General features: G+C 49.6%; 5 protein-coding genes across 11 annotated transcripts; 3 read left to right on the top strand and 2 right to left on the bottom strand.

The window, feature by feature from the left end:
* Nucleotides 1-6,844: 6,844 nt before the first annotated feature.
* Nucleotides 6,845-18,548, top strand: FAM219B (family with sequence similarity 219 member B). 4 transcript variants are annotated; one of them, XM_074966004.1, is made up of 6 exons: nt 6,845-6,939; nt 9,707-9,806; nt 11,637-11,727; nt 12,960-13,061; nt 13,752-13,800; nt 14,743-18,548. In XM_074966004.1, the coding sequence occupies exons 1-6, from the start codon at nt 6,868-6,870 to the stop codon at nt 14,899-14,901; spliced, it is 573 nt and encodes a 190-aa protein (XP_074822105.1). In that variant the 5' UTR covers nt 6,845-6,867; the 3' UTR covers nt 14,902-18,548. The 4 variants fall into 4 exon arrangements, with proteins under 4 accessions (XP_074822105.1, XP_074822109.1, XP_074822107.1 ...); XM_074966008.1 differs by having other exon boundaries at nt 12,984-13,061; nt 14,746-18,547; XM_074966006.1 differs by having other exon boundaries at nt 12,984-13,061; nt 14,743-18,547.
* A 2,377-nt stretch (nt 18,549-20,925) lies between these two features.
* MPI (mannose phosphate isomerase) lies at nt 20,926-36,818 on the bottom strand. The gene is made up of 8 exons (XM_074966003.1): nt 36,692-36,818; nt 33,577-33,704; nt 32,633-32,833; nt 30,243-30,384; nt 29,245-29,427; nt 24,930-25,103; nt 24,070-24,278; nt 20,926-22,445 (listed from the first exon to the last, which is right to left on the bottom strand). The coding sequence occupies exons 1-8, from the start codon at nt 36,705-36,707 to the stop codon at nt 22,227-22,229; spliced, it is 1,272 nt and encodes a 423-aa protein (XP_074822104.1). The 5' UTR covers nt 36,708-36,818; the 3' UTR covers nt 20,926-22,226.
* Nucleotides 36,819-37,989: 1,171 nt separating this feature from the next.
* Nucleotides 37,990-64,321, top strand: SCAMP2 (secretory carrier membrane protein 2). The gene is made up of 9 exons (XM_074966002.1): nt 37,990-38,252; nt 46,065-46,145; nt 47,049-47,138; nt 49,622-49,739; nt 54,656-54,784; nt 55,501-55,653; nt 56,362-56,470; nt 59,847-59,964; nt 61,946-64,321. Exons 1-9 carry the CDS (start codon nt 38,196-38,198, stop codon nt 62,090-62,092), a joined length of 1,002 nt encoding a protein of 333 aa, XP_074822103.1. The 5' UTR covers nt 37,990-38,195; the 3' UTR covers nt 62,093-64,321.
* Nucleotides 64,322-68,687: 4,366 nt separating this feature from the next.
* On the top strand, nt 68,688-94,573 carry ULK3 (unc-51 like kinase 3). 4 transcript variants are annotated; one of them, XM_074965999.1, is made up of 16 exons: nt 68,688-68,937; nt 70,792-70,932; nt 71,681-71,801; nt 72,282-72,386; nt 73,074-73,217; nt 74,114-74,196; nt 76,622-76,777; nt 77,000-77,105; nt 77,694-77,734; nt 78,371-78,473; nt 78,780-78,844; nt 81,864-81,942; nt 82,068-82,105; nt 83,288-83,335; nt 83,562-83,616; nt 91,371-94,573. In XM_074965999.1, exons 1-16 carry the CDS (start codon nt 68,836-68,838, stop codon nt 91,385-91,387), a joined length of 1,404 nt encoding a protein of 467 aa, XP_074822100.1. In that variant the 5' UTR covers nt 68,688-68,835; the 3' UTR covers nt 91,388-94,573. The 4 variants fall into 4 exon arrangements, with proteins under 4 accessions (XP_074822100.1, XP_074822099.1, XP_074822101.1 ...); XM_074965998.1 differs by having other exon boundaries at nt 82,065-82,105; nt 91,371-94,570; XM_074966000.1 differs by having other exon boundaries at nt 68,781-68,937; nt 70,703-70,932; nt 82,065-82,105; nt 91,371-94,571.
* Nucleotides 94,574-97,430: 2,857 nt separating this feature from the next.
* On the bottom strand, nt 97,431-98,304 carry LOC141994488 (growth arrest-specific protein 1-like). Its single transcript, XM_074964725.1, has one exon. The coding sequence runs from the start codon at nt 98,302-98,304 to the stop codon at nt 97,516-97,518; it is 789 nt and encodes a 262-aa protein (XP_074820826.1). The 3' UTR covers nt 97,431-97,515.
* Between the last annotated feature and the right edge of the window lie 5,370 nt (nt 98,305-103,674).

The following is a 103,674-nucleotide window of genomic DNA, read 5'->3' as shown; positions in this document are numbered from 1 at the left end:
TTGCTTTTAATTCTATCCAATTCTTTGTACACTGTTTGGAGTGTAAGGCCTTTAGGTAAGGGACCTTAGGGGTGATTTTCATGGACAACTGACAATTAAATGCTTAACTGTCATTTGTGCCTTTGAAAGTCTGCCCCCTTGTTTCCAAAGGCTCTGTATGAATAAGCCTTGCCCAATGAATTCAGCGCTCAGTGTATCTGGAGAGTGGGGGTGGCTGCTTTCTGTGAATGGCAAACCTAACCCCCCATTAAGGCTCTTAACTGTAAAAGGAACAGGACTGATAAAGGAAGACAATGAAAATTAATCCTCCCTTTGACATTCCTGGGGTCTCAAGTTTCTTACTAGTAGCTATTTGTATTCTCATTACTGACCTCCAACTCCACCTTTTTGGAATTATTAGTATGGGGGGGAAATAAGCTTAATACACAAGTTTCCACTGCTAGAAGCAGCTCAGATGTTATGATGAAAAATTGTTTTTGATAATTTCAGGGGGTTCTCTAATGAGTTTGTTCACAAAACTTACACTATTGGCTGTAGCCTCATCTAGGAAGAGTTTAAAACTATCATGCTGTCCGAAACCCCATACTCATCCTGTCTGTCGCTAGATGATATTGCGTCTCATTTTTTGTGAACATTGAATTCAGATGTCTTTTTTTCTTAAAGCACCAAACCACACATCTCTGGTTATTCATTCTTTAGGACTCTCAGAACAGAAATGTGAACAGCTTTACTGCTAACAGCTTTACTGGTTATAAGCTAGCTTTACTAAGATTGAGTTCCTGGGTTGGCAGAGTTCATGTGGCTGGCCACTTGAGGTCCCATTGAAGGGCCAGTTCTATCTGAGTCAATTGCATCAAAAGCATTTCAAGACCAACAATCCTTCAGAGTGGGAATACTACCTTATTAATGATAAGACAATCTCATTGGGTTAAGAAAAAGCTTAGCTCTCTCAAATTGCACTGGTCCAAGCAAATGACCTCCACTGTCTTCTATGCCAGTAACCAATCATGATTACTTACCTATACTTTTTACTATATCTATGAAGTCCTAAAGAGAGAAGTCACATTACGTATGCTCTTGCAGCTGGCTGGGAGGAAAGCTGGAGATTTTTCTTCTCTCTGTAAAAAATACTATGAACTGTAGAAGGCTTGTAATGGGACTGGCTTGAAGTAACATACCTGAAATGCAAGTCACTGATTTCAATCATATTCTGGTTTTGAGAGAATAATGAAAAGCTCTGTATTGTTGGGAAATGTGAACATACCAGTAACCAATCAGCCAGAGAACCTGTCATGATACTCCAGGAAATATTTCATCAGACTTCACCTGTGACCCTTTCAGCTCTGGTTCAGGATAGACTATTTTCCAGTGAGACATCAAATAGGAAGGTTTCAGTGCCACATTAAGTCATTGGAGAACTTGTGTGGTTGGATCCTACAAGTGCATGGAAAGAGATACCCTTTTTAGTCCCCTCCCCAAAAGAGACATCCCAGGGACAAGTTGGGGAGTTCATTTGGACCACCTGCAAATTCAAGGAAATTGTTCCCTGGATGACATGGGGTTACACATGAATATCCTCGAGCTCAGAGCCATCAGACCGTCTTCTATGGTGTTCTTACTTATCCTCCAGAATTGAGTAGTGAAAATCTTTGCAGACAACGTGACAGCTGTGCTCTCCCTGAACAGGGTGGGGAGTGTGTGCCCACTTCTTGCCCTTCTGCCTGGAGATCATTACATTCTGGACTTGGCCCCATCAGAATGGGACAACCCTGATGGCCTTTCATCTCCTGAGAGTCAGCAACAGCTTAGCAGAATTCCTGAGCAGGTGATCTGTGACCAATCACAAATGATCCTTGCATAGATTCATCACGGGCCTGATATTTCATTGTTGCTGATTCCCTGTAATAGACTTCTTTGCTATGGACAGGATCTGCTCCCTACAGATCCAGGAAATTCTGACACAGAGCAGGAAAACATCTACCAGGAGAATGTATTCATCTAAATAGAAGAGATTCTCGATATTGGCAGCCCAATGTGGTTTGGACCCAGCCTAGGTCTTGATACTAAAGATCCTCAACTACTTACTACACTTAAAACAGGCTGGCCTTTCATTCAGTGCTATTAATGTCCACCCTGCAGCAGTCTTAGCTTGCCATCTGCCTGTACAGTTGTTTGGTCATCTCTTACCCCATGGTATTGAAGTTTTTCAAAGGGCTATTACACACCCACCTGGGACCTCCTGAGGCTCACGGAGCTTCTGTTCAAACCTCTCTCAGACTGTCCCTTACCGCACCTCACTCTACAGTCTGTTTCTGGTAGCTGTCACTTCAACCAGAAGGGTGAGTAAGCTGCAGGCTCTTATAGCTAAACCCCCACGTGACATTCCATAGGGACAAGATGGTGCAAAGATATTACCCAAAGTTCATTCCTAAGTTGGTCTCAGATTTTCATACACACCAGTCAACCTACTGTTTTCTTCCCAAAGCCATGCTCTGTTCTGCGTGAAAAGAAATTACACACACTATATGTAGTCAGGATTTTGCTTTATTATATTGTCAGGACCAAGCCATTTAGGCTGTAGCCCTGTCCATAACCAGAGCTGGGTGTTCTAAAGTTCAAACGCTCTCTTCACAAGGAAGGTCACAATGGATAACGTTGTTATGGGTTGGATCCCTTGGGAAGTCACCTGATGTACTGAGATATTACTGACTCTACGTGTTCTGCCTGCATGAGCCCCCTTTTACCTGTCTTGCTGAGCCAGGCTCTTAAAACTTCCTCTAACACATACACAGGCAGGGCCACGCTCCCAGCTTCAGATAAGCTCTGGGAAGACTCAGCTTAAGGGACTTTCTCTAGTACTCAGATGTCCACCTCCCTTGGAGTACAGACCCAAAGATATATTCACCTCTTCCCTCAGTGTGGAAGAGGGTATGCACAATTTCTAGCCCCCCACCCCCCAGTTAGATATCACATAAACTGGGTTATATTATAAATCAGAAATAAATTTATTAACTATAACAGGTGTATTTTAAGTAGTTAAGGAGATAGCAGACAGAACAAGGCACATTACTAAGAAAATAAAACAAGCCTGCAAACTCAGCTTAATACACTAAAGAAACTGGTTACATGTGTGTTCTCACCCTAAATGTGGTTCTAATAATCATCTTCACAGGCCAGATGCCCTTCCAGCCTGGGTCCAGTTCTTTCCGACGTTCAATCTTAGTTGTTTCCAGCAGTCATCTTGGGTGCAGTAGTAGCGGAGACCTCAAGACCAGAATTACCTCACTCTCCTCCCTTAAATAGGATTTGCATAAGGCGGGAGTCCTTTGTTTCTTAGTTTGACCACTCCCCCTCCATTCCCTTACAGGGGAAAGTTACAAGAAGTCCTGGGTAATGTTTTAGTATCAGGTGACAAGATCACCTGACTCTGTAGGGCCCTTGTAGCCATTCTTCACAAGTTGACCCACATGTTCACAGGAAGACTAAGCTCTTTTACATTCCATTGTCCTTGTTGATGGGCCATCCGCCCTGTCTGGCTTTTCCATTGTTGTACCTGAAGTGTTGGCAGGGGGCGTTACCCAAAGTAGCATAGTTGAAATACAGATAAATTCCTAGTCAATATTTCTAACTTCAGATGCAGAAATGATACAGGCATACAAATTGGTTATCACATTCAGTAAATCATAACCATTCCAATGCTATCTCACATGAGCCATTTTGCATAAAGTATATCTTGTGATGTAATTCATATAAGCATATTTTCATAAAGAATATGGAATGACATGTCACAAATGTATCTCACTGTGCTACCAGCTGGCTGTTGCACCTTTCCTACAGAACATCAAGGCTTACTCCGCTGGGTCATAAGCGACATCCTCCACCTGCTCCAGAAAAGCACCAGTATGGGAGATCTAATCAGCGATGATGTAGAGTAACCTGCTGACCTACGCCAAGTGCTGTACCTTGAACTTCGTGGCTACGTCAGATGCCAAGTTCAGGAGACCAATAGTACAATCACAGTTAAACTGATGCAGCTGGAACTCCTCATTCCCGCCACCCTGAGGGGATACTGCTTGCCAGTTACCTACACTAAAATCCACACTGACACGAGCGCTAAGGGAGAACTACCGCATGGTAACTAGTTCAAGATGGTCAGTGTGGATCCCATGACCTGACCTCTTCCTTGGAGTCCCTACTTGCCTTGGTCTTTGAATGGTGAGGAGACATGGGAAGGGTCGTGGGCACTTTACTTTTCAGCCACAAGGGGACACAATGGACATGCACAGCCCTGACAAGCAAGGGTTTATTAAAAAATCTGGTCTTGTGTGCATCCCATCCTACACTAGGATCTACACTGACTCAAAGAACCACAGTTACTGTAGGTTTCAGAGCGGTAGCCATGTTAGTCTGTATCAGCAAAAAGAACAAGGAGTACTTGTGGCACCTTAGAGGCTAAAAAATTTATTTGGGCAAAAGCTTTTGTGGGCTAAAACCTACTTCATCAGATGCATGGAGTGGAAAATACAGTAGGAAGATATATGTACAGAGAACATGAAAAGATGGGGGTTGCCATACCAACTCTAATGAGACAAATCAATTAAGGTGGGCTATTATCAGCAGGAGGAAAAAAAACTTTTGTAGTGATAATCAGGATGGCCCATTTCAAACAGTTGACAAGAAGGTGTGAGTAACAGTAACCTTCTGCTTTCTGCTAGGAAGCCTAACCATCTGAAGCCCCCTGGATCATCTGAACATCCAGTGGCACTTTTTGTAAAACAGAGCCATGGGCTAGTTAAATAAAGATCCACCCTTTTAGCGGCCAGTCACAAATGCATTTCAGTCAGTTGATTTAGTTGGGGTTGGTCCTGCTTTGAGTAGGGGGTTGGACTAGATGACCTCCTGAGGTCCCTTCCAACCCTGATATTCTGTGATTCTATGATGGCAGTTTTCATAGGAAAGAAAATATGAAAATGCTTATATTGCCGTTTCCTTCCATTACTGCAGAAATCTAATGAACTACCAGCATGACGTGAAGGATGGGGCTCCACCTCTGGTCACAATCAGCATTGTCAGTTAAGAAGTTCTCACAATCCTGTTTAACCAGAAGGTTTCCTAGAGAAGACAAATGAGGTCACACAGTCCTTTTACATCTTTATCCAGCCTGTTTAGCCTATCATGTCTCTTTCATAGGCTCATAGACTATCAGGATTGGAAGGGACCTCAGGATGTCATCTAGTCCAACCCCCTGCTCAAAGCAGGACCAATCCCCAATTTTTGCTCCAGTTCCCTAAATGGCCCCCTCAAAGATTGAACTCACAACCCTGGGTTCAGCAGGCCAATGCTCAAACCACTGGGATATCCCTCCCCGCAAATTCCTCACATACATCTCAAACTTTTTATGATACGTTCATGGGTTGAAGCATCTGTTGCTTCCTTAGGTAGCTGCACCGTAATTGCCCTCTGCGTAAATATTTATGTAATATTGCTATCTGATGGGGCAGTAACAATCCTTTTGGGCATGATGGCTTGTTTTCTATGCTACCCTGAGCTTTCAGTAGGCTTTCTGCAGCTCTGCTCTTCTCTCCATTCTCTCTCCTTCCCCCAGTTTTCTGGAAACTTGGGCAGCCAGCAGGAATCCTAATATATTTCTATGTTTGTTAAAGAAGCCCATTTCTGCAGGATAGCAGGCTATCTAGTTCAGAATGTGTACTATGCTAAGACTATTGCAGAATGGATACAGTTCCTTCTACTCCATGTAAGTGTTGGGGGGGTTGGGTTCCTGAGAGGGGACGGATAGCTCAGTGGTTTGAGCATTGGCCTGCTAGACCCAGGGTTGTGGGTTCAATGCTTGAGGGGGCCATTTGGGATCTGGGGCAAAAATTGGGGATTGGCCCTGCTTTGAGCAAGGGGGTTGGACTAGATGACCTCCTGAGGTCCTTTCCAACCCTGGTATTCTATGATTCTAGAAGTGAGCAAAAAAAGGAAGCTGAAGTGTATCTATACCCCAGGAGAGGGTGGTCCTATTAGAGATGGATGGAGCAGAGTAATGGGGATCTGAAACCATGAAAGGACCCCTCCCCCCCTTTTTTGGTGCTACTTTATAAGGTATAGAGAAGAACCTTTTCTGCATTTTGTTTACATGAGAAATTCAAGTCCCAGCCTGCCCTCACTCGCAGCTGCATAAGGGGGAGTGAAGAGCAGCCCAGGACAGGAAAAGCTGAGAGGTGAGGAGCCTGGCAGTTCACCGGCTGCTGGTCCCTCTCTGCTGTGCCTACACCCCTTGAACCCTGACGCCCTGCCTCGTGCAGAATGCCTCCGCCCCCGCCCCACTGGTGCCTCGCACCCAGCTGTTCCTGGCTGCGTTAGGTACCCCCCAAGCAGCAGCCAGGAGCCAGCTGTAGCGCCCCCACGTGCGAAATGCCCGGCCCCTCCTCACTTCCCCCACGTGCAGCCCCGAGGGCGGGGTGGGGAGGAGCCAGCCAGAGCCAGGGCCTGCAGCGCCACCTGCTGCCTCGTAGGAGGAACGCACGTGTCCCAGCCCGGGAAAGGCATGGGAGACGCACCATAGAGACCGCAGCACCAAGAAGATAGTCTGGGATCTTTCCCCGCCCCCGGCTTTCGAGAAGGGGAGATGAGAACGTTGCCCCTATTTCCGGGTGAAAGAGATTGGTCATCTGGGATTGGCTTGTTTGTTCCACAGCAGCCAATAGACATTGGTTTGAGGGGGCGGGACTCCGCCGTGCAAGCGAATGGGCCGCCTCGCTTTCGGTTCCGTACGCCAAGGTTGATCGGGGAGACGGCGGCTGGTTAATTATTCATGACCCCTGGGTATGCAAATGAGGGGGTGGGGCTCCACCACCGACCATCATGGCGACGGGGGATGGTGGCGGTGGCGCGAAGAGGGCTCCCGGGATCCAGCCTGGAGCCAGCGCCGGGACGGTGAGGTGCCGCGGCCCTGGGGAGTCTGAGGGGAGTGTCCGCCCGGGGGGCGCCCCTGCCACCACCCCTGGCGACCCCACGGGGCGGCGCTTCCCCGAGCGGCCGGGGCTCGGGCGCCTAGTCGCGCCTGGCTCCGCTTCCCGCCCCGCGCTGACCCGAGGCGCCGCGGCTGCGAGCAGAGCCGGGCCCGCGCCCAGGCAGCCGCCTGGGTCACTCGTGGGCGTCACGGGCTCGCGTCTCTCCTCGGGAGCGGGGTCCGCCCGGCGCAGCTGCGTTCGGCCGGCGCCGCGTGGGCGGTGTCTGCCCGCCCAGCCGCCCGCCCGGGGTTCTCGGCTCCTCCCGTGGCTGGGGCTCCTCGGACGTGGCTGGGGCGCTAATGGAGCTACTGGCTGTCTGCGGGGCTTTGTTTGCGCTGCGGCTGGTGTCATTAGCTCAGCGGGGCTCGGTCTCCGCGTAGGCCTAGAGAGATTAGACCTGTCCGTAAACGTCAAGTTCACCTACAAATGCTTCAATCAATAATAATGGAAACTTACCCATAGGCAAAGTAGGCAAAATACTGCTCAAGAACAAGAGCTGGGTTTAAGAATCGTTGCTTTGTATATTAATCTCTTTCGGTACTGTCACTAAATAATTGTCTGACCTCCCCCCAATAATTGCCAACAATGGTGAAAATTTAAATAGATGAAAATTGGAGGCAGGGAATGCTTTAAAATATCTATCAATATTATCCATCAACATTTATTTAAAAAAAACAGTTTCTCCCAAGCCTGTTCACATGCATAAAGATATTCAGGTGTGTGTTTGCAGAGCTAGCATCAAAAACCACAATTACATCAAGAATTAGTGTTATCTCCCTACCAAAACTCATAGTTATTGTATGTTTTTATTAATTAGTCCAGTGGTTCTCAGCTGGGGGTCTGCAGGCTCCTGGGGATCCGTGAGCCCTTTCAAGGGGCTGTGGGGCCCCACAGCTGAAGCCCGAATCCCCAGTGCCTCCTGGGGGGCTGAAACTGGGAGGCGTGGGGCTGAAACCCTGATCTTTGGCAGCCCCCGGGGGGCTGGAGTTGGGGGGCTGAAGCCCCAATTCCCAATACCCCTGCGGGGTAAAGCTGGGAGGTGCAGGGCTGAATGCTGGAGCCCCGAGCCCTGGTGCTTCCTGTGGGGCAGAAGCCCTGAGCCCATGGGAAGACTTGGGGAGATGGAGAGCATTTTCCCCAAAAAAGAACTGCAGCACAAGAGCATAGCAGTCCTGGGAGAAGCTCCACACCTCCCGCCATCTCCTCTCCTTGCCCCCTGGTCAGGTCAGAGGCGGGAAGCCAGAGCGAGGCAGTGCAGGGCAGCTGGTGCCATGGAGCAGGCAGCGGCAGCGTTCCCTCCTCTCCTGCTGGTGCCCTGGGTTGAAGCTGCTCCTCAGCTCCCAGCCCCCTTTGCTCCCACAGAGGCAGCCAGTCCAGTAAGAGTTCACTGGGTGGGGAGACTCTGCTCTGTAGCTGGCAGACCCCTCTGGGAACAGCAACCAGCGGGGAGTCCTCCCAGTATATAGCCTCTAATACCCCTCTCCGTACACCCTGAGCTACACCCTACCTGCACCCTGAACTATCCCCTGTCAGCGCGCAGCCCCTAGCCACCCCCCCTCCTTGCACCCACAGCTACCCTCTATGTGCACACAGCCCCTAGTACCCCTGCCTTGCACCCTAAGCTGTTCTCAAACTTTTTGAGCTAAGCCCTCCGCTTTTGAGTTGTAATTTTTGGGTTGTGTGTGCCCCCCCTGGCTGGTTGGCCTGCTGAGGTGAGTCAGGGGGTGGAGGTGGTGTTACCTCCCTGGACCCCACGATGCAGAGGTGGCTCGAGCCCCGCTGGCCCCTCCTCACCCAAAATAGAAGTCCAACTACACCTATGCCCAAGGCCCCCTGCCCCAAGGCCCCTCTGCCCGCACTGGGCCCTGGAGTTTTATAGCACGTTGAGGGGGGCCTCAAAGAGAAAAAGGTTGAGAACCCCTGCATTAGTCAGTCCATAAGAATGGCCCTACTGGGTCCTTTAATATGCTAGGATATGTATCATCTGGATTGGCTGATTTATAAGTATCACATTTTTCCAAGTGTTTCTCTACTTGTTTTTTATTAAATTATTTTTGCAAAGTTTTCTTTTTGTTGCGAACTCTGTAACGATTTTTGTCACAAATCTCACAATATTTGGTGTTTTTCCTTAAGGTCCTGGTACTGGAGTCATATGAGTACATGAGAATCTCACTTTTGTTTTTTTAAATGATCTACAAGCTTAGCTTTCTTATCAGGGTGGGGATAAGCTTGAAAAGGCTAAAAAAGCCAAAACTTCAAACTGGCTTTAAAAATCATTAGATTTAAAAAAATCTCATGATTTTTGAATGGTTGGGTTGGCAACAGTGCAATTGTGAAATCCCTTTTTCTATATTTTTGGGTGAAGACAGATTTACAAGGAAGCTTATTATCACAGCCATATGAGTTGTCTTTAATTTAACATCTCCAATCCCCTCCCAAAAATCTAATTTCCCACACTTCTCCCATCTTTCCAGTTTCACAGCACGCACAGGGCCTGGAAGAGAGTAAGGTTTCCCCCTTTCAGCTCTCTTGAATTGCTGTGGCGAGAGGTTGCTGTGGTCATTGAGTATGTTGTTACAGCAATGGGTGCCCTAGAAATACTGAAAGTAACTGCAGACACCTTGAACAGCATCTGTATCTTAGTGATGCTGGCTGACCTGCTCTGCTCTTGCTTGTTTTCTCTCCTGCAGGCTCAGATGGAGAACAAGAGGACAAACAGGGAGAGTGATGTAGTGGAAAAAAGGGGCCCATACATCATGACCAAAGCTTCCTCCATTCATGCCAAACTGCGTAAGTAATGACCTGGTCTGTCACAGAGTCCCCATCTCCCTAGCAAGTTCCCATCTGAGGGTCAGGGGAGGGTAATGGTTCAACTCAGCCCAGGTTAGTAGTGACTGTAAACTGTACCATCTGTGTAAAATGAGTTGAATTGAAATTTAATCCAGGTTTAGTAAACATTTTGTGGTTTTTATCATTGCAGTTGCTATGGTTAATGACAGTTTTAGCAGAGAGGCCAGGGACTGAATGGGTCATGGAGCCTGCCTCTGTTGGAGGTGGTTGTGCTTGGGACAGGTGACAATCCATTGGTGGACAGCATGGCAGAACCTAGCACTGCCTGTCCCATGCCTTGTGACTGAAGCCTTCTGTCTCCAGGCCTCTGTCTGGCTCTTTCCCAGTGCCAGCTCAAAATATGTCTTAAAAGAAAAGCACATGAGTAGCCCACTGCAGAGACTTGATGGGTCCCTCGCATTGTAAACCTTGCACTGAGGGAGTTCAAATTATGCATTGCACTGCTTGGTAATAGATGGGAAAAAATTAAGGAATGTTCTCCTTAAATCAGAAGTTAAAGCCTAGATCTTTCCCTTTAATTAGAAAAACTGGTCAGCTAGATCTTCTGTTTAGTGTCAGAAGTTTTGATCAGATTAAACCATTTGTATTAAAACAGAGAGAACTTTTATCTTTTATCATGATCAACTTGGATTGCTCTAGGCAAGTAGTATTGCATAATTCTGTCGTAACTGGCTAGAGAATATTGCCATTGGATTACTAAGGAAGGGATCATAATTTGAATGGGATGGAATAGCTCAAGACTTCCACATAAGATAAAATCAAAGCTGACTGCCCTTAATATAGGCGAAGCGTTTTGAAATTCTTGTGGTAGTTTCACTCACCATTTGTCCATAAGGCTTTCAAATCTGGGGGCTTTGAACCCAATTGCTGTCTAAAAATTCAGAAACATCTGTGGCCAAAAGTGCCTTTCATTTCCATCTGGCTAAGCGACTGCCACCATTTCTCTGATGTGGATCTTTCTAGGGTTGTCCTTTGTAACTTCCAGGCTAGGTAACTGCCATGTGCACCTAGGAGTTACAGATGGTGGAGAATGTAAATGCCTGATTGCTGGGCAGCTTGAGTTGCAGGGAGCTCATCGTGCTAATTCTCCAGACTGCTCCTTGCTTGCTTTTTGGCTGCAATTCAAGGTATTGTCTTTGATTGCCAAAACCTTACACAGGTTGGGTCCTGGCTAGCTGAGCCCTATCTACTGCCCATGCAACAGAAGTCAGCTGAGGTACTTTTGCTGAAATCCCTAGATTTGACCATGTGGGGACTGGAGATGGGGAATGCTTGGTGAAGGCTCTTGACTCCAGAACTTGCTTCACCACCACTCACCCACCCTGGTCTGATGTTTTCTCAGGCTTTATATTAAACCCTGAAGGCAAATCTGTTTCCCCAGGCTTTTGCAGAGGTGGGGGATATTTCTGAGAGTGACATGTATCAACTGCTATTAATCTACTTCTAATGTTGGCATTAGTCAACAAGTCATGTGTTTAATATTGTTCGGCACCAAAGCATATGTGACTGGCAGGGGAAAGGGGACTTTTAAATTAACCAAATGGAAAACACCGCAGTGTGCGTCTGACCACATGGATAACAAAATCATCTGTCTCTTTCAATCAAAGTGATAAGAATAGACATGTTGGAATTGAGTTTCTGTACCATATATTGCATGTGAAAGGCATTGTAAAGCAGCTGCACTCTTGTTAGCGATGACTTATGACAACTTGCCCCAGGAGCATGGGTCAGTTGGGTTCGGAGTTGTAAGTATCCTTGTTTGGGTTTCAGAGAGGCATCGAGAAATGGCAAAGGCGGTGCTGCGGAGGAAAGGCATCTTGGGGGCAACTGTTCTACAGCAACCAAAGCCAGCAGCAAAGAGGTTTGAGCCCATTTCTTTTCACTGTTGACAAGCTGTATTTTCAAATACGTGTGAGAGACTGGATGGCTCAGAGGATTAGGAGCAGGATATGGGGTCTTTGACCTCTAGGTCACTCGTTCTAATTCAGGTGTATAGTGACTGATAGGTCAGCAGTATATGTGAAATGAGTTAGTGTCTCCTGTCGGTTCCCAGTGTGTGTTCACATCACAAACCACTGATCACTGTTCACACTAATTGGGTGCTGCCCCATCCCTTCCTCTCCCCACCCCCTTGTTGACAGCCCCAGCTAAGAGGCAAATGACTGCCTGAACTGCCTTCTTGCTCCTAGAGGCGCTCCCTCCTGGTGAGGCATGAGGCTCACTGGCAAGGGGCAGCATAAGGAAGCTTGTGATGCTGCTGCCTATGGTGTAACTGTTCTGTGGCTAAACAGAGGACATCACTCTCTAGAACAACTCAACCGGTGGGTTGCAATCCCCGTGGGGGTCACAAAAATCAATCAGAGGAGTCACAAAGTATTGAAAACTTGATTACAATCTTAAGCAAAGAAAATGTCACTTCCCCCTCTCCCTGCACACCCTTATCCTTCCTGTTAGCCTCTTATAACACAACACACACATTATATCAGCTTATAATTTGTTAGCATTGATCCATGTATTGTAAATGGAAGAGTAAAAAAGCAGGCCATGAAAATTGTTGACTTTGAATGAGGAGTTGCCAACAGTTGGGAAATGCTGCCCTAGAGCTGTCAATCCGGTACATTCACAAACACTAAATCCTTTTAACAAGATACGTATTTCTCCTCTCAGTCCGGAGGATAGTGTGGCTTTGAGGAATTAATCAGCTAAATTTATTGCAGCACCTGGAGTTGGAGTTAATTTCCAGCTGCTCTAGCCCATTGTGGCTGTGAGAGTCTTCCTTCTTCAGATTAGCAATACTTAGGCCAGGGTTAGTCAATTATTTTTTGTTACGGTCCAAATTTCTTGGTCAAGGTTCAGACTCCAGAGAAAATAATAAAAAATAATGATAATAAGTAAATAGATTTCAGGGTCCATTCATAAATATCTGGTGGTCCAGATTTGGCACGTAGTCCAACTATTGACTACCCCTGACCTAGGCAGTAAAGTGAGAGAGGACATCTCTAGTGTCTACTGTTGTACCTCCTATCCTGTGTTCTTAGCCTGGCAGACAGTCAGATCTGTGATCACGCTTCCCCATCTAGATGTCTGTTGCAGGCTCATTTGTGCACGTCTCTCCAGGTCAGTGAAGTTTAACAAGGGCTATGCTGCTCTCAGCCAGACAGCGGATGAGAACCTGGTGTCCCTTGATTCAGACAGGTGAGAGCTTTGTGTGTGTCAGCGGCTTGGTGCTTTGAGGTAGGTGTACTCAGAAGTACTGAGTGACACCTGCTCGGTGAATCTGAGCCCCTGCATAGCAACACTTTGTTCAAAACACAAGTTACTAACTGACTTAGCTGTGCCAGCCTCTGTTTATATGGAGATTCCTTTTTGAAGGGAGAGAAGTCCACTTACATTAAGGGAGCTGACCTGGGGCTGTAAAGTAAAGGGAATGGCTGATTAGTCACCTTTGTGACTGATCTGCTTGCCTCCAGCAGTACAACCCCAAGGGAGTTGGACCTGTTAACAACCGGAGTTGCAAATTCTATTCCGATCTTTGTGAGGCTGATGCCTTGCTGACCTGTAATTTAGGCTCTCGTGGGCACCTATTGGAGAGGGTGATGCAGGACTCCCTTTACATTTGCACTGCTAATGAATGTTTCAGCAGGACTATGCTGACACTGAGGTCCCTGCTGAAACACTCATTAGCAGTGCAAATGCAAAGAGCCATTCCCCCACGCAATCCCCAGGAGCTGACATCAGCTCCTTCACTTCAGATACCCTTATTTGCTTGCTGGGCAGGGGAGGAGGTCGTATACTCTACCAGACTCCATGCACACCCCACTGATGCAGCAGTTGATGCGCTTCACACATTCTCTTGCTTACCTGACTGTTGCATTCCTCTCTTAGTGATGGGGAGCTGGAGTCAAGATGTTCCTCCGGTTACTCCTCTGCAGAGGCAAGTCCAGAGTGTTTTTGTTTTTGTTTTGTTGTATCTCACATGCCGTATGATTCACATGGATCCATTCTCAGTCTGCCCCACCCCTAACTATCCCCTTTGTCCAGTTGCCATGTATTTGATGGCGAAGAGTTCAGTATGTGGAGTATAATTTAGTTTACTCCTCTAAAGCTGTTTGTGGACTTAACTGTCCAAGCTCAGCGAACTAGACTGGTCAGTTTCAAATTTCCGATTCTCCTGCCATAGCATAATGCCGTTCTGGTGTCCAAAGCTGCAAGGGGATGCTTAATTCTCCTCCCCCAACCCCAGAACAAACCAACTACAGTTTTATTTGATACTGCTAAAAATTCCTATTCATCTCCTATTAGGGTACGTAAACCCTGTCTCTTTCCAAACCCTGAAGCAGTTTGTCCCAACCTTAGCTTTGTAAAGGGCTTTGAGTGGCAACCCTAACACTGATCTGTGGGGTGTTCATCAGTGTCTGCAATCCAAGAGTTAAAGCTCTCTCCTTAAATGTGCACCTTCTCTGCTCAGCTGGTATTGCTTTCTCTGTGGGAGGCTGCTGGGTGGGAGCTGGGGATCAGGAGCAATGCAGGGAACTTGGGGCTCTTTGAGTTTAAATCAGTTTGTTGTTTTTTGCTAAGACTTGATCTTAGTTTTAAAAGTTTCTTTCAGTTTAAATCAACCCTCTCCTCCTTTCACCCCTCTAACCAGGCCCATCTTGATTGCTTGGCTCCTGAGGGGTGTGTGTGTGTGTGTGTGTGTAATAAGAATGCAAGTGAAATTAACTTGCAAACTACAACCCCAACCACAAGAGGGTATGATAGACATCAGATAGTACAGGGAACATCTTTTCGTTGGGGCTGGAGCAGTGGAGGGCTTCAGTGTTCCCAACTGACTGACTTGCTTCAGGAGTTCTTATCTCTTCTGTTGCCCACTCAGCAGGTGAACCAGGATTTGAGCCGTCAGCTTCTGCAGGACGGGTACCACCTAGATGAGATCCCGGACGATGAGGACCTAGATCTCATTCCCCCAAAGCCCGTTGCCTCGTCACCTTGTCCCTGTTGCTTCGGGGAGTCTCTCTCCTGCACAGTCCAGTAGGCACTGCTCAACCGGGCCAGCACTTTCTACCTTGTTTCTTAGGACATTAGCATGCCTGATAGAGGCAACTGCATTCAGCACTGAACATTGGCAGAAACTGAAGTGGGCTCAGTGACTGGAGAACTGGACGCTGCCACTGCTGCAGTTATTGGCACCTGCTCAAGTTGAGCAGCAACAGTTGATTATCCCAAAGCTACTTTTTGTTACATATAGTGATATAATATATAGATATTATGTGTAGCTGTTCAGGTCGCCTGGATGCAACTGGTCACCTCATGCACTGTTGGAGCATGGAAAGATGCTTCATGCTGGCTAGGGGAGGAGGGAGAAGAGAACATGTGGGTACTTCCACTCTTAAAGGAGAACTCCTTTACAAACAGCTTTGGAGAACAGCAAAGGTCTCAAGTCAGTAATCTAACAAGCTGGAGAAATGCAAATGAAGGCACTTGAGTGTCTGCAAACAATCATTCCCTTTCCTCATCTTCCAAGGCTGGGGTTTGGGATCTGGTGCTGCATTGGGTGGTTGCCATGTCCTTATAGACTCTGAACTCAGGATCTAGCAGGTAAACAGAGAAGGAACTTGTATTTCCATGTTGAAACAAGCTACTTGAAAGGCTCTTGAATGCTTTGATCCAGTTTTCCCACACATTCTGTTAATCCTGTGGGATCTCAAATGGTTTGCTTTTATTCTTTGGGGTTTATCTCTTTAACTGGTTGTTTTTATTATATAACTAAAGCATTGACTGTCCTTTATTTAAAAAACAAAAACAAAAAACCTTCGTCGAGGGGCTTGGTTAGAGCTGCTGTGAGATCCTGGATGGTAGCATTACTACCAAGGCACTACACTTTGAGTGTATCTCGTAAGCAACCTCAGGCCCTGGCCTTTAATCCTCACTTCTGTAGAGGTGACCTAACAAACTCTCTGCATTTATTTATTTATTTTCTTTCGTGTATTCACTAGTCCTGGCTTGAAGTCTGGGGGGCCCCTTCTGGGGCAGAGAGGTTGAGGTAGGCCAGCTGAGATGGAATTCCTCTGGGAAATAGCAGAGGTTAATGGAGGAGGAGGAGGGCTGCCTAATAAGTTTCTAGTTAGATTAATGGACGTAATGCATCTATAATTGCTCTGGGTTTGCTTTGAACTAAATCTATACATAGTGATCAAAACCAAAGCTTGCTGCTCCTTTTGAGTACCATGCCAGGCACTGTGAAGTGACTGGGTGTGGTGGAGATGAGGGTTAAGGCAGGTGTGGGCAGGGTCTTGAGCTGCTTTATTTGAGAGGCTGTCTGCTAAAGATTGCCATGTTGCCTGCTGAGAGCACTCTACATTCCATGCATTTGATCTGATTAATCAGGTGACTGGTTTCTAGTTGTCTGACTGGACCAGTGGCACATGGTATTATATAGAAATACCGCTAACATCTCTTGCAGGACATGTCAATTTCTGTTATTAGTGGGGTTTAGGGGCTTCTGACTAGGTCATAGCAGTTTTACTCGGGGTTTACTCTGCCATGGAAGGTCTGAATTTAAGAGTGAGAAGTTTTAGTGTGAATTTGGCTGATAACCTTTTAGTTACAAAAATACAAAATCAGGATGGAGTCTTTTGCTGCTCTTACTCATGCTGCTGACTATGAATCTGTGCATCATGGCATACAATCAGGATTGCTTCCCTTCATGCGTATGTTTTTTGTTTGTTTGTTTTGTTTTGTTTTGGTGAGCCAATCCCAAATTTGGTGGGCTGTTGAAACAGTCCTGAAATATCTGTTGTGCTGATGTGATCTCCTAGAGCATTATGATACAAGGAACTGACTTCCTCCAAGAGGACAAAATTCATAAAGATGGATTTGGTCTTTGTCCTAAAAATGAAGGAAATTTAATTCTTTCAAAAAAACAACCTGCATCAATGTAGCTTGAAGATTATGAGCTTCCTCCCACAATGCTCAGCATTAATTTCAATTCCATTGAATTCTTTGCCCTCCAGGACAGGAATAGCAACCAAAACTGTAACTTCCCTGCCATGGGCTTACTATGCACACGAACAGTAATTGTTTGTAGTGGATTGTTTTATGCAGAGATTATGATGCTATGGAAGCACTTGAAGGGCTGTTGGTTAATATTTAAATGTTGTTTGTTTTTTTTCTGCTAATCAGATGGCAGTGAGGCTTTGAGCTCTGGAGTGTAGTCTCTGTACCCCCGCTGTCCTAGCCCTGTCCCTTATACTGTCTTCATTAGTATTCAGCTGTGTGAAGTGATTGAGTATTCTTGTCCAGAATGTGGTGTCACGGCCAGAGAAGGGAGCAATTTCCACATTACCGTTGCCTTTTGGTCATCATGTAGATCTTGGGGAACTGAGCATAGTCTGACACTAATGCTGCAGCCTAGATGGCATGCTGGCTTGGGTGACAGATCTTCACACCCTACAGCGTCAGAATGACTCCTGGATGTAATAGGGGCCTCAAGGACAGGATGTCTTGATGCTAAAATCTCAGATGGCACATATCACCACCTGTTGTTGAGGCTCCTGTCTCTGCTGGCTGAAGCTGATTAAATTTATATATATGAAGTGTCTTGAGTTCTCTCCCCTTGTGACCTTTTTTCAGCTGGATGGTCCCAGACCAATGCACTTGAGCCCATTCTGTTTACATCTCCTCCTTGAGGAGAGGGTTGTTCTGTAAGTACCTGTATGGGCTGGGCCTAGAAGTTGGCTGACTCTGGCTGCTTTCAGTGGCACTTTCCTGATCCCAGCAGTTGAACAAATGAGCTTGGATTTCACATCACCTCTAAAAATGTGGGCCACACCAAGTGTGCTGCCTTACTTAGGGCTGTATGTTGCAACTAAGGTCCATGTGTGGTTGACAGCAGTGAAGAGGTTAGGGAGGGTTTATTTCTCCATCAGCACAGGTACACTCACATTAGTAGTGGCCTGAAAGGTTTGGCTGCTTGGTTCTGTGCTTAACTTCCTGCTTGCCTTTCACTCGTTAAAACAGGGAGTTGGAATATGATGCTGTGCCCTTTCCTGCTAAATCTCAGGGCCTGAATTACAGATCCTTTTGCTGTGGAAAGTACTCTCCCAGTCAATTGCAGGGAGCTGTTTTAGCTAAAAGTTAATCTGTTCTAGTCTAACTTGCTTTAATGGTACTTGTTCAACTACCAAGACAATACAAGAGAGTTGTGGCTATGAAGCAGTCTTTAGTCCAGAATCTCTAGGTTAAGTTGTGAGCAGATTATATGTGTGGGTTTGGGGCAAGGACAGAAGACAAGGGGGAATCTATCTGACATGAAGTTAAAAAGCTGCCTTAAACAGTCCTGCTGTGAGATGCAGAGGACAACCAGCTTATAAAGAAATCTAACGTCTTAAGTATTGCTATAGAGAACTATGACAAAGTTTTGTATATTCCTGGTCAAGGGAAGTGTTTTGTTTATAATAAACTTGATCCTGTGTTACACAAGCAGTGTGTCTTGCTATAGTTGGGAACAATCACACACAGTTCTTGGTGCAACTGAAAGAGTTCCTGGTTTGATTTTTAATAGAGAACTGGGCAGAATTCAGCTAGGGTTAGGTCTCCTGGAAGCTATTTATGACTGGCATGAAGTACTATAAGCAAGGACAGGTTTCAGAGTAACAGCCGTGTTAGTCTGTATTCTCAAAAAGAAAAGGAGGACTTGTGGCACCTTAGAGACTAACCAATTTATTTGAGCATAAGCTTTGGTGAGCTACAGCTCACTTCATCGGACGCATGTATGCATCCGATGAAGTGAGCTGTAGCTCACAAAAGCTTATGCTCAAATAAATTGGTTAGTCTCTAAGGTGCCACAAGTCCTCCTTTTCTATAAGCAAGGAGTAGGTGGGAGACTGCTCAGAGCTTTGATCCTGGGTGAGGGAATACCCTCCTCTTCCCAGGGGTCACAGGCACATTTTGGTTATCTTCCTAATACCCATTTTGAAATAAAGTGCAGACCAGGGCTTGTCTTCTGCAGTGACTCTTTATTTATTCCTCTTTATGTTACAACATTCCAGTCCATGAATATACCCTAGCTGTTGACATACCATGCTGCATGGTTCTTTGTCACTGGTGCCCCACCTGTGCCACCCTGCTAAATGGATTTATAGCTCTTGATAGAGCAGCACATGGTGGACAAGTCAAACCAGCACAGCCAGGTGTGTTGGAAGAAAAGTCTCACTCACCAGTGGTTCATAAATACAGGTTATATGCCTAAGGCTAGCTCCTCCTGGGGTTCAGTTCTTTCCTCAGCTTTCTTTCCCCACCCCTGCAGAGCCTATTTAACTCTCCACTCCATGCATCCAACGTAGTAAAAGCTCATGCTCCGATATGTCTGTTAATCTATAAAGTGCCCCAGGACTCTCTGCTGCTTTTACAGATCCAGACTAACATGGCTACCCCTCTGAAGCTATTTAACTCTTGGGGCTCCAGAATGAATCAAGTTAAGAGCACAGCTTCATTCTACAACAACACTGTGTTCCCTTCTCAACAGAGGAATTGCCTAAAATATTACATCAAAATAGGAGCTTTTCCTTAAAGCCAAACAAAGGGGGGATTATTCCACTGGAGTGGAGTTTGATGCTATGTAATTCTCACTGGGTCCCAAGGTACTTAACCTAGATTAATCTGATAAATACTATTAATCTGATAAGTGACAGATGAACCACACCCCCACGGAACAACGAACTGAAGAGGGACGGAGCCCTGGCTGAGTCTCCATGGTTAAAAGATTGAAATGAGCAACAGGCAGGTGAAAGAACAAGGATCAACTCCACAAATGGAAGTTTATCACCACACCTGGCTGCTGCAGCCTGTGTGTTCACAGCAGATCATTCTGGGTTTGGAAAACTAAAGTGAATTCTTTAATACTGATGGCACTGTGGTGCTGCCTGACCTAGACACCACAATGGGAGCAAAGGCCATTTAAGGGCTACACATTGGGACTGCCATTAAGATGTGAACAAACCACACCTAAGCTACCCCTAACGTTAGCACTGTGAGCACACATTTCTTCTCTTGTGGAATGATGCAACCAGGTCACTTCCCACCAAAAATGCCAGCAACTACCACCTGGAAGCTTAAGCCAACCACTCCCTGCAGGGGTGACCTCTCCTGTTATAGTCTAACATCCAGTCAATATCTATAGCTGTAGGCACACTGAAATAGCACCAGGCTTTGGTAGTGTCACAATCTTGCCAGGACAGAGTACTGGGCTGTAGAAAGCCTGGCCCTATATAACTGATAGCACTAGCAATGAACATGGGAGTCATGGCTAACCAACAGAATGAAATCTAGCAAGAGCAACCTGTTGGGTCCAGCAAACTGAACTAACCACCCTTTGAGCTTCCCCCTTCAGCACTAGCTCCAGCAATCTGAGCACAGTTCCAGCTAAGACCACTTCCTCATGCTCCAGTGAAGGGCAAGGATAACATTTACTCATATTAGTCTGGCTGAGAACAGGGGGACAGCTAAGACTGTGAAGGGCAAGGATAACATCATAGCACATTTCAGCCAAGGAGCTCCAAGCACTTCAAACATTCATCCATGCAGCCTCAACACGCCTGTGAGGTAGATCAGTTATTCTCATTTTGCAGGTAAAGGAATGGAGGTACAGAAGTTAAGTGACTTGCTGACAATCCTACAGTGAGGCAGAAGCAGGAATAAAACTCAGGAGCTCTGATGCTGACCATTACTCTAATTCCTCACCACCACAGCTTCTGCATCCAACTATTCTCGGAGATGCCTGCTTCAGAGCAGGATAGCCCCTTACCAGTCTTAAAAGTGCACAGTTCACCCCCCTCCACTGTCTTGCTTTAGGGAAGGTGCCTTGCTATGGCAGAATTTACAGGGGGAGGGAGGGGAATTCTCCCAGCCCCCACTTCTTTTGTTGTTATGAAGAGGAAGTTTAAGCTCAAGGCAATTCTGTTAGTGGTAGAGGAAGGCCTGCATGAAGAGTGTGGCTGATCCAGCACAGCTTAGCGTTGTGGGCCCCCCCTCCCTCCCTCCCTCCCCACACCCTTCCCCTTTAATTGCCAAAAGCACATTTGGTCACTTTGGACCCTCTATAAGCCTTACTCCACCCCTGACTCTCCTCCACACTCTACCCCTAGGAGAAATGGGTAATTTGCACGTGCACACAATGGAATAACTATCATCCCCAGAAACAACTGGATGGGTCAGGTGCTGCAGCCTTTGGAAGAGCAGCTGTGGAGCGTCTAATACCCATCTCCAAACTAAGGCTTTAGGCCAAGGATCAGGGGCCTCAGTAAAGTGGGCACATGGGAGAGAGGGTTTGCTGGCTGATGGGTTTGCGGATGCACTTGCTGTTCATGAAAGTGAGTCAATAATGCTAGCATGTGGCAGGCACAGAGGAGACTTTGACAAGCCACAGATTCAATCCCACTTGTCAGCCTATCTGCTGCAGGAACTGCTTAGGACAGATTGGGGTGAGCGCCACATGAGTTCTCCATTATACCCAGCACCTATTTCAAATACAAGACAGCAAGATGATCAAGGCCACTTGAGATGGAACCTTTCAACAGAGTTCATGTGAGCATCTCTCTCCTTCACAGCACAGGAATCTGCTTATGGCTGGGGAATATTCTCCTCCCAGCTAAAAGGGTAAGGGCTCCACTGCTAACACGGGGCTTGAAACTGCATCGCTAGGCATGGAAATTGACGAGCTAGGAGAAAAAGCACGGAGAGTTTCCTGCAACAACCGAACCATCTTATTCTATAGCTTCCCCCCAGGCAGGTTGGCACAGCATCCCTTGAGCAGGAACTCACCAGCATTCCCTTGCAGTACTGTGCTTTCCAGTTGTGGTAGGAGTCCCTTTCGGAGCTATCTTAATAGTATACATGCATCTTACCACCATACAAATCCCAACCACGCTCTCCCTACCCCCTTCCAGCTACAACTCCATGGCCCACTTGAGCCCAAAAGGAGATGTCACCGTGCAGGTAATGCTCTGCTGGCACTACAGGACGCACTGTGTTAGGGAAACTCACCTACTGCTCTCCAGATCCGCTTGGAGCAGACATGAGAGCAGCTGCCGCTATAGTGTTATATAATGGGAGGGGAGAAGGAAATGGACGACTCTTCCTCCCAGCACTTCATTTAATGCTGGGAGCTGGAGAGAGGCAAGTCAGGGGATGGGAGTTGGAGTTGCTGCTTCTACAGATTGGGACCCTGCTGCTTTGGATTTGGACACAGTGGTTTGTGGGCAAGTTTCAAGCTAACCCATCATGCGCAAGTCTAGTTTGCGCAGACCAGTTTCTATCTATTCTAAGTGGAGTCACAGCAGGGTAGGTGCCAAGCGTCCCAGGCTAGAGGAGGCAGCAGGCTCGGAAGAGCAGCATTCCATCCAGGGAGGACAGGTGCAGGGAGACGCTCTCGTTGGCGGAGATGAAGAGCACTGAGCCCCGGCGCAGGGTCATTTCAGAAATGGCGGCGGTGGAGGTGCCCACGGCCGTGCCTTGGATCACCAGCAGGATACTGGCAGAGTCGATGGCTGAGATGAGGTACAGCTTAATAGCGGAGGGAATCTGCAATGGAAACACATTTGCCATGGAAACCAAATCTGGGCTCAAATTCTGATCCAAGTTTCTGCCGCCTCAAGGACACACTTGTACTCGTATCTCAGACGACCCATGGCCCAGTGACTTCACTCTGGAGCCTGCCTCTGCTCACAGCAGCCCAAGCCCCATGAGCCCTGGGAGATCACAGCATAACTGAGAGCGGCCAAGCTCCAGATGTTGGAGTCAGTCTCTAGCACCCTGTTGAGAGGTGAGCAGCCAAAGATGGTGCAGCGATGCCTGTGCAGCTGAGACAGCACCAGGAGAGGGAGGGAGACAAGTGAATGGTAGAGCACAGCAGGAAGAGGGGAAAACCAGCAGCGGTGCTGCCTGTCATCACCTCCCTCAACCGAGAGCACGAGGCCTAGCTAAACACCCCCAGGTCTCAGCTCTGCGCGGCCTTCTAGCTCTGACACCATGCCAAGCACTGAGCAAAGAGAGCGGCTTGCTCTGTTTAGCACCTCCTAGTGCTGCTCTGTTTAGCACCTCCTAGTGCTGCTCAGACTGGGGCTTGGCTGATAACATGTGACCCAGGAAAGGGGTGGGCGTATCTCCCCCAGCCCTGCATTCAAAGCAAAGTGAAACTTGTCAACACCAGCCGCAGCAGCAGGATGGGGGAGGGGGAAATGGAGCAGGACCCAGAGGCATAGAAGGCAAAGCTCCCTGGAGGACATGGGACACTCTGGCTTCAGGGGGCAGGATGGGCAGACACACTCCATCATCTGTCCCAGAGCCAGCTAGCTGAGTCCAGTGATACTCAGGAGCTGCAAGTGGCTCTTTCATGTCTCCTGGGGCTCTTTGCAGGGCCTGATATTAAAACACTGTGATTTAATTATTAGCCAGTCTACGTTATTAACCAATCAGGATGCTTTTACAATGTTATTAACCAATTAAGTTATGAACTTGCACTAAGTTATTAACTTATTTGCTATGAGAATAATATATATTAAAAAACCTACATATTTCCCATCATACTGTTTACATAGGACTGTTTAAATACATCATACTGTTTAAACATAGTATTATTGCCAGGTACTACTGTGGGTCTTTTGGGTAATGTTGGTCACTAATGTGGGTCCTGAACCACTGAGGTCTGAGTATCATTGATCTCCTTATCCCAGTGCCTTATGGTCTCAAAGTAGCACAGTGTGGCTTGTCCCAGTTCAGCTGACCCCGTGATCCTACCTCTAGTACAGGAGGTGGGAGGGAAGGGGGAACTCCGACAGGCTGGGGAGGGGATGCAGTGATCTCATCTCAGGTCAAAGCACTGGGGGAAAGGGGATAAGAGTCGGTTGTTAATGGGCAACCCAACTGATGTATGCATTTTTTTCCACTCCTTGACTGGGAAGTGTCTTCCCTCCCACCCCACCTCACAGTGACATGGCCTTTGGCAAGGGAGGCTTAGGTGTAGCTCTAGCTTTTTGCAAAGCCACTTACTGCTGCTCGTTGAGAGGAATGGAGAAGTTGCTAAAGAGATCCAAAGGCAAGGATGCTGTCTCTGTTTGCTCCCGTTGGAGATGTGGCAGTCTGTCTGATGCTGCTACTAGACCCCCTTTTTCCCCAGTTAATTTGCTGATCCAGGGTCCCCACTCACCTCTATTTTCATGACGGTGAAGTCTGGCACAGGCGGGTCATAGAGGTAGACACAGGGATCCAAGCGGCTCTGCGTGGGGGCAAAGACCTTGGAGCTGCTGGGCGCTGGGTTGTAGTTCAGCATTTCACATAGGGTGAGCACGTCAATGAATTTGGGCGTCAGGCCGGCTCTCACGGTATTGTCGGAACATGCCATGCACTCGATGCAGTCTGGGGAGCAAGGAGCTCAGTGTCAGTGCAAGAAGGTGGGACCCTCCTGATCAGAAGCCAGGTGTCTGAACTCAGCTCCAGCAGGCTCCAGGCAGGAGGAAAAGCCTTCGTCCCTTCACAGCGGGAGAGACTAGGGATGCCTGGCTCAGGGAAACGTGCCATCCCATCATCTCAGAGACACTGAGTAAGAGAACACTTCCTCCCCACACCCCACAAACAGCTGCTGTCAACGCCAGGCTGGGCACCTACGGGGTAGGGGAGCAGGTGGCAACATTGAACCTGAAACACCTCCCTCCACAACGCATCAGAAAGCACGATCCGAGCGGCAGCCTCTCACTCCATTGTCCGTGGAGACACTTAGCGGTGACCTCACTGGAAAAGGCCAACGAGCCACCTAGTTTGGTATCCCGGGTCCCACAATGGCCAAGGCAGGGTGCTTGAGATAAGGTGTAACCTGGAGATCAGCATAAGTCATGGATCATGATGATTGGCAGCGGCAGCCTTACCGTAGCCAGGGTTACAAAGTGCCCATCCCATTATAGGATCCACTATCCACCGATGAGTGGAATCGCAAATGCTATTATTCATAACGGTCTCAATAGCATTGGCTAGGCACGGGAACACACCCGCCCAGCCGGCACTCGAACTCACCTCCATAGAGGTAGGCATGAGGCTCGTTGGCTCCCAGGAACATGGACTCTCCTGGCTGCAGCATCACCAGGTTCAGGAAGTAAATGGCAAAGCAGCCGATGTCCCCCGGGAACTGCGAGTGCAGCTGCAGCAGCAGCTTCCCGCTGCTCCCCGAGGTGTCCTTCCCCGCAGCAACTGTGGGGGACAAGAGCAAAGCCAGGTTAGCAGCAGCCCCACAACTTAGTCCCTTCTGCGAGAGCCCCTGCTCTGCTTACAGCCCGCTAGCGGGGGCAGCACAGTGCTGCCAGCCCAGGGGTCAGGTGTCAACGGCTTTGGGGTTCCCCCAAACCCTCCTCATCAGGAGGCCAGGGCAGGCCTAGACATTTCTGGCTGCACATCTGAGTCCCTCCAGATCCCCAGAGATGGGACGAGAGAGGACAGGTGGCCAACGAGGGATGCAACCTGCCTGGGTATGGTTATGAGTCAGACCTGATTAGCCACATGAGCCTCACCCAGATCCATCCACTTCCAGAGACACAGGGTCCAATGTCCCCAGGCTCTGCTCTAGGGGAGAGATGGATGGGCTGGCTGGTTTTTCCCATGCCACTGTCTGGGGACAGCGGGATCATACAGTCAGAGTATAAGGCCAGAAGGAACTGATTACCTAGCCTGACCTCCGGTAGATCACAGGCCACCCACCCCACCCTGTCTCACTAAACCCAACAATTGATCATGGTGGAGAGAGGCTGCTAGTGGCCTGTTCTCTCCCACAGGGGCATCTCCTGGATAGCAGAAATGCTTACTCCCCACCCCCCCAGACACAAACCCTGCCAGCTACGATACATCACCACACACCTGGACCCACCCCTTCACTCCACTTCCAAAGCCCTCTGCCCACCTGCCCATTCCACACACATGCCGCACTCTCCCCAGCATCCAGCAGCTCCATCCTTTCCTTCCCATGTCCCAGTCCTCCCAGGGAAGGAGAGGAAGAAGGTGGGCATCCAGGGACAGATACTCATCTCCATATCTCCTCCCCCACATTTCCCACTTCAGCCCCTCCCTCCTCTTCCAGTGGGGAGCAGCAGGTCAGGAGGGGCATTCTCCGCCACCCAAGAATGGCCTTTTGGAGGTCCTCCTCCTCCCCCGCTCCCGCTCGAGCAGAGACTGGGGCAACCTCACTTGTCCTGAAACTCCTTCATTAGAAAGGAGGCCTCTTTGGCTTGGCTCACGCTTCCCCTCCATTGGCATAAAAGGGCTCCTTTGTATTTCCGCTCTGGGAGCCTCCCCGACAGAGCCCCAGCAACCTGGAGGAAAGAGAGACTGCCGAAGATCTGGCATAAGCTTGGGGGAGGGCAGTGTGAGCCTGGCAGACCAGGTGCCAACTCATGCCAAGGTGCAGGCCTCACTGCACACTGACAAATGCAGAGCTGGAAACCAGTCTGGCTCCCTGTGGGTTACGATAGTGAAAACAGATACGAGAATTATAAGAATGAGGTTAGTGTTTAGATTGTGTGGAATGCTTGCAGGCTGCTGCCTGCATTAATCCTACTTGAAGTATCTGTACCCCATGGTATAAGGTAATGGGTGTTTGCTAGAAGTGTAAAAAAAAAAAAAAAAAAAGGAGGGACAGTAAGGAGAGACATCACCAAGTGTGAAGTGCCAGTTTACCACAAGAGGTGTCATCTCTCCCCAGCCTGGCCTCTAGACACCAGACGAGCCATTGTGGAACATCAGTCAACAAAAGACTTTGGTGATTGCTCCCCCCACACCCGTGAAGAGGGGATGTGCACAAGCCCGCATCCCATCACAGCTTCAAAGCTGGGGGAAGGGCATAAAAATCCCTGCCAAGGAGGAATTGTTATGACTATGCTGCCTGGAATTCAGAGAGGGCAATAATTCTAAGCATAGGCATAAGCATGCTATGACTTGGGTTAGCCCTAAAGGACATACAGAGCTTGCATATTACAGCACCCGTCTGTTACCTTTTGAAACCTAAACCTGTAACTCGTGTATGTTTACCTGCTTTAACCTTGTAAATAGCTCATTTCTTTTTCCTAGTTAATAAATCTTTAGTTAATCACAGGACTGGCTACAAGCATTGCCTCTGGTAAGAGATCTAAGGTACAATTGACCTGGGATAAGTGACTGGGAGTAACCTGAATATTGTTGGGATTTTGGGCATAAGGGGGCCTGTATCACAAAGACCGGTTTGCAAGATAAACTGGAGTGCCCCAGGGGACTGTCAGAGACTCCATGTTAAGGCTGTTTTAGGGCTTTACGAGTTCACACTTGTTAGGTGGTTGGTGAAATCTATGTATAGGACTCACAGCTAATTTGGGATTTGTGCCCTGCTTCTTGACAGTCTGCCCTCACTCATGGTTGTGGGCCATGCCACACAGACGGATGCTCTTCTCCTACTGCTTGTCGGGCAAACACTCGCTGGGTTGGTTCAAGGAGCAGATCAGCCTTGAAGGGAAAGACCACGCTGGGATAGAACGAGCTCCAGCCAAGAATGCTCAGAGTTTGCCCTGCTGGTGCAGGGAGGGCAGGAGGCAAAATCCTCTCCATGCTTGTTACTTTTTGGTTATAAATACACATGCGCCCTCCAGGCCCACATGGCTTCTCCACTCAGTTTATTTTTACTGGATAAACTATGCACAGGGAGGGATCTGAAGCCCCTGGTGTTGTCCCCAAGCCATAACGTTACTCGTGTTCAGTGCTGAACTCACAAATCAGAGGCCTTTCGTGGTGGTATCGCTCCAGGGCAACTTACACAGCGCCTGTACAAATACAGAGGGAGGGGCTGAACTGCAGCCACTTCGGGAATGCGAACACCAGCAAAGCTTCCCAGGGCAGGCAATGAAGAGGTGTCACATTCAGGTAAAACTCAGAGGGCGGAGCGTAGGGACCCAAGACCGATAGCTGTCAGGACGCTAGGGCTACACATGCGTCTCACAAGTGACTTAGGATCTTTAACACCCCCAAGCAGTCAGGGACCACATACCCCACCGTGCGCTCAGCTGATCCGTCCTCTCAGGGGTTGTATGGTAGGGAATATGGTCAGGCTCGGGGGCTCTGTCTCATAAAGCTCCTGTTCCAGGATGGCCTGCCTCTTTAAAGGCCAGACGCTAGCCAGCCCTGTTCAATCAGCCCTGCCTAGGCCACAATTAGCTGCCTCCCAGTGGGAGTCAGGTGGCAGCCTGATAAACACCAGGCCTCACAAGGGGCAGGGAATTTAGTTTGGTGAAGGAATTCTAGGGAGCAAGTCCTGACTTACGGCTGGAAGGACACCAGGGAAGTGGCTTGGGAGTCAGCACTTTGCGTATCTCCATTCGGGGATAAAGGGAGCCCAGAAGGCAGGCTGAAGAGGAGCCCAAGTTAGGCAAAAGAACTTTGTTTGGACATTTGTTACCCCAGAAGGGGAATGAACTCAGAGTGACCCAGCCAGAGGATTAATCCACGAATGTCCAGGACAGACAGGAAACCCTGGTGAATGGAAACTGAGGCAGGGAATGCCAGCAGGGCCACGTTTGGCCAGCAGGGGGCTCTACAGGATAGGTGCATCCTGTAGCCACTCCCCATTTCACAGACTGTCACTGGCCAACCAGCAGACAGCTAGGTCTCTCCTACATGAGCAAAGCAGCGTAGAGCTCGGAGGTTGTGTGCACTTCAGGGGACGTTTCCTGCCTCTGATGGCGAACCTGCTTTCCCCAAAGCGCTCTGCCTGGACTGGAATGGCAGGGGGAGATGGTGCCAGATCACTGCGCTGTTCCTGCAGGGAGGCGGCTGACAATGTAACAGCCTCAGCTAGCACCCACGAGACCAAACACCAGCAAGCAAAGGGCACAGCCCTTGGTTATTCTGGAGCAAGGTTGGTCGGCTGCACTGTGGGAGGGATAGTCCGAAGACTGGAGCTGGGGAGGAGCGAGCAGTGAAACTGGCACTCTGTCCTGTGTGTCATGCCCTCTCCACCTGCAGCATCCCCCTAGCGAACCCAGACATTACATCCAATATGATCACCCACCCACCCAGGGCGTTGTTAAAAGTGAGAGCCAGTCAGTAACTACAAAGATGCTAACCCCTCTTATCCACTCCAAGATGCCCGCTTGCCACCAAAGATCCATGGCAGCTCCATCCCCTTCACTAATCCAGGGCATTGCCAGGGCCAGCGTGGGGCAAGGATCCATGCAGGTAGCCTCTGAGTCGTCCCAACTCCAAGGGACTTTCCTCCCCCTGGACGGACAGGAAGAAGAGACAGCCACATCCCTGACACACATATACCCCACCCCCGGGACGTGGGGCTCTCCATGTCACGGGCAGGCGCTGAACAAACCTTCCTGGGAAATCCTCTTCACCAGCATGTTCAGCTGGTCCACAAAGACCTTCTTTTCGCTCTTCATCATCCTGGTGAAGCAGATCCGCAGCGCAGCAGACACGCCCCGGGGGTCATTGCACACGCTGCGCTCCAGCTGCTCTGCTGCCACGTTGCCGATCAGCGCCCGGAACTCGGGGACCTCTGCAAAGGGCAGATGCCTGTCAGGGGCCCAGGCTGGGGCAGGATAGCAGGGGCAAACCCACCCACTCAGCTACCCCCCCAGGGATGGGCTGCTAACGCCACTCCCCCTTTTACAAAGCGTCTGGCTTATGGTCACAGAGCTGGCCATAGAAGCCAGGAGCCCCTGCCCCATCCCTGCCTTCCCAGGGCCCAGCTTTGCACTCTGGTGCACACTTAGGCATTTAAATCTCTGTTTTAGGCACCTGTGTTTGAAAAGCCTGTAGAAGGGATACAGTAACTGCCAACTTGAAGGTGCTAGCCCCAGGTCCAGGCTGGCTTAGTGTCTCCGAGCTGCTCCGCTGAGCCTTATCCCAGGTGATGTTCTGCATTACGAAGCTAGGGCAGCAAATGTGCTGCTTCTGCCATCCGGCAGAGGGCAGCTTCCCCTGGGGGGCGAGGGGCTCAGCAATGGAGCAGCCCCCATAATCACGGCTGGTCAGTTGGAGTGATCAGCCCCCTGCAGGCAGGCCCAGTGAGAGGGGAGTGCAAGCCTGGGGCCTTATGCATTGGCATTTCTCCTCCCTGCAGGGCTCTGCTTGGAGGGCCACCGCCAGGGGCTGGAGGATGATATGCCCAGCCCAGCTTCAGAGATACATTGAAGGGGATCTTATTAACCTCTGCAAGTGCTCAGCCCTCCCCTTCTGCCCCCCCCCCGCCACCACCATAGCATCTGACCCTTCCTCTTAGTCGGCAGTCCCAAGTTTGGGAGCTCTTTAGCACCCCCTCTCCTGCCCTGCCCAGCACATCCCCAGCCAGCAGCACCACCTGGTGCTTACTCTGCAGAAAAGCCACAATTTCCTCCACGGGCCGGAAGCCACACATGCCCTGGAAGGGGGTCAGCGCAATGGCCATCTCTGGCTTGTGATTGGCATCTGGGTAGTGCTCAGGAAACTGGGCGTGAAGCTTCCCCGCCAGCTCCTAGAGAGGGGAGACGAGGACAAAAAAAGTCAAAGCCCGGGCGATCCCCCCTCAACAACTAGGTCCCTCCTCGCCGGCTCACGCGCTGGGAGGCTGCATCCTGGGGAAAAAGAGATCCCACAGGGCTGCGGGTATGCCAGCAAATGGATTCAATGAGGAGAGCCAGTCCTGCCCCAGGGGTCAGAGTGACTCACCCCGAGCAGAATCCTCACTCCCTGGGCTCCCTCACTGCACCATCTTCGTGGCTTCCCAGAGAGGGGCTACGGCTAGCTACATACCAGGCTTCAGCCCAAATGCCCAACCAGTGAAACATTCCCACTGAATCCCCCCACCTACCTCTCTTCTCTGCCCACTGCTGCGGCCCCCACCAGGACACTTCAGCACCACGACTGCACATTTAAAAACACAGGATGCTGAGGAAATGCAGGTGCAGCCAGCAGACACGGCAACACTGCAGCACCAAGGAGATCTGGGATACAAGCACATGCTAGCAAGGGCTGGGCTGATGTCCCCTGGGTTTAGTCCGCTGTGCACTTCTCACCAGGCTGAATAGAGGAGTCTCGGCAGTAGGGAGTGGCACTTGCTGCTGAGCTGAAGGCTTCCTGTCAAATGACTCTTTCTGCATGTTTAATTTAAAGCTGCTTTTTGATATCAGATGGGAACCAGCTGCTGAGATCATAGCATTTAACACCCCTCAGCGAGAGCTCCAGCCCCATGCTCTGCCCAAGAGGAGCATAGTCGTTCTCCCGTGCTTCATTCAGTTATTTCCTCCCCAGGAAATGGGTGGAGAACAAACATCTCAGGGGCGAGGGCCTCGCCTTATGACGCAAAAGGAATGTTTTATTGCCCTCATGCCCTCTTCTCGTTACAGAGCAATACAACAGCTCCTCAAATGAGCAGTCAGAGCTGGCCACGACACCCAGTGGCTGATTCAAGCCCAGTATTTAGGTTTTGTACAAAGAGCTTTTAACAAGAGTTTATGACCAACAGAACTGTTGCCTTATGTTTAAAGCCCCTCGTACACAACATACACTGGCTGATCTGCATTAAGCTATTACAATTCACAGTCGCACAAAGCAGCAGCGTACATAGGAGCACTGCCAGGGCCCGATCAGGCTCACTGCTCAACATGCCAGACCGGCATTAGATGCTCAGGGGGCCTGACTGGGCCGGTTGTAACAGGCGAAAGCTCAAAGACGACTGGTGCTGAAGTAGACACCTAGGCCTCACCATTACACTACACCTGGATGGGCGCTACTTCAACGGTAGCCTATTGTGTAGACTCTCGATGGGGCAGAGGACACAACAGACACTTATGTTCCCGTTGTTCTTATTTATGTGCATCGCGCTGGGCGTGTCCCTATACTGAGGGAGGCAACTTGGGAGAAGCAGTGAAGGCGTTTTACTGAATGACCTGTTCTAACACAGACCTACTCTGCCATGTGCTCCATGCTCTGTCACAGCCATTGAGACCAATGGGGTCAAAATAAAATATGACCTGATGGTGACATGGCAGGGCTCCTTCTCAAGACCTAGAGGCCATGCCGTGTTCTTCCCCTCCAGCCACCACAGCACGTTTGGGGCATCCATGCAGGTGAGAAGCAAGATGCGTCTCATCCCAGGGGGGCTGGATGAGTGCAAGTTGAAGGGTACAGAACAAGGAGTAATGGTCTCAAGTTGCAGTGGGGGAGGTTTAGGTTGGATATTAGGAAAAACTTTTTCACTAGGAGGGTGGTGAAACACTGGAATGCATTACCTAGGGAGGTGGTGGAATCTCCTTCCTTAGATATTTTTAAGGTCAGGCTTGACAAAGCCCTGGCTGGGATGATTTAGTTGGGGATTGGTCCTGCTTTGAGCAGGGGGTTGGACTAGATGACCTCCTGAGGTCCCTTCCAACCCTGATATTCTCTGATTCTAAGGGGGAGATTGTTTTTGTATCTGTACTGGCTTTGGAGCAAGGTCTGTCTTTAGCTATGCTCTGTCAGGTACCAAGCAGCCTCTGGGCATGGAGTGCAACAGCCAGGTGTTGGCAGCATCTGCAACCGTTCCAGAACTCAGTGAGTAGGGGACCATGGCAACCGTTCCAGAGTTGAGTGGGTAGGGGACCATGAATGTGGTGCACTCCTGAGCATCATGCCACGAGAGCAGTCCTGGCTCAGCAGCATAGCTTACATCAGGGACATCTGCAGAGAGGCTGCCTGCAAGGCCCCAGCAGTGCACTCAGAGGGGGTTCAGAACAGCTTCTTACCTTATTGGGATGGGCCTGTATGGACAGGGCTGTGTTAACCGACAGCACTTTGAATAGGAAAGGCAGCTGGCCCTGGAAAGTCTCCTTGACCTTGGATCCCAGGCATCCAGGATTATCTCCTATCCACTGTCCTAAGGTCTTCTGGGGAATTCGATTATCCAGAATAACAGCATCGCCTCTGGGGTGGGTTCCCATCCAGAGCTGGAACAGGCATTTGTGGGATGGAAAAAGAGGGACAAGACAAAGCCATTAGTATCTCCAGCATGGTTCTTGACAGGCTTACAAAACAGGCCAAACAGACGGGTTCAAGGAGAGGGGGAAAGGAGGTAGGGTTGTCTGTACTTGAATTCTCAGCTTTTGCTTCCTGCCACAGTTCAGACTGAATATCAGCATCCCCCTTAGTTTCTAAACGCATCTCTCACATCCACCCACCTACAATTATTTCCTCATCTCCCAGCTAGGTCAAAGTATACAGAGGTCTGATCTGCCAGGCTTGATCTTGATCTTCTCCTCAGTACCTTTCGAAACACAAGAATTGCCACAGTGGTGCAGACCACCATTCCATCCAGTCCAGTACCCTGCCTCCCACAGCAGCAGATATGCAATGTTTCAAACAAAGACCAGGTCCCCCATCCCCACCCATCCCTTCCCCTTTGCCCACTCTGTCAGCATTGCACTGCAGCGAAGTGCAAGGAAAAGGGATTCAAATTCCTGCCTGACCTCAGCTGGTGATCTGCTTATGCCTTGAAGCATGAGGATCAAGAGCACACTTGCCACTATAGATTCTATTCATGTGTGTAATAGCTGCAATGTTCCAAAGGAAGAAGCCAACTTTTGGCCTCAGTCATGAGGGTGGAGATAGGGGAGGGAAAGTGGCTGACTCTGGGATCTCAGCAAAACCTGTGTCACAGAAGAAGGGCAGAGAGAGGGAGCTGGGGGCTTACCTCAGCATATGGCTTGTCTGGATCGATCTGTGCCAGTGGATCACTGCTAGCCAGCAGCTTGGCCACTTCACTGTCCAGGCCAATCTTCCCCCAGGCATATTTCTGCACAACGCAGGACAGGGGAAACACTAAGCAAACACACAAAAACAAAGGGTTATCCAAGGACACGGCAGGCAAAAATCACCGGCTCACAAAATGGCCTGACATCGCCAAATCCCGGCGACCTGGCTCCCCCGGCTAAAATTCCTGTCCGTACTTTGACCCTCCTCTTGTCTCCACTGCTGCAACCTTCTCCCCTCTGGGAAGCTGCACCCTCCAAAATATTGTCACTCAGATCAACGCACCATCCCATCTGCATTCCTCTTTCGGCTCCTCCATCAAATTCAAGCTCCCCATCTCTAGGTCTCTGCACAACTTATCCTGGCCCCTAACTGCCCTGTGTCCTTCTCCCACGCTCATCCTCATGCTTCCTCCCATGCTGTTCCTCATACTCAGAGCAGTCTTCCTCTCCCCATACACCCAACCACTTTCCCCTCCTGAAAACTCACTTCTTCCATTAAGAATTTTAAACAACATCCACCAGAGAAAACGATGGATTATCAGGATCAGTTGTATTACAGTAGCCCCAAGAGGCCCAAGAGAGACCATTTTCATAGATCTGAACGGTCCTGTGTCTCCAATTTAGAACACATGATCCTTGGAGCTGTGATGATGTGTTTTGCACAGTATTGAGCACATGCTAATGGCATGGTTCTACAGCTCCTCCATGTCAGCTCATAAGAGCATAAGAACGGCCGTACTGATCCATCTAGTCCAATATCCTGTCTTCCAACAGTGGCAGATGCTTCAGAGGGAATGAATGAACAGAACAGTTATAGAGCAATCCACCCACTGTCATCCAGTACCATGTTCTGGTGTCCCTAAACCTCTGACTGCCAGAAGCTGGGGTTGCATCCCTGCCCATCTTGGCTAATAGCTATTGGAGGACCAATCCTCCACGAACTTATCTAATTCTTTTTTGATCCCAGTTATACTTTTGGCCTTCATAACATCCCTTGGCAACGAGTTCTACACAGTGACTGTGTGTTGTGTGAAGAAGTACTTCCTTCTGTTTGTTTTAAACTTGCTGCCTATTAATGTTACTGGCTGACCTTTGGTTCGTGGTAAATGAAGGGGTAAAGAACACTTCCCTATTCATTTTCTCCACACCATTCATGATTTTAGAGCCTTAGTTTTCTCAATACCCTCCAGTCCAAACCCACGTGCTCTGATCTAGCACCACACAGTCCAGTTCTACACATGTCCACTACCTCAAGTCCAGTATGTTTCACTACAAGACAATTTCAGTTTAGAGCAACAAATGCCGGTGAAAGATCTGTGCCTCAGTGTAAGACATTCAACTATTCCAAGAGCCTCCAGCTCCAAAACTGGCCAAACCTCCTCCCCAACATGGTTTAAAGTGTGACTGTGTAAATATTGTATTTTCCACTGAATGCATCCGATAAAGTGAGCTGAAGCTCACGAAAGCTTATGCTCAAATAAATCTGTTAGTCTCTAAGGTGCCACAAGTACTCCTTTTCTTTTTGGGTAAATATGGCATCCTCACACCCCAGATTTGCCTCGTCGTCTTTGAGTCATGCCTGCTGAGCCAGACAAAAATGTGTTTACACTGCCATTCGCACAGCCCACACAGTTGTGGGAAGGTAAGCTGGCTTCCACTCCTCCTCATGCGTCAGTCACATTGCTGATGGCAGAATCTTTGATCTTCGGGGTCCTAAGCAGACTTTGCAGGCCTGGCTGAACCTGCGTTCTTGGATTCACCAAGTGCTCACACAGGGCTTGGCATCCCTGGTAGGCCTCGAAAACTCTACTTGCCAGTGCTAAGCAGGAAACTTTCCCTAACAAGTGGAAAGGGACAAGGAAGAGGAGGGTGGAGTAAGCAAAGCCATTGATTTCTGCAGAATTTAAGCTTTCGTCAAAAAAAAAAAAAAAACAACAACAACCAACCAAACCCTTATTTAACTCTCATATACTACAATGATGGGGACCACAGGAGAGCCTGGACAGACAGAGAGGGTGGGAGCAACTCATGGCACCTAGAAAATCACAGGAACGACACTGTGATCCACAGAGCTGTTGGGCCACTAGGCTCCTATACAATGAGTGGAGATAGGCACCTTAGAATGCGATCCACAAAAGCCAGCATGCTAGGCGAGGGGCCGCCTACAACTGTCAATGGGAGATGTTGACAAGAAATGATATGAACAGGCATCTCCCACCTGTTGGGAGAGTGTGCTAAGCACTGAGCTATGGGATAGTCTGATATACCCTATATATATATATATATATATATAGTGGGCCTCCCTCAGTCTCTCCTGTTCAAGCTGTTCCACTGTGGATAAATAATTAAAGAGTGATTGGAGCAGTGGGCCAGAACCTGGGACCTCCCACCTTCTTGTAGGGTGCCCGAACCAGCGAGCTACAGAGTTTGTCTCTCGCTTGGCAGTTTTGTGGATGGCAGAGGTGTGGGCAAAGACCATGACACCCATTTTCCACACACAAACGGAAGTACAGAGGAGAGGCTGCACCAACACCACATGTGGAAATCAGCAGCACTCAGGAATAGAACCCAAGAGTCCAGACCCCCAGCCCCTCCCCACAAACCAACAGACCCCAATCCCTTTCCAGAGACAGGAATAGAAGCCAGGAGTCCTGCCCCTCTACCTTCCCTTCCCACCCACCAATAGAACCCAGGAGTCCTGCCTCTCAGCCCCCCATCAATACACCTTTCATGCGAGACCCAGGAATAGAACCCAGGCGTCCTGCCCCGCCCCCACAGAACCCAGGGCGGTGCTACCCCAGCCCCAGGGACGCCTGGCCTAGGAGCCTGGCGGTGACCTGGCGGATTCCCTGCCGGCATAGGAGGTGCCATGTGCCCCGCTCTGCGGGGAGCCGGCCGCTGCCCCCAGACGCTGCCGCGAGGAAGGCGCATCCCCGGGACGGGGGTGTCTGAGCAGCGGCGGCAGGTGCGAGCCCAGCCCCTTCCCCAAGGCCATGGGACCCACCCGCTCAGCATCCCCGCCAGAGCGGCTCGACCCCGACCGCCACCGCTCACCTCTCAGCTCCGCCATGGCTCCGCCTGGTGCCCGCTTCCCCAGCCTGCACCGCCCCGCCGGCCGAGCGAGGGGGGATCCGGGATGGAGCGGCGGCCACGCCCCTCCCGGCCCGGGCACGCTGGGAGAGGTAGTTCCCTGCCTGAAGCCCAGCAGCGCCCGGGGGGGAGGGGGCGGAGCCCGGTGTCGTCGGGCCACGCGAGCCCCCAGCCAGGGTTCGACTTGGAGGCGTGGCGCCCGGCCCCATTGTTCACCCAGCCTGGGCAGGGTCCGCCTGAGTACGTGGGAACACCCTCCTCTGTGCATGCGGGCTCCTGCGGGGGAAACCCTTCCCCCAGATACGTCCTACCCTAGTGTGGGGCAGCACCCTGCGTGCACAGCCCCTCTCCGCACATATGCAATCCCCTTCCTCCCTATACACCCCCCCTTGTGCACAGCCTTCCTCCCCATTATATACACCTCTGCGCGTGCAACCGGTGTGCACAGCGCCCTTCCTCACTATATACACAAGGATGTGTGCCATCCCCGTATGCACAGCCCCTCTCCCCATATGCAACCCCCTTCCTCACTATACACAGCCCCATGAGTGCAACCCCGTGTGCACAGCCCCCTTCCGCACTATATACACAAGCATGTGTGCAACCCCGTGTGCACAGCCCCCTCCACACATATACAACCCTCTCGTGTGCAGTCCTCTTCCCCACTATACACACCCCCATGTGTGCAACCCCGTGTGCAAAGCCCCCGTCCCCACTATATACAGCACGTAGCATGTGTGCAATCACCTCGTGTGCAGTCCCCTTCCCCACGATATACACCAGCATGTGTATAATGCCCCTACTACGTGCGCGGCCCTTTCCCCACTCCATGGAGTCTGTGTGCAACCCCTCTTGTGCACAGTCCGCTCCACCAGAAGATATGCAACCCGCCAGTGAGCGCAGCCCCCTTCCTCACCATATCAACCCGCCCCATGTGTGCAAACCCCGACCTGCCCAACCCTTTCCCTACTATTGGTAGCCTATTGTTTGTGCAGCCCACCCACCTCCCCAGGTATGCACAACCTCCCAGGCGCGCCGCCCCCTTCCCATAGCAACCTCCCGTCCTACCACACCCGCCCCTCATGTAACGCCAGGCCCCGTCCCCATGTGTGCATGTGCCCCTACGCGCGCAACCCTCTCTCCCTCAGGTTCTCGAGCGCACGCGCACGCGCACACTCCTGCGCGGCGTCAGACAGACGTTACAACTGGCCCCGCCCGCGAGCGCGAACCTCGCCGTGTCTCTTTCTCCTGGCGGCGCATGCGCCAGGGTTCACCCAGCTTGTGAGGTCACAAACTCTGTTTGTCACGTAAAAGAGACTAGTCGATGCCCTGCCCAGACTGAGTGGGGCGCACGCGCAGTCTCGCTCCCGGAAGTGTCCCGTTCCCAGGGAGCAGGAAGCGAGCGAGCGAACGGACGAGCCGGGCGGGCGGCGCAGGCAGGGAGTCGGACGCTGACCCTGACCCTGCCATGTCGGCCTACGACACCAATCCGTTCGCCGACCCGGTAGACGTGAATCCCTTCCAGGTGGGAGAGCGCGTCCGAGCCCCGCGGCTCCCCGTCCCCTGCCCCACCGCCCGGACGTGGCGCTGAGCGAGGGGCCGCCTGCCAATGGTGGGGCCGCTGTGACCCGCGCCGCCCAATCAGGGGCGAGAGGGCGGGACTGATGGGGGCGTAGGGGAGGCCCGATCCTGTGGGGCTGTGCCAGCTCCGGGGGAGTCCCAGGTCTGCGACGCGTATCGGGGGAGGCGGGACCCAGCAACAAGTCGGGGAGGTTCAACGCTGCTCTGCCCTGCCGTGCCCCCCACCCCAGTACCCAGTGTCTGCCCCATCAGCTCTCCGTTCCTCCCACTCCCCCCTCGGGGTCCCTGGCCCGTGCTCCACCCTCCCCTAGCGCCACAGCCTGCCTGGTGCGTGCCGCTTGTGCGCTCCCCTCCCCGCTCTGTACAGTCTGGGGGGCCTAGTTCACCCACCTAGCAGTGCCATGCACCTCACCCACCATGCACCTCAGAGCCCCCCTTTCTGCGGCCCTGACCCAGCAGGACACTGCTCCGAGTCGCAGCCCTGCTGGGTTAGGGCATGCCCAGTGCCTTGGGAGAAGTAGGCACTGGCTGGGACAGTGACGGGCTCCTGGTTTTGCCAGTGGTTCACAGGTGCAGCTCCCATTGGCTTTTCTGGGTGTTGCAACCACATACAAGAGGGCAGGCTTAGGCCTTAGTCTCATACACAAGTATAGATGAGCAAAATGTAAACCACCGATCTAAATTAATCTGAGACCGCATTATTTGTATTACGGCCCCTGCTGAGAGGAGAGCCTCCGTTGTGCTCGCTGATATTCCATACACATAAGAGTTGCTCTCTGTTCCAAAGAGCTTACAATCTAAATAGACCAGACAAAGGGTGGGAGAACAGTAGTAGTATCGCTCCTGTTTTATAGAGAGTTAAGCAACTTGCCCAGGGTTATGCAGGAAGTCTGTGGGAACTCTGGGAACTGAACTCAGATCCAGTGTATTAACCACAAGATTGTCCTTCCTCTTTTACCTTTTTGAAGCTTATCTTGGGAAATAGTCTTTATTAAGAACAGACACTGTATTTCAAGTGCATCCATGTCCTGTGGCCCCTTTTAGGAAAGATCACTGTTCCTTTGTATTTTAAGGGCTAGTGGTTCCCAATCTTTTTGAGCGGCTATTTCCACGTATTAGGTTAATATGTTGGCTGTACCAGCCAGTGCTGGCTGTCTCCCATTCAGTTACGCTGGCAGTCACCCACCATATTGTGAAAATATGGTTTGTAACTGGCCCAGCTCTGTCGTAGACACCTTGTGGCATGTTCTCCACTTACTGTAACCAGTTCTATGTTGGAGCGTACACAGCAGTGTGAGTGAGAGGAGAATCAGACCCATTGAATGAGTGTGTGCAAGTGAATGGGAGTCGATCATGGGACAGTATTAGGATGTAGTCATCGAGACTCATAGTGTACCAGCATTGCCTGGTCTACATGCATATTCTTGTGGTAAATGTGCATACCATGCTCTTGGTTCAAAGAGCGCACACTTTCTTTCTGCAAAACTTATTCTGATGAGTGAATGAGACATTAAAATCTCTCTGGGTGTACATGACATGGTGTCAGTTACTGTGATATAGTGGTACAGGAGGAAGCTTTAGCAACACTGGATTGCAAGTGTCAGGACAGAGTTGTAGGTGTGTTAAATATTCCTGTCAGATAGTTGCATTGCTGCACTGTGGCATAGCAGCTGTTGGTTTGCTTCACATTTTGTGTTGGCTTGTGCAATGTTATGTCCATATGCTCTAGGGGTCCTTCTCCTCTGGGGATTACTGCTCAGCATTCAAAGTTAAGTGCGTATTCTAACAGAGGTTTAGCCTTGGCAGTCTAAGAGAAAGGACTTCTTTCTGAGGTGCTCTGGAATCCTGCACACACTCTAGATGTTGCCTGGATTCTTTCTATGCTGAGTTGATGTCTGTGTGTGCTGCCTTGAAACCTGCATTTATTTACCTAGGGAGTTGGTGGAGGGCTCCAAAAACAGTCTGTCGACCCTGAGTAACATGGCTGTAGATGTGAAGATAAATGTTAACACTTCACATTTCAGAAATTTGTTTCTATAAAAAGTTCTTTACCTTTATTACATGGCAGAAAAGTATCAGGGCATAACAGGAAGCTGCATCTTGGTGCATATCCTCTTATTTCATAGACAGCTTTTGTGATATTGCAATCTGGTGAGCCAGCAGTAATTAAAATCTTGATAACAAGATTTTGAGTTCAGTATAAACACAAGGGGCGTAGGAAGCAGAAATAATCTTGTGCATACTCAAATGAAAACAGAAGTATTTGCTGGGGTGTGTTTTGAGAACTAGAAGTGGCTCATGATTTTTTTAATCACCTTTATTGGGCACATTTAGTGGCTTGGAAATACGGATATTGTCAATTTGCATACTGGGGGCGTGTAAATACTCTGTTGGTTTGTGCATCATCGTGCTGCCACAGAATCATTGACCAAACCGGGCTGTGCTTGAGTTTAGCTCATTGTTCAAACAATAAGATCAGATAGAATCTAGAGGCAGGTGACTCTAGGATGGCAGTTTTCTAATTTTTTTCAATAATCCACGTAAAGCAGGTGACAGAGGAAGTCAGAGGTGTGTAGTTGCGCTGGGTGTATGCCAAAGGAATGCTTTCCATTCCTGCTGAATAACTTCAGTTTCTTATATTCCTTCTCTCCCTGCAGTCAAAGATAGCTTCAATTGTCTGTTTTTCCAATAGGGTTCTTATTCATCCACTGTGAGGCTCCTTTTTTGGGGACGGGAAGGGGCGGTTCTGTCTTATGTGACTAGTATAATATGAACTTTTCTGCACATGCTGTGTCTAATGTAGTGAGCAAGCTGGGGGAAAAGATTCTGATCACTTGTCCAAGGGCAGCTGAAGCTTCAAATTTGGTTGTCTGGCAAGAAAATGGGCTCATCCTAATTTTAGGTCTGTGGTATCAGTAAGTAAATTAAAACAAAATATTGTAGTGTGACTGTAGCAAAGAATTAAGTCACTTTCTTCTAACACTGAACAAAGAGCTTTATTGGAATCAGAAAAATAGCAGCATCACTTAAGCTTGTCTGTAGCTTCTGACTACAACTTTCCCTGGCCCTCATCCAATCTGATTTCCTGTTACAGATTAAAAGAAAGGGTACAGATATCTTCACAGTTGTTCCTGTAGTTGTTTAACGACATTTCTTTGCATTCTGCATGTTCTGTTTTGCACTGTGGGGTCAGGGTTTCTCATTCATGTTCTCTGTTTTCTAAAGCGAGTGATTCTCACTTGGGTTTATGTTCAATTTTGTGTTGCTTTAATATAGATGAAAATGCCACTGCCACCAGCAGTCTGATGGACTCAGAAGAGAGCCTATGTTATCTGTTTCAGTTTCAAGTAGAAACTCTAATGGCTAAATAACTCTCTACACATTAGAGAGACAAGGTGGGTGAGGTAATATATTTTATTGCATCAGCTTCTGTTGGTGGAAGAGACAAGCTTTGGCGTTACCCGGAGTTCTTACACAGAGCGCAGACCTGAAGAAGAGCTCTCTGTAGCTTGGAAGCTTGTCTCTTTCATCAGTAGAAGTTGGTCCAGTGGAAATTATTACCTCATCCACCTTATCTGTCTAAGATCCTGGGGCAAACACTGCTACCACAACACTGCAAATAGCTATAGACATTGTCCATTTGATTGAAATCTAGATCATGGTTATGCAGAATAGCACTAATCCAGTTTGGCATTTTAACAATTCACATATTGTGTTAATGGGCTAATTCTTTATCATACTTTTAATCCTTTAGACAGTATGTGGATTCAAATAATTGAAACCAGATATATGATGGTGGTTGTTGATTGACAGCAGCTTTGGACACGTAGTCCTGAATTTTCTGCAGCTTTGCCCCTGAAGCCCCAGCAGTGTATTTACCCTTTGGGTTTGTCATGCCAAAGGGTACCTTTTGAGCCTCAGGAGTCAGGTTCAGGACTGTCTATTGCTCTGGTTCTCGCACAGCAAACCCTCAAACAACAAGGTATCTTTTCCTTGATAAGTAGGAGATTTAATTCATAATACTGATAAGGTCAATCATGAAATGCACTGTACACTCATAGATGTGCTTGATTTGATCTCCTGAAAATCTGACTCTCATTCTGTGGTACATTCCACAAAATGACAGCCAAATGACTTTTTTGTTAATTTCCCCAGCAACCCAGTATACATGGCAGATAGCTCCAGAGTAGCGCATGTTTGCCTCAAAGGTGTAGATAAGAGCTTGAATCTCCAGCATCCTTTGGGACATAAATAACATTTTAAATTATAGTCAAAATAAATTCAAATTTCTTGAGAGGGTGGGATAATCTTTTGAAATAGAGAATAGCAAGTGCAAAATTGTGACTGATGCCATGGTCAATAACAGCATGGGGAGGATTTTGCCTTTACTTGAGCTTACGCGCTGTCTACATGAACACCTCTACATTCAAGCCAGCCAGTTGAGATGTGAGCTCTTCTGCCTCCATCTCCGCAACTCCTAAAGCTGTCTTATTACCTTTGTGATTCTATCAGCTGACCCAGATTCCAGGTCTTACCAGAAGAGAGTACAAGTTTCCCATCCTGCACAAACCTGATGTACTCCAATTGTTGCTCAGCCACAGAAGTTTTTGGCTCTATCAGCTAGCACAGTAATAAAACTAGCTTTTTGTATGTATTTGTGATGCTTGCCTTTAAAAGAAACACACGGTCTTTGCAACTGAGTCTCTAAAAGCTTTTTAGTCTGTGTTAGTAAAGTTTGGTCCAAGATCAAGGCCATTTGGGGCTTGCAAACTGCAGCGTGAAGTAAAGAACTAAAATCCTTTTTACTGACTGTATATGGGAAGCTAAACAAGGTAGTAAATCTGTGAGTCTCCTCATGGCATCTCACAGAGCAATCCAGCAATATGAGTCTTGTGAACAAAGTAATACTTTTTGCTTCCATGCGTTTCACGTGAGCAGCATGTGGAGAATGAAAAGATCTTACTCTCGCTTCAAAGAACTGACATTATCAAATTCTTCTTGTACTTTCTAGGAACTACCAAGCATTTCATCTTTCGGATGTGAAACCTAGGGATAGCTTACAATGACTTCTAGAAAGTGTTTTCTAAATCAGCAGCTCCCAAACTTTGATTCACATACCACCTTAAAAAGTTGTCAGGTGAATTGACAGAATATCAGACTCAGAAACCACAGTTTGGGAACCCCTGGTATAGATATCTCATACTTTTAACAGGTTTTAACAACGCTCCACTGTGCCATGTGCTTTAGGAAGTGAGAGAAAGAGATTTAAGTGTAGCCACCTTGGTTCTGTTAGAAACAGAGCAAAAGTTAGGCTAACTATAACCCTAATAACGCAAGACTTGCAAAGGCAGGACTGGGAAAAGCGTATGGAAAATTGCTAAGCTGTCTGACCTTGTTTTTAGACACAATAGAATGTAGTTGTAGCAGAAAATCATTAATAATAATAATAAGATATCAGGAAGGAAAATGTATGAGCAAAGTGCAATTGCTATTCGTCAATGCCTGTAACGAAAACTACAAATATTTGTGATAAACCGCTTGTTGTTCAGAGACTTGTCTAAGGCCAGGGTAACTCCTGCCTTGCAGTCTCCCCCTGCAATTGCTTGAAATAAAAATTGTCTGATTTACTGCATCCAAACAGAGAGGATTTGTTTTCTTCCACAGTAGCTACCATGTTCTAACTAACATGTTTTAAAAGTCTAGTGTAGACAAGGCATACTGCCTTCAAGGTGTGCAAAACTGGTCAAGTTAAAGTGTGAGGGGAGCTAACGCATCCTCATGTCACACCTAAATTCTAGCCTAGACAAGAATCCATGTCTCTGATAGGAAAAGGACAGTGGTCTTGCAGGGTTTAAGAGGGTTATTGAGTTTTGTGTGATGTGGGAAGGAGGAAGTGTCTGGAAAGGAAAGACAAGTCAGAAAACTTTCTTTTTCCTTCTCCAGGTAGAAGCTGACCAGATTCTTGTTAGCTTCACTTTGCTACTTGGGAAAGCCATGAACAGATGCAGAGAGGGTAGGGCTACCTGTCCATGCACTCAGGAAGACAGCACTGTCAGAGTTCACATGTGGAAGGTTTTCTTAAGATTACAAAGGAATAGGAATTGAAACTTTGATTTAAAAAAAGGCTAAATTCTTAAGAAATTGATGGCTTAGGCTCCTTCCTTCCCCCAACCCCTCCATCTCCCAGGCCATTTGTGGTTAAATCCAATGAAGGTGGATTGTCTGCACACTTGGTTAAACTGGTGCTTTTCTTCCACATGTGCTTCACCCTGTGGATGAAGTGGTTGAGTAGAACATGCACCCTTTGTTCTGAGAATCCCCTGCCTGCAGAATTGCTGACATATATAGATTCCCTGGAATGTTTCTGGAACCCTATTCTGCCTGGTGAATTCAATTCAGCATCTAAGAATCTGTACCTGTTTCTGAGACTTCATCCTGGAGTGATTCATAAACTTGTGTAACCAGTTAGGCAGGGAGTGTCTAATCTCTAGATGTGTCTAAAGTTACTCATTAAACGGAGCTTTTTTTGTATACACTTGATCAGAAAGCTGTACTGGAAGGCAAGAGACCTGTCTACAGTATGTTTGAGACAAGTCAATTGGCTTTCCCAGGGTTTACAGCTCTGATGTTATGGAGCTTAATCAACAGGAAACTTGGCTGACCTTTACATATCTGATTTTGCTCTTCCTCCTCCCCTGCCCAGCCTAGTCATTACTTTTTGCCCCATTAACAACAAAAATAAAATGGCTTGTGCTGATAGATAGATTGGTTGCTGAAGAGGAGAAAGCACCTTGCTTAAGCAGAACTCCAAAGGTAAAATTACATGGCTGTTCAGTTTGTGAGCAAGGCTTCTACAGAGAAGCAACTGTACCTAATTCTATCTTTGGGAGAAAGGATGCTTGAGGGTCAGCAGCAGTCAGTGTCTGGTTGTTAAAGGGAGAACCTTTAGCAAGGCACAGCTTTGCTGTGTATACTTGCTTTCATACAAACTGCATCACACGAGACTTGGGTTAAATAATGTGCAACAGAGGGAAGAAGAAAGTTGTCTTCAGAAGAGAGAGAAAGAGGTTTTGCATAGCAGTATGATTATGGGAAGGGACCAAAAGGAGACTGGCACTGAGTGAAGGAAGGAGAAACTGACACTCCAGCTGAAATCTGGGTTTAAATTTACAAGTATGATAGTGTGATCAGTTAACCTGAAACCGTAGGCTCACTCTTCATAGCTTTTTTGCCTTGTCAGAATGGCTGCTTTGGGAGATAGTTTGGTAGTCCAGAAGAGGGCTGCACGAAAGCAGTTTGTGGTATCAGATGTCTGTCACCTAGCACATCTTTCTACCTGAAAATTGGTTCACCTGCTCTCTGCTGCACTTGATTGAGACTCTGTCATCCTGAGGACACTGGAGCCTTATGCAAAGACAGACTGCAGCATCATCTCAGCATGGACTACCAGTTTCTTCAGCTTTACAAAAGGCTTCAGGGTAGCTGTTGTCTAATGGGTAAAGTTCAGGGATGAGAGGAAATCTGGGTCCTAGTTGCAACTGTGCTGCAGACTGATCTCTGGTAAATTAATCTCTCGGCCTCAATTTCACTAAGTGTTTACGACGTGGTATTGCTTTCAGAAGCTCTGATCAGTCACTGGTTTTGTTTAGCTTGACAAATATAAGGAACATGTGGAGCAGGTTGTCTAGAGGCTGTCTCTTTTTTTCCCCTTTAACTCCTACCTTTGTCTTAAGTGCCTTTCCCTGTTCTCTTTCAGGATCCCTCAGTGACACAGCTGACACGTGCTAACCAAGGCAGCTTGGATGAATTCAATCCCTTCTCTGAGAACTCCCGGCTGGTATGTGGCTCATGTGATTGCACCAAATATCTACATACCTGTTATTGTATCAGGAAACTGGGTCCTCTGATAGAGGGGACTATAAGATGAATGAGGCATTCACAGATCTGTCCCTACTGGACAGTGACTGTGTTACATACATGCACAATACACTTCTCATGAGACCCCCCCAAGAGCAGAGCACTGGTGAGCTCCCTGCAGGAATTCTCACGGCCAACGCAATCCCAAAGTGGGAAGCAGAACAAGTCTCATGCCAAGGGATATAATTAGGGCCCTACCAAATTCACAGTCCATTTTGGTCAATTTCATGGTCATAGGATTTTTAAAATCGTAAATTTCACAGTTTCAGATATTTAAGTCTGAAACTTCAGGGTGTTGTACCTGTGGGGGTCCTGACCCAAGAGGGGGCCATAGAGGACGTTGCAAGACTATTGTAGGGGTTGTGGTATTGCCACCCTTACTTCTGCACTGCTGCTGGCGGCAGCTCTGCCTTCAGAGCTGGGCTCCTAGCCAGCAGCCTGAGAGCTACCTGTAGCTGGGGGAGGTTCTCAGAGATAGGTCTGACCTGGCCCCGGGAGCGACCCCTATAGGGGAAGAGGAAGTCCCATCCCTCCCCAGCCTGGCTGGGACTAGCATCCGGAGACCGGAGCATGGTAAGAGCCCCCAGCCCTGCCCCTTCCCTACACTAGCCAGATTTCACAGGGCAGATCAGATTTCACAGTCCACGATTCAGAAACATAAAATAAAGATGCTTATGCAGGATGGTGCCTGGTGTTCCTGGGACTCCAGACCTGCCTTCCAATTTGACACACACCTACTTGAAGGCACTTGGTGTTCAGCGGTTCCCAGAGCTAATTGGAGCAGTGTGTGTAATGCTCCTTTGCTATGTCACTCTTTGTCTAGACAAATGGAGCTCAGACGATTCCAGCGACGCAGCCTGCTGGCCCTTCGCAACCTGCTGTCCTACAGCCATCTGTGGAACCCACTCCGCAGGTAGTATATCCAGCCCCCACCTTTCTGCTGAATGTCTGTAGAGCTCGTACCTTGGCTTCCGCTAAGCAAAACTATTGGAATACAAATGAGCCTCTGTGCGTCTTACAGGCCATCAACAAGACTTTTCTATAGGGATTGGATTCATTTGGGTGGGGTATGGGAGGCTGCAGCTGACCAGCTCTGCCCTCATTTGTATTTATTACTTTCGCATTGCAATGGGGAATATTTAATAGCCTTGCAAATAATTCTGAGAAGTAGACCATGTAAAGCCCCCATGTCTTTCCCTCTGCTACTGAAACTAACTCTGTTTTTTGTCCCATTCTGCTTGGCCTTCTCACACAGTGCCACCCATAACTTGTTAACGGTGTTAGCTTAGTTTCAGGGAGTGAATAGCCACACTCAGCTCTGTGAGTGTGGACACAGTGCAGTTGTGTGTTGCAGCTGCTGCTTAGACAGGCCACCAAGTACCAGCCGCCAAGGTTCATCTCAGCGAGCAAGAATTCAGAGAGACAGAGGCTGCTAGGAGAAGATTTCAGTTCTCAGAATAGCAACAAGGTAAAAGAGATCCAGGGGAAGGTAGGCAAAGTGCAGAGAAGAGAGGGGGCTTCACTGCCTTTTTCTTGGACCTCCAAAATCTCCTATCCCAGGTTGGGAGGTTGCCTCTCTTTAGACTCCAAGTGCTATCGGCATACTCCGTAAACCCCAGGAGTCCACTGTCTACCCTTCATTGTAAGGACCTCTTAGCTTTGCCTTTACACCTCACCGCCAGAGCAGACTTGGGCTCCTGGCTCTTGAAACAAATTGGTGCTAATTTGGAAAGGATCCAAAATGGGTAATGAGAGAGACTCTTGGGGAGAGGGAGTTCTTATCTTGTTTGTTTTGTTTAAATTATCTTAGTGCTGGTGAAAGGTCCCAGATTAGCAGCTCTGAAGCCCTCTAGTTATCCATGGGAGGGTGGGGGTGTAGCAGCAGTGCAAGTTTTCCCCACCAATGTGCCCTTTTAAGGGGGAGACTGTCTTCATGGTTCATTCAGCCTTTGACCTCTCTGCTGAGTCAACTGGGGAAGGGGGTCATGGTGTAGGTGCTTGTCTCCCTTCAGTCCCTCGTTGAGCAACACATTTCAGAGACCACAGAATGGATTTCATTGGGAAAGTGATTTGGTCATAGCTGGCCTGGGCTGAGTTTAAACGCAAAACCTAGGGCTGAAAGCCTCTAGGAGACCCAGGAAGAAAGCATAACGGCAAACTAGAGCAGCAAAAGGATATTGGTCCAGAAGCACAAGCTTCTGGGAATGCTGAGATTTTCAGTAGTTAATGTGAGGACAGCAAAGAGGAAAAGTGGATGAAGTAGCTCAAAAGACTCTCTCAAGAATGAGGTTTACTGGACAGTAGAATAACTTGCCAGAGAAGCTGTGGAGTCATGGATCCACAGGATCTGTTCTGTGCCGAGCCTTTAAACCGGCTGTTGGAGGAGCCCCTTTAGCATGGCAGAACCCCAAAGGATCCCACTCCTTCCTTGAGGCTTGGTCATGCAGCCTCACTGTCTCCTAGACTGAGTGTATGGGCTCCAGCCCTCCTGTTTCACACCATGAGCTCTGCCCAGTGAGTCCAACTGAAGTAGACTGTGTAGAGGCTTGTCCTGTCTTCAGGGACTAATGAACCCAAGCCAGTATTTGTGGTGACAGCCAAGCAGCATTTTCAGAACAGAGTAGGATATTTTAGTCGGCTGGAACACGGCACTGGAAGTCCCTACGTTAGCATAGGGAAATGAAGGTTAAAGCATAAACCATTCTGGCCAAACCAGCATGATTCACAGCCAAGCTGTAGTGAGCTCCATTGCAGGCTCTCTATCTCTCCCTGACCTCCATAGTCAGTCCCAGGAGAGCAGCCAGAACCAGAAGCCCACGCTGTATTCCTTGCTGGTCACCCCCCCAGTCTTTGTTCTTCAGGCAGGGCCATGCATGAGTCATGGAGCTTGAATTGTCTCTCTGGACCCCTTGTTAATCTGAATCGGTTTCAAACAGTTCCTTGCCTACTCCATTCATTCCTCCCAGATAGCGAGGTACCACATATACCAGTGTCTCCTATGCAGTTCCAGCAGCATCGTTAACCCTTTTTGCCCCCACTGGGTAGCAATGCAAAGTATAGAGGGAAACTGAGGCACACACTGGCTTCATAAAAATATTCCAGAAGATTCCCACTTTGTCAGAGTCACCCTCACGGAAGAGATGGGCAACGAGAAAGGAGCTGCTGGTGGATTCTGTAGAAATCTATTACTAACATCCTACCACGATGCAGGCAGAAAGTTGAAGGAGGTCTCAGACCCAACCATGAATGTTCTGCTTCTGAGATGTCCTCAGCCTTCTGAATGTTGCTGGAACACTCATTAGTGTGTGTGCATCCCCCCACTTCCCTTAGGAAGGGACCCTCTCCCCACTGAATGGCTCTTTGGTTCTGATTGCTTTTTGGTGACTCTCCATGCAGGCTGTAGTCTCAGCAGCCCAGGATGGACTCCTTCACCAACAGGAGGAGCTGGAGAGGAAAGCAGCAGAGTTGGAGAGGAAGGAGCGAGAGTTGCAGAATAATGCAGCAAACTTTAACTGTGAGTAGTGTTTCTTTCCCTGTCTAAGAACCCATACTGTGCATCACACATGTCTAAGCCCGAGTGTACAAGAGTTCCCCTGGCCTGTGCATTCTGAAGGGTGTCGGACCCCATTATATTGTGCTGGAGCTGAGTTTGCATGAGAAATGTCTAAGTGCCGCAGCAATGGAAACTTACACACACCGTTTTAATGCAATTCTGAGGCATCACACAAGGGGGAGAGTGATAAAAACTAAAGGCTGGGATTCAGGAGACCGGCTGTATGTAACCTTGATCCAATTGGACTTTGTGCTTCATTTTTCCTATAATGGGGGGTGGGTGGGTGTGTGTGTCAGTCAGTCAGGGTGGGGGGACTGCTACCTAGCTCAGTCCCATACTCAATCCGTTAGACCATGTGACACCTCTTACCCATTTGTCTCATACACAAGCTGATGTTCTCAGGCACTCACCTGTAAGTGGCTGTTTTATTATAGGTGGAGTTCGTGGTACCATCCGCAGTTACGGTTGCCTGCATTATAAGATCCTGTTTTCAGTTGCTTATAACTTTGCCAAACTTTTACTGTTCAGGCTAAAATTGTCCGTGCTGCGTGTGTGCCTAAGGCTAACTTTTTTTGGAAAGTTTTAGCTAAAATGATTCAGTGATTTCTGAGAATGAGGTTCAGGAAAAAAATCCTTGTTTTACCCATGTTAAAATATTCTTTCAACCGTCTTGTTGTTATGGAGCTCTGTTGCTCCATGCTTTGGCAGCATAGTTGCCCTGGTGTCAGTCCCCATAAAATTCACTAAAATTTGGCCAATTTTGAGCCTCTGAAAAGGCTGTTGGCACATGTTCAGTAGACCCTTGTTAGTTTGGCAGCAAAATTCTCAGAAGAGTCTGTCTGTACTGAGCATACTGTAGCCCAGAGAGAAAAAGGGCACAGGAGGAAGGCAGCCAGAGGGCACAGGGAAAGAAGGGTCTAAAGCCACTAGACTTCACATCCAGGAGCCCTGAGTTTCTGTTCCTCTGCTGTCAACAAAGAACTGCAGAACTCACTGGCAAAGCGTCTGTCTCATTCCCTTCTAGTAGCTGGTCCACACAGAGGATAACAGCCTGCTACTGCTTCCAGTTACACTGTTAGCTCAAGTGTTAGTGGTCTGTTCTGCAGATCTAAAGGTGTGAAGCCTGCTGATGACTCAAGCTGGTGGTCAGTATGGTTCTGCATAATGGGATTTTTGTCAGTGTTTTTAAAAATTAGGAGATTGTAGCCTTAATCTTTTAACAATTTTTTAAATGCCAAGTCAAGCATTCAGGTTAGGAAATGCCAGAATTAAGGTTGCCCTTGTCACTGTAATTCAGCCCCCTTGTGAATACGCACTGATAGTCTTTAATTACATGATCACGTACTATTTCTTCCACAGAACCTTTGCCCCTTTCACTGTATAGGATGGATGGTGCCCTGGGAATGCAGCAGGATTGTGTGTAATGAAGGAGACAGTTGTCTGGGACACTTGCCTTATTTGTTGTAGAAGTTGGAATGTGTGTAATCAATGAGAGAGGCAGGGTGGGTGAGGTATATCTTTTATTGCGCTAACTTCTGTTGAAAGACAAGCTTTTGAGCTACAGAGCTGTCTCTCTTAGCAACAGAAGTTGGTCAAGTAAAAGATATTCTCTCACCCCCCCCCCCGCCCTTCTCTCTCATATCCTGTGACCAACTGACTACAACTACACTGTGTACATGTAGTGAATGAGGCAGAGAATTGCAGAAGAAGAGAGAGAGTCTTATTGATAAGGAAATACAATCCATTTCTCCACAGTGGTATTCTATCCCTGCCTCTGCCACAGATTTCCTGTGTGATGCTTGTCAAGTCACTTAAAACAAGCTTTTCACCGTTGCCCGCTAATTGTGTGTTCCTCAACTTTCTGGATGCACAACATAAGACACTTGGAGCCAGATTTACAGAAGTGCTGAGCACTCACAACTGCAGCTGAAACCAGCTAGAATTGTGCTTTGGACACACTGTAGAGCTGGGTGAAATTTTTGTGGTGCAGTAAATTCCTTGAAAAATGCATTTTTGGGGGCACCAAAACTATTTGCAAATTGGGTGAATAGTGTTAGCCAAAAAAAAAAACCCTGAAGAAGAAACCTGGAACTATCAACATGGTTCATTTTGAAATGTTGTTTTGAATTGACATTTTTAAATCAAAACAGTTTTTTTTCCCCCGTGTCAAGAAAAAACAAAAAATTGAGTTTTGGTTAGAAACTAAATGTGTTTTTTTGTGTTTTTTTTTTAATTTGGTTCGGCCACAGAACCAAAATATCAGTTATTTCCTTGGCTCTAATATAAAGCGCTATCTAATGCTAAGTAGGGCTGTCGATTAATTGCAGTTAACTGACGCGATTAACTTAAAGTAATTGCAATTAAAAAAATTTATTGCAATTAATCACACTGTTAAACAATAGAATACTAACTGAAATTTATTAAATATTTTTGGATTTTTTTTACATTTTCAAATATATTGATTTTTCTTACAACACAGAATACAAAGTGTATAGTGCTCACTTTATATTTTTTATTACAAATTTGCACTGTAAAAATAAGAAATATTATTTTTCAATTCACCGCATACAAGTACTGTAGTGTAATCTCTTTATTGTGAAAGTGTAACTTTCAAATGTAGATTTTTTTTTTGTTACATAACTGCACTCAAAAATAAAACAATGTAAAACTTTAGAGCCTACAAGTCCACTCAGCCCTACTTCTTCTTCAGCCAGTTACAAGACAAACAAGTTTGTTTACATTTATGGGAGATACTGCTGCCTGCTTCTTATTTACAATGTCACCTGAAAGTGAGAACAGGCATTCGCATGTCACTTTTTTAGCTAGCGTTGCAAGGTATTTACATGCCAAATATGCTAAATATTCGTATGCCCCTTCATGCTTCGGCCACCATTCCAGAGGACATGCTTCCATGCTGATGATGATCGTTAAAAAAAATAATGCATTAATTAAATTTGTGACTGAACTCCTTGGGGGAGAATTGTATGTCTCCTGCTCTGTTTTACCTGCATTCTGCCATATATTTCATGTTACATCAGTCTCAGATGATGCACAGCACTTGTTCATTTTAAGAACACTGTCACTGCAGGTTTGACAAAATGCAAAGAAGGTACCAATGTGAGATTTCTAAGGATAGCTACAGCACTCAACTCAAGGTTTAAGAATCTGAAGTGCTTTCCAAAATCTGAGCGTGGTGAGGTGTGGAGCGTGCTTTCAGATGTCTTAAAAGACCAACGCTCCAATGTGGAAACTACAGAACCTGAACCACCAAACAAGAAAATCAACCTTCTGCTGGTGGCATCTGACTCAGATGATGAAAATGAACATGTGTCGGTCCACACTGCTTTGGATCGTTACCGAGCAGACCCTGTCATCAGCATGGACGCATATATTCTGGAAAGATGGTTGAAGCATGAAGGGACACGTGAATGTTTAGCGCATCTGGCACATAAATATCTTGCGATGCCGGCTACAACAGTGCCATGCGAACACCTCTTCTCTCTTTCAGGTGACATTGTAAACAAGATGTGGGCAGCATTATCTCTTGCAGATTGTAACCAAACTTCTTTGTCTGAGCGATTGGCTGAAGTAGGGCTGAGTGGACTTGTAGGTTCTAAAGTTTTACATTTGTTTTATTTTTGAGTGCAGTTATTTTTGTACATAATTCTACATTTGTAAGTTCAACTTTCATGATAGAGATTGCACTACAGTACTTGTATTAGGTGAATTGAAACATACTATTTCTTTTGTTTTTTTACAGTGCAAATATTTGTAATTAAAAATAAATATAAAGTGAGCACTGTATCCTTTGTATTCTGTGGTGTAATTGATATCAATGTATTTGAAAATGTAGAAAACATCCAAAAATATTTAAATTATATTCTGTTATTGTTTAACAGCACGATTAACCTTTTTAATCGCGTGACAGCCCTAATGCTAAGTACTCTGGGAAATCAGGCCCTAGGTGTCTCACATTAGGCACCTTAAATTATTGGACACTTTTGACAACTTTGGCCTCAATCTCTCTGCCGCATTTTCCTAACTGTAAAATGGAAATAATGCCACCACCTTTTCTCACAGAGATGTTGTGCAGATAAATTAATGTGACAGCCACACATTGAATGAGGACAATACAAAGTAATATTGAATACCCATTCACTGAATGAGGCAGGGGAACAAATAGTATGATCATGTAATTAAAGACTATTGTAACACACACACACACACACACAAGAAGACCAAATTAAGGTTGCACAAGTAACCTTAATTCTGACGTTTCCTAACTCGGATGTTTGACTTTGCAGCCTTAATGTTCTTTTATTGGAATTTTTGTAATGTAATTTGATATAGTCTCATCTGAGTACCTTTCAGTAGCACACTAAGCAAAGTGGGTGACACCTGTCATGCGTGGCTAAGGACGAGAATTGTGTGTGTAGTGTATCGTAGTGTTTAGATTCTGGTAGGGTTTTTTGTGTGTGTTAAAGAAGGCAGTTCCAAGAAGTGTGCTTCGCACTTGGAGCGGAAGATGATGAGGTTTGTGATGGTCCTTTGTCCCTGCGGGGGTTTGTTCCACAGTCCTGGCCTAACCCCCATGATATCAGAGGCCTCTAAAACAGCACCTGACCTATTTCACTGGTGTCAGGTTCCTAGCAGTGTTTATCCATCCATGAGTGAAGCCCCTGATGCAGGTTCACTTCTAAGGCTCAGACTATTCAAATCAAATTTCTTGCCATGGTCTGGTTGCTACATCATCTTCCAAGAGTCCAGTCTTAATATATACTGACTACTAGTCTGCTTGCTTGTGAATTATCGTGCTTTAGGGAGTCTGTCAAACCAAGGTACTCTCTTGAGGGATCTCTCCTTGTTTCCTTTTATAGCGAGACAGAACAATTGGCCACCCTTTCCCAAGAGGTGTCCAATCAAGCCATGTTTCTATCAGGACTTCTCTGCAGACATCCCAGCCGATCACCAGCGTACATGCAAGATGCTGTATTACTTGTGGATGCGTGAGTAACCACCTATAACTGGCACAATTGGGGAAATAGTGTTGAGCTAGAAGGACAATTTTGAATGGTTCTTTCTCAGGAGGCTTTCTATCAAATGCTGACTTTTCCATAGCAGCTATTGATGCTGAAGTCATCTGTAGGTGACCTTAGTAGCTGTAAAATCCTGGTCCTCTGCTTTTTAAAGACAGATCTAAAAAAGACTCTAGTTAAATGCCTAGTTATTGGGCTCGATGCAGGTATTTCTAGATGAAATTCTGTGGCCTGTGTTATGTAGGACTATGTAATCATAATGGTCCCTTCTGGACTATGAAATCTATGAATCTGAAAGGATGGTGGATGTGTTTAACTACAATGCATCAGAGAACCCAAGCTCTGCTCCCCTCTTGGTGTTTAACAGCCTGTCTATTTTCCACCTAAAGTAGTAATCGTGTGGGATGTTGTAATCACAGCCCCAGCAGGCAGTTAAGAAGAATTAAGCCTTTAGGCTGGAGAGATAAGGAGCAGTATCAGATGGGACCCTTACAGTAAGATCCACCTTTCCATGCAGACAGCTCTTGATAGGGAAGGGAAATGCTGAAACTATGCCTCACGTGCTATCTAGTTTCTATAGACAATGTTGTGCATTGTGGTCCATGAGAGGGCAGTGATGCTTTGGTACTTTGTGGGTTTTCCGAGAGATTACTCATCTGTTTCCTTTCTTCTCTCATCCTGAACAGTTCATTCAGTTACCCTGCTTCTAAACCTGCTTGCCTGCCTGGCGTGGTTCACCATCCACTCCTACAGAGGAGTAGACTTTGGTCTCTCAATCCTGTGGTTTATTTTGTTCACCCCTTGTGCTTTCCTCTGTTGGTATCGACCCATCTACAAGGCTTTCAGGCAAGTACAATTTTTCAGTTTAACAGGGATATGGCCATTACTGGGAGGAAGTGCTGTTTAATCTGATCATAATGTGTATGCCTGGGGGATTTTCCAAGTCTTCAGTACATTGTAGACCAAAACCTCCCTTACAGACTGAATGTTGGGGGTGTGTGCTGCGGGTGTGGAAGAGAGATTGATCTTCTTGTGCTCACTGTGATGAGCTTAAACTGGATAATCTTAATGGTCCCTTCTCACCTTAAAATCTACAACCTATTGAGATGGATGTAGTGAAAGATCATCTGACTGCGGCTAAATGTGCCACATTAGACAGTAGAAACCTAAACTAACTCGGAAATGCCTGTCAATGAGACATTAGCACATATCCAGTGTTCAAACCCCAGCTAATTATTTGGTCCTAGTTACTATTCATGGTCAGAAAATTCTTGACAGTAGTAGCCCAGTAAAGCAGACGGGTTGTATGTGGGTTTTATCATCATACATACCATATGGAATGAGTGAGTGCATATTGCAGCCCCTGTGTTTAATTCTCTTGCTGCATGGCTTCCTCTTGGTGCCACAATCCCTACCCCTCATGCAATCGTCAGCTGGAGGGAGGGTTCATTGCAGTTGTTGCCCATTTATTTACTAAATGCTTTTTTGTGATTTATATTGTGCGTCTGTCCTGGGGATTCCTGGATTTCACTCGCCCCGTCTCTCACCTTGCAGGTCTGACAGCTCCTTCAGCTTCTTTGTGTTCTTCTTGATCTTTTTCTGCCAAATTGCAATCTACATCATCCAGGCAGTCGGCATTCCTGGCTGGGGAGACAGGTAAGCATGACTTACAGTGTGTGCAATGCAGCCCTGAACTGGCACCTTCTCAACAGGACTGCAATTGTCTGAAGAGTTTCTGTTCTTTGCTTTTTGTTCTTAAAGCTGTCTGTTCTCTTCCATTTCTCTCTTGGTGCATGGCTTCTGCAGAGTTCAGCTGGGTGCCTTTCTCTGCCACGCTTCCTATTTTAGTCAAGTCAAAGGCATGTATCTCCTCTGCTGATATTGCCTGACAGTTCCCAATCACTCCTTACTGTGCTGTCTCCTGCTCTTTATTTCTAAATGTCTTTCTACGCCTATTTGGTGCCACGGCTTCAATGGAAATCTTGTCTGGCTACTCTAAAAACCCACGTAGCCTGCTTTGGTGGAGGTGATGTTCTATAGATCAGTATGTGCTAATAATCTAAAGACTGGGTACCAGAATCCATCTGTCAGCAGTTCTGATCCCCTGTAAAACAAGAGCAGAGCTTTCTTAGTGTGCTGGCTGCAAATTAAACTGAGACAGAAGTGGGGTGGCTTTTTCCAGCTCCACCCCCCCACTGTTCACATTATGCATGTGAAGAATAGTGAAAAGGTCAGAGCTGGGAGCTTAGTTGTGGGGGCACCTTCAGGTAACAACTGCAGTGAAATCACAGCCTATTTTTGCCCACAGCCTGGAGAATGGCTCCTGGGCAAAGTCTTCCCTCCCTCTCCTGGTTCTTTGACCCTATCACTGCCTTTTGAGTCACAGTCGGAACTCCATTTTTAGTCTGACTTGAGCAAGCACTCTGGTTCCCAAGAACCCACTGATCTGTAGAGAGAGCCTCTCCCAAACAGACAGACAGTTTCATCAGTGGCTAAATAATGTGATTTGTGGTTAATGCTACTTGAACACAGTGGAAAATACACAGCTAATGAAACACGTCAAATATTTCCTTCTCGCCAATTGCTTCTCAGTCTCCTTTGGCAAAAGATGATCCAGTTTATTTAGCAGTTGAAATTAAATGCCCTTTTCTAACGGTGAGAGGAGGACCTTTGTCCAAATAGATAATTCTGGATTCTAGCTAGGTGTCTTAGTAGTCCTAGTCCTTTGCACTTTATCAGGGATATGGCCATAAGGAACTCCAGGGATTAATCTCAGGAACTGGCATCTACTAAGGAGCTTTTTATCCAGCTCTTACACTATGCTCCTTCATTCTATTTTCTTTGTTTCTTCCACTCCTCACAAATATTTCCCCAGCCTTGCAAGACTCTCATGAAAATACTGGCCAGGCTAGAAATCTACTTGCTTGTTCTTTCTCATGATAAACTAGCGAGTAGAATTTTACAAGAATACTTTATCCATAAAGATGTTTATGAAGGTCCCAAGTGCTTTGATTCATGCATGGCAGCAGAGCCTGACTAGTGTGGGGGCTCTAACCATATGCGGAGGATATCTGAGGCAGGCAGGGTTAGCATAATACTCTGTGCAGGCGTCAGACAGGCTGCTTCTGAAAATGAGTGGGTCAGAATTGCCACAAACAAGTGCCCCAGCTGCATTCTGGGCCTCAAGTCCCACAATGTTAACTCTTTGGAGTTGGATTTTGTACCTTTCTGTGACCGTGGCCCAGTGATTCTCCTCCTTTCCCAAGTCCATTGTGCTTTTGACCATTCCTCTCCAGCTAGCAACCATTTGTGTGTGTGCGTTCCACACTGGGTTTACTTTTAGGGTATGTCTACACAGCAGTGTAAACCCAGGCTCAAGCCGAACCCCCCCTTCCCCCCCCCCCACTCCCTGGCATTCGCACACCAATTGTGCTAATTTAGGGCTTGGACCTAGGGTCCCAGGACCCTGCAGGGCTGGAGGGTCCGAGCCCATGTTAAGCTGGGACCTAGGGTCCAAGCCCTATTGCTTTCCTGTGCGCGTACAGCCCCATCTTGACTTGGGTCCCAGAAGTCCTCCAGACATATCCCAGAGTTCCTGGCGGCAGAGGAGTAGCAGTGCAGGCAGCCAGCACAGCGGCCGGAAGCACCATTACTGCCTGGCTGATTGTGCTCCCTGATCCTGCTATGGCTCCTCGCTGGTGCACGGAGATTGCCAGGAGCAGGGAGCAAAGCTGACCAGTGGGTGGCAGCTCCCAGTTGCCAGGATGTTGGGGGTCATCCCCCCCCAGCCATGCTGAGTCAGGAGCCTGCCGCTTCCCTCCGTGCTGGTAGCTGCTTTGTCCCACTGCACCCTCTGTCCGTGGCTCCAGGTCCTCCCTGCTGCTGTGTGCGCAGGGGCGCCTGCACTTTGAGGGCAGTGAGTGGGAGCCAGCCCCCAAACTTCCACCCAGGGAGCCCTTATCCCTGCCTCCTGGGGCACAGCGGGGGCAGGGATAAGGGATCCCCAGGGCTGCTGGAGTACATTGCACCCCAAGCCCTAGGGATGCACTTCACTGCTCTGCAGCCAGCAGCAGCCAGGCAGGGGGGAGGGGCATGTTTTTCCTCTGACATAAACTGTAGGTTTCAAACTTCAAAACAAATAAACCAACCAACCAAAGACACCTTCATTGAACAGCCCATTTTAAAAGTTAAGAATTGCAAAGTTTCAGTTTAATAGTTTGTCAGCCCTGGAGCCTGATGTCCTAATTCTCCTCAGAACAGGGACACCTGGGGATTTTCCCACTACTGTGACAGCCTAGAGCTGGAGAGCCCACTTCTCGGATTCGATGGCCGTTCAGTATGAAGCCTTCTCACACTGCAGCCATTCTGTTGAGAGGCGCTAATTATGTAGCTGATGAACTTGTGCTCCTTAATGGCAGCTGAGTCCCATCAATAGCAACACCACAATTAGGAAACAGGGTGGGCAGTAGAGTTTTCCCACAGTGCACCACCTTCCTAGGGCTAGAATGTCAACATGGGGGCGGGGGCTAGGCACTGTGGGATAGGGTTACTTTGACTCTTGTCCGTGCACTGCAGTGTGAATGCCAGAGCCCTAGGTTTGAGCACAGATCTGAAAATCCTTAACCTAGGGTGAAAACGCAGTGTAGACACTGAAGCCCAGGGTTCCCTGACACGGGTCAGCTGACTCGAGTCCCACTAACCCTAGGCTTACATTGCTGTGTAGACATACCCATACTGCACTGTGAGAAGGGAACTGTACAAGGGAATGGGAAGGCACCTCAGTGGTCCTTTTCAAAGCTAGTCTAGCATCTAGAATGGGTAACTTCCTGCAAGAGACGGAATTCAGTAAGGAATTTTTCCTGTGGTCTGATATTCCTGCAGCAGCTCCACTTGGCTGCATGTCCTCTGTGGTCCCTCAGTCCTCTTGTCATCAAATAACCCGAGTCACCTAGTGCTCTCCGAGAGTCTTGTCTGTTCTCTTGTCCCTGTGTATACCTAGTACTCCTCATGTGATGAGCCCTCTTTCTTACAGTGGTTGGATTGCAGCTCTGGGCGAGACAAGCACAAACTTGGCTGTGTCCATAATCATGATGGTGGTGGCTACATTCTTCACGCTGTGTGCTGTCCTCTCACTCTTCCTCCTAAAGAAGGTAAGTTACTGAAAGACAAGAGCAGCTCCAACTTAGATCCTGCATCCTAGGGGCGGTTCACCACCAATAGCAAAGGATTTCCAGGTATTGAATCATAGTCTCTTCTAGAGTTTTTTGTGGTTAGTAACCAGCTTAGTTTCGAAGGAAGGATGAAAGTAGCAAGTTTGTCAAGAGCTTTTGGAAGGCATGTTTTCCTGTTCCTCCTCCTGGATTTGTAAAAGTCCCTCACAAGAAGCTGTGATGGAAACGTAAGTAATCATGTGGATGAGAAACTAGCTAAGAGACTGACAACAAAGTAGGAGGAATATGTTGTCTGTTTTCTATATGGCAAAAGGTTACCACAAGGCCAGCATTTAATATCTAGAAAAGCAGGGAGAGCAGTGAGGTGGCAAGATTGGCAGATGCCATTTAGGTTAATTGAGACTAGAACAGATTGTCAGGAAGTTCAAAGGGACCCAGACACAGTAGGAGACTGGGCAGTATGAGGGCAGATGAAATTCAGCATTGACAAATGCAGGGAAATGAAACTGGCAGGCATCACATGAACTGGTCTTAGACATTACAATTAATCTAGAACCCAGCAACCACTTGAGAAATCTTGGGCTTCATTGGGGATGGGTCACTGAAGGCCTGTGCTCAGTGTGTAATGGCAGTCAAAAAAGCAAACTATGCCCTGATGCATAAAGCATAGGAAAGAAAAGAACATTGGCAGGATCCTGCCACCCTGTGAATGAGGTAGATGGTACAGCCTGGCCTGCAGTGCTGTGCTTGGCTCTGTACAGCAGGGGTGGGTGGTGGAAAAGATTACAGCTATGCGCAAGAGACTTCCATACCAAGAGTCAGTGAAAAGATAGCGACTGGTTAGTCTAAAGAGAGGATGTGGTAGAGGTAGACAAAATAACAAATGGGCTAGAGAACAGAAATCTCATCTCTCTCTGATCACACTTTTATCCAGTGCATAATTGACCTGTTCACTGTCCCAAGATCTCAGGCCAAGAGCTAAGCAGAATTTCAGAAAAGATCAAACGCCTACATGGAACATGAGAACAGCCACAGTTACACTAGATAGGATAAAATATATAAGGGCTGTGAGTCTTCCTGGTTCAGGGAATGCGCCACTTGTTAGCTTCTTCCTAGCCCATCAGTTATGGGCACGTTATTCCATAATTATCCATCAAGAAGCTTCTTGGACCTTCCCCTGAAGCATCTGGTCCTGGCCAGTTTTGGAGATGGGACACTGGGCTGACCTGGGAAAGTAATTCTTACATTCCTCTGCTAAATACTTCAAAACCATCACCACCACATGGTACCCATTTAAACTATGCCATGGTCTGCCCCCTGCAGCCATGAACCAGTTCCCTCCCTCTACAGCCTGCTGTCCGGGAAACACATCTACCTCCTGTTGTCCCAGTTTTGCTCCAAACACGCCCCACCTGCCTTCCTCCTGCAGTATCTGGATGAATGTTTGCCAGATATCAAAGGCAACTGATTTGATACCTGGGGAATCTTGGAGGTGGAGGGCAGGGGGGCGAGTGAATTCCGTAGTCACTGCCTCCTTGAGTCCTAAATGACTCCTGGGATGATGTCCGCCTCTGTGCCATCAAGTACCATCATACCCAGGTCTCTTGTGTGACCCACAATGTTTAGGGGTCAGGCTTACACGCCCTCCTTTAGTTGCATGGAGGTCCCTGGTTATTCATCCTCCGCTGAGTTGAGTGCTCTAATTTGTAATGAGTGATGATCTCCTCCTGAATCTTCCACAGCTGGTACTGGACGTGATTTGGCTGCCAGCCTCTCTTTTTGCTCGTGGCATCTCTTCATGCCTGCAAGGCTAGCTAGTGATGGAACTAGGGGGAGAGGGATTTGCTAGCTTCCTGTGTGCTGTCCTGAGGTTCTGTCAGCGGCCGGAAGACCCGTAGAGAGGTGGTGCTGGGGCAAAAGGGAGAGTCCTTTGGCTGACAGATTCTCTCTCCTTTCTCAGGTGCACTCTCTGTATCGCCGGACAGGAGCCAGTTTCCAAAGGGCCCAGGAAGAGTTCTCCCAAGGCATCCTCACCAACAGGAACTTCCAGAACGCAGCTGCCGGGGCTGCCTCTTCAGCTGCGCAGGGCGCTTTCCGGGGAAACTAGCCCTTCCCATGGGCACCTCCACCGTGCCCCCTTCCCCTTCCTTTTCCATCACAACCTGATCTTAAGATGCACTTTCCACGGGCACCATGCTAACTCCACGATGCCGGCTCCACGAGATGAGAAGAGGTCTCTGTAGCATCAGCTCGTCTGCATTTCTGGCGACTAGTTCTTCTTTCCTTGCCTTGGGGTGGGGGGATAGGGAAATATTCTCTTAAATATAGCTCTCCTTATCCAGGACAGGTTCGACATTTCTTTTACTACCTCTCCTGCTTGCCCGTGCTCCAGTGATAGAGAGAGGAATCTCATCACTTTTTAGCAACTCTTCCATTGGGCTTTGCTCTGAAGGATTTATTTTGTAACTTACATGAGGTGGGTGTTAATAATAAGGGAGAAAGCTGCCCTTTGTTTGAAACCTCTTACTGCCTGGCTCCCATGGGGTCCGGTTAACGTGTGGCATAAAGAGTGCTGTTGGGGAACTGCTCTTTGCTATCCCATCATGGTGCAAATCTCCCTCCCGCTTCTGTTTTTTCTCACCTTGGGGGAGGGTCCTACCCAAGGTTGTATTATGGAATCTTATTCCTGTAGCCCCCAGGAGATGTGTGGAGGGTTAATTAATGGAGTGCAGCCTTCACCATAACCTTAAATCTTGTGGGGGTGGGGATAATCTCTGTACCTCACCAGCCACTGTAGCAGCATTTGAGAGACCAGCGGCTTCATGGGGGGACTCTGCGGGGTTGGGTATGTGTCCCATGGGATTTAGGACGTGGTGCGGTGAATTGAGCCAGCAAACCTGTTTTGAGAGGAAGTGATCTAGACTTTATACAGCTTGCTCAGCCCCTTGTGAGTGTGGTGCCGGGTTCAGAACACTACATATGCCTGCAGCTGGCCCTTCCTCTTCCCTGCCCAGCTTGTTCTCCACATTTGAGAGGATCGTCCCATGGCGCTTTGTGATTCCAGGGGAAATTCGTACGTTTCTCAAGAGAGAGAAGTCTTGGTTGCAGCATATTCCTTTTTTGAAAGCAGTGTCTGTGCAAAACCCTCTCGGGGCTGTTGCTGGAAGCACTTGCCATCTTTTCTGGACTGCATGCCTCTGTGTTTGACCTTGAGCAACTGGTTAGTTCCTGAGGTGCACTCCTGAGAGCTCTTGAGATGGGGGGGGGGGGGGGTGGAATCTGCTCTTTCTTTAGATTTGTGACTTTTGCAGTGAAAAAAATACCTACCCTTCACCAGCTGCTTTCTGTCTCCCCACCCCTTGATGGGTGTTGAATCTTTAGTATCCTGGTCTTACAAGCCCCTTTTCTAACAGGGAAAAGTGTGGGGGAGATTCACTTCTCCACCAGCAGGCTGAAAAGGGATTAGGAGAGGGGAAAGCAGGAGCACTCCTATGCACTGAAGAGATCCAGGAACGCTGGGAAAGAGTGGGTAAAAGCCCTGAAAATAATGGTTATAATTGATGATGACAGCATCGGTGTGGCTGTGCGATGTGGAAACTCCTCCCCAGACTCAGCCTTGATGCCTCTCTCTTCAGAGGCTACAGAAACTCTTCAGGGCTTGCTGAGTGCATCTGGAAGCTTCTGGTCTGAAGTGTGTTCAAAGTAATTATTCAGCCGGTCTAGAAAGAAGAAAAAGGTCAGCCTCCAGGACCCTGAGCTGTTTGCTCCTTGCTGTTGCTATCATTGGCATCAGTGCCACCCAGTCTGTTGAGAATTTTGCCCTTTCTGCAGAGGGATTGAGTGGAGTTGGGGTGGGGGGAGTCTACTGTGGAATTGGGACCCTTGGGGGTTTGCTTACATCCATATTTGATCTGGTTAACTAATCAAAACATAGTTAATTAATCCCTATCAGATTAGGGCCCAGGCCATTTGGTTTGTGGGCTCTGAGGAAAATGAAGGGCAGGGGAAAAATTGGGAGGAGCAAAGTGCTTGATACCTTCATGTGAACAAAGGAGCGGTTAGTTTCCATGGTGTGTTATATGGAAATAGTGACTGGGTCATCATTAACCTCCCGCCCCTTCCAGGGTAATGGTAAACCAGGTCTGTTTGAGCTGATCCAGTGCACCTGGTGAGGTTTCCTCTAGCCTCTCACTCGTTTGAATGTACATGATGATGGAAAAATTAGACTTTAAAATCCCCCCTTTCTGATGTATTTCCCTCTCTAATCTTTTCATGTAAAAATGTATATGTCAAGTCACACTTTTGTGCTTAAATAAAAAACAAAATAAACCTAACCCCCCAACCTTTCTGAGCATCTCTGCTGGTTTGGAATGGCTCCCGTATGAGGAGAGATTAAGAAGACTGGGACGTTTCAACTTGGAAAAGAGACAACTAAGGGGGGATATGTCTGAGGTCTATAAAATCATGACTGGTGTGGAGAAAGTAAATAAGGAAGTGTTATTTATTCCTTCTCATAACATAAGAACTAGGGGCCACCAAATGAAATTAATAGGCAGCAGGTTTAAAACAAACAAAAGGAAGTAGTTTTTTCACACAAACACACAGTCAGTCTGTGGAACTCTTACCAGAGGATGTTGTGAAGGCCAAGACTATAACAGGGTTCAAAAAAGAACTAGATACGTTCATGGAGGATAGGTCCATCAATGGCTATTGAGCAGGGATGTGTCCCTAACCTCTATTTGCCAGAAGCTGGGAATGGGTGACAGGAATGGATCACCTGATGATTACCCCTTCTGTTCAGTCCCTCTGGGGCACCTGCCATTGGCCACTGTTGGAAGACAGGATACTGGGCTAGACGGTCCCATACTTTGGTCTGACCCAGTATGGCCGTTCTTATGTTTCAGCTAGTAGTGATCACACACATCCATTCCATACATTAGCCACAGAAGTCCTAGGCTAGCTCAGAGGAGAGCCATATGAAGATTCATCTGAAGCATGTTTCTGTCAGTGCTGTGCATTTTGGGGTGGGCATCTCTCTGGCGCACTGGTCATGGGGTGAGAATTGAAGTGGAAATGTTATTTTCCCTGAGCCGGCTTGCAGAGAGCAAAGTGGTGTCAGAGATCCATTGCGAATGAAGCCCTCTTCCCACTCTGTCCACATGTGCACTCTTGAGACTGCCTCTGCTTCAGGGTTTACCACGTTTATGGAAGCCAAGCTCATCGTCAGAACAATGAAACCAAGGGCTTGTCTACACTTGGAAAATTATCAAGATAACTACTCCAGAATGACAGGTTTCAGAGTAGCAGCTGTGTTAGTCTGTATTCGCAAAAAGAAAAGGAGGACTTGTGGCACCTTTAGAGACTAACAAATTTATTTGAGCATAAGCTTTCGTGAGCTACAGCTCACTTCTATACAGCACCTAGCACAATGGGTTTCTGGTCCATGAGTAGGGCTGCTAGGTGCTACGGTAATACAAATGAGTATCTGGAGTAGTTATTTGTAGCATAAACCCTCTAGTTTTGGTATTCATAGATTACAACCAGAAAGGGACCATTGTCATCTAGTCTGGCCTGTGTTACGTAGGTCCTAGGACTTCCCTGAGTTAATTCCTGTCTGAACAAGTCTCAGGAAAAACTCCAGTCAGTGTTCACACAGGGGCTTATACCTAAATAATTCCAGAATAGCTATTTCAGTAAACTTCCACGTGTAGGCAAGCCCTGATTGTGCCCCCTTCACTTCAGCTTCACCATGTGGCATCTCCTGAGCGCCTCTGATCTGCCACCCCACGCTTCAAGCAATTCTGGCTTAATTAATGATGGCCAAAACATGGCTCCAATGGTGACTTGGGTTCGCTGTGTAACATTTCTGCCACATGGACTGCCTCAGATGCACAAGGCTGCCTTCTCAATGTAAGAGCAAAAGGTATAAGTGGGTAGGATGGTGTCTGGAGTGATGCTTTCCACCCCACAAAAAATCTTGAGGGTTGCAATTTTTCTCCTCCCAATATGGAACAAAAAGCCAACATTTCTGAAATGTGTCATGAAGGGAAAGTGCAAAATATTCATTTTGGGTCAATCCAATTTTTTTTGTTTTTGATTTTTGATCTTCGAGTCAAATGTTCATTTTTGGGGTTTTTTTTAATCAAAACCTTTTTGTTCTGAACCACTACCATGGGACATTTTAACAATTTTGAAACTTTTTTTGGTTTTGTTTTTTGTACACAACGTCGAGCGATAGAAGTTTGTGAACAATTTCAGATGAATCAAAATGGCACGGACAAAACCTGTTCCGATGACAACCGATCTCGCGGCTCTGCTCCTGAAGACATCTGCTGCTGCACTCAGTAGGTGTAGTGCCGTTTCTGCCATAGTGGCCCAAGATCTCTAGAGCAGAGCTTCTCCAGCTGTGGTATGTGAGCTCCCTGTTCCATCCGTTCACTTTGCAAGGACACTGTCTGGTACGTCAAACGATAAAGTTTGGGAGTTGCTGCTCTACAGCCCTGTGCTCCCTGGCCTTGCTCCCTGGGCGTTCCTTGACACCTGCCCAAAGTAAGTGCAAAGTGCTCCCAAAGCGATATGATGACATGTAACATCCATTTTGCGTGTGTGGAAATGGCTGTACAGGAGGCATAGAGATGAAGAGTCAGGGGCTGGTCTGAGAGAGCGAGAGCTCCTCTTCCATGTAACCATGGCATTGTGAGTGATGATCTGGTGCTGCCCTATGGATAATGTGGCCTTGATCTCCCAAACTTCTACCCACCGTCTTCCTCCTAGCTGAGGAGTCAGTAAAAGGGAAGAGACAGGAGATTAAATCTATGCTAGTTAGCCTGACCCTAAATTGAAAAGGAGAGGATGGAACTGGATCCTCCTCCTACTGACCCCACATAGAGGATACAAGTACTTAAGCTAAAAGAGGTTGCCACAGAGCATTTGATGGGAGCGTAATCTGCTCATCTTTAAATACATTATACCTGTGCTGTGAACACCATGTGCTTTAAATGCTACGGTTCTCAGGAAGATTTGTAGCCAGCCCCTAACTTTGATCTGAATCTGGCTGCTTATTTCTAAAAACTGTGCTAGCAACATGGCAGGTGAATGTAGTGTTCTCAGTATTATTAGTCTGTGTCTAACGAGCCCATGAAAAGTTAACTGCTAGGAGATGCAAGGAAAACTTAAAATAGTCTCTCCCTCTTCAGTGCTGAGGGGGAGGGGGCCAACCCTCTCACGCTGCAGTCCTCATGCCTTCAAGAGGGAGTAAGTGTGGGGAGAGATTAGGCAGCTTGGGGTATTGTTTCTTACAGGGGCCATGGGTGCCTTGTCCTGGGATCCCTCTGTTTGCCAACAGGCCACTCCCAAAGAGTGGGTCTCAAGCTTGTATCTGTCTCCACTCAGTTGTGAGCAGTGGATGTCCTTGGAGCACAAACGTGCTCCATGACCTTTAGGACCGTCTCTGCAGTAGGTCTATGGTGTGCTACTGGGCGTGTGTGAGACTGGAAGGTACTTCCCACTCAGCAGGACTGAGCAGAGAAGACAGCCCCTTTTTGAAGGAAAGGCAGATAGCACAGTTGCTCAGGTGGGGTGCTGAGAGACAGGAGCAAATACCATGGCTCAATGCATCACGTGCCGTCCTTGCCAAGGGTACCAATGTAACCAGCTCTCATTGCTTTCATACCCCACCTGTTTCATTGCAGCACCATGGCTTGGGTCTGGCACTAATCCCCCTCTAATAAGGTGACACTTCCTGGCTTTTAAATGAGTTGGTTATGACTAATCTTACCACTTTCTAGTCAGGTTGCTAGCACTGGTGCTTTGTATTTAATGGTGGAGATGACAGGTGGGCAAGCTCTAAAGCAACAGTGGGGGAAACAGTGGTTACTTAATATTGCAAAAATATTTCAGCAGAATCCCTCCTTGTCTCCTAACAACCCTTCTCTGTCTGCTCCCAATGCACTGTCGCAGACACAATTTCCTCTTACTCTAGTCTAAGGACACTTGTTCGTTTTAGATCCAGGGTTTGTGTGTGTGTGTGTGTGGGGGGGGGTGTTGGTGTTTACAGGACACTATATACATCGAAATGGGGCATGGTTTAAAAAACTGGATTTTTCAAAGATTAACAATGTAGATAGGTTACCAGGCTGGCATCTAACATATTTAAATATATAAAGTTTGGGTCTTTGAATATGTCAGTCCATTTAAAATCTTAAAGGGACACAACCAAGGCAAAATGAGAATATTTTACTTGCTGCTGTTACAAATAACACCTCCATTCACTGCAATTGCAAGAGATTATGTGGAGATTCCCCTCCTTTCCAGTTTACAGTGTGCATGTGCCAGCCCTCTGTCTAGTCAGTTTCACTCACGCCCCCTTGTCAGTTATTCCCCAACCCCGCAAACATTGGTGCAGATTACATAAACTGTCCCATTGACTTCAACGCCTGAGTAAAGGGGCCCACGTGCAAAACTGGGCCCTTAGGTCCTGATCCTGCAAGCTGTCCCGTCCCATGCCGGATTCAGGGGTTGTGACTGCTGCGGGGGAGGGGGCTAGTCATCTCTGCCAGCCAGCTGTGAGATTTCAGGCCCCCTCCAGAGGCTGCTGCAGGACGCTGCTGCTAAGGGCTCTCCTGTCCCCTTGCAGTCACCGCCGCTGCCGCTGGGAGCAGGGCAGAGGGCTCCCAGGCGGCCCGTCTCTGTTCTGTGCTGTCAGGGCCCTTTAAGAGAAGCAGGAAGCGAGCTGCCCGGTTCTGCCTGCCCCTCCCTGGGAGGGGAGCCGAGTGCGGAGGGGGGCTCTGTGCTCCAGGAGGGGCCGGGGCCCGGGCCCTGCCTCCGGGGGCTGTGCATGGGGCAGGCGGGATGGCGGGGGCTGGCTGGGCACCGCCACGCCTGGATGAGTTCATCCTGACCGAGAGGCTGGGCAGTGGCACCTACGCTACTGTTTACAAAGCCTACAGGAAGGTAATGGGGCTGCTGGGCACAGCCAGAGGGGGATGGGCTGGGAGATGGGCAAAGGGGGGGGGTCTTGGGGGTGGAGAGAGGAAGAGCACGAGTGGGAGCTTGCTTTAAACAGCCCCTGCTCAGAGGCCGTGTCTCCCAAGGGAGCCGCTCTGGCTCTGCCCTGGGGGCCCGGCTCTGAGCAGACCTCTCTCCCCAGGCCCTGCCAGCTGGTCTGCCGGTACAAACCCATTCCCTGGCACGGAGCTGGAGCACTTTCAGCCTGGCAGGGAGAGCAGGGCTGCTCCTTCAGTCCCTGACTCTTCTGGGTGACTGTGGGCAAGCCCTCGCCCCGTGCCTCAGCTTCCCCATTTGTGAAAAGCGGATGGCGATCTGCTCCCGGGGAGGCTGCGTGTCGTATCCTTCTTGCCTGTGAGAGCTTCTGGGGAAGGGGCTATAGAGGGACAGAGTGTTGTGGATAATGGTTCCCCTTAAAGGAATGCCTGCCGGGCGTGATTCGCTCTTTTATTACCCTATGGGGAGGTGTTTCCATTGTGCTGCGCCCTACTGTCGTTTCCGTGGGGTCAGGGGCTCTCCTCCCCCATGAGGGTTCCTGGTCAAGAGCCCCATCATGCCCCATTCTTGGAGGCTGTATTTCTAAACCAGGCAGTGCCTTGATTCCTGCCTCTTCTCCATCCCCCCTGTACCCCCCCCCCCCCCCAAGCACTGCATCTTCCGTAATTGCAGAGGGGCGGCTGAGCCGGGGCTCCTCTGGGTTATGCCAGTGCCATATGGTATGATTGACTTGGGAGGTATGGACGATTGATGTGGGATTGAATCGCTTAGGTACTACCTGGCCCCATCACCCACAGTACCTGCGCACCTCATGCTCGCTAATGTATTTATTCTCACACACCCCTGTGGGGTCGGGCAGTGCTGTTATCCCTATTGTTCAGATGGGGACATTGAGGCTCAGAGACGCTAAGGTTATGTCCACTGCATGCTAAGCCCAGGCTCTGCCTCTGAGCCCAAGCCCTGCTTCCTTCCACACACAAATCCGTCTGACTCGAGTCAGCAAGCACTCCAGATCCGGGTCCAACACTCTGCTGGAGGGGGCGGGGGGTGTCAGAGCCCAAGTCCCATTGTGACTTGGGTCCATGCCCTGTCATTTTGCAGTGTGGGCACAGCTCAAGCCGCAGACCTGAGTCAGAAGGGCTGCGTAGTGCAGCATGGCGGATGTGGTAGCACTGCTGTGAGACCCGGGTCCAGCAATTGTAAATGCAGGTTTACAGTGCAGTGTGGACACTCAAGCGTGGGCTTGAAAACAATGCGTCCACAAGCCCGTGTCCCATAGGCGCTGACTCCGTAAGTGCTCCGGGGCTGGAGCACCCACGGGGAAAAATTAGTGGGTGCTCAGCACCCACCGGCAGCCAAGCTCCGCTCCCTGTCCCCCCACCTCACCTAACCTCTGCCGCCTCCTCCCCTGAGCACGCTGTGTTCCCGCTTCTCCCCCTAGCTCCCAGCGCTTGCTGCCGCGAAACAAGCTTCGGGAGGGAGGGAGGGAGGAGTGGGAACATGGCGCGCTCAGGGGAGGAGGCGGGGCCGGGGTGAGGATTTGGGGAAGGAGCCCAATAGGGGCAGAGTTGGGGTGGGGACTTTAGGGAATGGGGGTGGGGCAAGGGCAGGAGGCAGTGGGGCAGGGGTGGAGTCAGGGCCGGGGCTGGGGGCAGAGGTGGGTTGAGCACCCACCGGCGCCACAAGAAGTTGGTGCTTATGCCGTGTCCTACAGATCCGGGTTTACAATGTGGTGTAGACAGACCGTCAATGACCTGCCCAAGGTCATGCAGGAAGCCTGCATGGTTTCCATTCCCTTTCCAGAAGAACGCCCGGGAAGTGGTGGCCATCAAGTGCGTGAACAAGAAGAGCCTGAACCGGGCATCGGTGGAGAACTTGCTGACAGAGATCGAGATCCTGAAGACCATCCGCCACCCACACATCGTGGAGCTGAAGGACTTCCAGGTGAAGAGCAGCAGTGCCAGCGCTGACTGGGGCTTCGTAGAAGATGCGGGGGTTGCTGCGGGCTGGCTAGTGGGTCTCTCCAGCTTCTTGAGGACTCGGAGGGCTAGCTTGGGGGCTTAATGAGGGGATGTGTGACTGAAGCATGGGCGCCGACTCTGCAGGTGCTCTGGGGCTGAGAAAAAAAACAGTGGGTGCTCAGCACCCACCGGCAGCCCCGCGGATCAGCTCTTTCCCCTCCCTTCCAGGGAGAGGAGCGAGGGCAGGGGGAGGGGATGGAATGGGGTGGGGCAGGAAGGGGCAGAGTGGGGGCAGGAAGAAGCAGGGTGGGAGCTTGGGGGAAGGGGTGGAGTGGGGGTGGGGCCTGGGGTGGAGTGGGGGTCTAGCACCCCCCAGGAACTGGGGAAGTCAGTGCCTCGGGACTGAAGAGTTGGAGCAAGGGGCCTCCTGAGCCAACAGCCCTGCCAATTCCATGGACTGGTTGGCGGGAGGCACCTGGGCAATGCTTGTGGTTGGGCCACATACACAAGCCCAGTGCAACCCCACTGGCTTCCCAGGGGTGAAAGTGTGGACGAAGCCAGGCCCCCTGCCTGCAGCCCTGGAGAAGCAGGAGTCAGCCAGGCTAATGCCTGGTACTCCCACCTTGGAGTTACGGGTTGGCTTTCCCCGCTCCCCATCCCTGTTGTGTCACATTTGGATACAAGATAACCCAGCACCCGTCAGTGTGATGGACTCTGTGTGTGTCTTGCAGTGGGACAGTGACAACATTTACCTCATCATGGAGTTCTGCGCTGGGGGGGATCTGTCCCATTTCATCCGGACGCGGAAGATACTCCCAGAGAAGGTGGCACGGCTCTTTCTGCAGCAGCTGGGTGAGGGGACTCCATCCCTCCCCTTCCACCAGCCCTTGGCTGCAGATCATAGACTATCAGTGTTGGAAGGGACCTCAGGAGGTCATCTAGTCCAACCTCCTGCTCAAAGCAGGACCAACCCCCAATTTTTGCCCCAGGTCCCAAACGGCCCCCTCAAGGATTGAACTCACAATCCTGGGTTTAGCAGACCAATGCTCCCTCGTCCTTGGGGGGTAATTGCATGATACTTTCACCGCTTCCCAGGTGCAGCAGCTCTGCTCTTGTGACAAATGCCCTGGGGTCCCTAATGCAATGGGGAAGCAGGGGGCATTTGGATCAGGGTGGGGAGGGAAAGCAGGGTAGGAAGGAACGGGAGTGACTGGTCGGGTGGAGTCGTTGAAGCAAGTGGAATCTTGGAGGTGGGGGGAGGGCCGCAGTGTGGGGTGGAGATGATGTTCTGCTGTCCCTCCTATCTCACACTGGATCTGTTGGTCCTACCAGCGTGTGCCCTGAAGTTCCTTCACGACAGGAATATCTCCCACCTGGACTTGAAGCCTCAGAACATTCTCCTCAGCTCCGTGGAAAATCCTCATCTCAAGCTGGCAGGTCAGCGTGTGGGCAGGGGCTGGGTGGGACAGGAGTCTGCGGAGGGGCGGCTGGGTTTGTGTCACAGTCTCAGGCCTCGCTCCCTGGAATTGCAGGCAGGAGCGGGGAAAAGGGAGATGCCTCGGGTCACTCCTCCAGCTGATGAGTGGCCTTGACAAGCTTTGTAGCCTGGCGCCCTTTTAGCTGATGGCTATAACGGGGAGCTTGGAGGGTGGGTGTGGGTGGATTTAAGGGGAAGGGAGGTCTCTGGATCCCCATGGGGAATGGGCCTAGCCCTCAGCTTCCCACTCTAATAAAGCGAAAACCCCTTTTCGGGTTCTGCGTCCACTCTCCACTGAGCACGGGTGACAGCGTGCTGGCTTCCTCACGTGTCGTCCCCCGCCCACGTGCTGAGGGGAGTTCAGTCTCTGGCTTCCATTCGGCCCTTGGATTCTTTGCCAGCAAGGCGCCCGGTGGTTACTGTCCTGCATAGCTGGACTCAGACCTGCCAGCTCGTTCCACCCAGGCCATTGGGTGGTAATAACTTTGAGCCACTCTGGATGTGGGCTGGATTTGAACTGGGCAAAAGGCTCCATATCCCATTACCAGTCCCCTGAGCCATCCATCCTGCCCCTAGTGAGCTTGTTCTAACGTGGCCTGTTGCGTCTCCTTGGCCGTACCCTTCTCTATTCTTTCTGCTCTCCGCAGATTTTGGCTTTGCGCAGTACATGTCTCCGTGGGACGAGAAGCATATGCTCAGGGGATCCCCGCTCTACATGGCCCCCGAGATGGTGTGCCACCGGCAGTATGATGCCCGCGTGGACCTGTGGTCCGTGGGGGTCATTCTTTATGGTGGGTCTCCCTGCCTCTGGGCTGGTGGGTGAAGGGGTCAGTCTCTGTTTGCATAAGTGAGATTCTTCAGTCTTTGCCTTCTAGCTGCCTGTATGTTACAGCAGGACTGCTGGAGCCATGGATCTACTAGTGTTGCCATTATGTACCTGGTACCGAGTGCTGGGCAAACCCCAGGAGATCTGAAGTTTCAGTCTGGATAATCTCCCCAAAGTCTGGATCTCTTGGGTCAGAGTTGAAAATCTCACTGAAACAGATGTCTAGTACTTCATCTGGGGTCTTCCCACTCTCTGTGTAGTTTTTCCTGTGCTGTGTGTTTGTCGCACAAACACTGATGAATTTTGCCCCTAGGAGATAGGGAAGTGCTATTACTTTCGTACTACAGATGGAGAACTGAGATGCAAAGAGACAAAGGCCCAGATCCTCAAAGGTTTTCATTGATTTCAATGGGAGTTAGTAGAGCCCTGCAAATCTGCAGATCTCTGCTTTATATCCACGTACCATGTTTGTGGAGCTCGGATTGGATGTGGATACATATTTTGTATCCATGCAGGGCTCTAGAAATTAAGAACCTAAATACCTTTGAAGATCTAGGCCTAAATAACTTGCCCACGTCACACAGGAGGGAGTCTGAGGTGGAACCAGGAACTAAACTGGGTCTCTTGAGACCCAGTCCAGTGCCTGAGCCATAAAACCGCCCTTAATCCCGAGGTCATTGTGAGATCTCCTGCAATTTTTACCATCAGAAACAGCCTTTGGGATCTTCAGAACTTACAGTGATTTCCCCCTCTCCCCAAGTCTGAGCTGCGTTTGTTCTGTCTCTCTGAATAAGGCAGCAGCCGCTCCCCTCATTCTGTACTGAAAGGACTAACCCCCAGTGTTTCTATCCACCTTCCCAGAGGCGCTGTTTGGGAGGCCGCCTTTTTTCTCCAAATCATTTGCCGAGCTGGAGGAGAAAATCCGCAGCAACCGGGTGATCGAGGTAACCTTGGGCCAGCCAGGGTGTCTCGGGGGCGGGTGATGTCCGAACTTTTATAGGTAGAACTGGCAAACAGGAAGCACTCTTATCCAGCACACTGCAGCAGTGACTATTCTAATGTATCTGACTCAATCAGGGCAGGCGAAGGCAACTCTGCTTTCACCGAGGAGCCTGCGCGGGCAGCAGGAGTGTGTGTCCACCCAGGGGCGTAGGCAATCTGTGCTGATCTGGATTTGCTCCATAGCTTGCTGCTCAATGGAGCGCTGTGTGGCTCTAGAGACCTGGGCCTGCATTCCAGTCCTGAGACTAGAACTTCCTGAGAGAGAGGACTTCAGGGTGGAAGGAGGGGGCAGGTGAAGGAGAAGAGCAAACAAGTCACATAAGTCCAGTGTCTGTTGTTCCCCCTGGAAGGGGGAAATAATAGACACTGGGTGGAGAGGAAGATGAGGAAAGTCCCAGACACATGGGAAAATCACAGAAATAATTGATCCAGGGAGGGCAGTGGCTGGAAAGGGACATTGTTGATTCAAATTTGGTCCAAAGTGTATATTTTGTGTTACCCCCCCACATCCGAAAACTTTCTACCAAACCTAAGAGCCGTAGAAATATTTCTATTAAGTTTAAAAAAAAAAAAATCATTCAAGGGGGAAGAGGATTTTAAAAACCAGCAGTCATTCCCCTGGGGAATCTGCAAGGCCAGCTGCATGGTGCCCGAAAGTGAAACTGACTAGGAACAAAAATGAAACAGACTCCAAACAAAAGTGGAAGGGACTTGTCTCCTTGCATTGGCTGAGCAGAGGGAAAGGTCGAAGGCAGCACTAGGGCAAGTGAGAAGCGTCAAAATCCTCTGAATAATCTTGGGTGTAACCCAGATAAGGCAATTGGAACAAACTGCAATTTTTTGGCTTGACAACGTCCAGTTTCACCAGCCCCCGAGGTTCAGAAATCACCAGTCAAGACCCTGAGAAATTGTGAGATTGGCTTGAAGATTAAGAGATTTTTAACAAAAATAAATGCTGTGTTCTTTTTGTTTCTCCCATGGCTTTGGTGACTTGAAGGGATTGGGTTTTCAAGCTTTTTTCCCCCACTATCAAAGAGCTGGATTTTTTTTTTTTTAATCAAATGAAAGCTGAGATTCTTACATAATCGTCCAGCTTCAGGTGCTGGGGCTTTACGAAAACACCAAATACTGTGAAAGATGGCAAAGCTGAGTGTCCCTTTCAGAGAGAAGGCCTGTTGTCTCAGTCAGACCGTGCTGTGTTCACCTCTGTCTTGGAGTTGGAGCAAGCTGCATGCCCCAGCCCTGCCTTCCCTGTCATTGCTGCTCAAAGTGATCATCTGTTTAAAAACCAGACTAACTCCCAGCCTCAGCCTGTGACCCTGATGGGTAAAAAGACATGACTGGCTCTGCTGGAGGGGAACCGAAGGGCTTTCTCAGAGACAACAGATCTGTTACAGGCAGAGCAGAGTCCCACGGGGGAGGTAAATGGATCCCACCAACACTGGATATGGTTGTGGTCATGGTAAGCAGCCACGTCCGCATGGAGACGATATCGTCTCACCTTCCTACAGCCCCCGTCCTCCGAAGGGATCACGAAGCGCTTGGCTGGCCTTCTAGGCAGGAATCGCATCACTGCAGTGCAGACTCCAGCTGTGTTCCACTCCAGAGCTGTCTTCACGGCCAGTGGCAGCGCTACCTGAGAGCCCCTCTTTAATGAGGGGATGATGATGATTTCGCTGCTAGACCGCCTGCCCCACCTGTTGTGCCTCTGCCATCCGCTGGCAGGCCTGTAATCAGTGGAAGGCGAGAACATGCCTCAGACAGGAGGTGGTGGGTGAGCGAGGCCTGGCAGGGGGGGCAGGCTGGCCCCACAGCAGGTGAATTCTGCGTGGATTCCCCTGGAACCAGGCAAACTTGAGGTTAAGCAGCATCACACCTGTGTGACTAAAAGCCCAGAGATGGGGTGTAGCCCAAAAGGCTATAGAGCTCCTGTGCTTGGCCCCAGGCTGGCAGGGGCTGACAGCCTGCTGAGCCCCGGGGTTGCGGGGAAGGAGCGCACTTTATCACTGCTTCAATTGTTGATGGCTGCAGAGGCCCTGCCCAGAGCAAGGGGAGGGCCATCTGTAGGCCTGGGCTTTGGGGATCCAGTGTCTGCATCGGGCACCACTGCAAGGTTGTCATGCCCCGTTCTATGCCCTGCCTCTGATGATAGAGACACTGGTAACCTTGGAGAGCCATGTCCAGGTGTGAGAAGTGATCAGGGGAGGAGTGGCTGGGAGATCTCCTAGGGGGCCTCCTGTCCCCATTGGGCCCCCGTACAAGGGCAGTCATATCTGCAGGGGTGACCCTGGCTCCTTCAAGCTGGCCAGGCCTCAGCCATTCAAAGTCGCCGTGTGCAGCTGCCTGTTTTATCTCTCTGTCCCCCAGCTGCCCTGCCGGCCCCGGCTTTCCCAGGGGTGCCGGGATCTCCTGCAGCGCCTCCTGGAGAGGGACCCGCTGCAGCGCATCTCTTTCGAGGAGTTCTTCACCCATCCCTTCGTGGACATGGAGCACATGCCCAGCGCAGAGAGCCTGTGCAAAGCGGTGAGTCTGACTGACGCCGAGAGATCACTCGGGGGCACGGCTCTGAGGGGAGCTCCCATTGGATTTGCCAGGCACTGACCCGGGGCACCGCTGGGAGAGGAGGTCACAGTGCAGTAGGCCTGGTGTATACCAGATCTGAGCCTGATCGCTCTGCTGGTGCAGTACAGATCCTAGCCTTGCCCGCCTCTCTAACCCCCTCCCCTGCCCTCTTCTCTGTGCCAGACCGCGCTGGTAGTGGAAGCTGTAAAGAAGGATCAGCAGGGAGACCCCTCAGCCGCCCTCTCTCTCTACTGCAAGGCCCTGGAGTTTTTTGTCCCTGCCCTGCACTGTGAGTGACTAACCCTGTTTCTCCCGCATCTGCCTCTTGTTCCTCGTGGCTGGTGGGAATGGTACCAGGCCCTGCGGGGACGCTGCCCACAGCAGTCACTGGCGACAAGGGCTCGCCTGTTGCATGATGTCACCAGTTCAAGTAGCTACACTGTAAAGTGATCCCCCACCTGAATCCCTTCTCCTCAAGGGCCTTTATCATCGCCCCGCTCTGCTCTGGCTGGGACCGGCCCACCAGTCTGGGAATGGTCTCTCAGGGGAAGAGTGGGGATTTGAGGATTGCTGAAACTCTTATTTGGGGGTTGGGAGGAAGCTGGAAGCAGATGGGGCTAATTAGTGTGTGGGTCTCTCACACACACACCCCATTCACCGCAGGCCTGGAAACCACCTTAAGTAAAGGAGCTCCGTGCGGGCCAGAAAAGGCCAAGGTGTTGGCTGGGTTCCCTGACCCCCAAGTGTTCTGCATGGGGTGGGGTGAGGTGGGGGGGTTCATGTTCTGAGGGTCATTAGACCTAGAGGAGACTCTGATACCCTGGGCTGGGAGTTGGAGTTGTCAGTGTGAACTCATCCTCCATCTTATCTTCCGCAGATGAAACTGATGCTCGCAGGAAAGAAGCGATCAGGTCAAAGGTCAGTGACCGACCATGCTAGAGCAAGGTTGGTCCAGCGGTTAGGGTGCTAACCGGAGACTTGAGAGACCAGGGTTCAAGTCCCTGTTCAGCCAGACTCTGTGTGACCTTGGGCAAGTCACTTAGCCTCTCTTTGCCTCAGTTTCCCCCGCTGCACTGTGGGGATAACAGCGCTGCCCTACCTCCCAGGTGGGTGTGAGATTAAATACACCAAAGACTGTGAGATGCTCAGATACTGCAGTGTTGAGGGCTGTATTATTTCCTTAGCTACATAGATCTTTCCAGATTGGATGGGTGAGGCTGGCAGGGGAGGTAGGTAGATGGGAGCTCAGGCTGGAGAAGGTTGGGAACTGGCATGAAGGTGAGAGGGAGCATCCGGGGAGGGTGGGCTGGGTTGGGAGTTGTGGGAGGGTGAGAAGGGAGGGTTGGCCAACAGAACAGTGGGTCCTGCACTATCTGTGGGTACATCTGGCGCCTCATGTGGGATCCTGGGTATGGGGGTCTCTTGCTGCCTCCATTCTCCTCCACACACCCCTCCTGTGCGAGCCAGCTATGGGTGCTGTGCCCTTGGAGCCAGCCTGGGGGGATAACATGCTAGGGCACCTCTAAGGCTTGCCACTGCTTTTGCTTTCCTCAGGTGGGTCAGTACATCTCGCGAGCGGAGGAACTAAAGACGCTGGTGACGTCCAACAACAAGACCCTCCTGCAGCAGGGCAACCCCGCCAGGAACATCCTCAAAGGTGACGCCCTGGACGGGCAAAACCTCCCTTCCACCCCCAGGGATGGGCCCACGACAGCTTGTCTGTGCGGCAAATCCCATCGAGGCTGTACCATGTGACCAGAGTGCAGGGGGTGGGGCTTAAAAGGGGGAGAGAATGCTGACTCCACTTGGGAGGGCGGGGCTTGCAGGGGTGCTGGTAGCAGGTAGAGAGGGCTGCTCCGTTCCCCCTCGCAGTAGTGAATCCTAGTTTCCCTCCCCGAGCGGGGTATTCCCTCTGCCTGGGCTGCTCCGAGGCCTCACCCTTCCTTGGACCATCTCGTTACAGAGATGTCCAGGGACAAACCCCGCCTGTGTGCTGCGCTGGAGGTGGCGTCTGCAGCCATGGCTAAGGTGAGTCCCGGGGTTAAGGGACAGGGATTGTTGCTTTGGCTCATTGCTGTCCCTCCTTAGCCACCTGATATGCTGGCAGCGGAGGAGGCTAGAGACAGAGTGAAGACCCCTACATGGATAGGGGCAAAGCTAGGAACCATCCTGGGCAAGATCACTGCTTGGAAGGAATTAGTGGGCACTGGGATCCCAAATCAGTGAGGGCCATAGGTGTTTGAGTAATAATAATAATAATAATTTATGCAGCACTTTACAAAGCAACCCTATCGCTATCCCCGTTTTACAGATGGAGAAACTAAGGTTCAGGGTGGGGAAAGAAATCTCCCAAAGTAACCTAGTGAATAAGTGGCAGAGTCGGGAAAAGAACCCCAGAGTTCTAATGCCCAGTCCTCCAGCCAATAGGGAAAATTCCCTTCCTGTGACATCACCCACTACATAGCTTCCTCTTGTAGGATTCGCAGCAATGTCCAGCCAAAAGGCAACCTCCCTTCCATGTATTCCATGGCTTGGGAAACCTGATCAGCTTTGCCAGCCACAAACTGCTGGCTTGCCTGCAGACCCTCTTTAAGCCCATTGTCTTGCTGTAGCTATTCTTTCACATCACACTTAGTGTAAGCTATGCTTTAAAAGGCATCCACTTGTCCCTCCCCCAGAATTGCTGGTTGGTTATATGGCAGGTGGGGGAATCAGTTGCCACTCAACAGACCTTACGCTCCACCCTTAACGCAGCAACACTTCTGCGCTGACCTCAGAGAGCCCGTTGCAAAATATCAACCCAGCTAAATTTGGGAGGGGGCAGAAACAGAAGTGCAGAGGCCAGGATTGTCCCTCTGCTTCCATGGCAGATGCACGCCAGGGGGCAGCCATCTGAGCCTGTCTGAACGTAACCTTGCAGCACAGACTGATTTGTGTCTTATTTTGCTGGACTGGAGAGAGAATGAAAGCTGAGACCACCGAGTTAATTATTCTACCCCAGAGCTCCCATTGGATGGGAGATGTAGTAATACAGTAACTCCTCACCTAACGTTGCGCTTATGTTCCTGAAAAATGTGACTTTAAGCGAAATGATGTGAAGCGAATCCAATTTCCCCATAAGAATTAATGTAAATGGGGGGGGGGGGGAATTATTTTTGCCAGACAAAAGACTATATTTTATTTTTATATAATACACACACACTATATATATATATATATATACACACCGTATAAGTTTTAAACAATTTAATACTGTACACAGCAATGATGATTGTGAAGCTTGGTTGAGGTGGTGGAGTCAGAGGGTGGGATATTTCCCAGGGAATGCCTTACTGCTAAATGATGAACTAGCACTCAGCTGAGCCCTCAAGGGTTAACACATTGTTGTAAATGTAGCCTCACACTCTACAGAGCAGCACGAATGGAGGGAGGAGACACAGCATGGCAGAGAGAGACACACACCGTGTGTGTGTGTGTGTGAGAGAGACGCAGAGACACACACACATTGCCACTTTAAGTATGCTGACTCCACTCTAAGTACGCTGCCTTTTTAAGTAGATCAGCAAGTTGAGGCAGCTGCTGCTGCCAGCAAGTTCCCTCCATCCTGAGTACTGTCATGTCCCCCCCGCTCTGTGGAAATGGTACAGGAGTGGGAGCGGGGAGGGGGACATCCTGACATTAGCACCCCTCCCACCCCCACACAGCAAGCAGGAGGCTCCCGGGAGCAGCTCCAAGGCAGAGGGCAGGAGCAGCAGAGGGCAGGAGCAGCACAAGGAGGGACAGCTGAACTGCCGGCAATTGGTAGCCTACTGGGCAGCTGCTGCACAGGGAACTTAGGGGAGCTGATGGGGGGGCTGCCGGTCCACCTTGGTTCCAAGCCCCCACCACTAGCTCCAGCAGGCTGCTCTTCCGGCAAGCAGTGGACAAAGCAGGCGGCTACCAAACAACATTATAAGGGAGCATTGCGCAACTTTAAACAAGCATGTTCCCTAATTGATCAACATAACAATGAAACAACGTTAACTGGGACAAGGTTAAGTGAGGAGTTACTGTACAGTAGAACAGTGTGTGTGAAAGCAATGTCTCCCTCTAGTGGCTGCCCAAGCATCTGCGGCAGCCTCGTCCTTACTCACAGTTACAGAAGTTTTCCTTTAGCTTAACTAGCAGAGAGGTGGGCGTTTGATGCTGAAGATCCCAGGTCTGAACCCTGCTGAGACCTGCGGGCACCTGGCCACTGTGTTACGTAGTGTCATGGTTCAGGGCTAGCTGCACCTTTGATCCCTCTCATTCTGGCTGAGTGCACCCAGCTCTGGCGTCAGGCTTCTTGCCCACACCAGGGCTGGGGTGGAACCGCTGGAGCCTAGCTTCTCTAGACACCCCCATTTCGCAGACTGGGGTTCAATCTGCTTCCTCATAACTCTGTGTCTCCCCCCGGTGCCCCACGGGCTCAGTTTTTATCCGCTCCAAAGTTCTTTGTTTCAGTTTCCCATCTGGATTTCCCCCTCCCTTACCAGTCCAGGGACTGTTGAATTCAGCATGGTCAGAGGCAAACTTCAAAGGGACTGATAACTGCATTGTCCCTTTAAGTGTCAGGGAATGGAGGGCTATTAGACGTGTCTGTCTGCTTTCCTGCCTAGTGGGCAAACTAATGCCTGAATTAACCCTTTGTAATCATAAAACAGACAGACAGACAGACTCATAATAGCCATGAAATATTACAGGCAACATCCTTTACACATGCTCACAGAAGCGAATGGCCTGTGCTCATATCTCTGTCTATTTGAGGATTTCTCCCTTCAGGACTCAGGAGATGTGCTGGGTGACCTTGGGCAAGCTACGGCACCGCCCTGTGCCTCAGTTTCCCCATCTGTGAAATGGAAATAATGATCCAGCCCTCCCTTTGTAAAGTGCTTTTAGGTCTACTGCTGAATAGTGCTAGATAAGAGCTTGGTACGGTCAGTGTATGCGCTTTCTCTCCTGCCTCTCCTCACGGATGTTATGCAGTGTCTGGGAGCTTGTCTGTAACCTCCTGGGGTCTCTGTTCCAGGAGGAAGAGGGCAAGGAGGACTCTGACACACTGGATCTCTACCAGCAGAGTCTGGGGGAGCTGCTGCTTATGTTAGCTGGTGAGTTACAGCCTGCAGTGGGATTCCAGCTGGCGCGGCTGGAATCTAGCTTAGCAACAGAGACCGTGCATCCTGCTATTCTGTGCAGCGCTGGAGGCTAACGCTGCCTGCTCTCTCTCCAGCAGAACCTGTGGGCAGGAGACGGGAGCTGCTTCACTCGGAGGTATGAAATGGGGTTGTCCCCTTCACCTGCTCTCCCGGAGGAGCAGTCCAATGGGGATTTCGGTTACAGGCTCCCTTGGTTTTAGCGTTTGCCTCCATTCCTTCCTGCTAGGGCTGATGGGATGACCCACGGCCGATACTGAGAGCCCTTTGCCAGTGACGAGATCTCTGCCAAGGGGAGTGGCAGAAGTTTCATTACTCCAGGCCAAGTTCTGGGTCAGCGACAATCCTGCTCTGACCCCCCTGGGGACGGGCTAGATCAGGGGTGGGTTTGCGGGGGAGCTTAGTGAATCACATCCCGATAGGTGAAAAAGCAGCATTATCCTTGGCTCAGGAAGATCTAGCAGGAACCTGGGCAGGAGATGGAAGGAAGAACTCACATGGGGTTGCTGCCTCTCCTACCTGCTATGCAGTTCTAGAGCTGCCGCATAGGCCCCATCTTGCCTCCGCTTCTTGGAGTGGTGGAGAGGAGGAGGAACAGCCCCACAGCCCAGCAGCAGCCCTCCGTCACCTTCCCTGGTTTCCGCCTGGCACCCAAAGCCCACAAACCTTGGCAGTTGCAAAGGACTGTGGGATATGGTGGGTCGCAGGACAATTTTTTGTTGTTGTTTTTCAAATAAAAAGCACTGGTCTAGAGTGGATTATAACAGTACTTAGCACCTGTTGTAGAGCACGTTCCATCCCATTTTACGAATGGGGAAACTGAGGCAGGAGGAAATCACTTATGTAGTCTGTAGCTGAGCTGGGAACAGAACCCAGGCCCCCAGGGGCCAGGCTTGTGCCCTAACCACTAGACAGCACTGCCTCCCTTGCACTAAACAAGCTCGATGAATCCAAATCAGCCTCCTTAACGCTGACGCTTCACCTCCCAGCTGCACTCCCATGGTGGTCCTTGCAGCTACTGGTAGAGTCTCCTGGATCCCAGCTGTCCTCTTTTCCCCCCCCCCCCCCCCCCAATTCCTCCCCAGGTGATCCTCCTGGCTGAGGAAGGTTGGTCCCAGCTCTCTCCTGAGGCTAACCATGTTGCCGTCTCCCAGGGAACCAAACCAGGCTCCCTGCCACTAAGCTGCCAAGCCAGCCTTTCCCAACCGCCTGAGCCAGCATCATTTAGCTGCCGGCTCACGCTCAGCTGTGACTCCTGGTCAGGGAGCGGGACGAGTGATTGTTTGTGTCTCGCCCGCAGATTCAGACTCTGATGGGCCGGGCTGAGTACCTGAAAGAGCAGATCAAGGTACAGCAGGGCTGGGGGTTGTGGGGGAGGATTCATGCGTGGGGTGGGGGCTGGGGTGTAAATGGATACTTGGGAACGTAAGAGAACGGCCTGGATGGGATGAGGGGACGTTGGGGGCACTTGCCAGGTGTGGGAAGGTGGGGGCGGTATGTAGGGGTGTCTGGGGACTAGACAGCAACTAGCCCCTGGATGCAACGTGTGACGAGAACCCCCCTCTGTGTTCCAGATGAGGGATGCGCAATTCATGGGCAAGGAGATGCTGTCGGAGTCTGTCCGGAGCTGTGAGTGTGATTGTGCCTTACACAGCACTGGCCTGTCCCCCTCGCTGTTCCCTACTGCCAGGCCCCACCGCCAGTTCCCCTCTGCCTCCCATTAGCACTGTTCCCCCGCCCCCCCCCCCCAACCCCGCTGCACCAGTCCCTATGCAGCTCTCAGCTCCACGCCAGTTGCCCTCCCTTCTCCGCCTGGCTGTCTCTCCTTCAGTCTGCCAGCTTCTTGCTGCTCTGTCTGCCCCGCTAACCCTGCCCGTGGGGTCTCCCCTCCCCTCCCGTCCCGTCCCTCCGTTCTGCCTCCCACCCCATGGAGCCTCTGTGGAGAATGTGCAGGGTCCATGTGACTGTCCTCCGTTGCCATCTCCCTGGCTAAGCCCCTCTACCCCCCAAGGCTCCTGACCCCTCTGCTCAGAATTTGATTTTGGCTCCCCGCAACCCACTGCCGCCTTCTGGCTGTCTCGCCAGCTCCCACCTGGGGCCTTGGCTGCGCTTGCTCCGACTACAGACCCACACCCACCCGCCATCTTCACCTCTCTCCTGTCTCCCTTCTACTTCTGAATGGTTCCTTAAAGTCCTCCCACAACCCCTCCTGCCTCTCCAGCTACTACCCGCTCTCCTCCTCCTCGTCCCCTCCTCGAACCTGCTGCCTGCTCCTGCCCCCCTCCCAGCTCTCTCCTGCATCCTCTGTAGTCTGGCTTCTGCCCCGACTGGCCCAGCTCTCACTGAGACAGCCAGTGACCTGCTCCTGGCCGGTTCTGTGGCCCTGTCCAGATGCTCCTTCAGTGTCTCTCTCTGTGGCCCCATGTCCTGCTGTCCATCAGTGTCCTGTCAGGCTCCATCCTTGGTCCCCTCCTGCTCCTGCCATGCTCCGTCCCTGGGCGACCCCATCCGCTCTCACACCACCAATTGCCAACTCCTTGCTGACAACTTCCAGATATGCCTCTGCTCCCCCGTTCAGCCCTGCATCAGCCACTCCAGTAGTCCCTGCTCTGGGTCCTATCCCCATGTGTGTTCATCCTGCCCGTTGCCTGTCTGATCACACCGCCCCCTACTCCCACGTGCTGCCTGGCCAGCTCCTCGGCTTAGATCTCCTTCGCCCCTTAGTGGCTCCACGCATCCTCTCGCACCACCCCCTAGGCCAGGAATAGCCTGGATCCGGCCTGGGCTCTTTGCAGCCTCCAGACACAGCTTCAGCGCTGCCCACCCCTCTCAGCCCCTCGCCCGATTCTCCCAGTTCCTACGTCACGGACAAAAATCCAAATGTCTTAATGCTGCTTAAGCCATTCCTCTCCCTTTATCTACCTCGCCTGGCATGCGAGATGCACACGTAGCAGTCGGCACGTCCCCTGACGGTTTCTGTGCCCCTTCCGCCGTCTCCTTCCGGGCTGTTACATCTAATCTAGACTGTACGCCCTGTGGAGAAGAGACCAGTTGTCTGTACTTGGCTCTAAAATGCCACGCCTCCTTTTTGCGGCTTACAACCACCCCAGGCGGTGAAGAATGGCCGGATTTAAGAGCAGGTGCCTGGCCAGCCCCACCCCTCCAGGCTCCTGACCCGCCGTGTCACTTTTCAAAATCCCATCCTGGGATCCTTACGTTGGAATCAGGAGAAGTGGCAATACCCAGAGCCAGGAATGGAGAAGAGGTTGAAGCCTAGGTGTCTCCCCCGCTCTTGGCTGCCTGGGATCGTAGGTGGGGAAGGGGCTGTGGCTCTCCCCTCTGTTCAGTGGGGTAGGGCAAGTATCCCTATGCATGGGGATGGGGCTTAGGGAAGGTCTTGGTGCTTGTCCCCCTCTGAACTTGGAAGGGTTTGATGGGAAAGGGGGTGCGATCGTCCCCTCCCCGTTTGATTGGGGTAGAAGCAGGCCTTTGTGCCTTCTCTCTGCAGCTTGGGGGAATCCACAGGTAGCTGCTAATCCCCATCCTCTTTGTGCTTGGCTGGTTAATTGGAATAAGCTGCCGGGTGGGACCATTTCTCCGTCCCAGAGGCTGGTAGCTTCCCGTGGGGGCAGGAGGCTGCTGTGGGGATCCTTTTATTTCTTCTTGAACAGATCTGGAGCCATAAGGAGGGGCAGGGGTCTGTCTGTCCTGCGTCCCTCTCCTACGCTTGACAGATCACAGGGGGATGCCCTCTCCCTTTGTCCTGTCAGCAGAGGGGATGGGCGGAGGGGGGCGGGCAGGTGTTCAGAGGGGCCCCCAGAGGCAGCCCTTAGAACTGAAATAGACATGAGGCGCTCGGTTCTGTGCCTCCATGGGAAGGGCCAGTTGGAAAGCATAATGCTCCAGAGAATGTGCTATAAGGAAGGGCCCCTTCCCGCACTGGCCACTGGGCATGGACCAGATCCAACAGGGCCAGGGCAGAAGCTAAGGGGCATGGATGGCTCAGTGCCTCTCCCTGCCCAGGTGACGTGTTGGGACTGGGATGGGGGGAGCAGGGTGCTGTCCCTACAAGTACCTCTGCACTGGTTGATCTGACCCGTCGTCCAGATTTTTCAGCACTTGGGAGTCCAGCAAATCTGTGTGATCCACTGAGCTGGAAAATGAGAGCTTTGTTCTCCCTGCCGGGATGCAGCATAGAGAGCCAAGAGGGGACGTCCTCTCTCTGCTGCCGTTGGACTCGCTCTCCCCCGGTTTACCCGTATCCCCTTCCCACAGATTCTCCTCCCCGCTCTGCACAGTCATGTGACCAGCAAACCTGGCGAATGCCCCCCCCCCCGGCCCCGAGCTCTTTTCTCCCCTGCTGCACCCCAGGCTGCGGGGAAGAGGGGGGCTGTGGGCGTGTGACATGCGTGACAGCTTGGCACGGCAGAGGGAGAGCTCTGCTCCAGCCCCAGGAATAGTCCAGGAAGCCTGGCTGGGTGTCAAGAGGATTTAACCCTTTAATGTTTAGTTGGCTCTCGCCTCATGCTCCCAGGGTGGCATGCTGGGAGCCAGGCTCTGTGCAGATACTTGTCCGCACTCTTAAAATTATTTATATTTTTGATAGCAGTGAACTGAAATATTTTAAATACTCCCCCTCTCCCCCACCCCAGGTCTAAGATCGCAGCTGGGGGACGAGTCACTTCTCTCCTCAGCTCTCTGCCGAGGCCTGAGCTCCTGGGCTGCTTCCCCCTGCTACAGTCTGTGGCCCTGCTCGCTCTTACATCGAAACAGGGATCCACGCTCCCTGGACTCCCATTGCTCGGCCAGCTCTCGGTGGCTTCATGATCTGAAAAATAGTCTCTACTCCTTATGGGTGTAAACGTTCACATGGTGAAGGTTTACAATGTGTAAACGGGTGTAGCGGTGTATGCCCGAGTCTTCAGGCAGCCTGAAACAATAGCTCTGAGAAGTGTGAATTGCTCCCATTCGATTCTGTGGGCATGTTGACTCTGAAACCTAATGTTGGCTTATGCGTCCATGTTGTTAACTATTACACCCCTGATCAAAGCAGCCGAGAGAGAGGGAAGACCTGCACAGTCTGCTGCGAGTGGCGTCTTCTTTCCGTGACCGGTGGGCAGCGCTTGGGAGGGTGCCACCCTTTATTTTCCCAGCCTGACCCCTGTAGGAGGAAGAAGGAAGTGCAAGCCCTAATGTGCTGTGACTCTCTCTCATGCTACTTGCTTTTTGTCCATTTTCCGGGCCCTCTCTGTGCCTGCCAGCCTGAGTCTCTGTATATTTTAATGACACAGGATGAATTCTTGGCCTCCTGTTTACAACAAATGACGTTGTCTCGCCAAAATGTCCCCTCCCAGCTTCTGTGCAATGTGCTAGTGCTAGTTGGTTGCTGCCATCCACCCCAGAGGTGGCTGCATTTAATGGTAATTTGTACATATATGGTCTGTGAAGTACTCTGGGCTCCTTGGCCATGGAAAGGCGCTATATAAATGACAGGACCCAGCTGTTGTCCCTGCAGTACGTGCAGTGAGGAAAGTGGCACCTTGCCCACCTGAACAGGGGCTTGACTCTCAGTAGAGGTCTCTTAGATGTCTGTTACGATCTGAAGACATGAGTGAAGGCCAGGATTTTCAGAGGGCCTAGTGATATTTTGGTGGGTGTCAGACTTGAGACCCTTTTAAAGTGCTAAGCAGTTCTCCTCGGAAAATCTGATCCCTTTCAAGTGCATTGAGTCTGGCACCCAAAACCACTGGTGACTTTGGAGATGCTCAAGTGACAGTGTTTGTGGCTCCCATGTGTTTGCACCCACAATTATTTGCACCTGCAAAATGGGAGGCTGGGCTTCCAAATGGGGTTGTAGCCTTTCTGTGCCCCCCCCGCCCTGCCCTGGACCCCCGGCTCTCAATCACCATGTGACCAGGCCATTGATCAGCACCTAGAACATAACACTGAATGGAGGAAAGTGCTTCCCCCCCCCCCCCCTTCTGTCTCTTTCTCCTTCCATCTCTCCTTACTCACATGCTGATGGAGGAAGGAGGTCAGGGGCTAATGGAGCTTGCGAGCAAAGTAGCTTTTCGGCTGCAGGCCCCTGTACCGCCAGCTCTCCTCATACGGGAGCAGATGGGGAGTGGGGATTTGATTTAGACATTATAAGGTTAGGATGGCTAGGAAATGAAGGGCTCAGCTCCTCACATTTGACATAAAAATGCTTCCTGGAGGCGGCATTTTATGATGATGATGATTATTTTAATCCTACATCTTCCCTGTAATAAGCTCTTGAGCGGCGTAGAATGGGGTAGCCATGGGATTCCGGCATTAGTGCTCTGCAGTGGGCATGGTGCCATAAACCAAGCTCCTCTTGCAACAGCTGTGGGGATAGTCCTGTGTGTCAGGCATAGTGACTCCAAGTGACCGTCCACCTTTCTGTCTGGGGTAATCCGTGCACAAGAGCTCTCTGCTCCCTGGGTGCATCTGCTTAGCAAATTCAGGACGGTGCCGCTCGGCATCTGGTAAAATGATGCTGTATTATAGGAGTATCTTCTACTGCCCGGTCTCCTCAGTATGGATGGATCTGCATATCTTACATGCAGTGTGGAGGGTTAAAAGCAGAGAACCAGGGAGCCCCAGGGTTGGTAAGAAGATATGAAGTCTTTCCCTGTCCCCTTGATCACGAAAGCTCAATATCACTTGACTTTCAGCCCAGTGGTGAAGTGACCAAAAGCATTTTCCGCCTGATGGGTAGCTGGTTACATATCCTGAAGTAAACTGGTTCCAGTCCTGTTCTTAACAGATAGGTCTCCGTATGACAGGAGCCTACCTTCGCTGTTGGCTCCAGCTGCCTCATTGGCAGCCTTAATAAGAATCAAATGGTTTAAGAAACCTGAATGATCCAGTCGCTCCTACAGGAATCCCTTTGAACAGGATGTTGGAAGCTTGCACCATATGTGATGTACCTGTTCTGTAGATAAACAGAGGACTTCAGGGCTGGTGTTCTGTTTCCTTTCACCACCCTTAAAAATTCACTTCCTACAGGAGCACTGTTGGCTTGAAATCTTGTCTGTTTTTTTTTTTTAAAGTGACTTAGTGGTTTCAGGTCCTGCCCCTAGTTCCCACGGCCAGATTTTGTGATTGGTTAGTAATCACACAGCCCAATTTAAGTTGTTGGTTTTTCCCCTTCCTTTGCTGTGTGAGACCCACATAAACAGAGGAATCTGTCTGATGAAACAGGGTAAAAAGTGAAATTGACTATTCACAATATGCAAAGCGAAGACAAAAACAGAATGATATTTCTCTTATAAGAAGTAGTCTTGGAAGGGTTCGATTTTATTGGTAAATGTTGAAATGCATCGATTTTACCGTACACACACACACACAAACCAAAAAATATTTCCATCTATAATAATCAAAATGTACAGATAGGCAAAGTAAATAAAAAATGCTGCTTTGAGCAACTGTTAGTTTGACTCCAGGATATTTACTTTGTATATTTGAATGTGATGTTTTCACAGTCCTAAATTGTTAACTTTTTGAATCTCAACATTTCCTGTCCTTCAGTAATTACTGTCTCTCCCCACTCCCCCCTGCCATTTCCCAAAACTTGGACAATTTAAATTGATAAAAGTTTAAAAAAAAAAAAAAAAAAAAGCTGAAAACCTGTAATTTTGTGCGAGAACATTTTAAAATAGATAAAAATCTTTAAAAATCCTTTAAAGTAAACATATGTCAAAATTATCAAAAAATAAAATCGAATTCCACCAAGCCTCATTATACTGTAGATGTCGTTCCAAAATGTTACTTACAATTGCAAGTAAACCGATTTCCAACGGAAGTGATGTTTTTTAAAGTTGATGTCCTTTTAAAAAAAAAAAAAGGAACAGCGCTGTTGACCTGATCTAAAGCCCAGTGAGATCAGTGGAAAAGCCCCATAGGATTTGGATTTAAACCAGCTCTTGTGGGTCGATCTTCCCGAGTTTCCTGGGATTGTTCCCCTTGAGGGGGCGTGGCAATCCAAACCCAACTCACTGCATTTACATCCTGCCCCATTTCAAGATCCTAAGGCCCTGATCCAGTGGCCATTTAAGCACATGAGTCTTTGCTCTGGCTTCAGCAGGTGTTGTTGGATCAGACACAGATTTCCTCGGGCGGCAGGGAGAGCAAATGGCAGAAGCTGGGCTGTCAGAGAGCAACAAGCCAGCTATCTCTGCAGAGATCTGCTTGCTATGGGGCTGCAGCTTCCTTTGCTCACAAATCCCCCTGGGGCCCAGAGTGGAGTTGCAGGCATGCAGCAGAAGTTAAGGTGGCTATTGGCCAGGCTGTGAGCATGTCACTGAGGGCAGCTGTGACCCTGGCCATGCTCTCCCTTCTGCCCTAGAAAATCTGGGGTCTGATCCAACACCTGCTGAAGCCAGAGCATGACCAGGCCCTTAGGATTCTGAAATGAGGTGAACGGGGCCGGGATGGAAATTAGCTGCATCTTTATGGAAAGCGGTGAATTGTGTTGCACAAGCAATAACCTTTGAGCTCCTGATGGCCTTGCAGAACAGTCGCTCTTCCTGTCGGTTTAGCAGCCTGCACCGTTCAATGCTGGATGAAAAAACACCAAAGTTCATTCGTTCCAAAGGCCCTTAATCAGTGGGCCCTTTCAGGTCAGACTCAGCACCAGCGTGGCTTGCGCTTGGATGCTGTTAAACCTTGTGGTGGGGATGGCTTTCCCTGGCCCTTATCTCCCACTGCCTTCCTGACTGTGAACCCCTATCCCTACAGAATGAAAAGGAGGAGAAGGATGCAGCATGTCACTCTGTCCAGTTTCCCGCATCCTGGTTCCTGCTCCCTTCCCCACATTAGCAGGGAGCACAGCTTGGCTTAAGAGTAGCTCTGAGAATCGTTCTTCCTGAAGGAGCTGGGCTGGAGGTTAAGTTTTAAAGGCAACGGCTTCTGATTGCAGACAGAACTTTCCATGATCAGCAAGGCTGGGAAATAATATAGAAAGGCCCTGACGTTGTGTGGTTATATTGGTTTTAAAACCTTGCTTGCCTGTGTTTTCTGGTGCCTTGCTAAAAATCCAGATCCATACAACCTGTAGAAAGTTTTGAGTTCTGTAATTCAGAGGAGTACTGTCTGTACAATGTCTAGCACAATGGGGCCCCGATCTTGGTTGGTCTGTAGGCAGTACCATAATAAGCATGATCAATAATTGTCCTGGAGTCCCGCAGGCCAGGAATGAACAAATGTTCAGTCTGATGTCTCAACCATGTAATTTATTATTTTGTTGTTCCATGGTAGCAGATCATGGCCCCAGTGTGACACCCCAGTGCCTGCACTGAAGAGTTCACAAGCTAAGTAAATAATCTTCCATTTTCCCCCCCCCTTTGTTTCCTGTGTCACAGCCTGTACTCTGCAGTGACACCCAGGTGAGCATGGACCCCCGGGGGATCAGTACAGCACCCAAGGCAACAGATACCATCCCACCTCCTCGCCATCAGCCTCCTCATCTGACTTCCCACCCAGGAATCATGTGCGTGCATCGCGGTTTGCGTACGTGTATTAACAGACACTTGGCTGGTTTCTATACACGCTGTCACACTACTTCCAGAACATGAGTTTATCTAGAGGGTTTCACTTATACGCACTGTCTGGTGATTTTACGTATGTATATACGCAGTATATATGTACAAATCATTGTAAAAATGGGTTTGTCCTATGTTAAGCAAAGAGAGAATTAAAGAAGACCTTTTAGTATTTAATGTCAAGGAACAACCTTAGCTCCATTACTGACCCCTGCCTGGGTAGCTAGGGGATAATGACAAGATTTAGAGCTTAAAGGGTTGATCATACAAACAGGGCATTTGTGTGGTGTTGCTGTAGACTACTGGCCTTTAGGGACCCCGTGAGGGACGTGATAACAGAGGGCAGGGGGCTTTAGCGGTACCTTCCTTAAGGATTTGCTCCCTGCGGCTGCTCCTTCCACACTCACTGCCTCTCCGCAACAGAGTCGTGGATAGAGGGGCTGGGAAGGGTCTGAGGGGGATCTGAGGAAAGGGTCTAAGTCCCATCCCCCTGGCTGCAGGATGGTATGAATGTATTTCTGCCTAATCCCCAGTTGCACGCTTCGATCCCTCCAATCAGGGGCTCCATGACTGCAGCAGACGGCCTATTCCACCCTCGCATCTCCTTCACTGTTTAAAAAGCGGGATAAATATTGTTTTCTTCATTTTAACTCCTGCAGATTCCGTTCCCCCCCGCCCCCCATAAACTCTCCATCATCCCCTGCACCGTGTGCTCATCTTTCCTTTGGGCCATACATGTTCCTTTCTCCTCACAAATCCTCGTCTAGGACACCTTTTTAACAAAATCCTGTCTCCTGATTGGCCGGTGATGTACAGCCAGCACTTGGCTCCCTGTCCACAACCTGAGGGAAGAGAAAGGAAGGAGCTGGCCCCACAGGGCTGAGCACCTCTTGTGAGAGTCCTGGTATCTTTCCTGAAATCAGCGAGAGCTGAGAACACTCAGCACCTTGCAGGATCAGGACCCTCGGGATCTATGGAAGAAAAGCACTTAGAAGGGCCTGATCCAAATCAATGGATCAGGCCCATAGTCTTAGTATTATCTACTGTGCACCTTTAATCCCGGTAAAAGCCACACCAGAGCATCTCCCAGTGACTGGAATCTATTTGGTGGAACTTTTACCAATTGTATTTTAGTTATTCAGGGCTCTATTTTTTTAAATTGAACCCTAAGCTGACTGTTAAACAGACCCGTCAGTAGTAGCTTGTTTTTAAGACTGACGGGATTGGAAATCCAGCCAGCCGCTTAGAAAACACTCACTGGTATGGGAAGGCCAAACAACAGCTAAAACTGCAGTTTGCTCCTGAGGGCTGGGGACAGATCCATGAGCTGGATGCTTAGGTGAGCCATGGCGCTCTGAGTGGAGGCTGATGTGCCATACCCTACCGAGCACTCACATGTGCAGCACTCCAGGTCGGTCGTGGCTAGAGCTAGGTGAAGAAACTTTTATTTTTTCCAGCTAAAAATGCAGATTTGGCAACACTGAATTGTTTCACGAATTCATGGTGATTCTGCTGAATTGTTTTGGTCTATTTTAAAAAAAAAAAAGGGGGGGGGGGAATGGGCTTGAAACTGCTTTGAGTTCCAATCTGTCTCTGAATTTTATTATAACGTGGTCAAAATCAAAACATGATGTTTTGATTTTGTCAAAACAAAATTTCGTTTGCCCCAAAATCATTTTTGTTGTTGACCTTCCAGACTTGCCAGTGAACCAAAAAAATCGATTTGCCCAGCTCTAGTGCTGACTCGAGTACTGCAGATGTGCCTTCGTCAATGGATCAGTCAGCTCCCTGCTCCTACATCAGAGATCTCAATCAGTCTAGTCGCTCCGTTTTGGAGCAGAATTTCACTGTGTGCATCGTGTGTCCTCCCCAGTCTCTTTTTATAATACCATGTCCCTAACAAGCATTCTCTCAGTCTGTAGCAACACTGTCCTGAAATGGCTGGGGAGAGATTAAGCAAGCTAGGGGACCAGAACAGTTCATGCCAACCCTAAGAGCATTGGTCCTACATCTGTGTACTGTATTGTCTGAAGCCAAATATGCCAGCTTGAATTTATCCTGACTAATTTTCCTGCCCTTTATTTGTGTAGATCCTGGACTATCCCAGACAAGGGGAGTCATTTGCTATGGGGCAAAGGGGGCAGTTACCCCTCCCAGACCTTGATTTGCCCTTCCGCCCTGACTTTTCATAGGTATATATGCTCCATTTCTCCTACCCCCCCCCACCGACTTTGCAGGACATAATAAAATCACATATAATGTTCTATATGCTGACAACTTTCCCCCGCTCCTGCACTCCACTGAAACGCTGCAGGCCCCTGGGCCAAACTCATCCCACTGGAGGTCATGACAAAATTCTGATTGGGATGAGGATTTGGCCTTATTCCTATGCCCCTATCCCTGGGTGCTGAATTGCTAACTGCCAATTCCCCCTAGCACTGGATTTATTGGGTCTTGCTGTTTGGAGCTGCTTTGAGCCACACTCCTGACTGATCCTTTCCTCCCTGTGACAGTCTTTACTTATAGACATCACTTAACCCTGAAACCCCCAGCATTAGTTGGAACTGAACTGACCCTTACCTCATCTCTTATTTTTGGTTATGATTTTTCTTTCTGTCCTGCTTGTAGAAGGCTGGGTTGACAAGTGAGCTCCTCAGAGCCACGGGCAGCTCCTCTGGCTCTGGCCACTGTTGGTTTGAAACGTACGGGAGGGAACGGTAAATGGCAGTAGTAGCTTGGCAGGAGGCAGCGCTCTGGGAACGGGCCCAGCACCGCTCGGAGCTTTTCTCAAAGTCTGCTGCGTTTAAAGAAAATGTAATTGATTGGTGGCTTTATTAAATAATTTTCCAAACACTCTAGTCCCTAGTTCCTTTCTTCAGGGCCTAGCTCAGACACAGAACCATCATTTATTCAGCTGGACACAGACCAGATATTGCACTTTGTAGGGGATGAGCGTTTCTGTTCACACAGGGTCTGATTAATGAACCTTGCAGCCCCTGTTCCCAATAGTGACCCAGCCCGAGGGAATAGCAAACCCACCCGCCCACATTTGCTGTCAGCCACCAACAATGACTTTACTGGGGGAAGCCCTTAAACAAAAGCCAGGCTTGGGCACCTGCAATTATTCTGTGCCTTGCATAATGACAGGTTTCAGAGTAGCAGCCATGTTAGTCTGTATCCGCAAAAAGAAAAGGAGGACTTGTGGCACCTTAGAGACTAACCAATTTATTTTAGCATAAGCTTTCGTGAGCTACAGCTCACTGAATGCATCCGATGAAGTGAGCTGTAGCTCACGAAAGCTTATGCTCAAATAAATTGGTTCGTCTCTAAGGTGCCACAAGTCCTCCTTTTCTTTTTGCAATTATTCTGTGTCCATTCCCCTCTCCCACAACTCCAGAAAGAATTCTAAGGAGATTCAAGACACCCAAACCAGAATTTTAAAATTGTCAAAAACTTTTATCAAAATCATACAAGAAATACATGTTCTAATGCTGAATTCAAAAAAATTAAAGATTTTATAGTGACAGGGTTATGCTTATTTTACAACTTAAATAACCTCCAGGTTGGCCCCCTACTTTCTGTACAAAATATGTGTGCAGGAAAAGACGTTCCAAGCAATATACATATTCACAACGGTTAGCCAAAGTCTGGTTGCAGTTGAGGATCTGCGGCTTTGCACGCATTAAAAGCGACGGAGCACCTACAAGAGAGGGCAGATGGGTTTTTTAGATACAAAACATGAGTAACCATAGGGTGACCCTTGGACCAACTCAAACCAATGGCATGCTCTAGAGTCTATGGCTACATCTACACTGCAATAAGAGACCCACCAGATGGCTGTGGCTGGCCTGGGTCAGCTGACTTGGGCTCACAGGGCTTGGGCTGTGGGGCTAAAAATTGCAGTGTGGACATTTGGGCTCTAAAACCCTGTGAGCGCAGGTAGGTCCCAGAGCCTGGGCTCAACCCTGAGCCCAAAGGTCTGCACTGCTATTTTTAGCCCCACAGCCAAGCCCTGCAAGCCTCAGCGAATCGACCCAGGCTCTGAGACTCAGTACATTCGTTTTTTAGTTAAAACAAATTGTGAGCTTATATAGAAGATAGGCGTAACCCTAAGACTCCCAGCACACTTTGGGGAGTGGTCCGTTTGTCTGGATGTCCCTGTTGTGGCACATCAGGATGTGAGCCACAGGAGAGTGTATTACTTGTACACCCAGCGTCCAATCTGAAGTCATTGGAAAGTGCAGGACTACAAGGAAGAAGCGTGCTACAGAGAAACAGAATCCCAGTGGGTGTGCACGGGGGTGTATGGTACAAGAAACTAGGGTTACCACAGAGACCTGCAGGCCTTGGTGTGATCACTGAACAGTTATTGTCAGGGTTATAAAAATTCTGCTAAAATTAATTCATACCGAGAAGTTTCCAGGCTATGGACACAGGGGAGCAGGAGGGAATAAGAAGCGAAGTGCTCAGCTTGGATGGCAAAAGGGTGCGCACATTCAACTCAGACTATTGGATTCCTCTTTCTCCTATTTCCCTAGATCTGTGATGGCCAAACAGGGGTTGGGGCGCTCACCACCGATGGGCTTTTAGCGCCTTTCATGCCCTGGCCTGTAGGCCCCAGCAACTAGGAGGTTGCAAGAGCAGGTTTGCCATAGGCTGCTAGTGGGGATCAACCAGGTAATTAGAATCATACAAGATTAGGGTTGGAAGGGACCTCAGGAGGTCATCTAGTCCAACCCCCTGCTCAAAGCAATACCAATCCCAACTAAATCATCCTACCCAGGGCGTTGGCAATTATTTTAGTTCATTCTGCCAATACCTCTGTGAGATAAAACCCATTTCACAGATGGGGTAAACTAAGGCAGAGAGCGGGCCAGGCCTTATTGACCTTGCAAACCTGTGTCTGGAAAACGTGCCTCTGCTAACTCTGTTTTGCTGCCAGTGCTTTGAACGCCACTCTCAATCTTGGTGTTGGATTTATGTAATTTTGCTTAAGGTCACCCAGTGAAATGCTGGCAATAGAATCCAAGCATCCAGATTCCTCATCTTCAGGTCTAAGCACTAGACAAGACACACTCTTCCCAACACAATACTGCCAACTCATTGCGAAACTATTGCAAGTCTTGCGCTGTTCTTAAATCTGTCATCACATAAGACTCTAAACTTTCATTTCTTTAATGAACGCTGGGTGTGGCTGGGTGTAAAAACAAGACCCTCAAAAGGCTCAAAACCCAAAGGCAAAGAAAAATAACTCCTAATTTTTTAAATCTCACAATTTTTTTCTAGCCAGTCTCGATTTCTTGGAGCCTGACTCATGAGCCCTGAACAGATGGGGCAGTGTGGGGCCATCTTCGATTCAGTGCTTTGTAACCAGATGTTTGAAGACTTCCTGGCTTCTATTAGCCCTAGTGTTTGGAATGGAGAGCTCCCCTCTGGGTCAATATCTATGTCCACAGGTATGAACCACACACAAGAGCAAGAATCTTGTGGCGATTATAGCATTTTCTGATCCCTTCAGTGCCCCTCAAACTAGCTCTACCCCTGGAGCTGAGAGTTTAGGGGGATCAGAACATATAAAACAAACTGAGTCCCTGGCACGGCTCACCCTGGTAGGCTTTAGTCACCTGCTGCATCTCTCCTCCAGCGAAAGGAAAAGTGATGTTGCCAGAGTCCAAAGAAAAGGTCGCATCTCGGCCTCTCCAGTCACCTCTACCCGTATGGGAACCTCAGCCCGTGGAGAAATGCTGGACAAGCAGCCGGAGTCCTAGCGCCGGGAAAGGCGCCTCTAAACGGGGCCCCGCGGGGGCCTTCTCCAGTGGCTAGCGTCCCTGAGTGTCAGCCGGGACCCCAGCTCCAGCTCACGGCAGCCACCTCCAACGCTAGGGGGCCCCTCCGCGTGGTGCGGCGCATCAGATCGCTCCGACCCCCCTGACTCAGCCCCGGGCCAGGCTCCGGGCAGCCCGGCCTAGGGCCAGCAGAGGAGCCGGAGCCCCAGCGGCAGGGCCGCCAGTGCCAGGGCGCGCCAGGCCGGCGCGTCCCGAGAGCGGCCCCCGGAGCGCACCCAGGCGCCGCCCGCGCCCGGCCCCTCGTCCTCCTCCCGCAGGAGCCGCTCCTCGTCCCGGTAGTCCTCGTCCGGGCCCGGCTCGGCGGGCGGCCCGGAGCACAGGCGGCCCATGTTGGCCTTGAGCACCTGGCAGAAGGGGCGCTCGGGCCCGTCGCAAACGCAGCGCTCCAGCGCGGGGCCCCCCGGCGCGGCCAGCAGCTGCCCCATGGCGGCCCGGCAGGCGGCCGTGCAGCGCCGCCCGTTGAAGAGCTGCCCGCAGCGGGCCAAGTAGGCGGCCAGCGGCTCTTGGCAGGCGGGCTCCTGCTGGCAGCGGAAGCGGGCGGCCGTGCAGCCCAGGCCGCTGCGGGAGGGCCGGGGCAGGCAGGGCTCGATGGCCGCCTTCATCAGCCGGCAGTGCGCGTCCTGCCCGCACTCGCAGCGCTCCAGCGCCGGGCCGCTCCGGCTGCGGTTCAGCCGCCCCAGCGCCCCGATGCAGTGGCTGGGGCAGCCGCCGGGGGGCTCCCCCCCTCCGGCCCCGGCCCCGGCCCCGGCCCCGCTTAGCACAGGCTCGCAGGCCGCCTGCGACTGGCTGTAGGCGGAGCCGCACTCCGGCTCGTCCTGGCAGCGGAGCAGCGCTTCCCAGCAGGGCTCCCCCGCGGCGCCGCCGCCAGCGCGGCCCCAGCACAGCAGCAGCGGCAGGAACAGCCACATGGAGCGAGCGGCGCCCCGGGCTCCATGCGCTCCAGCGCCCGGCTCCGCCTCCAGCCTGCGCTCCTACCCCGCGGCCCGGCAACAGCTGCCGCCTGCTCCGCGGGGCACCGCTCGACCGCAGTCGAGCGGGCCGCCCCCAGGTGACTCGAAGGGCCCAGTGCCGGTGCCGGTGGCGGGCTACCCCGGTCCTAGGGCAAGTGGCCGTCGGATCCCAGGCTCACGTTGGGCTGGTGCAGTCCGGCCCCTGGTTGCGCGGGCCGCTGTCCGGTGCAGTCAGGTGCCCGGTTGCACGCCCCGCTGTCCGGTGCACGGTGCAGTCTGGTGCACGGTTGCACGCCCCGCCGTCCGGTGCAAGGTGCAGTCAGGTCCCGGTTGCACGCCCCGCTGTCCGGTGCAAGGTGCAGTCAGGTCCCGGTTACACGCCCCCACTTTGCAGTGCAGTCAGGCCCCCGGGTGCATGTTCTCTCCGGTCCCGGTGTACTCCGCGGTCAGATCCCCGGTGCAAAGTGCAGATGCTGCGCTGCGCTTCTACCATCCATCTGGGTGAAGGGGGGGGGGCGACGACGACGACCCACACACACCAGTGACGGGGGAAATCTTTTCCATTCATCTTCCAGGCAGTTGCAGACCCATTGTTCCCTTTCCCCTCCTGTTGCAGCCCGTTCCCAGAGCCCCCTCCATCTCTCCGCCTCCTTTCCCTCTGTTCTCCTGGCCTTCCAGTTCCTACAGCTGCCACTGTGGTCTCCAGGCTTTCCCAAAATGGGGCAGGAAGAGGTTCCTGCTAGTCTCTGCAGAAACGGGCTCACTGCACCTTCCTTCCCCCATCCTAATAATCACACAGCCATTCTTGTCATGCCTCAAATGGAGCTCTTCTGCTCAGGGGGCATTCTTGTCTGGCTCATCTTTCTGCAGCCAACATCAGCTCAGGGCCCCTTTGCACAGTGCCGGTGGCAGAGGTTGGTGTGGGTTAGGCAGAGGCCACAAGAAGAGCAAAGGAGGAGCCTCTGGGGTGGAGAGGCCTGCAGAGGCTAGCTTGGACGGTTGCTGTCTGTCTAGGTGTGGAGGAGGCAGAAGAGTGGACTGGGAGAGCCCAGTTCCTCTGTTGCTCTGTGCCTTGCACAGCCATTTAGGCCTGTGCAAAATGCTGCCCAGTCAGAATGACAGGCAGAGGGAGCCTTTTGCACTAGGACAAGTGCAGACCGCAGGGCAGTGGTGAGTCGGGCTCGGAGTGCGTGTGACTGGGGCAGTGCTGGTGGTGACTGTAAATTGAGCACTGACTAGCAGAGGGTGAGCTCTAGTCGGCACTAGGTGGGTTACGCTGCTGTGCACAAGTGGTCTTACCTACAGGCCAATTGATTTTTATGTCCGGTCTGAGGAAATGGCCCTGGCCAGCCTTGCCAGGGACCTGTATGGGGAGGGCCGTAGGGCTGGGCTTGTGGGGAGGGATAGAGACACAGAGGTGTGAAAGTGAGCTCTGGGTGTGGAGAGGTCCGTAGTGGTCTGGGGGATTGCTCTGGATGTGGGAACAGAGTGTGCGCGTGTCTTGCACGGAGAGTTTGCAGGGCTGGTGTGTAAGGGGTGGTAGTGGCCAGGAGTTTACGGGGGGGAGGGGGGAAGACAGGGGTTGGATATGGGTTTTAATCACTGCAAGTAAAAGGGGTGAATAGCATTTTCTGGGCTGGTTCATTCCCTTTGTCTCCCGTGGGCCATGCAGCGAGCTGGTGCCTTTATGGCAGAGAAGATTGTTCACGCCTTGCAGCCTGTCAATAGGGGCCTTTTTCAGATGGCCTCTGTTTTACTGCCATTGCCTTGACAAAGCGCACTTGAGAGCCTGCAAAGAAGTGCAGTTCACTCCATTCCCCCCAGCCATTGAAATGGAAACGAACCTGATTTCCCCACCCTCTGGGCTTTCAGGAGGCAGGGGGCGGGGACAGCAGCAGCCCCCAGGATTCTTGCCAGCTGCACAGTAACACAAAGAAGCCTTCCTGATTTCCCTTGGGGAGTGTCCCAGGGAGGAGAGAGGAATGAAGATGGATTCCAGAAACAACCTCCATCCGCCCCCACCCTCCATACATTAAACTAAAGAATCTGGAAGGACAAAAGGTCTGATCCTGAGAGGTGCTGAGCGCTCTCAGCTTGGGTCCCAAGGGCTCTGTCTGAGATGCTGCCAAACCACTGAAGTCAGACTGGGTTGCGTTTCCTTTGAGGCACACATTGCAACCTGAGAGCTTATCTGCACCGGAAAATTCCATTGTGTTAGAACCCGGCCTTGTGGAGTCATGGTAACACATTCGACACAAATTAGCACATGGTGTAGACCCAGACTGTTGTGCATAACATTGTGGCAACAGGTTGTGGTTAACCTTTAACAAGCTGAGACGACGTTAACTATGACCGTTCTTGTCTACACTGAGGCCATGTCTATGCTAGGGTGTGATTCTAACCTGTTACCTAATGGGTTGCAATCCTGGTGTAGGCAAGGCCAAATTTACATCAGCCTAGGGTTTACCTCAATCAGCTAATGTGTTAAAACTACACTAGGATTTTAGCTGGTGTTAAAATGATTTGTACCTTGTGTTAAGGTTTATTTATTCCTAGTAGACAATCCCAGAGTTCTAAGCTGCGTTTAACATTGTGTTCATTACCATGATTCCCCGAGGTTGTGTTCTAACATGTAGCTGCCCCGTGCATGCAAACTTTCAGGTGTGCTAGGAAGCTTTTATCAGCATTGATTTGGGATGATCACTTTACTTGTGAGTGGTGAAACCATCTCCGACTCATGACTTCTACAGCTCCAATCCATCATCCATTCTGGATGGATTTTACAGGAAAATTGTTGTAGAAATGTCATAAAAAATGATTTGCACTGCTACTAGTCCTGTTTTTTCTATCCTTCCTTCTGTAAAATGACTTCAGGACAGTGAGTCCAGCCATTCAGGCCTCAGCTTGAGGGTCGTGGTGGAGATTCAGCTGAACATGAGCTCCGAGTGCGATGCTGTGGCCAAAAGAGCTAATGTGATCCTGGGCTGCATAAACAGGGGAATTTCAGTTAGGAGCAGAGAGGTTATTTTACCTTTATATTTGGCATTGGTGCGACTGTGGCTGGAATACTGAGTCTGGTTCTGGTGCCCACGGTTCAAAAGGGATCTTGAAAAATGGGAGAGGGTTCAGAGAAGAGCCATGAGAAAGATTAAAGGATTAGAAAACCTGCCTTACAGTGATAGACTCAAAGAGCTCAATCTATTTAGCTTAACAAAGAAAAGGTTAAGGGGTGACTTACAGTGTACGCGTGTCTGTCTGGGGAATAAATATATGATAATTGGCTCTTTAGTCTAGCAGAGAAAGGTCTGACATGATCCAGTGCCTAGAATTTGAAGCTAGACAAATTGAGAATGGCAATAATGCATGATTTTTTAACAGTGAGACTCATTAACCACTGGAACAAACCATTGGAACAAGGGTCAGGGTGGATTCTCCATCACTGGCAATTTTAAAATCAAGATTGGATTTTTCTTCTCGGAGATCTGCTCTAGGAATTATTTGGGGGCAGGTCCCTGGCCTGTGCTATACAGGAGGTCAGACTAGATGTTCACGGTGGTCCCTTCTGGCCTTAGAACCTATCGCTCAATTCTAAGTAATACCTTTTACCTGAAATCACTTTTCCACATACGATGATGGCAGGATGTTAAGGTCTGATATTTTATGATCTACGGCACCACAGTTAAAAGTCCCTGAAAGCAAGAGGAAGGATGGACCGGGCCTAGGACTTGGGAAACTGGGTTCCCCTCCTAGCTCTACCATGGTCACTTAGCCATTCTGTGCCTTAATTTCCCATCTGTAAAATGGGGATAACAGCACTGCCGTACTTCACAGGGGTGTTCAAGGATAAATACATTATAGCCACTACAGTAATGGGGGCCATATAAGTACCATGGTAGACAGACCTTTCTGACTGTAGAAAGTGCCTGGTTTTAGCCTGGATAGGTGATAAGATATTGGATCTGGAATCTGTCACTGAATATTACATGTCTCGGGTCTCAGGTGAGTGTAATTTTGGATGATGATAAGGGGAATCTCACATCCCTGTGAAAGAAGGAACATTTTTGCTGGTAGTTGTTTTCAGATGGCAGCAGCTGGGATACACCACGGGCTTGTGTTAGTGGATCTATGCTGATGGCTGAAATCAGGGCAAATCTCCCATCTAGACAAGGCCTGAAATAGATGGAAATGTGCTGCATTTAAGTATCTGTTCTCAGCTGAGCCTTTGTTACACTCTCCCATGCATTTTTGGCGGGGTTAGTACAGAATCTTTACACGTCAAGGAGCCAGTTTTGCAAACCAGCTCCAAATAGAACTTTGCCTGGAGTCAGTGTGGGCATGGCTGACCTTAGACGCACTTGAAAAATGAGAGGGGCATTCAGGTGAAAGGAGGACTTGCAAGCACACATCTGTCCTGAGATAATTTGCCTCCCACCAATAAAGTCGTTAGCAGCTGTCCTCTTACATTTAAAACAGCTGCTCTCCAGCAGTCTAATAATACTCTTGCATGAGTGCAGCGGCATAGCACAATGGAGGAAGAAACAAATTGCATTAGCAATACTGTGCACGAAAAGGTTATTATAGCTGAGATGGTGGAATCTAAATCCACCAATACTGAAAGCCTGGGAGACAGATTCTTAGCTGGTGTAAATGGGTGGAGCTGTATTAAAGGCAATGGAAGTACACTGGCATAAACTGGCTTTGATGGCACAACACCAATTTATATCACTGGGTAATGCATGGGAGAGGTAGCGGGAACAGCTCTTTTGGTATCAGTGGAGCTACCTTGATTCCCCCCAGCTGAGGAACCGGCCCGTGCCTTTTCAGGGTCTGCTGCACTGACTGAATGCTGACAGAGCAACATTTCAGGAGACACGGGAGAAATGTTTGGAACTAAAATATAAATGACTCAGAGAGGAAATAGAAATTTGTTCCTATACTTGTAGAGGAATGCTGCACACAAAGGATGGGAAAGTCTCTTGGTCTCTGTGTGCACAGCACCCAGCACATTAGGAATGCAGATTAGGGCTTTTGGATACTACTGTTCTATAAATAATTGCTAGTTAATCATCCATTTTTTTCTTTTCCTCATTTCAGTCCACAGTCGAGGTGTTGTCTGGATCTATGTGTCTTTTTTTCTATTGTGCAGCTTCACAAGTCACATCTCACACCAGTGCAGCACAGCTGCATTGGGGGGGGGGGGGGAGTGGGAGTTTGCACTTGTTTTTCTGGTGCAAAAAAATCCCAGTGTAGATGGACCTAAATAGGCTAAACAAAGGTGGATCAAATCTCATGCATCAGGGCCCTCAGCTTGCCACTATGGGGGTCAGG

Source organism: Natator depressus, chromosome 10 (genome assembly GCF_965152275.1).
Source record: "Natator depressus isolate rNatDep1 chromosome 10, rNatDep2.hap1, whole genome shotgun sequence".
NCBI classification, from domain to species: domain Eukaryota; kingdom Metazoa; phylum Chordata; order Testudines; family Cheloniidae; genus Natator; species Natator depressus.
This window is presented reverse-complemented; position numbering and strand designations above follow the sequence as displayed.

Excerpts from the sequence above, each read along its gene's own strand:
- FAM219B (XM_074966004.1), top strand. The coding sequence starts at position 6,868 with ATGGCGACGGGGGATGGTGGCGGTGGCGCGAAGAGGGCTCCCGGGATC. Across the intron at positions 6,940-9,706 it reads CTGGAGCCAGCGCCGGGACG|GCTCAGATGGAGAACAAGAG; the intron begins GTGAGGTGCCGC and ends TCTCTCCTGCAG. Across the intron at positions 13,801-14,742 it reads CCGGTTACTCCTCTGCAGAG|CAGGTGAACCAGGATTTGAG; the intron begins GCAAGTCCAGAG and ends TTGCCCACTCAG.
- ULK3 (XM_074965998.1), top strand. The coding sequence starts at position 68,836 with ATGGCGGGGGCTGGCTGGGCACCGCCACGCCTGGATGAGTTCATCCTG. Across the intron at positions 70,933-71,680 it reads TGGAGCTGAAGGACTTCCAG|TGGGACAGTGACAACATTTA; the intron begins GTGAAGAGCAGC and ends TGTGTCTTGCAG. Across the intron at positions 83,336-83,561 it reads ACCTGAAAGAGCAGATCAAG|ATGAGGGATGCGCAATTCAT; the intron begins GTACAGCAGGGC and ends TCTGTGTTCCAG.
- MPI (XM_074966003.1), bottom strand. Across the intron at positions 25,104-29,244 it reads GAAGAGGATTTCCCAGGAAG|TTGCTGCGGGGAAGGACACC; the intron begins GTTTGTTCAGCG and ends TGTCCCCCACAG. Across the intron at positions 24,279-24,929 it reads TCATGCCTACCTCTATGGAG|ACTGCATCGAGTGCATGGCA; the intron begins GTGAGTTCGAGT and ends CTTGCTCCCCAG.
- LOC141994488 (XM_074964725.1), bottom strand. The coding sequence starts at position 98,304 with ATGTGGCTGTTCCTGCCGCTGCTGCTGTGCTGGGGCCGCGCTGGCGGC.
- SCAMP2 (XM_074966002.1), top strand. The coding sequence starts at position 38,196 with ATGTCGGCCTACGACACCAATCCGTTCGCCGACCCGGTAGACGTGAAT. Across the intron at positions 46,146-47,048 it reads TCTCTGAGAACTCCCGGCTG|ACAAATGGAGCTCAGACGAT; the intron begins GTATGTGGCTCA and ends CTCTTTGTCTAG. Across the intron at positions 59,965-61,945 it reads CACTCTTCCTCCTAAAGAAG|GTGCACTCTCTGTATCGCCG; the intron begins GTAAGTTACTGA and ends CTCCTTTCTCAG.